The sequence below is a fragment of the Embiotoca jacksoni genome, unplaced genomic scaffold (genome assembly GCF_022577435.1).
Source record: "Embiotoca jacksoni isolate LCO1_2020_lvr unplaced genomic scaffold, fEmbJac1.0.p SCAF_12, whole genome shotgun sequence".
Lineage (NCBI taxonomy): Eukaryota > Metazoa > Chordata > Actinopteri > Embiotocidae > Embiotoca > Embiotoca jacksoni.
In genome coordinates, this window is record NW_027185252.1 from 10,677,205 (window position 1) to 10,797,520 (window position 120,316).

At 42.6% G+C, this 120,316-nt stretch overlaps 8 protein-coding genes and 1 non-coding gene across 14 annotated transcripts; 5 read left to right on the forward strand and 4 right to left on the reverse strand.

The window, feature by feature from the left end:
- Positions 1-12,529: 12,529 nt before the first annotated feature.
- LOC138195376 (BLOC-2 complex member HPS6) lies at positions 12,530-17,633 on the forward strand. The gene is made up of 2 exons (XM_069144722.1): positions 12,530-15,944; positions 16,370-17,633. Exon 1 carries the CDS (start codon positions 12,891-12,893, stop codon positions 15,702-15,704), a length of 2,814 nt encoding a protein of 937 aa, XP_069000823.1. The 5' UTR covers positions 12,530-12,890; the 3' UTR covers positions 15,705-15,944; positions 16,370-17,633.
- A 2,743-nt stretch (positions 17,634-20,376) lies between these two features.
- Positions 20,377-32,176, reverse strand: prom2 (prominin 2). Its single transcript, XM_069144723.1, has 24 exons — positions 32,049-32,176; positions 30,843-31,185; positions 29,977-30,032; positions 29,413-29,618; positions 29,049-29,169; positions 28,488-28,551; positions 28,296-28,385; positions 26,996-27,192; positions 26,055-26,129; positions 25,662-25,725; positions 25,390-25,546; positions 25,150-25,302; positions 24,925-25,048; positions 24,739-24,827; positions 24,406-24,490; positions 24,090-24,233; positions 23,920-23,988; positions 23,710-23,802; positions 23,560-23,613; positions 23,374-23,454; positions 21,965-22,033; positions 21,787-21,876; positions 21,494-21,609; positions 20,377-21,374 (listed from the first exon to the last, which is right to left on the reverse strand). The coding sequence occupies exons 2-24, from the start codon at positions 31,096-31,098 to the stop codon at positions 21,329-21,331; spliced, it is 2,499 nt and encodes an 832-aa protein (XP_069000824.1). The 5' UTR covers positions 31,099-31,185; positions 32,049-32,176; the 3' UTR covers positions 20,377-21,328.
- A 1,826-nt stretch (positions 32,177-34,002) lies between these two features.
- Positions 34,003-55,654, reverse strand: ldb1a (LIM domain binding 1a). 5 transcript variants are annotated; one of them, XM_069144735.1, is made up of 12 exons: positions 55,380-55,648; positions 51,907-52,007; positions 42,116-42,218; positions 41,327-41,371; positions 40,680-40,755; positions 39,647-39,749; positions 39,252-39,424; positions 39,021-39,143; positions 38,852-38,929; positions 38,617-38,740; positions 38,276-38,424; positions 34,003-36,460 (listed from the first exon to the last, which is right to left on the reverse strand). In XM_069144735.1, the coding sequence occupies exons 2-12, from the start codon at positions 51,932-51,934 to the stop codon at positions 36,407-36,409; spliced, it is 1,056 nt and encodes a 351-aa protein (XP_069000836.1). In that variant the 5' UTR covers positions 51,935-52,007; positions 55,380-55,648; the 3' UTR covers positions 34,003-36,406. The 5 variants fall into 5 exon arrangements, with proteins under 5 accessions (XP_069000836.1, XP_069000837.1, XP_069000834.1 ...); XM_069144736.1 differs by having other exon boundaries at positions 38,282-38,424; positions 55,380-55,645; XM_069144733.1 differs by lacking the exon at positions 34,003-36,460 and adding an exon at positions 36,467-37,307 and having other exon boundaries at positions 38,282-38,424; positions 55,380-55,654.
- A 2,360-nt stretch (positions 55,655-58,014) lies between these two features.
- Positions 58,015-68,868, forward strand: pprc1 (PPARG related coactivator 1). The gene is given in 15 exon segments (XM_069144726.1): positions 58,015-58,104; positions 60,679-60,774; positions 60,884-61,033; positions 61,742-61,816; positions 61,910-63,881; positions 63,883-63,978; positions 64,504-64,557; positions 65,437-65,497; positions 65,778-65,842; positions 65,969-66,695; positions 66,802-67,077; positions 67,255-67,333; positions 67,434-67,555; positions 67,878-68,029; positions 68,503-68,868. Coding segments are annotated over 15 exon segments (4,107 nt in total). The 5' UTR covers positions 58,015-58,023; the 3' UTR covers positions 68,604-68,868.
- Positions 67,646-67,785, forward strand: LOC138195655 (small nucleolar RNA SNORA50). Its single transcript, XR_011178026.1, has one exon. It is a non-coding gene; the product is annotated as a small nucleolar RNA SNORA50 (small nucleolar RNA).
- A 1,151-nt stretch (positions 68,869-70,019) lies between the features above and the next one.
- Positions 70,020-83,251, forward strand: oga (O-GlcNAcase). 2 transcript variants are annotated; one of them, XM_069144724.1, is made up of 18 exons: positions 70,020-70,571; positions 70,983-71,034; positions 71,125-71,222; positions 71,372-71,502; positions 71,613-71,784; positions 71,878-71,976; positions 72,096-72,380; positions 72,501-72,659; positions 72,766-72,956; positions 73,230-73,511; positions 73,604-73,807; positions 74,295-74,469; positions 77,561-77,646; positions 78,748-78,852; positions 79,304-79,395; positions 79,493-79,685; positions 79,775-79,934; positions 80,630-83,251. In XM_069144724.1, exons 1-18 carry the CDS (start codon positions 70,406-70,408, stop codon positions 80,764-80,766), a joined length of 2,787 nt encoding a protein of 928 aa, XP_069000825.1. In that variant the 5' UTR covers positions 70,020-70,405; the 3' UTR covers positions 80,767-83,251. The 2 variants fall into 2 exon arrangements, with proteins under 2 accessions (XP_069000825.1, XP_069000826.1); XM_069144725.1 differs by having other exon boundaries at positions 72,853-72,956.
- A 953-nt stretch (positions 83,252-84,204) lies between these two features.
- Positions 84,205-87,919, forward strand: npm3 (nucleophosmin/nucleoplasmin, 3). Its single transcript, XM_069144727.1, has 5 exons — positions 84,205-84,364; positions 84,532-84,617; positions 85,453-85,572; positions 85,661-85,754; positions 87,209-87,919. Exons 1-5 carry the CDS (start codon positions 84,292-84,294, stop codon positions 87,316-87,318), a joined length of 483 nt encoding a protein of 160 aa, XP_069000828.1. The 5' UTR covers positions 84,205-84,291; the 3' UTR covers positions 87,319-87,919.
- A 7,403-nt stretch (positions 87,920-95,322) lies between these two features.
- On the reverse strand, positions 95,323-105,082 carry LOC138195384 (E3 ubiquitin-protein ligase TRIM8-like). Its single transcript, XM_069144737.1, is given in 8 exon segments — positions 95,323-96,715; positions 96,821-96,936; positions 97,055-97,086; positions 97,332-97,565; positions 98,111-98,206; positions 103,719-104,290; positions 104,293-104,321; positions 104,817-105,082. Coding segments are annotated over 8 exon segments (1,752 nt in total). The 5' UTR covers positions 104,831-105,082; the 3' UTR covers positions 95,323-96,056.
- A 1,276-nt stretch (positions 105,083-106,358) lies between these two features.
- On the reverse strand, positions 106,359-115,696 carry sufu (suppressor of fused homolog (Drosophila)). The gene is made up of 12 exons (XM_069144738.1): positions 115,359-115,696; positions 114,809-114,943; positions 114,400-114,536; positions 112,875-113,017; positions 112,231-112,316; positions 111,541-111,613; positions 110,885-111,041; positions 110,626-110,728; positions 109,989-110,123; positions 108,117-108,255; positions 107,906-107,974; positions 106,359-107,796 (listed from the first exon to the last, which is right to left on the reverse strand). The coding sequence occupies exons 1-12, from the start codon at positions 115,505-115,507 to the stop codon at positions 107,707-107,709; spliced, it is 1,416 nt and encodes a 471-aa protein (XP_069000839.1). The 5' UTR covers positions 115,508-115,696; the 3' UTR covers positions 106,359-107,706.
- Between the last annotated feature and the right edge of the window lie 4,620 nt (positions 115,697-120,316).

Consider the following 120,316-nt stretch of genomic DNA (forward strand, 5'->3'; position numbering starts at 1 on the left):
GCTTACCCTTAGAGGGACTCACCCTCCGTGAACCACGTGGCTTACCCTTACAGGGAGTTGTTCTCCGTGAACCTTGTGGTTTATTAAGGGTACTCACCCACCGTAAACCGTGAACCACGTGTGATACCTGAGCGAGTCTCGAACATGTGTCATCATGACGTCGCTTCCAGCTCAGCGTTGGCGTCGTAGACCGCTGGACTATCTTCGGCACCGGAGGAGGTGTCGCGGCAGGAGAAAGTGTTTTACAGAGTTCACGCAGAGCTTCCAGTGACTCTACCGACAGTCTGGTTAACTCAACAGGTAAAAGATTCTACTTCACCAAAGTTGCTATGAATGGTTCAAATTCCACCTTCGCCTGTTGATGGTGATTAAACTTTCAACACATATATCTACTATCCAAAGAATGTCTGCGGCACATTTGGTTGCATTTGAATGAATATTTGTGGACGGTTGCAGTAAGCCAAAGATTTGTCACAATGCTGTCTTTGTTAAAGTACAACATGTGTGAATCGCCAAAAATGGCAACTAAATTGAAAATGGCGGACTTCCTGTTGAGTTGACATAATGGTGCAATGTAACATTTTTGTATATCTCTGTGTGATACACGTGTCCACCGAATTTCGTGCATGTAGGTAAATAGAGCCGCCGGGGCATTTGTTTAGGGGGCGCCCGCAAGCCATTTGGCCACGCCCACTCGCAACGCCACTCAAATAAGACATTTTTCGCCGGGAGACGGATGTACCAACTTTCAGGAGTTTTTCAATATAATAAAGCCGCCAAAAATTGTGTCGTTTACGGAGAATCATAATAATCGCTTGAATAAGAATAGGGCTTTCACACTTTTGGTGCTCAGGCCCTAAGAAATTTATTACACAAGTCATTATGGTGTCATTTGGTAAAATCACTCCTTCTAGTTTTCTAGTGGTCCATCTACAAATAATTCCTTCATCTTTAGATATTAGGCCTGTGGTGCAATTAGGTTTGTGCTACGTGGGCGGGCTAAGTGATATTCACAAACCAATAGGGGATTTCACAGTTGAATGCCACTTGATCAGGACAGAGGTTGAGATAGTTTCTTCTCACCTGAAGCTCGTCAGTCTAAAGGTTCTGAAGCAAAACTAAGAAGGTGAATACAAACACACTGGCAGACACAGGCAGGAGGGGGAAGAAGTCAGACATTGATTGAGGTCCAAGAGTCTGTGGCGTGCTTTTGTCTGCGCAGAGCTGCTACACAAATGAGTCTCAAGATAGCTGCTTTCTTCATCCTCTGATCCCTGCTTCCTCCCTCTTTCGACCCCTACCTGATCAGGCCTGCTCCGAGCTGCTTTGCTGCCCACAGGAAATCATTACATCCATTGTAAAACCCTCTTCCACTCTCCTCTGTCCCCTGAGCTCCACCTTCTTCCAATTAGTAATCTCTGAAGTCATCCCTCTTTACTCCCAAGGTCTCTGGATTTTGCAGTGTTTAATGACGAAAGCCAATTTAAGCTACACTGTATACCAAAAACCTATACGTCAAACATGTGATGTGGGTATGAACATTGGTATTTCTGGGTGTTGGATACAGGTGTAGAGCTTCCTTCACACGCTTGAAGGAAGTCCGTGATTCATAATGTTTCTGATAATACCTAGCTAATGTGTCGCGATATGGCACTTTGCTACCCATATAGCCTGTGGTTAACTCATAATGAATGTGCAGTGTAATGTTGGATGTCTATCCAGGGACCTAATTTATCAAGCAAAGGCCAACAGTGTCAAAGCCATTTCCCACCGAGCTGAAGCCACACAGCGAAAGATTCAATGAGGCTGTAATGTGCATGGTGTCTGCATAAGTATTCATATTCTCTCCACCGTCTATGCATGGGAGAGCTAAGGTCACATAAATGGGACAGATATGCACAGGTCCAGTGGAGAATAATGCAAGATGGCAGGTCTCCCATTACTGGAAAATACTGATTTATCTTCAATCATGGTGTGCATACTTCACGGTTTTGTACCGGAGTGATCCAGTGTGTCCAAATGAGCCCTGGATGTGCTATTCTTTGGTACTCCAGTTGCAATTTCCATTTTCATTCCTATCTTAAAGAGGAAGAAGCTTTTTGTCAGTAATGGTTATCATAAAAGATCCTGCAGTGGTGCCTGTAGCTTTACCTTAAAATCTTTAGACATTAAACGACAGCTCACAGCAGTTATATTAAAAACACCATATGAATGATTAAAGAGCAATTTGAGAACAAGTTCTCCAACTCATGCAACTACACAGGTCATTCGTTCTACCTTCAAAAATGACTGACAGAAGTGTCTCCTAAATTAGCAACCCGGGTTTAACCTAGCGCAGCCAGAGAACCGACAGCTTCAGTTGTCTTTGCTGTGATTATAGTCTGGAATCTCTGTTCACGTTATCGTTTGCACAGACACTCTGAAGATCCTAGCAATGAGCAAGCAGTGGAGGTGGCAACGCTTAAGTCAAGTGTTATTTTCTAAATGTATTGGCAGAGTTTCAGCGCATATGGTAGTCAGTGCCAATTGGTTAAAGCTGCTCCAATAGTTTCAAAATTAACCTGAGCTCTACTCCCATTAGGAAGCAACAACTGGAAATCTTGCGCATTGAATTTGGTTCTGGAAACACCAGATTACCCCTGGTTAGGTTTAGGTTCAAAAACCACTTGGTTAGGGTAAGTAAATGACAATGGCAAGGGCAGAATTGATTACTTAAACCGTGGTGTATGATAAATTGAATACATCCCTAAAATTATGATACTTTCATCATCATGGTAACAACAAACGTGGCATTAAAAAACTGTCCCAACTCAAGGTTGGAAGCTGCCAGTAAACACCGGTCTCTTGCACCCAAGTCTAAACTCACATTATAGATGTATCATCTGGACTGCATCACTTCTCCCGGACAGCAGGACACCAGCTCACTAACACCAGGTTGGTGTTAATTATAAGACCACTAGAGGTCGCTTTACTTTGAAATGGAGTTGTGGGTTGTAAAAAGTTGAGGGTCATTTTTGTAGTTCAGCATTCCCATCTTGATCTTTTTGAAATCATTCCCCAATAGAAGGGTTCGCGCTCACTTCACATACACAACAAGCCACAGAAAAACTGTTTTTTTTATTGATTCACAGAGAATTTAAACCTATCAAAAAATATGGCATGCCATATTACACCATAAAATAAAAAAAGTTGTTGACATTAATTTGTTTCATGTAACGGAGGTATAACGGATGAAAAAGGACAGCAACTAAAATGACCACACCAGTTCTACTGCAGCTATTCCCTGCATCCATGTTGTTCAAATGATGTTTGGCTCTCCGAGCCAAATTCCAACATGAAGCGGATACCAGATGTTGCAGTGGTCAGACAAAATGGCCAGAATGACCAAAAAAAAACCAATCCTTCTTGGAAGATGACAAACAACTGGACCAGATGTAGCCCCCTGCCTCTATGCCAGGTTTCCACACCCCTGCTGGTCGAAGGAAAAATTAGCGGGCTGTCTTCCACTGCAGTTTGAATAATGTATGGTTACCTTTTTAGGATGCTGTCATCCATAGTCAGAGAAGTGAAGGAGGAGTGATGCGGTACAGTACATGCTCAAACCTATTCTTTCCTCCGATTAAAACGTAGTTCTGCTAATTATTTCAATCAATTCTGATAACATTGCACTCACAAAGGTAGCTGCTAAGATCTGCGAACAAGGCGACTTCACTGAAACATTGTCGGAATGACTAATAACGATAAGCAGTTAGATTGTAAACATTAACTCACATTATCGAAAGCTTTTTAGTTGGAGATAAAAATCCAAACTGATTGTAAGTAACAATGTATTTGCCCAGAGAAACTATGCTTTTTTTTTTTTTTTTTGCAACGATGCCATATTCCCAAATATTTACAGTTAATTAGCAGTTTACTGACTGGATGGATGGGTGAAAATAGCATCCAACCCATAAAGGCCTATCTCAGAAATATGTGTATTGTTGTATATGTTGGCTGCTATGTACTGAAATGAAAACTAGTTTTACAGAACATGATGCAGAAAAAAAGATGCTGGGCTTAAATTAGAAATTGTTTTATTTGTATGTGAAGTTTACTATTTCAGTACACTGATGTCATTTGCTGACACCATTACATATCTTTGTCACAGTGCACAAGTGTTTGGTAACGACATTTTAGAAATCATTGCAAAAAAAATTGTTTATACAAAGAATACCAACAAATATATTGATATTGGAATTATTTTATTCCCTAAAATTGGTATCAGCCACACAAATCCAGTATTGGTCAGGCTCTGGTGAAAACTATGAAAATAAGACCTTGTTGTATGACATTGACATTGTTGTATTACCTTAACTGACATGTTATTACTGTAATAACAGAAACCTTTACCGGGTAAACGCAGGTGCTTCATTGACATGTTCAGTCTGATCTGACGGCAACTGACTGTTGACTCACTGGAACAGGAAGACAAAAAAAAACTCTGCCATATGCAGATGTCTAATAGCAGAATATACAGCTCAATTAACAAAATCAGCAAGAGACGAGCCGTGCATGTCTGAATGTGCTTGCCTGTATGTGCAAAAGCAATGGAAACAGATGTTGTTGTTAATGCATTTCTATCCGAGCCATTATTACCACCTATAAAAGATTACAGGCGCTTAAGGGCAATTGCTGAGAGCACACGCAGACAATCTAAAATGCCAGCGAGCTCTAATGACGTAGTTAGACATTACCATTTCACAGCTCATCATCTGAGGCCTTCGTCATGTACAGGTTCATCGCAGGTTTCGCTGCAATTAGGGCAAACTTAAGAGGCAACCACCAGCAGCACGCTCAAGACATGCACACCTTTCACACACAGATTAAACACGTGTAAGTACACATGCACTCACGCCTCTTTGTGTTTAGAGGATGTGATACCGCTGACATGCTGTCAAAGTTGCCTCAGAACGTAGCCAAGGTGAAGGCCTTTTAAGTTACACCATCAAGGTTTTGTGGATACAGAACCAGTTAAATTAGGCCAACACAGGGGAGAGGAAGCTCCGTGTGATCAAAGGCTAGACTGATACCGGTTTGAATGTTCCATGTTGCAGAAGCAAGGTGGATAATTTCAGAGACAAAAAGAAGAAACCGCATCTCAACAGCAATTATACCTGATCCTGGGACAGAGAGATTGAAGAAGGAGATAATTCCAGGCTGATTATTAAAGAGGCTGTGAGGCGAAATGAACAGGAAATCATGAGGACGCTAAAACTGAATCCTACTCTTTGATCTTTTGCTCCAGTGAGACATTGCAAACTCAAAGCTGCTGCAAGCACAGTGACTCACACCTGTTTCCACAGCATTAAAACAGAGGAGATGGAGTCATGTTATTGGTTGGTAAGCACTCGTCACAATCACAGAAGCAGGGAGGATTTGATGGTGTATATACTCTACTCCAAACCCTTCAGATAAAGTTAAACAGTGATGGCATGACCTTCTTTTATCCCAACCTCACCTTCTGTAACATCAAAGCCAATGCACATACTGCCAGTCTGTGGTCACAAACAGTACTACACCTCAGCAGCCAAGTGTGTGATACTTTTTGTGCACTTTTAATGAGGGCAGAACAGAATAAGAGATGCAAAGATTGGAGACAAGCAAAAGAGAAAACTCCCAAAACATGAGCACATCCCTGCAATAAACCAAAGGTCCATAAATCCGATTAATAGGGTGATGTGAGGGCTAATGCTATTTATGCTCAGAGTCGGGGTATGGATCATTGAGATAAGAGCTAAATATGGCGGGGCAGCCAATTGTAAATGGCCCGTTATCTAAATCAGCCAGTGGAGGGGGGCCGGGGGGAGGGGAGATTTCTGTTTGGGGGCTACAATGCTATGGACATTTCAGCACTGCTGTTATCTCTACGCTGGGTTCACTGGAGAAGTTTTATTTCAAGGATTTCACTAAGATTCAGTTTCATGCCAGAATCATGGCCGACATTACCTCCAAAATGGCTGTTAAAATCTCATCTGACTTGTTATTGTTCAGTCATCTCAGCTGAAGATAGAGTCAGTTACAGCCCATTTGTCTACCAGTCTGTTTGTCTTCTTAATGAAGAGCTGAGCTTCCCTCTCCTCATCATCTCGCATGAATTGCCACTCCGTGTGTTCGTCCAAACTCATTAAACAGTCACTACTGCAGAGACACTGTAGAGCTATACGCTTGGATGTTTGAATACAATCTTGCTGAACATTATTTACAGCTTAAAGAACTCCATCAGTGTTGGAAAATTAAGCAGAGAGAAAAAGATTTTTAAGCTTCAAGCCACTGAAATGAACTCCACCACAAAAAAGTCTAGATGATGAACATTTCTCATATAGATTTCTGAAGTGGCTGTTAACTTTTCATATTGCCCAAATCCATCAAACACGTAAATATTTCAGTAGAACTGTACTAAAATAATTTCTTTGGAGTTTCTTGGCAAATATTCATATCTGTTGCTCTTTTTTCTCTCATATACGACTGTATTTAGTTATAAAACAATTGCAGTCAAAGAAACAATCAGTTTTAAAAGGTTTTTATGTGATACACTGAAAAAAAAAGTCTGTTGGATTTACATGAAGAAATATGCACATCAGTTGCACATTAAAATTCACATTCAATATATTCAATTCTTAATTGTTAAACCAACAAGCTTTTTGTACATTTCATATTTTTATGTATCTGTTAAAGCTATGTGGGTTTTACATGATCCAGGCTAATCTCTTAACTAATATACTGTACATGAAATTGGAAAAACAAAATTGTTTAAAGTGGGAAAAAAATCCATCTTTCCTCCATTCCTCCACTTCAGGTCTAATCCTTTTATTTAGAATTTCTCTTGTATGGAGTATTAAAAAAAAAAAAAAAAGATTGATGACTTCAGCTCCCACAATGCCACTGTATGTCAGCACAGAGCACAGTCAATGAAAGTCCCATGCAGTTCAAGACAAAATGCTCCAGTGACAAGACTTTAAGAAGCAAAGCGAGATATGAAGAGCGAGAGAGCGGCTGAACACATGACAGCTTTTCAACAACGAGAGCAAACTGACAGTATTATCTTCCCTGTTCTCACTGGAGACAGCCGGCTGACAGGCAGCTGCAACTTTCATTTGACAGAGAAGTACCATCTCACTCAAAGCCCAAACAGACTCACAAATAGCTTTCTTGTCGCACGCATTTACTCACACAGACAATTATTTCTTCTAAATTGCGCTCAAATTAAAATAATTATATCCTGAGTGGGTGTAATGCCGACAGCCTACCCATCTACTGTACCCCGAGCAGCAAAAAAAATTCTCACCATTGTTTGTTTTTTTTCTTTTCTGCACCTAATAGCTAAAAAAAAAAAAAAAGGAAATATCCCCTGCATCCAACCCTCTCTAGTCTCCAGACAAGCACTTTATCTTCCTGTCTGCAGGCACAACAGCCTAAACACGCTCTCTAATAGAAGGGGTTTTCAGCCCGAGGCACGCCTGTCTGAGGGCGACGAGGCTCGAATCTACTGTTTGAATAACATGCTGCATCCATATACTTTATCAGCAATGACACAGAGACATAATAAGACATAAATAACTGGGCACTCACAGACATACGCCACTATGAAGAGGTAACCTGCCTTCTTACAATACTAGAGACAGACTATATTAAATGAGAGCTGAAAGCAAGAAAAGCTTTGAAAGAGCAGCTAGTTAGGTCAGGCAACATTTAAAAGCAAGTAAAGAAACACTTTTCCTCCCTGGATTATAAGAAAACACATATCTGACAAAAGGGCTGAAGATGTAGCTTTTATGACCAGAACAACATTAAGAATTGACAGAACAATATAATCTCAGCCATCGGCTTTCAGTGGAGCCACTCGGCCGCCAACACACAAAGTGCCTGTGGATTTTACTGGACAGCTTGGACTGCCCGGATGCGGCAACATTAAACAGAAACAATAAAAGCCTTGAGATTTAATAGACAAGTTTAGTTTACTGTGGGTGAGAGAGGACATCAGACTTGTGATGCTGGCTCTGACCAAGCATGTGATATTAATTGAAAAACACAGCGAGTGCTACCAGTAGTGCTTGAGAGTATGATTTAATGCATTTGTCCACATGGGGTAACAGGTGGACTGAAAATGCTGCCAAAAAACATCATCTATATTTAACTCTACCACAGTGAGCACTTTTCAGATAGTTTCATTCATTATTTTGAAGAGTGAGTTTTGAAATCAGCCACAGGCAGAGAGTAAAGATAAACACTGCCTCCTACTGGATATTAATTGAACTTACAGACATGACAGACGTAAAAAATATTGATCCAGTGATTCAACTTTAGCAAAGATTAAGAGGGAATACATTTACATAACATGATTTATTTATTTTTCATTTGTAAACAAAATACGTCTAGAAAACTTCAGTGAGACGCTGGCAGTGGAATTACCACCATGATTTGATTATGTTATTGGTATCACAAGTTTCCCTGCTAATTCATTTAATATTAAGAAATACAAGCAAACTCAATGATCCTTCACTTTATGGTTGGTGCCTTCAGTCACAATAGTGAGGTTAGAAACTTGCACTCATGGGTTTGCACGTTGTATAACCGAGAGAAAAAGATCTCTTTGGAGAACCCGGTCTAAAATGTCAAAGTATTTTGTAGGAGAACATTCAGGTAAGAAGATGTACACAAACCAAGAGAGATGCCACAAAACAAATAGAAAGAAGAAAGTCAAACTCATTTAAAGCAGGTTGCTCACTTTAGAAAGGATAGGACATGTAAACGGCACCTTTTCAGATAGTCCCTAAATGCTGCCAACAATAAATAAGCCTTTAAATAAGTCAGTGTTTCCCGAGCTGTGGTATGCCTTGCTGAAGGCACCACGATTGGCTTAAGTCCAAACAAATTTACTTCACATGTATGTCATTACAGACAACAGGTATTACATCTAAAAAAAAAATAAAAAAATAAAAAAAACACATACTGTAATGGTGTGAAAATAAGTTGCTCATCATTTAAATATTTCAGAAATAAAACTTGCCCATGCTTACCCTCATAGATGACGCAACAGCCAAAGACTGTATACGAAACCTCACGTCCAGCATAGCGTGATGCTAACATTAGTGACATGTCATGTTGTATTTGGCCGAAAGAATAAGTGCATTTTTCAAATTGCTACATGGTCCAAAAAAAAAAAAACACAATCGAGAGGCGAATGACAACTCTGGACCAGACAGGTTAAACAAGACACAAAGCTGCAAGCCACAAACACCCGTTTCGACACCTTCCCTGCTGATTTAGAGGAGTTTTATGAGTGCGTTGATAAATAAATAGCCTATTCTTCGTTTTTGAAACAGAAGTCCTATATTATTGTTATGAAGTCTCTCTGAGGCTATTGCATGGTTAAATCAGTAGATTTCATTTAAACATGTTGGTGTCTGCAGTGGGAAGGAGTACTTGAAATTCAGTATTGCAGATGGGCGGAAAAGTTTGGGAACTTCTGAGATAAGATACTGCTAACTGGTGTGTGCTACTGCCAACTGACAGTTGTTGTTTTGTTTTTTTATCTGTATCTAAGAATCTAAATGTCAGCACGGTGTCATTTTCCAGCTCAGCTTCACTGTGTGGGCTGACTTAAAAGTTGCCATCAAACTTTGCTAAAGTAATAAACATGGCCTCAGCACCAGGAAGACACTCACTTACACCGCGAGTCACCTCCGAGCCTTTCACTCCCCTTGCAATAAAATGTTATTTTCTATCATAATCCAATACGTTTGTTGTTTTTTACCTGCACGCTGTGTTATTTGACTCATGACATACCTACCAGGTTGTCTGCCTGCAGATTAACTTGACCAACATCACCTCTCAGATCCTCTTGAACCACATCGGAGGTGTCAAGCAGACGACTCCCCCTTCAGAAGCTGATGGAAGCGAGTCATTTTCTCAGGTTGGTATCAACCAACTCACTTGGAAGTTGAGCAGACACGTTTCACAGCCTCTTGCCAAAATGAACGAGGATGTACTGGAACAGTTTCTTAGTTGAATTTCTTGCCAGTTAAGATGGATCATTGCCTCCAGCTCTGTGGAGGTAAAACTGGTTTCCATAGTTACACTGCACGAGTTAGCTTTAAAAGCAAACCTGAAGTATGCGGTCAAAGCAGAAAAGGAAATTTGCACAGTTCCTCATTTGTGCTCATATTTTTTTTCAACCTACCTACTGTGACTTCAATGCCATTTCCAGTCAGAGAGCACCAGCAATACTGCACATGTTCTATTCCTTCAAATAAACTCTGACAACACGGGAAAGTATTGATTCCCAAAGTGATATGCTTTTTTTTTTGTTTTCTCGCCCTTTGATAGGTCAGAGGTTGAGGTCAGCTATCAAGATGGATCGAAACATTTCTCTATCTCACTCAAGATAAACACGCTTTCTGCATTTACCAAACACCGCAAGAACATAATATTGAATTGTTCACTTCTCCCATGTTCACAGTGCTTTTCCATCCATCTATTATCCAGTACTACTTTATCCTATACAGTGTCGCAGGTGAGAAAATCCACACAGGTACAAGGACAACATGCAAACTCCACACAGAAAGGCCTCGGCTTACCAGCAGGTTCCAACCCAGAAAAGATTATGTTTGTGGTGAAAATGCCAACTTTTACAAAACCGTGCTGCCCTGAATGGTATAAATACAGTGCATCCGGAAAGTATTCACAGCGCATCACTTTTTCCACATTTTGTTATGTTACAGCCTTATTCCAAAATGGATTAAATTCATTTTTTTTCCCTCAAAATTCTGCACACAATACCCCATAATGTTAAAGTGAAAATAGTTTGTTTAAATTTTTTGCAAATCTATTAAAAATAAAGAACAAACATATAACACGAACATAAGTATTCACAGCCTTCGCTCAATACTTTGTTGAAGCACCTTTGGCAGAAATTACAGCCCCGAGTCTTTTTGAGTATGATGCCACAAGCTTGGCACCTGTTTTTGGGCAGTTTCTCCCATTCTTCTTTGCAGGACCTCTCAAGCTCCATCAGGTTGGATGGGGAGCGTCGGTGCACAGCCATTTTCAGATCTCTCCAGAGATGTCCAATCGGGTTCAAGTCTGAGCTCTGGCTGGGCCTCTCAAAGACATTCACAGAGTTGTCCCGAAGCCATTCCTTTGTTATCTTGGCTGTGTGCTTCGGGTCGTTGTCCTGTTGGAAGATGAACCTTCGCCCCAGTCTGAGCTCATTGGGACCTTCAATGCTGCAGACATTTTTCTGTACCCTTCCCCAGATCTGTGCCTCGATACAATCCTGTCTCGGAGGTCTACAGATAATTCCTTGGACTACATGGCTTGGTTTGTGCTCTGACGTGCACTGTCAATTGTGGGACCTTATATAGACAGTGTGTGTCTTTCCAAATCATGTCCAATCAACTGAATTTACCACAGGTGGACTCCAATCAAGTTGTAGAAACATCTCAAGGATGATCAGCGGAAACAGGATGCACCTGAGCTCAATTTTGAGTGTCATGGCAAAGGCTGTGAATACTTATGTACTTGTGATTTTTTTTTTTTTTCAATTTTTAATAGATTTGCAAAAAAAAAATTTTTTTAATTCACATTATCATTATTGGGTATTGTGTGTAGAATTTGGAGCAATTTTTTTTATTATTTAATCCATTTTGGAATAAGGCTGCAACATAACAAAATGTGGAAAAAGTGAAGCGCTGTGAATACTTTCCGGATGCACTGTATGCTGACAAATGTTTGACTCGTCAAAGCAAAGGACACCAAGTTATTTACAACTCAAAACAAAAGTAGACCGCTCAATAAACAGAACGGAAAACAGGTTCAATGTGGTCCCGACCCCGTTGTATAGTACTGGTTCAAAAGTTGTGGTTGTTGTTTTGTGGTTGTGGTTGTTTTTTTGTGTGTGTGCGTGCTGGGGAGTGTGTGTGTGGGGGGGAGGGGGTATTTGCAAATGCATTAAAGAAATAAAAAAATGTGGAAATATTGTAAAAAAATATATATATATGATTTTGCTTTCTACTTCAATATGGTCGATATTCTTCTTCCGATGACAAATTGCTAGAGGTGGCATACAATGTACAGTATAGAGACAACTTTTCATTTAGCATTTCCATTTTATTCTACTTCCACTACATTTCAGAAGGAAATATTATTCTTTCTACCTCACGACATTAATTTGACAATTATTACTTTTCAGATGAAGATTTGCCACAAAGGATAATATGACATTAATGGTGTCGTAAATAGGCCAAACAAAAAGCAGTCAGAGGAACCAACTACTTTACTTTAATACTTTAACTACATTTTGCCACCAATACGAGGGTCTGAATACTTCTTCTCCAACAGAAGATGTTCAACTTTAAATTGGCGACAAACTTTCTCACCGGCTGACTGAAGACCAACACGTGTCGGGAGTTGCTCTTCTCTCCGCCTGCACACCATCTTTGTGCAGCTCCTCCTCTTATGCAAATCATCCTCGGTATCCGGAAATGAACAATCCCGTGATGTCAGGGGAGTGCTAGCGTAGCATGGGAATGACTCGAGTGCCTTTCTCGGTTTGCTCTCCAAACTTTCTCGGCAGTTACTGTCAGCTCACAGTTTAGCGCCGTCGTCGCGCACGGGACATGGGGTTTTCCGGGGTCGCCAGCTGTCGGCGGACGTATCCTTGCGCGCGGACGGTCACGGGCTCGACGCCGCCGGCGGGACCCGACGGGATGGTTCAGTCAGCCTCTCCGGGAGCCCGAGGTCAGATTTAAAGTGCCACACGAGCGAGCGGGCGAGTTGATAACATTGTGGCAAAGTAATTACCAGCTGCTGCGGGCGGAAACTGTGGGGGTTAGGGGGGGGGGGGGGAGACGATGGCGCGCTCGGTGTTGGAGCAACTGTCAGATTTCGGGGACTTTACCGGCAGCGTAGAGCTGACCGAGATTCTTAACCTGACCAACAGCGAGCACAATCTGGCGAATGTTCGCCTGAGCCCAGACGGACGTCACATCCATGTCATCCTCCGCAAGCCTAAAGTCGGTCTCGTGACTTTTGACAAGTATGAAAGACCCCAGCTGGCCCAGAGCCAGAAGAAGCAGGACTTGTGGTTGACACGAACAGTCCCCATCGTGGATGTTTTGTATTTGGACGGTGGTGGCGGCGGTAACAGCAGCATCAGGGGCGCAGCAGTTGTAGCTGTTGTTTATGAGAATGGAAAAGCCGAGTTTTGGAAATTCCAGGAGGGCAGAGCCGGCTGGCATCTTCTGCAAACGTCGGACTTGTGCAACAGCCCCAGGGCCAGAGTGGTGTCCGTCTGCGCCTGCTCCGGCCTCATCATCTGGTGCGAGGAGCGGCCGCCCTCGGAGAGCTCCCCGGCCCTCAGCTCGGCAAGGAACAAGTTGAGGTACTGCGTTTGCAGACGTGACTTCGCGCTGGAGGAAGGGGCTGTCGGCCTGGGAGGGGTGAAAATCGCCCTCCACAACAATCCCAAATTCGCCGTGATCGGCTCGGGCGAATACGTGCATCTTCTTCCCGACCTGAGAGTGAAGACCCTGCTAAACATCTCCAAATTTTTCCTCTCCTGGTCCCCGCGCCAGGACTCCTTCACAATCAGCACCACATGCAGAAACACGCCTCTGAAAAAGCTGCCGGCTAAGGACTCCGACTTTAAGAGGCTGGTGACCGACTGTTTAGGATATTTATCGGCTCTCGAGCCACCCGAGATCTTCAACTTCTGTCCAACGGGCTGCGGAGGCCTGCTTCTGCTGCTCGGTACTGGCTGGCTGTGTCTTCTGCAGAAAGATGGGACGCTGCGGCACGTATTCAAACTGGCAGACAACTGTTTGGTCAAATATGACACTCACACCAGCCTGTGCGCGTACCAGCACACTGTGGCGCTACTGATAGGGCAAAACCTGCATCTGATAGACTTGAACTGTGGCAGAGAGCTGGAAAAGATGGTTTTGAAGAGAGAGGGGTTACTATACGCCAACCTGGCTGACCGATCGACGCCTCACCTGCTCTCAGAAACTGGACTTTTTGCGTTGGTGAACAGAGAGACGGACTCCGGAGACTTTAAAATGAAGCCTTCTGGTTTCAGTTCGGCGGAGGGCGTTCATCCCGGAGCCCTCCTGGTGGAGGCTGTCTTTGAAGAGGCCTGTAAATACTACCAGCAGAGGAGCCTGAGCAGCACCCAGCTCACCGTGGACGCCCTGAAGGAAGGAGGGAGGTTCCAGGCTCCCATCTCTTTAGCCTCCATCCTCAGGAACTACCTCAGCACCGGGCTGAGGCCGAAGGGAGCGGAGCTGTCCCAGAAGGGAGGAGGTGGATGTATGGCAGGGAATGACAAGCTCACGGGCTCTCTGGACGCTGAGCTAAAGGCTCTGGTCTCTCTGGAGGAGGTGAAGGGGAGTTTAGTGAGGGGGAGTGTCAAAGAGGTGGAGGCAGTGTGTGAGGGTCTAGTTGAGAAAGAAGTCGTGAGGCTGCTGTCGTATTCGGAGATGGACAAAGAGGCCCTGCTCTACCTCAACTCTATCTTCAGCATCTTCCCCCGCCAGGCGTGGAGGGCGGCGCAGGCCGCCCTGCAGCTACACTACAACGGGGAGGGTTGTCTGTCCAGCAGGGCACCTTCAGACGTGTGGAAAAATGTTCTCACTCCCGTAGCGACGTCCGGCCCCACAGCCTCCCTCCCGTACACAAACGGAGGGCCGAAACACGACCACAACCCGAAAAGTGATCACATCGCCAACCGCACAGCCACCGCTGCGAGCCCCGCTCCCCCGGCCGCGGCCCTGCCTGTGTTTGAGCTCCTCTGCCAGTCAGTTTTTCACTCCCAGCCCAGCTGGCTGCCCCGGTTCCTGGAGCTCGCCCAGCAGCAGCAGCAGCAGAGCTCCACGGGCCTGGGCCTGAGCCTGGCCTCTTCCTCCTGGAGCTTCTCCGGCGGGAGAGGAGGGGAGGGCGGCGAGAACAACGTGCCGCTCTATAAACGAGCGCTGGGCACCCTGTCCAGCTTAAACCCAGACCGAGACCAACACCAGGACACGGAGGTGGAGCTGCTGCTGGTCAGCGGGCGGCCCAACGCCATCCTGCAGGCGCTGAGGATCCTCATGGGCAAGCGGCAGTGGGAGCGGGTCACCCAGGTGGCCCACAGGTTCTGCAAGCAGAGTCCGCTGCTCAACAAGGAGATTTTTACTCGACTTCTGTGCGAGGTGGCTCAGCACAGAGACCTGGATCCCCACCTGGACCTGCTGTGGGCTCTGTGCCCCGAGGACTTTACCGTCACCACCATCCTTAACCTGGTGCTCCAAAACCTCCCCTCTCCCGACACGCCCTCTCACTCCTCCTCCTCCTCCTCCTCCTCCTGCTACATGTCCAGCACAGCCGCCTTGGCTCCCGCTCCTTTTGCAGACTCCCACAGCAGCGAGTTGACCATCGGACTGCTGAAGCCCCTGCTGAGGAAGGTGCTTCAGAGAGAGATCAAGCCGAGCCAGCGCTACGCTGACATCCTCCAGTCACCGTCGTTCCCCCCCCCAGCGCCTCCTCGCCAGCCCACCGAGCAGCCCAGCGCAGACGCAGCGCCGCGCCACGACATCGGCCCGGCTCTCCCGGCAGAGACGCCTGAGCTTCAGTCGTCCTCGCGCTCGAGTGTTCAACGTGCCAGGGTGGCGCTACCCGCGAACCCGGTCTGATTTACATAGAAACGAACAAACGAGAAACAAAACCAGTCACTCCACAGTCCACGCATAATCTGACCGAAGTGTGATTCGGCGCGTTTTGACAATCGTGTTTAAATAGAATAACACCAGTACGCTGCAGCGGGTATTATCAGTGCCAGAGTATTTTTTACACAGATTGGTAACGCAAGTTGAAGTACGACTACTAGAAACTATGAAATGACTACTGAAGATCCTACCCGTGTAAATATTCAGGTAATTCTAAGTCTTAAAGTGTACATACTGTGTCTGCAACTGTATTTATGTCTCAAGCCTTAACTGCACGTGGATGAGAATCGCATCGAGTGATCTTAACCTTTATCAGAATACCATAAGAAAGTAATAATATATTGCTCAGTGGAAAAACAAAAGCCGCTAACTCCCTATTTATCACCTTTATCTATTGGTTTGGAAAGACATTGCTGCCTTTACAATAGTTGTCTGCTAATCGTAGCTAAGTATAGCTTCCTTTTCACTTGCTGCTGTTCCTTTATGCAGCGGCTAATCTACCGAGTGGATTCGAGACAAGCTGGCTTTTGTAGCCGAATGTTTGCTTTAAGTGAGGTATGGGTTGAGGGGGGGGGAGGGTCAAAGTTCCTGTACTGACTAAACATTAACCCGCTTTTCATTTCCTCGACTAGGCCGTGTAACCGCCGCAAACCAAACCCAAAACAATGTGCCTGCCAGTCTTTGGCTTCAAGTTTATTTCCTCCCCGGACTCCATCTTATCCGCTGGGCTCCAACTCACAAGACTTTTCCAGACAGGAAAAAAGTGACTCGCAGTTCCACTTTAAATTCAATTTCAGTGGTAATTCTGTTAGGCTTTCGAGTGTGTGCGGGACATATTATGACTAACGCAGGCACCCTGCTGCTCGCATAAGGTCACGTATGTCCTCCGTCGTGGACCCGGTGAGGATAATGTTATTAGAGATGATAGGCCCTCTGTCTTCTTGCCCCTGCACTTTTTTACTACATCACACCAGTCAGTATTGTTTGAACCGTGCTTTTGGTGCCTCTGTTGAAATGAATGTCTTCTGATTGAGTGCCGTAAACAAGGGTATATTTATGTGCCTGATGCGTTTGTTAATGCGCTCTCTTTGAGTGCTCTGTCTCGCTCGTTGTGGTTTAAAGAAAAGTGTTCTCGTGTGTATGAATGTGGAACCTTCTGCTTATTTATTCTGTAACACTCGTTGGATGACTACTGAAGCGATAACCCTCGGCCCCCGCATGGGCGAGAAACTCTGTTCAGTGACGATCAAGACTCCGAAATGCCGCAGAACATTCAGAGTGCCTTTCACAGTGCTGCTCCTCATTTACAGGGTAGTGTCACATTTCTGCTGCGTCTCCTCGGCTTCACTCGTACTCTGGAGGCGGATCAGAGGATCTGCTTTCTGTATTGTAGAGTACAGTTGTTGTTGTTGTTATTTTGTATTGTAATCATCTCTTTCTGTGCGGAGCAGCTTCTACCCTCCTCAATCAAAGGCTCATACAACATTTGAATTTCAATATGAAACCTTTTTTTTTTTTTATTTCTTTCTGGAGAGTAATTTGTGTCTCAGTATTGTTGTTCCGAGCTCTGTGCTCTGAACAAGCCTGAGCGAAATCTGTGCCACTGATGTCAGTTCAGCGCGGTGACTTTTACTGGCAGGTTTCAGCCCATCTGAGATTCACAGGGAAATCCCTGACTTCCCCACACATGCCACTCTGCCTGATGTTAAGACCGTTCTGACAGTAAACAGACTTTGTTCCTGTTAACAAAGAGATTCCTCCTTCATTTGCCTGACAAAGTTTCTTATCTTCTTTGTAACTTTGTTAATTTTGGTGATACACACTTATAGACGGTAATTGAAAAAAAGAAAATGTATTTATGAACAAAATGCTGTATGCCATTAAACTGGAGATAAAAAAAAAAACGTAGTTTGTTGTCCCGAGTTTTATATATTAAGTTTTTATTTTTCAGTGTAATCTATTTTAACAGCCCTGCAACAAATGTGAAGCTCGTAATGTGCCGTGTTGTCGAGGCTGGAGTCATTTTGATTCCACTTTTAAAAGCTTTAATTTGTTGACTTGTTTTGTTTCATTATGCTGTTATATTCAGTACCTCCTTGAAGCGTGGGGGACTTAATAGAGTAGTCAGTAAAAGATAAATGTGTCTGCCAGCTCATTTTAATGGTGCATCACTGATATCTACGTGCCAAGTCCTTGTTCCCACAGACCGGTTTGTTCTGCTCTGTCTGCATGTTTCTTTTCACACTGCTGTACAAGAGCAAGCAGACAAATCGCACACTATTCAGTCTCGGACAGCTAAAACATAGCAAGGCCAATGAAATCTTATAGGTTTATTCACACAGCTATCAAATGAACCTGAAACCAGTCTCCTGATATAAAAATCTTACTGTGGCTACACCAACACTGCAGATCAGGCACACACAGTTACTCATTCATAGGATGCACTACCCCCATTTCTGGAGTTTCACCATATCCCTTCCACGGGCAAATCCACTTACAGCCGCAGCCGTGCGAGTGCGTGATCCGAGAGGAAGGATTTGGGTGTGTGAATGCACTCAGATGTTTGTATGGTCAGGGCCTGTAAAGAGGAATGTTCTGTTGTTACAAAAGCAAAGGTGGGCGACACTGCAGTGCATTTGTGTGGCTCTCGCAGTAAACAGGCAGGTTCCACGTGAGGGTGTGAAGGTATAATCATGGGAGTGGAGGTGGAAAGTGCCCAGTGAGTCCTGTATCTTTAGAGGGCAATAGAAGGCTGTCTTTCCAAAGGGCAGCAAAGCAGAGGAGAGGTGCAGCAACCTGTATAACCTGATCCCCACAGATCACTGCTGATCTATTTCTCTTCCTCCCTCCTCGCTCTCTCTTTCACTTGATGCCACTTTTATTCCCCTTCCGATTGATTTTTCCCGTTATCCAGTGTCTCTTATTACGAGGTTTTTGAGTCATGCTGGTGCTGAACCGCCATCGATTCACTTGTTCTAATTATAGATGGCGTCCTGTAAACAACAATACATCTGAACAGATGCTGGCTGGCCCTCCCTGCTGCTGCTGCGTCCTCTGCTTGTCTTTGAGCAGCTGAGTATATCCTGCAGAGTGGCACAAATGAATGCATCAGCAGACGGATGACGAAGTTAAAACACATTTTCATCACTCAAAGAGCTCATTAATATTTAACACAAGTCACAAATGTATTAAGAGAACACTAAAGCGTGCAGGGATTCAAGTGGTTTTGATTAAGGTGATAGATTTTACAGTTTGTTTTTTTTTAAATCTAATAACCATGCTCCTGTTTTATTTCTCCTCTGTGGATCATCGACTTCATAATGAGTTTAGACTTTCCCCCCGAAGGATTATTATTACATGTGTATACTGATTAGCCGAACAGCTGAATGCATTATTTATGAAAATAAGTTTGGGTAAATGATTCGAAATGTTTTTGCATTGTAGGGAAGTTAGTTTTGAGGATGACAGCTCTAGTTAACTTTCTGTTTCTGTTTCTGTGTGTGTGTGTGTGTGTGTGTGTGTGTGTGTGTGTGTGTGTGTGTGTGTGCGCGCGCGCGCGTGTGCGTGTGTTGTTTTTGTTTGGTGGTCACTGTGACCTCACAAAACCTGTTTGAATGATGAAGAATTTACATTTTATATCCAAAATGTCAACTTCACTGTGGTTTCTGGTCATTATTCAGCACGATAACTCAGAGCGGAAGATTGTGACCATATTTCACATTTGGTCGAAGCTTGAAATGGTGATACTAATCATGGGCGTCCACTTTGAAAATGTGGTGATTGTAAAGATCTTCTGCGCTGTAAGGTTGAAGACGTGTGTGAGCCATCCATGTTTCAGAATATAGAGCTTCTTTGCGGTAACAGCCTTATTTGACACATCGTCTGCTATCAATCAGCTTAGTTGGCCAGCCGTGTGAACTCAATCAGGATTTCGTCAAAGTCTTCACTACATATATTATATTAATCTGGACATACATGGATGGTTGGCGGAGGCTTACAACAGTGAGGCGGTAATTCTAGTTTTTCTAAACCTCTGTCCAGGTGTTACTAAACTTCTCATTTCAGCAGTTTCTACTCCACAACATGAAGCAATGATAATATAGAGAAGGCTTCAATGAAAGCTTAACCCTTTCCGTCAGCTCACACAGTTTCCCCCCCTCTCATATGTTAATCTACAGTACGTCACATGAGTGTGGAAATGTGATCTTGATCTGTAATCATGATCACATAGAGGCACCATTTGTCGACCACAGTAAATCATAATGTAATATAGTCAGTGTGGCCTTTTAATCTGTGCAAGTATGCAGTTATGTTGTAGTGTCTTTTTAGCAGTTTGTGAGCAGTTTATGTTTGCAAGCAAGCCACATAACAGTAACAAAGTTCATCTGCCACAAAGTCAGAGCTAAATAGAATAATAGTGTTATTGTGACACATGCTACACGGGGACAAAGTGATGCAGTGTGAAAAAGGTTCACGCCACACAAAAATAGAGTGTATACTGGGCGACAAATGTGCACTGTGAAAAGCACTTTTTTGGTATGTGTGGAAAACAGACGCTGACTGATCACAGAGATTCCACTCACGTCACATGAAGCCGTCACGGCTGTATTCTGGAGAAAAGCAGACTCGGTGTGCTTGTTAATTAGTAACAGTTTTTACTCACAGTATTTTTTTTATAACAGCAGGCACAAAATGTTCACAACCTTTCAATCACATTGAATAAACAGACCATTTAAAGTGCTGTGAAACAGAAGATAAAACACAACCTACTGTCGAGTTCGTAGTAGTACAAAGTAAAAAAAAAAATCATCATCATCAAATCACGAATCACGTCAGTCAAAATCAGTATGTACAACAATGTATTTGCAAACAAAATGGTAACAAAAAGAACTTTATAATGGAAATGTATGGTTCGCAATTGTAAGACAAATAAGTGTATTCATTTAATGATTCACAGGAAATTGTGTTTTGACTTCCAAAAATCAGTGCAAGTAAAGGTAAGAATTCAGTTTAAAAAGTGTTTCCCATTGGTTTTAAATCGCAAGGCCACAGTGATGTCGAGACAGAGAGTGGACATGAATAATCGTACAAATGTATAAATGTGATCACCTCTCAATGAAAATCTGCCTCAGTTTGAAATATGAAACACGTACTCTCAGAATTCAGCAGCAGCTCCATACATGAGATGCATACAAAACATCTTTGTCATACAATAAGTGAAATAAATCTTTTTGAAATCTTCATTATAATGATGACAAAAAATTCCCTGCAGATTCCCTTACAGCCTGTGTCCCCTCCCCCCTCCCCTTCTCCCCCCGAGGTCTATTTAGATATCACTTTAGAAATGCATTGCATGTAGACTGCAGTCACTTTATCCTGTAAGTGGCTTTGCTTCTCCACACTGTGGTGGTAAATAGATTTTTAAAAAAGACTTAATGATGTAACCGAACTTTCTTTTCAGTCTTGAGGTTTTTTTCTTGTCAAAGTGATAATGTGCCACATCTGTAACTGGAGTGTAGCTTATATTTTTATTTTGTCAAGTGATGCAGCATTTGTGCCTGAAGTCCCCTACATGTGCCGTCCTCTCAGGTCTACTTCATCTGAGCCCGTGGGATGTGGTTCATGATTATGTTGTTGCTGGAAACAGACACATTAACAGCAGTCAAAGGCATCAGTCATTTTTGCACATAAGGATATTATGTGTGGAAATAGATTTAGTTAAAGCATGCCTGTAGTTCTTTGTTTGTGCTACTTACTCATAGACATTATCAGTGTACTTCATTTTCCTGTAGTACTTGGCTAGTTTGATGGAAAAGATGATGCTGGGGATGAAGAAGATCATGCACCAGCCCAGACTGAACCAGAACGCATTCTGAGGAGAGAAAAGATCAAATGAGAACAATGCAGAAGTCACACAAACACAAAGAGAAAAGGAACAAAATCAAATTCGCCGGTTCTCAAACTGGTCGCTTCCCTCCAGACTTCAGTCTGTCTAAGAGAAACCAATTAGGTGAAGCTGTTGGTGGACCTAACAGCATCTGATCCTCACCAGAGACTCCACTATGTGTGCACAGAGGGTGACCTCAGCAGAGTCCACGGCGCTCGCTACGGGTCCACAGCGGCCAACCTGCTGTGTGATCTGAGGAAGAACACACAGATCAGTAACAGTGCAAAAGGTTAACATGTTGTGTGTGCATTTATATCAACAAACTTTGAACAGACTGTACCGTGAGGTTGGCCCACACAGCATAAGCAACAAAGTAATCCAGTTGACAGTCCAAAAACTTTCTGCTTTCCTGAGATTGAGCGAGAAAAAAAAAGAGTAAATTCCAGACATTTTCTGCCTGCTTTACAGAGGGAGGTCATGAGGAATCAGTGGAACCATCTCAGCAAGTGGAGTTCTGCTTGAATCCTCTGAAGCAGTCAGTATTTTATACTGAAAGTGAATTTCAAAGGGCTCTACATAACGCATTCAATCATTAAAGGATAAAGTATCTACTGTGTTTGTCTGACTGATTCTCTACTGGGTATTCAAAGCCTCTTTATCAGGGTGACATGTTCTTTCATTAAAAGGAAAATGATCACTGATTCTGAGTCAGTCCCTTGTTCACAGTCCTGCTGCATTAATACTCACTAGACTAGAGCATCAAATATCGGTAGAAAATTGAGATAGTCCCCAACAAATACTGCCGACTGAGCAATTTTTTAAAGAAATTCCTGTGCCAGTGTGCAAAAAAATTTGAGAACATTATTATCTTCAGTAGAAATGAATGGGTGCTTGTGTCTGAGTGCGACAGACAGGTCAGGGGAGGATGTTCAGAGATGGACTGACACATTTGTTATTTGTTGACTTGAAGAAAATATACAACAATGTCAAGGAGTAAGTGTAAGGTGGATACATAAAGTGGACCCTTTTCCCATGTTTTCCACATGGGACACGTGTAGCACGTGTTGCAACACATCATAACATGGGGAAAATATGTGAAAAGTTTTTTTTAGGCTTTACACATTACAGAATAAAAATGTTCCAAAACCACATATTTCCCATGGACAAAATACAAGTTTGACATGTGCATCACATATGATCAGTTTTTCTGTAAGTGGGTGCTTAAGTTTCAGCTAAAGGCAGTGGATTTCAAGGACTTTGAATGTCTATTTTGTCCACTTCTTCTCAGTACTAAGGTAAACAGAAAGTAAATACTGTTTCTGCATAGTTAGTTTGGACTCTATTGACTTGTTTTTAAAGTCTTTTCTATGACACTGTGAAATGGCAATGCAGACACTGAGGAAGTGGTTCAATATGTTCTGTTTTCTCTGTTTGTGTAAGGATCCTGCAGCTTTTCACACCAGATATATACCTTAGAAATAAAATCCACACATCTTCTAACCAGCTAGCGGTTAGTTACCGAAAAGCATGCACAACTACAATCAAAGATTAATACAACCAGACGTAATTCATGCCCCGTGGATGTGGACCCAACAAGCACATTGTTTCCACTATGAGCAGCACTGAGTGAGCCTCAGCCCCTCCCCCCTCTGCCCCCACCAGCTAAATGGCTGACCGACCTCAGGCATTAACAGACCACATGGAACACCTTTTTTTTTTCAAACTCATGTGACTGGTGGCTGTACTCACGGTCTTGATGATCTGTGTTGTATTTGTGTTGAGGAATTCTTGTGCTGCTCCAACATCGCTCAGCACCTCCCCCACTGTTCCCTGGAAGAGCCAGAGAGGCAAGAAGAATGAGCCCCAGAAAAAAAGAAAAAGAGAGGATAATGATCTCGATTCTTGGCAGCTCCAGGTGTCCGACAATGTACTCACATTGATTTTTTCTGCAGTAGATTGAAGGCTGTTGATGGTTGAATTCACGTCTTCCTAAAGGCAAAAACAATAAATGTCTCTTTAGAAATTCACATGGAGGAAAATGAGGAGATTGGGAGAGATGGCAGGAGAGACAGACCAAGCACTCACCAGCTGTGGGATGATGGTTGTCTCTATGTCAGCCTGGATCAGCCTCAGGTCCCGGGCCCCATTTTGGAGTTCTCTACGAATATCACTGTTTGTCTAGAAACCAGCAAAGGGTTTGCCAGTAAATAAATAAAAGCAGTAGTGGTTCGTAGCAGAGTAAAGTGTAGAATATTAACATGGGAATATATGTTACGTTAAAGTCTTGTGGCTCACTTGTAAAGTAGCGAGCTGATCAATTTTATCTGCTGTTGTGTTCAGACTGATGCTGGAAATGTCGTTTATCTGAGAGACGAGCAAAAGGCACCGGATCACAATTACATCTTACACATGGACACGTTACATATGGATACATGTAATGACAGTACACAGGAATAAGGCTATACCTGCTGTGTGGTAGCAGCCGAGTCAAAATTTGTAGCCTTGGCGGCGATGTTTCCGAGTTGTTTTTTGACATCAGCGCTGAGAAGGGTGACTGAGGACAGAGTGATATCTGTATCCTCAAAGTTCTGCTCGATCTCCTTCGTGTACTGTGTGTAACAATGGAGAGAAGGTGAGAGAGAAAAATGAACATTTGATATGATCATTTTGATTAGGTTAACAAAATCAAAGCATTTCAGTGTATACAGTATATCTTACATTTTATTTGTAATTTTTTTTTTTTTTTTTTAAGTTGAAAGAAAGAAAAGAAAGAAAACTCACTTTAGATACATTGAGCAGGTCTCCTAGGTCTACGAGCTCATACAAGTGGAGCGCTGTCCACACGGGCTTGTCTTTGTCACAGTCTCTGTAAAAATGACCATCAAATATAACCAAGTTATTCACACAGGCACAATTACAGATTTGAGGTGTTTTATGAATCCTAATAACTTGCGGGCCACAAAGAAAAAGGGAGGATAGAATAAAGCAAAAAATAAATAGAAACCTTGACTTATTTTATTGGATGGAAATGTGTGTGATAAATGCCATAAAAGAGCAAAATAAACAAGACTACGTGGAACATGTACGTGTGGGAGATGACCTGACATTACATACCTATAGATATCAGAGATATTGATGTTAGTTTTCAGTCCCAAAGTTGGACCTATTTCCAGCCCTGGAATTAAACCTGGTGTGTCAATAAACTGTGGACAGAAGAGACACAGCATCTGTAGCATCTTTCTATGTTCTGTTAATGTACACGTATGTGCAGGTATACTGTGTGTGACCGTATGTCACTACCTTTAGCAGCTGTCCATTGTTCCAGGGCTGACAGAGCAGAGTGTAAACATTTCCACCCAGCAAGAAGAGAAGCAGTACCACTATCATGAAGAGCCAGGAGAAGAGGAAGCTGAAACCTGCACCTCTGCAACCACAGGGGTCAGAGGTCAAACAAGAACTCAGGAGGGGAAGAGGTATGATGATTCCCACGTGGAAATGCAAACAACATTACAACCCGGCACTCACATCATGAGGAAGGTGCCTCCACAGTCCGCTGTGCAGGAGCGCGTCGAGGGGTTTGCGTTGGGCTTCAGACCCAGCGGGCCCAGAACCAGACCCAGGAGGTTACACACTACCACCAGGAGGACCACACAGCACAGGGACACACACACACCCCATCTGAAGAGGTATGCACACATGACGGGTGATCTGTGGGGTTTAATTCTGCTATTGATCATGTGGGTTTTGCACTTCCAGGCTTTTTACCTGATACCCTCAGCTATCTCCACTTGTGGCAAGACTCGGTCGATTTCTTTTTGTATGTCCTTCAGAGTCCCCGACACATTGGTCAAAGTGGACAGAGGGAGGTCACTGGAAACCTGGGCGATCTGTTTTTCTATGTCACCCAGCAGCTGGATGCTCACTAAAACAGACAAGCCAAGGCATATACACTCATATTTCTTTTAAAAATTGATGTTCAAAATTGATTATTCAACTCATCAGGTTCATCTTGGAGAACAATTGCAGTGTTGACTCACTTTCTACTACATCCTTGGTATCATTGGTTACCCTCTGAGGGATGCTGTGTAAATAGTCCGCCACCTAAGATGAAGACAAGCTGCGCACTCATTTTCATAATTTAATACACATAGTTACTTAATGAGTCTTTCTGCTGTCTGATGATCTCTTTTCTATGAAAAAGCAACGTTGTTGTCAGCCAGAGATTTATCTCACATTTAATACACTTCACCTCAAACTGTGAGGCTAAACAATAAAACAAACATCCATTCTTCACATTTAATTATGTTATCCTTGGTTGAAACCTCTTCAAATTTCCTCCCCACTTATTCTGATATGTTAACAAGGCTGGTGTTATATTATAAAGATTAATGGTCCTATTATCATGCTTTCATTTGCCAGAAGTCACTGACCTCATTGATTTTGGATTGGAGGTTAGTTTTGACGACTTCATCAACTGCAGACTGAAACTCATTCAAACTGGGAGTCTGTGGAGAACAAGCAGACACACACAAGCCCATGTGAACACCAATCACGTGTCAAACACAGAAGGCAATTTGAGGACTCTCCCTTGTTGGCAAAATATGTCCCCCATGTTAACCAGCTGACCCCCTCTCTGGTAGTAAGTTGATTATATTGGTGTAGTCTGACTTATTTATTGATCCTTTATCTAAAATATCAGTAGCCTAATTGTGCTGTGTATTAATAAATCACAGTGTATTGATAAATGTTCCCATTGGGCCATCATCCCCCGTTAGAAAAAAAATAATTACCTAGTGATCATACCTTAGACTAACAGAAGGGGGCAGCAAATTTCATCAAAACAAGCATACGTTTTCATGGATGCTATCAAAGAGCCACAAGGTCTGACTGAGAGGAGGAGAAGAGAGGAGAGGAGAGGAGAGGAGAGGAGAGGAGAGGAGAGGAGAGGAGAGGAGAGGAGAGTATGTATGTATGTGTCAGAAGTGTAAGAGAAGAACAGATGGGTGGAGGACAAGTCAGCAGTTCAGACAAAGCCAAACACGAGGGGTTATTATCGCGTGTCACACCGTCTCTGCGTGCGTCAGGGTTAGTTTGATTGCATGTATGAATAACTCTTCCTGTTTGTCCATGATAATGTCTCGTAAAATTCTGTAACAAGGCTGATTCTGGGTCTTTGTAAACTGAGCAATCAAACCTGACTCCTCTTTTTGTGTAAAACACTTCAGCTGACAGGAGTGGGTGTTCACTCTTTATGCCTTATTTGTTTTTGTTACTCAGACATTTATGGAACCCACTCATCTATTCAAGAAGAAATAAAGCCCACAAGAATGATTCATGTAGAATATTAGCTTACATAAAGATCAGTACTTACAGTGATGGTGGTATCCAGTGTTACTTTCTGTAGCTCTGTACTCAGGTTGTTACAGTCAATGCAGGTTTGCTTGGATAAAGTCTGATTGATGTGATTTCTAACAGCAGTGATGTTGGCCTGGACGCGGTTCATGCTGGACTGCAGCTGGGCCAAAGATGAGTTCAGCTTGCTCAGCTGATCACTGGTGTTCATAGCTTCTGCTCATTTAAACAAACAAAAAAAAAACACATTATATTTATTAGTGTATGTGCACATGTAAAAACGAATCATTTGAAGACACGAATCTGTGACCTTTTTGTTGCTACCCGTGGCTTTGAATTCAAAAACAATTTTAAAAAGTTGAAATGAAAACTGAGCCCAGTAAGACAACAGGAATGATTTTTGGGTGGGAGATATTACCCAACTGTTTTTAGCAAAGCTTGAGAAATATTTTCCATATTACTCTACTGAGTCTGCTCTGTGTTACTCTGAGAGTGGATGTCAGCAGATGATTAACTGAATCAGCACTTATTTGTGGAACGACTACAGCCAAGAAAAATACTGGTATCATCCAAATTTTATTACAACATACTTGAATTTATTCGCACACATCCTGTGTTAGGATGCCTGATTCAAAACAAAACAAAAAGCACTGCTGACTGTTTAAAAGCACGACTAAAGGAGATGGAGATGGTTTGTCTCAACACTTACCAAAGCTTCCAGCCACAGAAGACACACGCATTGCTGTCCGATTATAGAACACTGCATCCATTATTGAACTGTCTAAGGAAGCCCATGTGACATGTTATAATGCTCGAGGCTTTCTGTACCCAAAGTATTAGAAGATACTCAACATTCAAGAACTCATATCGAGATTAGGAGCTAAACAATATGATGAGGGATATCTCTGCTTTTGACTCGACAACAAGACACATAAATCCGGACACAGGCTCAGATTTGGAGCCCCTTGGCCTGTGCCCAGCAATCCCCTTGCATCTGTGGGGTGGGACATTACTGAGCGATTATCTCTTCACTTGCATATGTCTGTATATGTTGCTGTCTCCTTTTGCTATGTAATAACTAATAAAAAAAAAAAAATTAAAAAAAAAAAAAGCTGCTCACAAATGAGAACATTTAGTAGGTTTAAGACTTTCTTCAAGACTTTTCATTGTCTGGGTTTGAAGTGAAATGCAGGTACATTGCCGTTAAGAGCAGCTCTCGCCCGCATCATGTGATTACTGATCTCTTGTCAAATATGCACACAAGCATTTACATGCTGACACTGGAGCAGGACGGAGCATGCAGACACATCATACTTTACCTTGGTCCAGAAGTTTAACGGAGCGCAGCGGTCGATCCAGGGTTCCTTTGAAATGTTCCTGGATTTGTGTTCCCAGGTGAAGTCCGATGGCTAAAACATACAGAACAATTAGTGTGACATGGTTAGACGTGTGACGAGAACTAAAGTGGTTCCTCTGTTTTTTTTTATTTATTTTTAGTTCCTTGTTCTTACCATAGAGGTTGTTGGTAACCTTCGCTACAGTTTTATAGCTCTCAGTCACGACATAGTCAACTTGCTAGAGAGAAGTGGAGGAAAAATAAACGATTTCAATGTGTGTACTTAAGATATGGGTTGAAATACAACATGTTTGACCTATTACATGAGCTAATCATGCAGGGCAGCTTTTGAAACTGAAGAACAACAAACAGAAAACAGCCATGTCTTTCCCTCCAGCCTTGTTTCTAATCTCTTGTCTCTTCAGATAAGCATATTGACACGGCAGAACACAGAGCTGGTTTTTCATCAGTGGACTGACTCGAGAATTTGGGAGTCTGTTTGCATCTCACACAAAAGCTGTCGGCTCACAGGAGATTGATGGCAGCAGTGCAGGACTTAATGTGACTCATGCTAAACAGACTCTGACAAAGTTATAAATGGTTTTAACAATCAAAACGGTTTACGAATCAAGATCAAGAGCCAACCAGTGCTGACAAATGCTGCCATAATGGGACCTTTGACCTTTGACCTTTGGATCTTTCCAGACTTCAATCTGCCAAAAATGTTTTCTCTTGCCTGAGGAACAGCGGTGAGGAAGGTGTGAATGTTGTTTATAGTGTTGCTGAGCTCCACCGGACTCTGGTCCACGCTCACTTTGATGGCTTCGTTACTCTTGAACATGCAGACGTTTCCAGCTCTACGTAGCAAACACACACACACACACACACACACACACACACACACACACACACACACACACACACACACACACACATAGACAGACCCAATTCAATTTGTATCCTGAACATAAAGATAATCTGAGGGAGACACACACATGCAGTGAACAATGCACATTCAAGCTTTCTTTTTCATTGCCAATTTCAGATAACACTTCATCATCACGCTGTTCAAAAACACACAAGAGTACACATGCACTTACAGGATAATGATTGTGGTGACGAATGTACTCCAGTAGAGAGTTCTTCTTCGACAGTGAATTGAGGATGACTGCTTCTGGTACATCTTCCCGCCACAATTGCCACAGCAGCGACAGCATGCCAGGAAGAAGCCAATTATGAGCATCAGAACGATGTACAGGATACCGATGGCTGCACACACCAGGAAGCCCACTTCATACACCAGAAACTGAACACAAAACACACAGAAAAATTACGTGTATCCCAACTAAAATGACACAAATAACAATTTCAAGGCCAAGATGGCAGAAGTGCATCAACGTCTTTGTGGCCTCTCGTGACGTCAAACACCAGTGAAACATCACTAAACAGTAGTTTTACTTTACTGTGGTGACAGTCCACAATCACTGCGGATGAAAGGGTCTCAGTGACTTCAGTGGACTTTGATACAAACACACAAAGATGCTTTAACGTTAAACATTCTCAGATTACCGGCTAGAGGGGATAGGGGGAGGGTAAATCACAAGGGTCCCACGAAATAGAAGCTCATGTCCTAGAATATGTAAAACTCATGCATGTTCACTTACTTCTTTGATGATTTCTTGATTTGATGGCACACCCTGGACTATTTTCAGGATTACATCTAGATTAAGAAAAAAATTGAGAAGACACAAACTCTTTTTTTTTTTTTTTTTAAAGAAGAGTAGCTATCCCAATTCAAAGTTCCTAATGTCTACCCTAGTCATCCATTAACAAAAGCAAGTCTGCCCACAGACACAATGTGACCTTTGCCCTGTACAAACATTTAAAATATTTCACATTGTAAAAGTGGAAACCAAGATGGCTTCCTGGAAAGATTAGATTTTCTACACACACGAAAAAAATACAATACAAAGCCGGCCACTTATGGTCCCACTGAACCCTGTTATTGTGGATATTGTTCAGAAAAAACAGGTTCAGGTAACTAAGAAGATATTGTGTTCAGGTGCTCTTCCCACAAGCTATTTTTCTAGTTCTCACCATCTGTCTGTATCATGTTACACAGGATCCAAATTTACATGTAAGCTTTGCATTTCCCTTTTCTTCCACTATAAAACATTTATACATATATGGCCTCTGGCTTAATGGCTCGCAGTGAAGCAGAAACCCAAAGTTAAGGAAGTTAATAAGCTATCCGGCTACTCCTGCCATCTTTTTGTACTGACATCACAGAGCAGGAGTGAAGGTTAAAAGTTGTCTCTCAACTTTGACTCGGTAGGAAAATTTTGCCCGGCACAAAGCACGGAGGCGGAAGTGTTTTTACATGATTTGAATTGGTTACACTGTAAACTTGTGACAGGAAATCCTCAGATGTGCATGAACAGCATTAACGAGTAACGAGACAAGAAACTACACATCAGAGCATGACTGCAGAGAGTCAAAACATCTTGTGACTAATAGTGACGACACTGACCTGTAGGGAAGGGGTTAGGCTGGACTTTGTGGAGGAAGGATTGGACCAGGGCTGCCATAAAGCTGGTGTCTCTCTCTGCTGTGTCCTTGTACAGAGGCTGGGTGAGGCTCTGTGGGGCCGCGGCTGCTGCACAGGCAGTCGGCGGAGGGACGGACTGGGCCAGGCTGAGCCCCAGCAGCATCACTCCGACTGCACCCCTGACCGGCCCGGTGCCGCCCTGCCACCCCCGACCTCTCATATTCTCACATAACCTCATGTTTGAAGGCGGCGGGTGAAAGACTCGGAGGGAGAAAGCCGGTTTGAGGAGTGATCAACTCATGGCACAGGCTCTGTCTTGATGCATCTAGAAACAAGACAAAGACACTGAATACAATGGTAGACTCATACAAAGCAGGAAAATAGGAGATTGGAGAAATAACTCCCAGAAGCCCACAGACTGAGTCACACAAGAGACTGCAGTTCGTTACAGTGGGGGGAGGGGAGGGGAGTGCTGCTATTTTGCAAAAGAACCGCAACAATAAAATTTTGTAAATGGGAAATCTAAATGTTAAGCCAATGCCCTTTTCAGTTGTGACGAACAGTTCCCCTGTAAGCTTCTGCTTCATACTGCACTTATCTGGAGGCTTTCTGACACGGAGTATAGGTGATGCTGACAATTAAAAGTTACAAGTAAAGTTGGTGAACAATTAGATAATACGTGAAGGGTTAACATAACCTGTCAGAACTGTGTTTGGAGTATAAACACACAAAGAAGCCTCATCCGGCTCAGGCACCTGCATCACCTCTGTTTGTCTTAAACCATGCAGAGCCAGACAGTAAAACATTTATCAAAACTGTGTTTTTGTAAGTGGGGCACTCACAAGTTAATTACTTCACAAGGCTTTGAACTAACTGAACACATCTGCTTCTTTTTGTGCTTAAAACAGGCTGTCTGTTTCTGTTGTTTTCTTTAAAAGACTATTACTAAAAGAGCACACCACAGCCTGAGGTTTTTTTTTTTTTTTACTTTACATTCTGCAGCTCTGGAAGCAAAATGTTTCGTCCAGGTCTTGGGCGCTAAGTAGAGGTAAGAGGGTGATGAACTGAGATCAAAGTGAAAAAGCAGGATGAGAGATCAAGAAGGAACAGAGACTGTAGAGGTAAACGGAAAGGAAGCAGCAGGACAACAGAGTGATCATTTAAGCTGTTTTCTTCCAGTCAACTCACCTGTCTCGGGCCGCACAGGGAAGGAGAGTCGTGCTGCTCTGACCTCCAGTTGGTCCGTGTTAGGCGTGGGACTCTCACAGTCGAGAAGAAACCCGATATATGCTCAAATCCTGCTGTTAAATTGACTGTGTTCTTAGAGAAGAAAGGGAGGGAGAAAACGGATCAGAGGCAGAAAGGGTGGGTCTTATAGTGAGAAAGACAGAGGGAGAGGGAGGGACATGTAGGAAGGGAGAGTATCAGAAGAGAAGTTAATAACGGCCAATGTTACCATGAAACAAATGGTATTTTCCTCGCTTTGTTTCCTCGGTCCTGAAACTTTGTACAAATAGCGGTGAACATTGTGATGTGGCTTTTTTTTGGTGGAGTGGTGGATATTACTACTGAGCACACCCTATTCTAATAAAAAGTAATCTATTTGTTTGTTGGATGAAAAGGTTATTTCCAGTCAAGTAAATCCATTCACAGATGCTATGTTGTTGTGTGCAAGTAAGCAAAGACGGTCCAAATATGCAGGACAAGATAGCTGGGATGAATACACTTGGGGAAGGGTGTACTGAGAACACCAAAATATCTTAACGGTTGCCCAGAAATTCTCTCAAATATTTCAGCAAACTTGTTTATTATCGGCTACAGCTGAGGCATGATGTTTCCCCATGTTATCAGCATGCAATCAAAAACACACAGATATACAGTACACCTCTGCAGTTGTACGAGTCAGGACAAGAATAGAAGCACTGTCGTCTACACTGGGACAAGATGGAGATGGTGCTGTTACTTACTTATAACCTGCTTCTGTTGTGGCAGGAGACGACCATCACTATCCATGAGGTCTAGTTTGAGAACTTGGGACCACAATCTGCAGGGAAATGTGTTAGGCGTCTGGATTCCTCTGGCGTAGGGATGAAAAGAAACACATTTGCCTAAAGAGGAATATGATTGTGCAGTGGTCATTAATCTGATTTTACTTTCAAAACTCCATAAAGTGGGAAGAGAGTCTGAGGTCAACTCCCAGTCGTATTAACCAGTGGGAGGCCAGTGAGTGATCATAGGTTAGGTTAGGTAGTTACTTTATTAATCCCCGAGGAGAATTTTTTTTTTTTTTTAAGGTTAGGTAAACATGTCCTTATTGCAACACGCAGATCCTAATAGTTGTTATGCCAATGTTGTAATAAGGACTATGGCTTCCCACATGTAAATACAGATATTATTTACGGATACACCATTGTGAGAGACAGAAGTGACTGATGTACTTTTAGTTTTGTTCAGGCTGAACTGCTTCATAATTGACCTGTACAGTACAAATCTTGCAATATATGATAACATGGAGATAATATGAGGAAGTTGTCACATGGAAATCTACACGGGCTTCACACATTACACCATGAAAATGTTCCAAAACCACGTGTCCCATTGGCAAAATACACATTTCACATGTGCACAATAACGTGTGTACGGGGTCACGTGTGATCACGAGTTGCAGCACATGTGAAATTAATGTGTTTTTTTTGTAGTTTGACAACCAACGTGGGTGCTAGCCTCTATATTAGTTTTTCCCTGCTAATAAAGAATTTTTAAAGAAAATGGCAAAAGGGGTGAGTCACCTTAGAAAATACATCCCAGACAGTTTGGTGCTTATTACACCTCGGAAACAATGCCTGCAGTATCTTGTTCACATTCCCCTTCAGACATTGTTTCAATCAAACAAAGAACATTTCAGTGAACAGTCTGAGGCACAGCTCTCGTGTCCATTTTGCATGGCAAGTTAAAAAAAAAAAAATTCTTTGCAAGAGATGTGATTAAACTTGAGGAATTGTCTTTATGATTAACAGAGGGAAATTGATCATATAAATACTTTGGTTGTTTGTGGGATTCTCTTTATGTGATAGTTTTGTGAGACAGGAGACAGCTATGGCTTTCTTCCATTAACATTCATCACCAATTAAGACAACCAAAGTTTTTCAGTGAAAATTCATCTTTATTGATACCATACATGAATTATCAATGACAGAAACCTGGCAAAAAAATATAGATATAAAATCACCCCTATGATGAGGTGCTACAAGAGCCAGCTATGGGTGCATTGCCATTTCACGTCTGTCTCTCACACACACACACCCTGATATTTCCTAAATTATGTCAACTTAGAAAACACAGGGCGTTGATAAATTGCCCCCAGATACGATTCCGTGTCTGCCTGCTGAAACTGATACGCCACAAAAAGTAGACTAGGGGTGCTGGAGACAACGAACAAGGATTTTTTTTTTTTTAACACAACAGCCTGCAGCTCAGTGTGAGTTTACACACAGCATTTGTTCCAGATATAATAATGGAGGAATTTCTGACCCCTGCTGGGAGAATCTGCAAATTACTGTCCAGTAGCTGTCAAGACGCTTTGTTTTCCTTTTACCGTGTTAACGAACACAGTAAACCCCAACACAGCATCTTAAAGTCCTAACAGGCGACTCTTGTTAGGAGTAAGATAACATGAAATAGTCCATGTAGTTTGTAATCCAAGAAATTTCGATCAATTTTGCAAATTTTTTTTTTTACTGAATTAGATTTGATAAGTATCTGAAAAATATCCATCCAAAAGCTCTAAAAAAAAAAAAAAAACAACAACAAAGGTTTGGGTAGATTTTACTTAAATTGCATTACCTGTTGCACCATTGTAGCACATTTCCAACATCTCAGGAGCTTGAGGAAGAAAAAGGAACAACTTAAAGAGATAAAACACGTTCTCTAAATGTGGTTATTTATTGGTTTTCAGGCATCTGATAAAGTTTTAGGATGGACCAGAAACCAACAGCAGAAAATGTCTGTGAAATATCTCCTTAATGCGAAAATACTGAACAGAATGACCCTGGAGCTGCATCTCAAAAAAAAAAAAAAAAAAAAAAAAAAAAAACAAGTAACGGAATGACATCTATTTGCATTGACTGTCTCAGCAGCCCCACAAATTCCTCCATATATTGTCATGAATATCGTACAGGTGGGTTGGACCTAAACAGAACATCAGTACATAGAAAAATAAATACAGTTTGCTAAATGAGGGCAAAATTCTTTTATCAGTGATTGTACCATTAAAAATCACGTTTAAAAAAAAAACAAAAAAAAAAAACCTTAAGAGGCTTTTCATCTCTTTACATTAGATTGAGTTTCTCATAGTTCTAGGGAGGAATACATAGAATAACTTTTACAGAAATTGCTACCTAAAATATACAAGCACAGACACAAACATGAGGAGTAAAGCCAACAAAATGATTCATCATAAAACATAAAACAGAGCAGTGTAATCAATATAAGAATCTTTACATGTAGCTCCTTGGTCTGCAGCTTTCTTAATTGTAATTAAAAACATTTCTGGGAAACTTAAGTTAATACAAAAGTCTTTTTCTTATTTTACAATCCTGTCAAAACTTGGATTTTTTTTAAAATATTTTTGAGTAGCAAATTCGTTTTCTGTTATTATATTCTCTGAAGAGAGGACCCCAAGATAAGAGATTTCAAGACAAAGCAAACAGTTCTGCTGATGATGAGACAACAGATCCAAACCAGGTGCTTGATGGATTTTTAGCAGGGAAACTGGCGTCCAATGTGTTGCTTTGGACTCGCATCAGACAAGATGTGGTGCAGTATTCAAACACAAGCCATGTTCTCCCCAATCTGTTTTAGCACTGAAGCCAAATGGGCCTGAAGACAGTGTGATGTCTGACACAGATGGATGACATTATATCAAGCATAGACTGACAGGAAATTTATTACCATCACGAGAAGAATGATCAAACAGCAATACTTATACATTAATATACTGCAGGTTTCAGATGTTTTACAGTTCTTACATTAGCAATAATAGAAAAAAAAAAAATACACCGTCAATTCATAAGAAAAATAGATTGCCGTTAATAGTGGAAAACAGTGCAAAGAATATTCTGGGGTGTTTTTGTTTGCTTGCTTGTCTGTTTATTTTTTAGAAATTGTTTACAAAAATAAAAAAAAAAAGTCAAAACAAGTCTAAAACATAGAAAATAAAAACACACTTCTGTAGAGTCTGGTGCTCTGGTCCAGACATGCTGCGTACCACCTCTCTCCAGTACCTCATTGTTTTATGCTGAAGGTGTAGGTGACAGTGTGTGTTTGTGTGTGCACTGGTGTGTGTGTGTGAGTATGTGTGTGTGTGTGTGTGTGTGTGTGTGTGTGTGTGTGTGTGTGTGAGTGAGTGAGTATGTGTGTGTGTGTGTGTGTGTGTATGTGTGTGTGTGAGAGAGTGTGAGTGTGTGTGAGTGTGTGTGAGAGTGAGTGTGTGTGAGAGTGTGAGTGTGAGTGTGTGTGTGTGTGTGTCAGATTTAGCGTAGTGGTTCTCAACTCCGGTCCTCAAGCTCCGGCACTGTACAGGTTTTTGTTCCAACCAGGTCCTACAAAAACAAATAATTGAGTTTTTAAAAAACTGAAAGTTGAATTTTGATACTAAGAGTGCACACAGTGTTCTGCAGCCTGCAAAAAAATAAGTTAAATAAAAGTGAAGCATTTCTTCCCTGTGACATGAGCACAACAGAAACAATGAGGTGCGGCGTCAAGCAAAACGCACGCCTGAGAGACCCGAGGTTGGAACAAGAACCCACTGACATGGTCGTCGCCATGGCGAGCACTCGGGACAACAGGGCGTGCCAACTTTGGCTCAGACACTGCGGTGAGCGATGACGGGGGGGTAAACACACATGCACACACACCGCCACACCTCTAAGAGGACTCACTGGAGCCGAGCAAACAAGGGCCAAGGCTGAGCACCACTGATCATGTGCAACAATGTGAGGGAGCGAGAGCGGGATTCTTCTGAACTGTGACAACTCGACAGCCAGCATCCCTTTCCCTGACCACTCTGCTTTCATCATACCACAACGGAACAAAATAAACAAAAATTAATTGAACACAAGTGCTTGAGGCCACCCTCCCTGACTCCTCTTGCTAGTGTGTTGGCTCGGGTGGATCCCAGTAGGTTTTAAGCACTGAAAAGGGGCTGGCTGGGACCTCAGCACTCTACTGGGACGACTGGGAGTTGTCATTCTTGCTCTCCTGACTGGAAGGAGCCTTGTTGTTCCAGGGCGAGTGTGCCCCCAGTGCAGGCGAGCTGTTGAAACTGTCCTCATCCTCCAGGCCATTCGCCCCATCGAACTGCGTGTTCTCCAGCCGCGTGATCAGACGCTCGTCCTCGTCACCAAACTCCCCTCCCATCAGAGTGGGCTCTCCCACCATCATCACATCCTAAAGGGGACAGCAAGGGCCGGTACATATTATCCCCATAATACAGGGGGTGTGCGGAATTACTGGCTGCACGGACGAGTTGTTAACTCTGGGTTGTTGTTTTTTTTTGGCTTAGGATCTACATGCAATCATACTGGACTTAATTCCAGCGTTAAATTGATCTCGCCTAATGAAATGCTTAAGAATTGATACAAGTTTTGGGGACCGAGGGACCCCAGGTATTGAAATTTTTAGGTACTCGTGTCCTCTCTTCCTGAGCCCAATCACAACAGGATAATATGTTGTCAGGGCATCAACCCCAACAGTTCAGTGGCCCATGTGGCCCTGACTCCCTGCCCTTGTTCCAAGAACCAGGGTCGAGGGGCCCTCCCTACTGGCCAGCAGTGGGCATCCCTGATCCTCGAGTGCTGCATCACGGGGGTTTTCATTCCACCTCGGGTCTCGTTCGCTCAATCAAGCAACCATGTGACCAAAGACAGCAGTGCTGTGTGAATCATGTGCCCTAATAGACTCGGTGCCAACTCTAGGACCAAGTTAATACAGTGGATTTAGAGAGAAAACTTGACTGGAAATCAGAGCAAGGTAACCCTACCTCATGGCCCCAAGATATATAAAGCACCGAGGTCACCTGTACCTCCTCTATATAAACCCATTAACCTGTGGCCCTTGAGGACCAGGGACTGCCCATCACTGGTTCACGAGGGGTTCTACTAACTAAATCTACTCATCCTCCATGGAATTACAGACACCCCCCCCCCCTCTCCCCCAACCTCCAGAAGCCTCCCTAAGCTGTCTCCATCCTGACCTGCGCTTACATCTACTCCTAAACATGCTATCAGCCCCAGCTCCCACCCACTTCACCCACAAATATCCTTCCAACCCCCCCCCCCCCCCCTCCTCATCTTATTCTACGATGCCTTGCTCGTCTGAAGTTGGGAGGTGCAGATAGAGGTGAAGTAGATGCTTACAGGTACCTGGCTGGAGAGAGAAAAGCTGTTGGCTGGACTCTTCTTTTTGCTGTTGCTGTTGTTATTGGTGCCTCCGCCGGAGCTCACGGTGCTCCCCCCCGACACCTTCCTTTTCCGCCGCTTGTTCGGAGCTTGTCTGGCTGGCTCAGCTACAAGTAGAGAAAGGGACAAGAAATGTGTCGTAATCAAGTATTTAAATCTCTATAAATCTGCGGTTTCTAGGTCATGCAGATAAGAAGCTGTCATAGAGTTGCAGCTTTGTTGCAGGCTGCGACGCAGCTTCACATCAACTAAAGGGGCGACTCTGCCATAAATGCCACAAGTCGTTTCAAAGGTGTTACCTGGAGGTGCTACCATTCTTTGCCACTTTTGGAAGAGGCAGGTCTTCAGGCAGTCTCTGGGGCTCAAACTGTAGGTCTTATGCCTGGACATCAACTCTTGCATGGGCTCCAATATCACACATAGCTTAAGAAAAGATGAAGAGAGGAACCAAAGCAACAAGGCAGCATGTTAGCAATTTAGTGTCCAATAAGTTCAAACAAAAAGAACACCATGGTCATGAGGAAATTCGCTTACACGGAGGTAATTGAGCGTGGAGTTGGACAGCCCACATCTGGTAATATTTTTAGCCAGCTGATCGAGCATCTGGGGATCCTGGATTGTTGGGTTAAGCAGGCGTGATGAATAAGTGGATGTACTTTATGTGCATTTTGGTGTGTGCGTGTTTTTTTTCTCAGGCACTTACATGCATAGCCAAAATGCTCCTTGGTAGGACTTCTCTGTGTTGTCTGATGCTGAAGTGCCACGTTTTGATCCGCATCATGTCATCAAACATGAACTCCAAGTACAGACGGCCCTCGACACAAACCTAACCCACAGGGGAGCGATCACAGGTGAGAGGTTTGACAGGTAAACGGGTAGTAGTAGGAAAATGTACATTTCTCACCCACTGTGACATTAACACGGGGAACTGTACCTGTGTGAACATAGGTTTGCCGTTCTGGGTCACCATGGTGCACTGGTCGCAGTCGAGGGACACAAAGTTACTGTGGAAGGACTCCTTTGGATGCTTCAAAACGTAGAACAGCTCGGTTGCACCCCCCTCAAAGATACTTCTGAAGTAACGAGGAATCAGCGTCCTGCCGATGGCTGCAGACAAAATGGACCGATGCAATTGAGCTAGAATCACTAATATAGGTAAAAGGGGTTGGTGCAGAAGCAACAGAAATATCATATAGAAATTTGCAGACGAGATATCCATAATATACAGAACATCGTTATCGTAAAACCAGTTCACTGACTTAACATTGACAGTTAACAAACTGAAACCAAATAAACAACGACAATTTCTTTCGGACTAAAATGTCTTACTGTATCGTTTGGGACCATCTTCCAGACAGAAAGTGATGGTGAGCATGGCGTCATCTTCAAAGAACTCTGTGGTGAAGGCATCCCACCAGAGATTGTCACAGTCCTGAAAGCAGAAGAACCATTCATCTTTTTTTCATTTCTTAAAATCTTCAAGCGGTACCTTACTCATCAAGGACAATAGGTAGTGTTTTCTAGAGAGATCAAGGGAAGATATTTTAAATAATTTACTTAAACAAACATTTTGTACACACAAAAACTTTTTTAAAAAAAATAAAAAAAAAGAATAAGTAGAACGTCCCGTTTCCTCCAACGGACCACTTCTGTAACCTTTCTACTCTTCTTCTGTACAATCTAGCCAACAAAATACTCGTGTGTGCAAACCAGTGGAAGGCCTTAGATTACATGAGCACAGATATGCATGCTCAATGAAGGTTATTCAGTGGCTCTAAACATTTAACATGCTAAGAAGTACATGTTTTGTTGATACAATTAAGAAAAACAACCTAAACTGAAGTCGAGGGATACATTTCTGAATAAGGTATTCTGGAATTCAGACGTTGCCGGACATAAAACTGATTTGCGGTTTCTATTTCTTTAATATACGACGGTTAGCGTGTGTGAATCTGTTGTAGCGTGCAGGCTGACAAGTCACATAAAAAGTGTTGCTCAAAACGGCTACTCGGTTGCACATTTCGGTTTATAAACAGTTGGCAATGCAATTACATTTTAGCCAGGTTGATCAGATAATCGTTTTAGAGTCTGAATATAAATTAAGTCGGTGAATTCTCTGGCTTAATTTCCCACAAAATCCCCTATCATGGTTAGCTTCACATTAACAGCTGCTGGGAGGGCAATCTGAAAACATGGCAACGGTAAGCAGTTCACAGGATCGGCAGAGTGAAGCACTGTTGACTGTAGTCGCCACCATCCTGTAAAACCAACACCAATTCTTAGTTGTTGTTGTTTTTTTTCCAGCAGCAGTTCGGTGTTGCGCTCTTGTTATGTTCTGTGCGGATGAGGAAGCGACTCTTACCTCTGTCCAGTTCTGTAATCTTTTGTTCAGCTCATATATCCGGTAGTCTGTCTGGTTCCCGTACGGTGTGGGTCTCCTGAAACAGGAAACAGGGCGGATTTAATGTCACTGCGCAGTTCGAGGTGCTACGGTGGCACTGCACACCCGCAGTGCGAACAAGTGGTATGAGCCGAGAGCAGCGTCAAACTATAGTTGAGTAGATGCAAATTTTATGCCAACATGTTTAACAACAATGGAAAGAACACAGTGTAAACGCTTTATAAATGCCTTGCTAGGGGTGTGTCATATTGTGCAGCTCAGGTTAATAGTCATAAAACGTTCATGTCATGATAATTGCAATAATCTGACTTGTTCTGCAGCGTAGCAGAATTATGTCCATTAGATGCGCAACTTGCGCACAGCAATATAAAAACATCACTGAAAGTGTCGATATTTAATACGGAATCTCCCTCCGAGTTCCTGTTGTTGTTTGCAAACTGCTGCTTCTATATTCTTAGAACTTCTATTCAGTTTTTACTGAATATTGAGATCCAAATTGTACCCAGAGAAATAGTGATATTATTTTAAATCCATATCCCCAAGCTCTACTTCTGACCTCGAACAAACCCCATATACGCATCAACTGTTCAAGCATCAAGTGTTCTCACCCCATTCCAGGCTCCATGTATGAGGGGGGGTACATGGGTGTAGGCCTGGGAGGAGACAAATGACAAATATAAGTTACACAAGGCACGTGCATTTATTAACACGTTGCAAATGGATTTTTTTTTTTGTTGTTGTTTTTTGCGACAGATACGAAACGCAGCTACGAAAAACATAGTTTAAAGGCAATTATTGTTTTCAAGGCCGTTACTCCAACATGACTAAAACAAAGCTTCAGATAATCCACAATATACTAGAGTAGGTGGCTATGAAATATTCAGCACTTGCAACAAACAAGAACACAATAAATAAGTCGAGCAACACTGGGTGTTATTGTGACTTTGGTAATTTTAATTAAGCTGAATGTTGCTGCTTCCCTGTTGCTGCCTTTAAAGAACGCACATTTAAAATCTGCCGGCGTGTAGTCAGCTGTTATTTGATTTTATAATCACTGTCAAAGATCGAGTGTTCAATTAGTGCAATCTAAAGAATGTGCAATGAAAAATACTAAATATAAAAATCAGGAAACATCAAAAGAGCTCATTATTTATAGAAAAAACTACCAATATCTAAAAATCAATGTTGTATTTTTTTTTTTAGTAAACATATTGAGGTCAAGACTGCTAATTTTGATTAATACTTAAAGCTTGCAGGAAGCAAAAAAAAAAAAAAGGAGACACCAGGGAAGTAGTCAATGGCACGCTTTATTGTCTGAATTCATGTAAAAGGTGCTCTAGTTTTAGACAGCTTTTCCATTTGACAGAACATCTTGTGACAGAAGAACCCAAACCTACCCCACATCTCTGTCCAGCATAGCGCCTGGGTGGAAGGGGGGAAAGCTGCCGCCGTTGGGGGGCTCCTTAGGAGAGTACAGCTTGAATGACTTTGACGAACAGCCTGCACGCAAGAAGCCCAGAGGAGGAGAAGAGGAAGAGGAGGAGGAGGAGGAGGAGGAGAGGGGGAGGGGAATTAAAAGGAGATTTAGATTACTTTGGATTTAGCTCATTGAAATCACAGCATCATCTAAGTAATCTAATGTTGGGATGATTTTGGTGAGATTTGCGCAAATAAAAGCACGCTGCCAAAACAATTTCCCGTTGCTTTAATTATCTAATGCATCTTCAATCTGCTAAATGGACAAGAAAAGCAAATCATCACGAGGAGGGGGGGGGAGCACAATATTTATTGGCCTGCCGACATCGGAGAACACAATCAGCGAAATGGATGAATACGAGCAAAGATGGTCTGCCATGCTCTTAAGTGTTCTTGTGAAGAGCATATCATTTACAGGGAACCCTCTGGTCTGCATAAACCCCATGTGATTTTAACCATACTCCTCTGCACTGTGTTTTTCTCCCCCTCCAGTTCCCTCTTCTACCCATCCCCCCACTCCCTATCCTGGCTGTTATTAACCCTTGTATGACCAGATGAAACGCATCCATGCACAAACAATTCTGAGCGCTGAGAAAACATCTATTATCTCTACTCAAGAACACAAACAACGTCTCTGTGTAATTAGGTCTGACCGAGGATATTTAACACCTGAGCCGACAGCAACAGACCGGGATGGAGACCAAACAACCCCTGGAAATTTGATCCAGACTGGCCCTTCACAACCAACCTCCAGTTACACTACTTTTTTTTTTTTTTAAACACAGAAACATGTGATGTTAGCGAGAGGATTGTCACGGATGCGGCAGTAATAGATGTTGCCCAACACTGATTTGATTCTGGTTGTTGCTGCACTTGCTCTTTTGACAACGTTGTTTGTGCGTGCTCTGCTTGTAAATGTTGGTATTCCCAGCAGGCACCTGAAGGGAGCATAATGTTAATTTGACTCACATTTTGCACACAACAGTCGGTCACTGTCAGCCTGGCATATGAAAGGGGGACTGTGCCTAATTAAAACCAGCAGGGGGAGAAAAACGGACTCCAATCATGGGCCACTCTAATGTACCACCAAACCTAATAAGGATTTAATGTGTAACATTGTTAAAGCCCTTTTGGTGAAGTGAAGGGAGTCCTGCAGGCTGACTACGCCTCAAACACTGGTGGATAAAGTCAATACAAACAGAAATAGAGGTGGAGAAAGGCATGAAATGTTCTCCTTCACAATCCATTACTGCAACTCCTCCTTCATTTACTTTCACCCTTTTCTTCCTGGCACACAAGAGTCATGGCAGGTCATCATCCCCTCCCTATTAGCATGGAGGGGGAAAACCTGCTTAGGCGCACCAAACAATGGGTGCAATGCATTTACCTTTGACCTATACACCCACCGCCTAATACCACCAGCCATTAGGCCCACGCCTGCATTCAGCTCCGTATGAGGTTTGTTAATTAGGATGGGCATTTCCCACTGCAACAAATAATTACTCCAACTGTGAAACAAGAACGTAATCACATATCGTCTTCTATCAAATGCAAAGAAGGCATCTCGTTTTAATATGTTGCAGACATAATTCAGAAACAAAGCTCCACTCTGCAAAAATGCTGACATTAATCTCACCTCTAAATGAACACCAACACGCACCCTTAAGAGGCCCACTCGCATACATTAAACCTCTCTAAAACAAAAACATCTTCAGATTAGTGGCCCAAGGCATGCATACAATAACCAAACATAACATCTCGATGAAAAGACGAGACTCGGGGAAGCATCCCGAGTTGAAGACCGCCGTTTAAAAAACAGACACGAATGACTTCAGCATTTGAGCATCCTTTCGACACAGGATTACGATCAGATCAGACATAACGATGCACAAGTACTCCAACAAAAGGTTAACTTCACATAATGGTGCAGTTTAGTCCGCCCGAACTGCTCATTGCAAACAATAGAGCTGCATCCATCTGATGGCCCTCAGCCAATAAAACATCCGAAGCTGTGTGCCAAGACTCCCGACATACTCGGAACTGCTTACTGATGTCAACTTATTGCTCCACGCGTGGGCTTGCACAGTCTGCATATTTTTTTTTTTTTTTTTTTAAATGCGTAAAGCATCCACTTCACCAGCCGGGACGAGGCGTAAACTGACCCGCAGGGCCGCGTTCATAAACCGCTTGCAGAAGACGGACGCCGATGCTAAGCTATTAACCTAGTTGCTAAACTACCCCAATATATCTCCGCCTTCCGCTTTTAATTCCCCGTGCGAGCTTCCGGCCCGTTTCGGTGAAAGTGACCTCGCTGTAAGTTGTTTTTTTTTTAGTTACCTGCAGAGAAACGTCCACCTTAAACGCGGGTGTCGCTCAACACCTCGGCTCGGCGTTGCTAAGCCAGCTAGCCTCGCTGCTAGCCGGAGCGGCTGGATGGGGGGAGCTCCAGCGCCGAGCGTAAATAATTCACTTCCACGACCCGAAACAAGGCGGCAAGCGACGGAAAGTGAAACACTCCCGCTGGTTCCCCCGGTTCCGATCAATTTGCAATTCCCACCTCAATGCTTTTGATGTCATTTGTTGGGGAGGACGGGTCTACCTATGCTCCACTACTACCGGACCCTTTGTTCCTACCAGCCGAGACGCGAACAAACAAAGGCCCCGCCTCCTCCGGGCTCCTCCGCCCATCCCGACTCGCAGACCGGGACACACAAAAAAAACAAAAAAAACCAGCCCTCCCTCCCCAACTTGTCTGCTCCAGGACCCCAGGGGGTGACCAGAGGCCCCCAGTATACCTGGTTGAAACAACCCTTTTCATCTTTTTTTTTTAAATAGGCCTAGAGTTCATCTTATTCAACAGTCTTGACAAGCAACATATTCTGTATTGTTCAAACTGTACACTGAAGCTATCCTGTTAACCCGCAAAGCCAAAAATGCCTCACGGCACTATTCTTTCAAATGGAAGTATTCTGCTTGATGCGTGCGTAATTTTATACGCATTTCATCGAAATACACCCTGATGCAGTATATGCTCCACCTGAGTTTAGGAGTTTGCTGGGTTTGAGACATTTGTTTGGCTGCACAGTTTGAGTTTATAACCAGCACCCTCGGTGGAGTTGAAGAGGTTAAGGCAAGTCTTTCTTTTTTCGTTGCTGCAAGACAAACACGATGCCTTTAAATTCAAACTTCACTCTGCTGTGGGATTAATGATTTGTGATTATTAGTCTTCAGAGGAGTCGTGTACCTACATGACTCTTAGAAGATTTTAGATTTAAAGATTTTACTAGATTACACTAAAGAAGTATACTGAGAGTAATAACACCCACTCACAGGAGTATCTTCAAGCATCACCCAAAGTGAAAGTAATTCTAAATTTATCAACACTTTAAACCGGTGTTGTTACACAACTTTTGTCAGGATAACTAACATTAGATCTTCTACCTTAACCAAGTGTTTTTATGACATTTACAACAACGTTTTTGTTTGCTCTATAGTGCCTTCTGGCTTGCTTTGACTTGATGTTATACAGACAGTTATACAGACTATCATTATGTCTCAGCACATTTTATGAGGAACAACATTTTAAAAAGCTGGATTTGAAATACAATTCATAGATGTCTATACAATGAGATTAAATGTGCCTTTCATTTTTGGAGTTGGGAAAGTCCTACGTTCAACCATGGACCAAAAACTGTCAGGATTATATCGTGTGAGACTCTGCAGTATGTGAGAATATTTTTCCAATCTGGTTGATTTATAAAACCCTTGTGTGGTGAGGACAATGAAACCTAATTCAGTCATAATAATCAGTCTAGAAATAAAGTGATTTTTCTGCCAGGGCTGTTTTTAACTTTTACTGGTCATCCAGGGCTGTACAGTCTGCCCTGACCTTAACAACTGCATCCTTTATTAAATCCATTTAGTGTGATGCAAACACTTTGTTTATACTGTTCAGAAAATCTGTGATAATGGTTAGTAACCATAGGTTGTTAAATTCACACCCGCTTTGGGAAGGCTTATTAAAAAGGACTGACTTGGCTGTTGATTCACATCTATCAGACCACAGCTCTGAGTCTGTCATGGCCTCAGATTATGTAAAGGTATATAATCTGCAGCCTCACTTTTAATCAATAACCACTCTAATGTTTACAAGCAATATATTTGACGGCGAGAGAACCTTTTGTGGTCTCTAAGTGCATTTAAAGCTCATTTGCCAAAGCTTTCACTTGAACTGCCAGTCAGTTAGGAGAATTTATATAAGGCAGGAGTGTAGCTGAGGGAAGTGAAGCAATGGATTTCATTGATATGGTAAACACATCTGACCCACACCAGTATCTGCTACTGCATAAACCCTACTCCAGGCATAAAGAGGAGATATACAGTTCTATGCAAAAGTTTGGGCACCGCTGTATCAACTGCAGTTTGTGTGTAGTCAGTGTTCAGGTTGGAGGAAAAAATACCACAAACTATCTGCAGTGAATTATTCTCAAAATCATATAAACAAAATCTATTAACCCTGCCTGGACCTGGGATAACATGTCACAACCACACAGCTTTACATTTCTTCAAAATGTTACTCATTCCAAAAACATAGCCTGCTTGTATTGCCATGATGCTGTAATTACAGCTGAATTTTGGAAAAGGTGCAAAAGTATTTGTCTAAAATAACTGCGGTCCAGTCAAGAGTAATGCTTTTGTAGGTTTTAATATATATAAAAAGGGGTGACAAATGGGGAAAAAAACAACCAAAAAACCCACTAAAGCCTTTTGTTACAATATAACAGGCCCAAATACTCTAATACCCAGAGTCTGTTTAGTAGTGATGGACTGACAGGAGGTGTGAAAGAACAGCATCTCCCTCTGCTGGCAACTACTGAAAACATCTTCCTCCTACACCTAGGAACACAATAGAGCACATTTTAAACCAGCCTAAATACTGTATGTACCTCTGTGATATTTTTTTTATATAGATTTAAACAAAACAACTCATATCTGTCTTTTTATCATGTAGTTAAGCTTTTATTTGCCGATTCCACAATTATAACAATCAATTACTTTGACATGCACAAAAGTGCTTATATTCTACAACACAGACATCTGAATGGAGTCAGCATTGCTTGTATTCATACATATGTAGTGCATAAAACTAATAAAGACCTGATGGAAGTGAGGATTAAATCTGGGATATTTCTGTTTTGAGATATTAATCCTATTTCATCTCGATTCAGTAGGAGTCATTTAGTACACACAGGCAGTGCTAACATTAAAAGCGGAAGACACAAAGATGAATGTGAACTATTTTAGTCACCGGAAAACTGGTCTGGTTCGACACAAGATTTGATGTACCCTGTTGTATTTATAGCTCGCCACCCAAGACCACTTTGCATGTACTATTTTATGCAGAGACTGGCAGCGTAGTGCTCAGACTGCACTGCCAAGCACACATTTTTATGAGATGAAGTGCTCTCCAACAGAGTAAAATACAAAGTAGATTTGATTTTTAATTATTGAGTTTATCACCTAAATACCGGTACGGTTAGACAACTATTACACTCAAAGAAACTGAGCTTAATAAACATCTGTGGGGTCACTACTCTAGCCACATTTTCACAAAAAAAAAAAAGTCAGACATATTGTGTCTTCCCGCAAACTTATGACAAAGAGCAGGAGTGATGCAGCACTGAGGGAATCTGAAGAGAATGCCGGTTGAACAGGATGTTCTCATTGCTCTTGCTGTTTTTCTAGAGGCAACAGTGGAAGCACAAACCTGTCAGGGAAACTGTTGTGACACCTGACTGGTAGTGATAGCAACAAGGCAGCAGACAGACTAACACAGACTGCACCCAGAGGATGCAACTGCGGCTTGAAAAGAGGAAGTTTAACAGCATGTGCTCGAGATAAATCGCACGATAACAAACGAAAGAAAGCTAGAATGTCAATGTCTGTGTGAAGGTTGGTGTTGCTGTTGTCCACAGTTGCAATGACAGAGGTCACTGATCTGCATCCAGACATAATTAGCCATGTCCTTAGTAACAACATGGAGGATTGTTATTGGCAGATAGGAACTGATGCAGTTCAAATTGTAAGACGTGGCAGTGATTCACGTTAGTAAAACATCCGTTTCACAGCCTCTCTTGTTGTGCTAATATCCCGAAAATTAAATGATGTCTCCTTAAAAAAAATGTCGTACTCAAATTCATCGCTACAAAGTCGGTGTACAAGACTCGTAATAAGCATATAAAGCATACATTTTGTAACATAGCATAACTTAATCTGGATGTCTCTTTAAACTCAAAAACAGAGATACAGACTGCAGTGATCGTTATTTGGTGTCTAGTGATGACGCCGCTCCACAGAAATAGCCTGTAAATATCGCAGAGCGCTTGATTTTAATTGAATATGGGAACTTTATCTAATTCACAACATTCAATTATTATTCTGTTGCTTCTCTAATCCAAATTCAATGAGCCAATCCAAGTCTTGATGCTCTGATTTTCTGTTTAATGATGTTTTCACTGTCCAAAATCACAAGCGGCAGATTTCTGAATCTGAAATTTTCCAGTTACCTTGACTTGCATATACTTCTTTGACACAAAACTGTAGCTCGCACAGGCTGGGTAATTCAAGATGTAAAGAAAACATATCAGTGGATGGTCTGCATACTTCATTAACACTCAACATCAGCATATTCCTGAGCCTTAAATAGTCTTGAGCCCACAACACTCGCACATACACAAGTGGCACAAAGATACAGTTTTACAACAACTCTGCAGCTGTCCTCACCATTTGTTTTCAGGACAGCTCCCTTTAAATCTGATCTCAAGCCTGCTCTTATGTTTTAAAGAGTCTGCACGTCTCTCACGAAAACAGGTGTATTTTAGAAATCGTTTCCTTTTCCAGGCATTGAGCTGTCTCCCCATCCTCCCACGTTCTCTGCGCTGTGTGGCACATGCCAGCTTTCTTTTGCCATCCTGTCAGCCTGCAGCAGATGTGACATCACTACAGCTTGTCTCCACTCTGCAACTCCCCTCCCCTCTCCCCACATTTCTCTGACTCCCCAGCATCTCTGTCTCCCACGCATTCCTTCTTTCTCTCTGCCTCTGCACACACAGCCATTTTGATCTAGCAAACAAGATCTAAGAGACTCGTCATGGGTAGAGAGGGGACGAGTGGAAGGCAAGAAGTGAAGAATTGAGGAGGAAAAGAAAGAGGCACGGGCTTTCAGTGCAATGAGATAAAGCTGAGGCAGCCGTGTTGTGTAACAGTTACCACCAAAAAAATAAAAATATCCTGGCTGTTTGGCTGCCATCTTGCCTCTGCTTTAAGTCACTTTTCTCCAATCAGGAACCATGTGACTTTCTGCATGAGGAAGCACTACTGTTACTGCAATAGGCAGTCAATGAGGGATAAAGGAGTGACAGAGGAGGAGAGAAAGAGGGAGAGAGGGTGAAAGAGGGAGAGAGTGAGATGAGGTAGGCAGAAATGGGAGGGAGCAGTAGGAGTGAGATTGGGTGAGACAGAGAGAGTGGTGAGCAAAGGGGAGCGCATGCTTGAGTGAGTGCATGTGAGAATGGGGGGGGGGGGGTATCTTCGGCTCACAGGCAATCTATTTTTACCATTTAGCCTGAACAAAGGATGTGATTGGCTCCACTGTGTTAGGATGAATCTCCTTCATGCAGGGAACAAAGCCTTAAAAAGGCTGATTCACAGCTAAGTCACAACAACAGCAGGATGTCACCGGGTTGTCAATGAACTAGACAGACAGGAGAAGCCTGTTCTTTATTATTTTCTGCCACATGCAAATATGCTCAGTTAAAATTTCTCTGTTATATAATATCCTGACCCGATAACCAAACAAAGACGACCAGATGAAAGGGAAAGTGATGTTAGAGTTAGAGCGGATTTGTTTTCACGCTGCAGATTAGCACACAAACGATGGGGAGGATCCTCCATCCACCATCATACAAGAATGTAAACAAACCAGCCTTCAGCTATAATGATTTACAGCACGCACAAGGGAGGGAGAGAGAAACTGCAACCCTGTGTTGATCAATGTTGCTCTGCGGTTATCTGTGACATCCACCAGCCCAAGCTTGTCCAAGCTTGTCCAAGCGGGCTTCTCATGTAGGTGTGCGTGAGTGTACATTTGCAAGCACCTGGGATTGTTTTGAATGTCAGCACACCACATGCACACGGCGTTCTCTGTACATCCCTCAGAAACATGTGGATGTCATTAAAAGTTTCTGCTCCACAGTGAAGTCTGTGAACAGAGGGAGCGAAGGAGGCAGGGCCACCAGAAGCCTACAGGAGGGAGTGAGGAAGCTATGGTAGAGAACAGTAAAGATCACAGAAGAGAACATCAAGCAGAGGCAGAATATTATTTCATCTGATAGCCAATTGCCAATGAATCAGAGCAGCCCCATTAAAATGATACTGACACCCTAATTCAATCTGCCCTCCCCGGGATCCCCGCGAGCAGATGCTGCGATTCAATTTCTATCTGATACTCGCTCCCTCTTGCTGCTTGGAGCCCGTCCCCTGGCACAGTGAGGCTTTTCACCGTACACAAGGCAACCATCTCTGTAGCCTGCCTGCTCTCAGTGGGATATCATTAAAGAGGAATTGCTCCAAAGTCAAAAAAGGATCAAACAGTCCAAGGAAGAGAACAGATTAGAAGATCTTGATCAAAATTGCCAAAACAATTTTGCTTGCCAAAGACTGGCATGTGCAGACACATTCAGACTGTACTAGATTTCCTTCCTCTCACTCTGATACAGGAGCACCAGAGCCAAGTGTAGATATTAATTAAGTCTCTATATAATGGCAATAACGCTTTATTTAACACTTGAAAGATCAAGAGTCTTGATTTGAGGGAAGTCGAGTAAAACAACTGCACACAAAACAAAGACATTTCAGGATTGCAAAATGCAAAGTCACAATGACAGAGCTGTCTAATACCTAAACAGTAGCTGAACTCCAAGCAAATTAAACTCTTTGTTAAATCTTAAGTGCCCTCATTAATGGTTTAAACTCTTCCAGAGAGACCAGCTTTAAACCATTTTGCAGCAAACAAATTAAAGTACATTTGTGTCATTCAGTTCTGGCCCATGGGACAAACATGAAAAACAATTTCTGTGACACAGTGATTCACACCAACTCCTATAAGAGCACAAATAATCAAGAAGCAGACCTTTAGTGGTCAGATAGAGCTGAGAAAAAGAGTAAAAAGAGTCAGCAAGTGAAGTTCCTATTGATATCTCAGAGTCTCTGTGTGTGGTGAAACTCAAAGAGCCATTGATCTGCTGCACAGCAAGCTAGCGTGACTGAGAGGGTCTGGTGAACAACTCAATCCTAAAGTGTGGTAGCCTCAGTCTATAACCTTGTTTTAGGACATGTGTTGAGAGTGTGGCATGGCGTCACCAACACACACACACACACACACACACACACACACACACACACACACACACACACACACAGCACTCACACACAGCACTCACACACAGCTTGACGCTGGCCCTTAGGGAGCTTTGCAGCCCTTTTACATAAGTCATCTTTCTGACAGCACCACTGAGCACAGAGACGGAGGAGGAAATGAGAGCGAGAGAGAGAGAGAGAGAGAGAGAGAGAGAGAGAGAGAGAGAGAGAGAGAGAGAGAGAGAGAGAGAGAGAGAGAGAGAGAGAGAGAGAGAGAGAGAGAGAAGGCACTCACCGGGACAAGCACAACCTCCAACAGACATCTTCTCACATGTTGGGCTCTTCTCTGAACGAAACAGCTGCACTCAGTCCACACGCTGCTTGCATGGGCTAACTCTGAGGAAAACAACACAGACAGAGGGGTGGAGAGATAAGAGGGAGTGGTACAAAGCAGGGCATGTACAACACAACTACACTCCTCTCTCTCTCTCTCTCTCTCTCTCTCTCTCTGTCAGAGGCAGGAAGTTGGCAGCAGTGCTCTAGCTGCATCATTAATAGGCATATTGCAACACAAGTGGGAGGGAAAATGAGAGCGGAGTGAAATAGGAAGAAAGAGCCTGAGTGGTACGTGAGACTGGAGTAAGTAATAAGGAGTGGAACAAGGGAGTGTGTGTGAAATGGGGAATGCAGGAGGGAGGTAATTAGAGCAAAGGAGAGGAAAAGGGGAAAATGCACAAGGTGTGTGTGTGTGTGCGTGTGTGTGTGTGTGTGTGTGTGTGTGTGTGTGTGTGTGTGTGTGTGTGTGTGTGTGTGTGTGTGTGTGTGTGTGTGTGTGTGTGTGTGTGTGTGTGTGTGTGTGTGTGCGCGTGTGTGTGTGCGTGTGTGTGTGTGTGTGTGTGCGCGTGTGCGTGTGTGTGTGTGCGTGCGCGTGCGTGTGTGTGCGTGCGCGTGCGTGTGTGTGTGTGTGTGTGTGTGGCAGTGATGCATCGTCTATTTTTGCCCCATTGCTGCTGAGGGAGATAAACGTACTCAGTAGGAGCCCAGAGGCAGAGGGTCATTATTGCCCAACAAACACACACGGTGTGGGAGCGCACTCGCTCCCACACCGCGCCTCACGTGTGACAGATCTCCATCTCTCTTTCTGTCTCCCTCTCGCCTGCCTTTTGTTGTTCTGCTGCCGAGAGAGAGAGCCCTGGTGTTAATCACTACAGACAGTATCGATTAAAAATGAAAAGCCCACCTGGAGCGCGGGGGACACAGGAGACCCACGGGAGGCAGGAAGCGCGTGCACGGACAAATGTGCACATGCTCACAACCAGCAGGAGCTGCATGTAAACAGTCTGACTCGATATGCAGACGTCTGTCCAGCCTCTTTTCTCTCATTTCAACTTTTTTTTTTTTTTTTTGTGTCTGTCGCTTTTTAATTTTATGATTAAAAAGTCTGTCAATTCAATCTCCTCTCCCTGTTGATATTACCTCAACCTTTCTGCAGCTTGATGCGGCTTAATGTGATTGTGTCTCATTTCCTTTTGCCTCTTCCACTTTCCCTTCCTGTTCATCCCATAACTTCTCTTGGCTCAGGCGTGCCTGTCCTCCAAGCCAATAATCTCATAATCTCACACTTCACTACACAAACACACAGCAACTGACTCCCATGAGTTAGATGTCTTTGTTGATTGAGTACATGATCCTGTCAAATGGATTACACACGACACCATATCACTGGGTCATTAAGACTGAATATATAAAAAAGGAAAAAGAGAAAAGGTTCTAAGAAAATACAACATGCATATAATCTTGTGCAAAGATTCCCAAACAAAGGTATTTGGCGATGCAGTACTAAGAATGACAGTAGGGATTTATTCATTAAAAATGTAAAAATGGTATTTTATTAACCAACATTCTATTAAAAACATGCATCCGTGTATTGAGTCAAGTTTAACACTTAAACAAGTTCAAAGTTGCAACTGAGAGTCATTGAAAACAAGTGCAAGCAGGTTAAGACACCGTTAGATCAGAAGTATTGAATAAATGATTGAGACAGAGAGTTATGGACTTACGTGTAAAGACTTGAAAGATGGTTGAAATGGCTAAAAGTGTTAGATTAATAGTTGATTGGCAGAATATAGCTAAAAGTGCATGGGTGAATGGTTGAAATAGAAAGCTAGAAGTGATGGATAAATGGGTATAATCAAATACAGCTAATGCAACCTATGTATGAATGCCAAACTTGACTGAATTGTTCGATTGTATGAAAACACTGTAAGAATATTATGTATGTTTAATGCCTCAAATAAATGTATGTATTTGTAACATGAAGGAAGCTGCAAATCTGTGAGGGACTAAGTCGATGGCGGGGTACTTTGCTTTAAATAGGGCTGTGAAAAAAAGGGCGCAAACCACTGGTCTATTATATCCACGTATTCCCGGCACTAACAAAGCCCCATTCCCGGTGAGTTGAAGCCCTGTTTAACAAACCTCAGATCCCTGTTTTCTGTCACTCACAACCAATACACTAACAAAAGACAAACAACTGTCTCCACTGCAACGAAAGCTGACAGGCACATTCCCCAACCACCAGCGCACTGGCAGAGGCATCACAGTTAAATGTCATACACAGTGTCAGACACTGCTCTCAGGACCAAGACACAATGAACAACCCTCCGGGCCTCCTCGTCTTTTCCCGTTACTTGTGTTCTACCTCTTCTTTTCATTTCCCCTTCACATACACACACATGTGCACATGCACACGCGCGCGCACACACACACGCGCACATGCACACGCGGACGCGCGCACACACACACACATACACACGCGCGCGCGCACACACACACACACACACACACACACACACACACACACACACACACACACACACACACACACACACACACACACACACACAGCTTTTCTTGTTCCTTTCTGTTTCAACAAGGTCTGTGTCTTTCAGAAGCCTCTCATCTCATCTCATCTCATCTCGTCTTTTCTTTCACCGTTTGTTTTATGTACACCTTGCGGGTCGCAATCTGCGGGATTGACATTCACAGAAGCTCCCGCTACTGTAAAACGGTGAACTCGGAACAATAGAAGACGCGAGAGATGGAAAGAGACGTCTCTGATGCTGCAAGACAGAGAAAAAGAAGAGATAAGAGCGTGAGACAAGAAACAGAGGAGGGGTGCGTGAATGTGATTTGGGAAATGGCTTCTGTTTCCAGGAGTGATTAGGTCTTTGAAGCTGAACACTTCCGCGCTGACTGCACTGATGGGCATGCTTTCTCTTTTCTCCTCTTCCTCTCAGTCTCCTACTCTTGCAGATGCAGAGATTCCTGCTCTGTCAACACATCCACACATTGCTCGAAATGCTCTCTGAGAATAATGAAGTTCCCCCTCTGTTCGCCTCCTTCTCTCCACTGTGGGAACACGCAGCAGCAGCAGCAGTTCCATAACACTGTGACAGACAGCAAAGTGCCTTCACACAGACACACTGACTGCTTCGCTTACTGAGGCACACATCTCATTATACAGTGGACCAACACTTGTTCACACGCACCGACAACCTTGTTTCTCCATAAAATGCCAACATAATGTTTAAAAGTCTCCTGGTGATACAGTTGATATCTCGTGAGTTTATGACATCAATGCTTTCCTCTCAGTCTTTTGTCTTGCAGGTGTTCTACGTTTTCCCCCCCCACCTCTCCTCTCCTCCTCTACTCCACACTCTCTCTTGCAGACAAACACTGTTAAATATCCTCCATATCAATGCTTACCTTTGTCCTCCTCTTTCTTCTCGCCCCCACGCTCTCTCGAAAAAGTCCGCTCAGGTCAGCCACGCAGAGAAAACCAAGCTGGGCTAGCAGAGAGAGAGAGAGAGAGAGAGAGAGAGAGAGAGAGAGAGAAGGAGGGAGGGAGAGAGAGGACGACTGTGATGAGCAGATGCAGATAGGAGACACAAATGGAGGGGAGATCTAGCAGTGTGCAAATTGGATGATGAGAAGGAAGGAAGGAGGGAAGGAATGAAGGAAGGAAGGAAGGAGGAGGGGTAAAGGGGAGGGGGGGGGGCAGCTCTGGGCTGCACTGGCATGAATATGACGCAGAGGCAGCAGCCAGAGCCACTTCTCCTCTCCAGCCCCATCCCTCCATACCCACCGAGAGAGAGAGGGGGGGGCAGGCAGGGGGAGGAGAGGGCACTGTATCCATGGCAACGGCAGAGCAGCAGTAGGTATAGTTAGGGAGTGAGCTGGGGCACGGTGGTGTTCCTCTCTTTCTCTGTCTCTCACACACACAGACAAGCTTTTAAGTCTTACAGCTCCCACAGATGTACAGTATACGGCCTCTGATGTATGCAGGGAAAAGCTGCAGAGGAAATATGGGCAGCATAGATTCATTTGGACATGACAGATAATCAGAAACACACTGTTTGGACCAGTTGTGTCTCAAGAAACTTGGGGAACAGGGAGAAAGGAAACACTAGTTTATTATACAAAAATAACAGCAAGAAACTGCCGGCATCAAGTAACAGAATAAATAACTTTTACTTATATTCCTCTCACTATATGAAGTGTCGGACTAGGGTGAATGTGAAACAGTGCAAACATGATGATTTCATAACACCATTCCAGACAGTATTTATAGACAGTGACGGCGGTAAGTGAAGCATATGAAAATCAGCAACCGAAGCACAAAGCTCTTCTTGCACTCAAGTTAAAAGACTATGTGGCATTCAAAGACACAAATAAGTCATCCTGACATCTACTTGGTCGGTCTTGTTCTGCCTGCGTCTATTTGTCTCAAGCAATATATGTTTTCCCATACATCCACACTCTTCAGGTGCAGTTTGGTGTTATGTGTCTTGATCAGGGATATGTTATATGTGGACAGCAACAGCCAGAGGATAAACTACAATCATTGCTGCAAAACTACTAAACCAAAATACTCAAATATTCATACAGATGTTACACGCTGTGGAACGTAACCAAATGGGCTCGTCGTTCACAGGAAAATGATCAGTGAGACTCATAATTGTTGCCATACAGACTCCACGCCAGAAAATACACAACACACAGACACAAAACTGTTGAGTCTGTAACCTGATGTGTTTGTTGTTTTGAGACAAAGTTCCCATAACTCGTGCATGAGGTTGCACTGTGCTGATCAGCCACAGACAGGAAGCTGCTGGGGAACGTAGAGGGATTTAAATTTGTTTTACAAATGGCAGCGGGAAGACTTGGCAGTTTAATTCATCACACTGCAGAGAATAAATGACAAAGTGAAATACAGACAGACAAAAGTGGTAAACCACAATGGAAGACCACAGAGTGTGTGCATGTGTGCTTGTGGCTGGGCTCACCTCTAATCCATTTCTACCTGTGGGACACAGGGAATTGCCGATGGCTTCTCTATGCCGCGCAATGCGAATCCTAATGAGAAACACATCACCCCCCCACTTTTGTATTTGACCTAGTTTAATCTCCACCTCTCTGGTGCCTTCTTCTTGTTCACTCCTCACTTCTTCATGTACTCAAATAGCAAAACAACATCCACCGGTGTCTTTGATTTAATTTATCCCAGTTTTAAGGGGAAATAATTTGGCTTTTCAGTGTGATGTTCGGTTGGTGTATCAATGAGCGATGTTTTCATAGTGGTTAATGCTTTGTGCAATTTTCATTTTGTATGTGACTTATTCTAAAAGGGAATGCACTATAGTATTAGGCCTAAACTGGAAAGTACAGCTTTACCCCCCCCAAAAACTAAAATGTCCCTCAAGCTCAACTTACCATTTTTTTCCCCCCAGACTTTAACCATTTCTCAAAGTCTTCATCAGCACATGCAGTTTGTTCGTCGTCATCACTTGACCTCAAACGAGGCACTTTGGTTGGTAACACGTGGGTGTACGTCGAAGATGTATTCTTGTGATGGATGTGGAAGGCCTGTATTATCTTTCTCCACCCCGTCCACCGACTCCTGGAAAACACAGGATGTCGTATTAATTTTCTGGGTTACAATTTACCACACTAAGAGTAGTCATTTTAAGTCTGCATATTTCTCAAAAAGATCGTTTACGCAAGTAAAAAAAAAATATTAAAGACAGCCTTTGTAGCATTTTCAAAACAAATAGCACAACTGACAAAAAAAAAAAAAAGCCCTCAAACTGACTCAATAAAGTAAGTTCATCGTGAGGAACGCGGGTAAAACTTTCATTTAAACCCCGCAGTCTTTTCAAAAAGGACTACAAAAAAAAAAAAGAAACGCGAGCACCAATTACGCTTACCTCTGACCCACAGCGTCACTCTGCGTAATTTTGCCGGGAATCTCGCACCACGTGTCTCCAAGCCGGCGAGTTTGTTCCTCTGCTGCGCGATTCATTAACTTTTCATTCCGAAACGAGACCGGGCGGGGAGTTGACTGGCAAAGATGGCGGCGCGGTGGGGAGCAGGCGAGGATACTTTAACTGCGTGCAATATGGAGTTTTTCCGTATGGATACACTGGATGAGGTAACACGGCATCTTCTGTTCTTTACCGCGTGTATTTTCACTGTTACTAGTTTTTTTTTGTGTGTGCGTTTATAGAGGAAAGGTAAGAGTTGGTCTGCACGAGCTGTACGCTGCGCGTGGAAAAGTGACACGTGGATGCAACCGTAGTATCACTTAGTATTGAGAGAGAGAGGGAAAAGAAAAAAAAAAAACTACCGCAACTGTTTTATGGTGACTTTCTAAAGGCGGTGTCTGGAATTAATACTTCATGCTTTAATATAAATGGCTTTTTTTTTTTTTTTTAGCCGTGTGTTAGTGCCTCGCCGACCGGTTACAACGACCAGAGCACGATTCCTCCCTTTATAACATAAACAATCGTTTAAATGAGTGACGTGACAGTTGCGTGTTATTATTGGTGGTCTGCCTGGCATGAACGCAAGGTGTATAATTAATCTCGGCAATACGATTTTAAGGTCCTTCGCTGGGTTTTGTGTGCAAAAGTACTCTGTGTACTGTGCATCAACTGATTGATACACACGTGGCAACAAACAACGCAAGTCGCCGATCAGCTGCCTTTTATCCCACATGCGTGTAGTGTGGCTGTAACTTGAATAGTGTTTCTTGACTATGGATCAGTAGCTTTATTCATTTTTGCCGGGGTGTAGTTTTTAGGCTTCGCGCCAGCACGTTGCAGTAGTATCATGAGTTCCGTGTTGGTGCATTCAGTGATGAGGGTCTTTTTTTTTTAAATATATTTACACGATGACTGCAGTCGGGGCAGTTACACACACGAGTGTGATTGCCCGCTCTGACACTGCTCTACCAAAATCTCATTCAAAAAAAATCTCGGTATCTTGTGTATATTCACATGTGGTATAGCCAGTGGTGAATCACATGTTGGCTTCCTTCACGCATGCGCAGGAGGAACAATACATTTGTATCTCCTTACGCACAGCATAGTGTTTAGAAATAACCGCCTGTAACTTGATTAGTGAAAAAAATAAAATAAAATGAGGCATTCAAATGTTTTATTTAGGTTTGTAATTCGTAAAAGAAAAGATGAGGCCCCTGCTCGGGTTTGTTGTAGTGCAACACGTGGGCTAGGTGGTGGCCTCTCTTTGGACGGAGTGAGGCGAGGATCAAACATGTCTGCGCACTGTAAGCGTGTGTAGATGGAAACACGTGGGTCGCTGTCATTAGATTAAAGTTTAGATTAAAGTGCATCATGTTATCAGTTGTTTTCTCTAAATTGGACCTTTATACTAGAGTTGATGTAGTTATTTATGTGAATCAAATTAAACACGCAGTTTTACACCAAGTGATGAGACTTCCATCATTTTTTTTTTTTTTTTTTTTTTTTTAAACATTAACTACTGTATATAGTTTTTGTTTATCGAACTTGTATACAAAGTATAGGTATTACAGGGACACTAGTCCATTGAAAATTGTCTTCTTTGGACAGATCATTTATTTACTTATTCAGTTCATAATTTGTGTTGAAGCAGTGGATAACAGTAGAATTCATATTGCTAATTGATTTGTAAATTGAGTCATTCTTTAATGTTTGCGTGTTTTTCAGATTAAGAGAAAATGCATCTGGAATTTTCTTTTTGTAAATGGTCTGTACTTGTATAGTGCTTTATCACCTTTTGGCACTTTAACATAGTTTTCCCATTCATACAATAATGAGACAGATCACCACGCAATGTGCTGCCATCAGGAGCACATTCACACACAATGGTACACCATCAGGAGCAACTAAGGGTTCATTGTCTTGCTGAAGGACACTTATGCATGGGACAGGAGGAGCAGGGGTTCGAACCACCAACCTTCCAGTTAGTGTGCAACCCACTCTACCCTCTGAGCCACAGCCTCCCTTTGTCCGGCTGGACTTTAAAATGGGTGTCATGCCTTACCCTCTAGGGTTTCCTTTTGTCTCACTCATTTTCAAATGCCCTTCTTCGCACCGACAACCAGCAAATAAACAAGCTTGGTGGACGCTATTCTGTGTTCACATTTATATATTTATAAAAATTCTCGGTAGCACATCATCAACAACAGGGAACTACGAAGTCGAAGGCAACTGGACTTCACTGGAATAACACTTTACAAGGTGCTGCCATCAGGAGCACATCCACACACAATGGTACACCATCAGGAGCAACTAAGGGTTCATTGTCTTGCTGAAGGACACTTATGCCCGGACAGGAGGAGCGGGGGATCGAACCACCAACCTTCCAGTTAGTGTTAAGATTGTGTTAAAAAGTGATCCAGTGCAGACATCTACAAACCACTACTAACAGAAAAACATATGCCGCATTAAAGACATGACCATTCTTAAATAATTATTTTAAGCTGCTGCGAAGTCAAAATAGATAGTTACTTTTTAAAATGTTTACATATTAATGTATTAAGTTGTTAAAAATGTTTACGCACGAATAAATGAATTGTTGCACCTGTGTGTAAAATATTATTTTTTTAACAACTTTTGCTGTGGTTGCTGCTTGCAGATAGTTTTTGCCTGATTCACATTTCCAGGTTTGTTATTTGTTTTTGTGCCAAAATACAATCTGATGTGTCCTCTTTCCTCTCTAGACCTCTGCCCTGAGCTGTGGAGAAACTCTGGAGGCCCTTCAAAGCTGCTTAGATCCCACCATCCTGTCTATGTTTGAGGACACGCCAATAATCGAGGCAAGACTAATTGAGAAAAAAAAAAAAAAAATCTATGTAACACAATGTTTGTTCACAGTGGCTGATGTTCATGTCTTGACCTGATTTATTTGTTCATGTGTTTATTTAGACTCAGGGGCTCGATGAGGAAAGTGAAGCCACGCTGTTAACCGCCCTGACGGAGATCCTCGACAATGTAGATGACGAGAACCTGTCCCCATTTGACATGCTGCCTGACTCGGACCTGCTGTCGGGTCGGAAGGGCAGGGAACACTCTCCGGTTAGTGTCCAGCTGTCATGCATAGCTCTCGATGTGTCTCGCAGATCTCCTGCTCTCCGCATCCCTCATCTGGCCTCTGAGCTCGTTGCAGAGAGTGAAAGGCAGTGGGAAGACACCCCACTGACCACTGGTTGTAAACATACCTCTTTACCATTGAGTTAAAGTCTGTGTTGGAAAAATTACTCAGAGGCTTGGTTCAAAATCAAACACATCGGACATTTATTCTTGCAAGAAGGAGCAAATACATGCACCCTCAAAGAGAGGTGTCCAGCATTGCTCCCCCCAGCAGTGATTCCCCCCCCCCCCAGCAGTCCTCTCCAGCAGGGCTCGCCCCAGCCTGGTTTCCCCCAACAGTCCTCTCCTCCGTAGTCCTTTCAGTCACTCCTCCTAGGGCAGCTTTTATACAGTGTGACAAACAATTGACAGTCACCCCCATTCCCTTTGGGGGTTATCTGCTTTCGTATGGTAATACTGAGTTGGTTGTAGGTCACAAGATAAGGACACATCAATTAGATGCAGAACGTAAAACAAAAAGGAATCACTTGCAAATAAGATAGACAACAAAATAAACTTTTCGGAGCCTGCTTGACAAGAGACTTTCCAGAGCCACAATGCAAACAAGAGGAAGAGACAAATCTTTTTTTCCATCATCTGTAAAATATAAAAGAGTTGATGAAATTATGCCGTTGTTTATCTTTCATTCTCCAGCTCAGGAGATTGCTGTGCCTGTCCCGTTCCTCTCCAGAGAAAGACACGTTATATAGACCTTTATCAACTGGAAAGGTAGCTTTTCTCACTCATATTCACATATATTACTGTGTAATGCAGACAGATTTCAGAACATGACCGTGTATTTGTTTCCCTGTCTGTACCCAGAGCCTCCCCAGGATACAGGCAGACTCTCTCCAGAGGAGTGATGGTGAAGAAGAGGAAAACCGCTCCCTCACTCTGAGCCCAGTGAGACATGGCTCATGTTTTGACAGTGACCCGCTAGACTGGGAAGGCCTGACCCTTCCACTTCCTGTCTCGTTTGAGCAGGCGGGTGAAGACAACATCTCAGTTAGCCTGGGAGACTTGGTCAGGCAGATGCATATGGCCATATGTGTGGAGAATGAAGAGGGCGAACAGATGTTGCCCGAAGGAGGCATACTGCTGGAGGTTGTGGACCAGGGGGAGAATGGAGAACCCATCCTGGCCATCCCACACATGAATCTCCCGGTTTCTCTACCACTGAAGCAGCAGCCTTCAGGAAATGAGCAGAAAGTTTCTAATGAAGCAGAAGAGGAAGCCAATGACAGTTCAGAGCATATTGTCGTTGATGATGATGATGAGGAAGACCTGACGGTCTACAAGGTTCTGATGAAAAATGCTTCCCCAACAACATCATCCGGCCTCATTTCGGATGTGACAGATGAGATGGTCATTACAAGACAGAAAGAAGATATTAAAGAGAAAATCCCCTCCCGACGAAAAAAGAAAAAGAAAAGCAAAGAACAGTGCATATCTGATCCTGCAGAGGGAAGGGTCCTGAGGAGCGGCACTGTAAGAAAGATGGTACAGGAACCAGGCCAAAAAAAAACAAAAGGGTCAGTTAAAGAGAAGAAGCATAAAGTCTCAAAGGTTCCTCTTGCCTCAAGTCAAACTTCATCTCTTGACAGACCTAAGGAAATAGATCTGTGCCAAACTGAAACACAAACAGAAACCACCACTACACCAGTGTTGCCTGAATCGAATGTGCAAGTTGCCACGTGTCTGTCACCCAGACAGGAGACATCTCCGTTAGCCGCTAACCCTGAGAAGAGTCAACCTAGCGTTTCACCAACAGCAGTGAGCTCCCAACAGCCCGATGAAAAACCACAACAGCCGGTCCCAGCCCCGGATGAGCTGGGAGACTCATCAGCAGCTCCCTCTGCTATCATCTCCTCCGTGTCTTCAGACCCCGCAGCTGCTCCTCTCTCTGTGACACTGGCTGTTAGTGAGGCCCTCCCTCCTGTGGCCCCGGCAGTCCCAGAGCCAAAAACCAAAGCACTCAGTCTAGCGGAGTACCGGCGGCTTAGACAGCAGAAAAAGCCAGCGTCGGTGGAGAAACCAGACGGCAACATCACCAGGTGGCCCAGCCTCCCCGAGCTTCCGAAAGAGCTCCCCCCTATTTTCTACCTGCCTGACCCCAGGCCCAAAGATCCTCGACGCCCAAACCCCCAGGCACCGAAGAATGAAGTGGAGGAGGTCAAACCTGCCTGGCAGCCCAGGGGACCGTGTGCACCACCCACCCCCGAGGCGCTGTTGGTGCCACCAGCCTACATGGTTGCATCATCCAGCAAAGTTTCAGCAACTACTCCAGCTCCTAAACCCCAGCAGACACCTGAACCTTCCAAACTACCCCAAAAGCCCTCCGTTCCCGCCCCTAATTCAGTGGCCAATTTAGCCACACATCAGCACACCATTGCTCAGCCCGCAGTGTCTTGTGTGCCTCAGAACCAAGTCCCACCAGCTTCCTTGAAACCCGTCTCTCAGCTCGTGTCTTCAACAGATGGGAAAAGTTCTCCTGCACTCTCGGGAGGAAAGGGCAGAGTCGACGAAATCCCCCAATCTCAGACCTTATCTCCGAAGTTGGCTGAGCTCACTAAGGCCTGTCCTAAAACCACTAATGCTGGGTCGGCTCCCGGTGCCCCCCAGAAGACCACTGTTGTTTCTCAGAAGGTGCCCGAATTCACTGCTTCTACCTCTTCGAATAACCCTGTCGCATCCGACATCAAGTCCTCCAAACTCGCCACCAACGGTACCCCCGCTGGGTTCCTCCTTAGCTGCTCCTTTTTCGGACTCCCGCAGTCAAACGACAAAACCCGCTGTGCTTGAAACTAAAGAGAAACCCACTACAGCAGTGAAGCACCAAAGATCAAAGAGCCCCACACAGGAGCTGATCGAGGCGTTCACCAGTGAAATAGGTGAGCTGGAGTTGATTTTATGACCGCAGAAGATTTGTTCAGAAATGGGCATTTGATTTCTGTACTTTTTTTGATTGAAGGCATATCATATTTTCTTGCGAACAAATACACAAATAAGTAATTGATTCCGTGACACTCTTAACAGCTGATGTTAATCTACAAAGCCACTGTGGTAAAATTGTCCGTCAGTGGCACAGCTCTGCCGACTAAAACTCTAGCCTGTACTTAATCTGCTCCAGTGGTTGGCTGATGTGCGGGAAGTCGGCATCAGAAATTATTCAGGAGAAACTTCGTCTGCTGTTTTTGCAGTGAGATAATATGTCGGGTCACAGTAAAGATCGAAACATTTGCACCCTTTAGGATCATTGTGTAAATCATCGCACACCCGTCAGCACTTGAATTGAGCCAGAGAGTCCGGTCTGTCTTGTGTCTGACAGTATTCTTCTATTTTAGTGTAACTGTGAACTGAGCATTTTTGTATAAAAACATGTGTCGTAATGATCCATTACAATGGCATTTTTGTAGGAATTGAAGCTGCTGATCTGACAAGCTTACTGGAGCAGTTTGAGGAGACACAAGGTAATTAAAACCGTTCCAATTTTCACTTTATCCATTGTCTTTTTTTTTTCTTCTTTTCTTTCATACTTAGGTTCTGGCATGGGTTAGTTGTTCTGGCCTGCAGCTTAGTGAGTCACAGTTTACTAGGAGGCTATATGTAGTCAGAGGATCAGTTTTTTTCCGTAATGGTGGGAAGCAGTTTACAACATGGCAGCACTGTCTATGGTTAGCAGTAGTGGGTTAGTTGGTAGAGGGACTTTGACTAAAAGACTTAAAGGGATAGCAAGAGCCTGCCTAAAAAGTTAAATTGATTACATCCAGGTCATCCTGGAGTTACACCACTATTTCCTTATATTTTGACTGACAGAAAACATCCAAGAGCCAGCACATTGTTAACAGTCGAACAAAAGTGACCTATGGAACCAGTATAATAATGGAGTCGTTCATGTGAACTTAAAGCTCATGTAATCATCCTGGAAACGTGTGTTTAACCTTTTGAGATTGTTGGGAACTGTTGAAAATATCAGAATTTTATTTCTAGTGAAACATTCCCCTTTAAGAGAGATGGTGCTGCAGGGGGCAGAGAAGCTGCTTTGTGCTCTGGTCTGCTCAGCTGCTGGAATTCTGCCCTGTCGGCAAATCCATTTAACTCTCGCCCTGCTGTCTTTGTTTGGGTGGCTGTACAAGGCCCAACTCGTAACGAGGGGTTGAACTGCGTGTGCTGTTAATCATGTCAGTGACTATTGAACCTGTGGGCAATGCCCAATGTAGCCGTGAACCAGATTAATACAGCATAATTTGCGTCATTTTCAGTTTTGTCCACGCAGTCCTGAAGTGTTCCCTGTCCACTGTTTATTCCCCGAGCTGATGTACTCATTTCCCTGTTCCTTCTCCCCTCAGCCAAAGAAGAGCAATGTGTGCCGGAGGTCTCTGGTAGAGCAGCAGCTGTAGGAAACTCGAGGTGAGTTACCCTACAGCCCTCAAGCTGCTCTGTGTGAGTGATTAGGTGACGCAGAAAAACTCCAGGAGTGTGAAACCTGGTCCTGCGTGTATGCGTGACTGTGTGTATGTGTGGAGGTGACACAAGTCCCACCTTTTGCCAGGACCTACCGCAAACCCTGCCATTGTCTGCCCACACTGTAATGTGTTTTCAGGTCTGAATTTGGTCTGAAGACCAATTTAGGTGTTAGCAACACTGTTTACCACTGATGTATCAACACACAACTGTGCTTGCTTTGCAGCGTTGAATTGGTTCCAAAGAAAACGGCAGTGGAGCGTTTAAAAGCAAATGACCTCTCTTGTGCAGGTAATTCAGTATTTTGGCTTCAAGACGAGTCCATCAAGTTAAACATTGAAATAAAAAAGACTTTGATTTTTATCTGTATAAAGGTTTGGTTGTAATTGGGGTACGCATTCTTTCCCTCTGCTTTAGTTCTGACTCCTCCAGTCACTCCTCCCTACCAGATGTGGAAACCTCTGGCCCCTGTGGCCCTGCTAGGGAAGAGCAAAGCCGTGGAGGCCCTCAAGTCGAACCCTCCTAAGATTATCCAGATAGAAGCCCGGCCTCTGCCCTCGGTCAGGTCCCGTAGCAAGCCAACTCCTGCTGCTGCTGCCAAAGTGTCCCCCGCCCTGGCCTGCATGGATCACGACTATTGCCTTCCCAACAATAGCACATCCACTGGAGAGCCAGGCATACGCTGGAACATTAAACAGCAATCTTTCATCACTATCAAACCCATCAAACAACATGCAGCAACCACTACACAAACTGCCCCGGCTTCATCTCTTCCGGCTACCACAAATTCTGTTGTTTCAACCAAAACACCAGATTTTCAGCTGACAGAGACCACGGAGCACGAGATAAAGGATGGGATGGAGGAAAGCTCTGTTCCGGAGACTCCAGATGCTTCTCCTGCTTGGGAGGAGACTGAATTCTCTTTTAAAGACCGGAGCCCCAAGGAAGGGCCTTTTGGGAGGTCTTACCGTCATCATGCTTCTTCTCGTACACCCAGCCCCGCATGTAGTCCCAAAGAGAGAACTGGAGGCCGATCCAGAAAAAGAGGATCCCATCGGTCTTCCAGCCCTTTGTCCAGCTGTTCAGAATCAGACTCCCAGTCCTCTAGATCTCGTTCTAGATCATTCTCTCCAGCTAAGAAAAGGTTTGTCCTTCTGTCAAAACATCTGCTTGATTCGGTGTCTCCACACCGATTACTACATGTTGGGATTTTTCTTGCCCCTCATGTATTCCTTCTTTTTGGTCTGCAGGTATCGTTCCCATAACTCTGAGAGCAGTTCCAGCTCCTCCTCTCGGTCCTCCTCTCAATCCTCCTCTCTGTCCTCCTCTCGGTCCCCCTCTCGGTCCTCCTCTTGGTCTTCCTCTCGGTCCTCCTCTCGGTTCTCTCCCTCTGTGTCCCGCTCTCCTCCCAGGAGGAGGAGGAAGTACTCATATTCTTCTTCCCATTCTGGCTCCTGGAGTCGCTCCAAGTCGCGGTCTCAATCCCCGCGAAGACCAGCCCAGTGGAGAAGCAGAACATTGCACAGGTGCGGTACAGGAATCGTGTTGATCTGGATGGCAGTGTTCACATGGACTTTATAGCAGTTTCACTTGTGTAGGACAAATACTTTAAGCCTTTTAAAGAATATATATATATATATATATAATGGGGAAAAAAAACTATGTATAACTAACGACTAAAGACTTCAACCTGTCTTCCACAGTCCATCATGTCGGCCCAGCTATGGTCAGGGTGCAAGGACAAACGTGGAAGATGTAAAAAGACGCAAGGAGAAAGCCATAGTAAGTGAATATACTCTGGGTTTACAGTTCTCTAAGGGGAAAAAGTGTCAAAGTTACAACAGTGTAACTGAATAATCGAATCGACTACTTTCTCTCTCAGGAGGAGCGCCGAATTGTTTACGTCGGACGAATTCGGGGAACGATGACCCAAAATGAGCTTAAAGAGCGGTTCTCATACTTTGGCGAGATTGAAGAATGTACCCTGCACTTTAGAGACCAAGGGTTAGTACATACACAGCTTGGAATGTACATATATTTTGTAATGAGAAAGTACTTAACCATTGTAATTATCTTTTTTTTTTTTTTTTTTAAATGCACTGTCTTTGAACCTTGTTGGTCTTGTCTGTGACCTCTTAGGCCAAGCTACAGTGCTAAAGCAAATTCAGGCTTGTTTATAACTGGGGAGGCCTGGCAACACCCCTGGGTCGCTCTTTTAAAAGCAAGCCATATCTCAAAACTGTGTACAAGAACTTCAACTAGCTTCTCTAGATCTGGTGTCACACTAAAAATGAATACAAACTGAGGTTTTGGTTTTCTGCCACAGGGATAACTATGGGTTTGTGACTTATTACGACACCAAGGATGCTTTCACGGCTATCGAGAATGGAAGCAAGCTCCGCAAACCTGACGAGCTGCCGTTTGATCTCTGTTTTGGTGGAAGGAGGCAGTTCTGCCAGACCAGCTACGCTGATTTGGGTAGGTTTCAAATTGCCAGACGCAATCAAAGTTCCTGTTGCTCTTGCACACATTGGTGTACCTCTATTCAAATAGCACTGATATGGTTTGCAGAAGATTGATTAAAATGATCTCTGCAGATTATCCTGGTAGTGTGAGCAACACAGCAGATAAGGGCCATTGTACTTTGGCAAGTGCAGCCAATAACTGCTGGTAAATCACATGGAGGGATGATCACACTGCAGGAAGGAGAAAGAATATTTGTTTTAAGCATATTGACATTTTAATGGGATGCTTGCATGTTTCAAAAAGGTGAAAAATAAAGTTGTATTTGTTGATCAATCATGAATTTGGGAGGTGTTATGAAGAGGAGATTTGATTCGGGACTTCAGCTTTTGTAAACTCATCCATCTTTTAGAATTGTTCAACCCAAATGTAGTATTTTCTACTGCCCTTTATTTTAATGCAATGCTGCTTTGTCCTTGTCATTTCAGATTCGAATAGAGATTACGATCCATTGCCTACCAAAGGCAAGTTTCAGGCACTAGACTTCGACACTTTATTGAAGCAGGCCAAGCAGAATCTGAAGAGGTAACAGAAGGCCTGCAACAGGAAGCAGCTGACAATTACCTCAGAGCCGATGGTTGGCTCCTCACCTGCAACACTGTCTTCACATTTTAGTTGTTGCTTTAGTTTGGGTTTTTTTATTATTTTGTTTCTGCAAGATAACACCTTCTATTGAAGTGAAGATTTATAATGAAAGTAGTAAAAGAAGTCAAAAAAAAAATTTGAAATTAATAATTTTTTAAAAAGTTTATTTAAATGTGCGATTGAATCATTTTTAAAGGGGGGGAAATAAGTGGAATGTATCTCTCTAATCACTGGGAGAGGATGTAATGCATCCAAATGTACTACAGCCTTAAATAAAAAAAAAAGTGAAACTGAAATCTTTCTGTTTTTCATTCCAACTCGCCTGTCTTGTTTCATTGGTCAAATCTTCATATAAAACATAAACAAAATACTTTTTTTATTTTCATACAACACATTTTGATATGCAAGAAGTGCTCTTGTATAGACCATTATCATGTCAAACTTTGTGACTCATCAGCAGGTGAAATACGTTTCATTAGCAGTGGCCCACTGGCATGAAGTGGGTCAGAGCCCTGGCTCTAGCTCACCCAAATGGAATTTACATGTTATTCTCTTAAAAACCTGTGCTTTTCCTGCTTTGACATCTTGTTATTTTTGCTGTAAAAAGGGCCTAATGGCATCACTGTGCCATTCATTGTTTTTCATCCTATGACATCATAATTTCTGCTGTGATGAGAGACCTATCGCATAAAGGAGTAGGTACCTCTCCTATAACATTCACCAGCGTTTATTCGCCAATGCACATTGGAAAAAAAATGTATTATGCAAACTTTTAATTTGATAAACCCGGTGATTTAGAACAAAAGCATGTGTGTTTTGCTGACAAGACGCAACAGCTCGGGTCATCGCAGACGAGCTGCACCTCCCCTCCGTTTGAAAGTGGTGTTGGAGTTCAGCGACATTCCTAATATGGACTGGAATCTCAAGATATTAGACAGCTGTGGAGATATTCAATACGATCACTGCAAAGGAGCGAGTAATCTGAACTTCTCTTGCAAGTTTTGGGACTAAGACTGCTGTTGCTGTCAGAAATCACAAATAAACGAGCGAAGGTCATATTTTGACGGGCATGTGCCACAATTAATAAATGGTATAAAGGCGAATGTCGCTCTTTGACTTGTAATGCTTGGTAAATAATTGTGGAAACGGAATGATGACAAAAATAGGCAATTCCACTGTTAACTACTTGTTGATGTCATAGTCTGTACACGTATATTCATGTAATATGCATTATATGGTGGATGTTATGCGTTGCGGAGTAGAAATGTTATCTATCTTTTCGGCTCAGTGACATCTTTGCGCTGTTTTGTCACGCAGATCTAGTTTTGACTGGTTTGATCCAGTCCTCTGAGCATGCGCACTCGGTGTAAACAGGAAGAACCGACGGAAAGTAGGGTAAATCCAGAGAAGAAAATGATCGCACCTCAACGAACGAACTTCTTGTTTTCTTTTTTGTATTAATTGACATACACGATGTTCTGCTCGACCTGATTGCAACTCCCGACCACATCTGGTAAAAGCAGTCGCTAAATTTTTCAAGGAAGAATCGCTAATATCGAGAGCTCGCTAACGTTTTGCAAACAGTGACGCGATTTGTCTCCTCCGGGTTTTGTTCGTCGAATCTGACCCGACTTTTTTTTTTTTTTTTTTTTTTTTTTTTTTTTTTTAAAACATCTCCGCGGTCGCCGGATCTGTCTTGAAATTGTTGACTCTGCACCGAGGAAGAAAAAAAAAAAATCTCGAACGATGGTTCAAAAAGATCAGACATTGGAGAGTCCTCCAGTGGACGGTGAGCCGAGCCCCAGCCCCGTCTCCGGAGAGGCTTGTGCAGAGGCCCCCGGCCCGGTGGAAGAGTCCGGGATCGGAGTCGAACTGACGGGCCACAGGAAATTTATAAGCGGAGTCGTGGAAGGTAATGTTGGGTACAGATATATATATGTGACATTTGAGCCAGATGCTGCAGCAATTCATCTTCCTCGGGGGGGGGGATGATTGTTGTTATATCAGTTGGAAGTCATTAGGTTGGATGACACCTTCAAATCATTCACAAATCGATAGTAATTTTCTTTTGTTAGTGTCATGAATTCAATTTTCTGTGCTGTTTGACTTTTAGTCCGACTATGTAAGAAAAATACTTGTGTTTGCCTTCATGAAAAGAATTTAAGATGACCATTTGTCTCGTATATATCTTATATAATGATTCTTTTTTTTAAATTTTATTTTATTTATTTTTTTTACATTGAAAGAGCAAAGGTGATCAGGAAATGTACATATTCAGCCCTGCAAACTGCATAAAATCTGACTGCATTGTTTGCTCATGCAGGCTTTTATGGTCGACCATGGACAATGGAACAGAGGAAAGAGCTGTTCAGGAGGTAATGTGCATTATTGAAACACGCATGTCAATGATATAGCCGGATGATTTGAGTTTTGATACTGATTTTGTGGAACAATGTTTTGCACAGGCAGCAGAAATGGGGCCTGAACACGTACCTTTATGCACCCAAAGATGACTACAAACACAGAATGTTCTGGAGAGAGCTGTATTCAGTGGAAGAAGCAGGTGACTACTCAGATCAGATCTGTCCTGGGGCAAGGAAAATAAATAATCCTTGTCAGCCAAGTTAAAGGTTAAATGTTTTTGTTTTTTTATGTATATATAAAAGCACAAGAATGTGTTAAATATGTGGTTTTCATCCTATTATCTCTTAGAGCAACTCATGACTTTAATTGGTGCTGCTAAGGAGCATGGGACAGAGTTCATCTATGCCATTTCCCCTGGATTGGACATCACCTTCTCCAATCAGAAAGAGGTTTCTGCACTCAAGAGGAAACTTGATCAGGTATTTTGTGTATCAGTAGTTTAAACGATGTGTTAAAACATATCTTCAAGACTTCCATGTGTCAACTACTTTGTTAGATTTGATGTCCAACCGACCTCTTTCCCTTTCAGGTTTCTCACTTTGGCTGCAAGTCATTTGCCTTACTTTTTGACGATATTGACCACAACATGTGCCCCGCTGACAAAGAAGTGTTCAGCTCATTTGCGCACGCTCAGGTTTCCATTACCAACGAAATCTACCAGTATCTGGGAGAGCCAGAGACCTTCCTCTTCTGTCCCACCGGTACCTCATCTCTGAATTCTTTGCACATTTTACACAATTGTTTGATCTGCTTATTTATTCATTATTTGATTGTTTTGTTGCCTTGAATTACAGAGTACTGTGGAACATTCTGCTACCCAAATGTCCCTCAGTCCCCCTACCTCCACACAGTAGGAGAGAAGCTACTGCCTGACATTGACATCTTATGGACAGGTGACTCTTAACACCTTACTGTCACATGACTAACATCATTGCTACTGATGGGCGTACAGTCATACGTGTCAAAGTCAAAGATTAAAACAATTAATCAGGATCTGTTGTCGTTTCTGCAGGACCCAAAGTGGTATCCAAAGACATCACAGTGGAGTCTATTGAGGAGGTGTCAAAAATCCTAAGAAGAGCCCCTGTAATCTGGGACAATATTCATGCTAATGATTATGACCAGAAGAGGCTTTTCTTGGGTCCATACAAGGGCCGCTCCACAGAGCTCATCCCCAGGCTGAAGGGAGTCCTCACTAATCCCAACTGCGAGTTTGAATCAAACTTTGTAGCGATCCACACTCTGGCCACCTGGTACAAGTCCAATATGAATGGGGTGCGCAAGGATGTGGTCATGAGTAAGTATGATCCGAAAGTGTACAAATCTGCAATGTTTTGATGTTAATACAATGTAATTTCTTTGTATGAGGTAATCATCGATGTGCTTTTCTGCATTTGTTTCTTTATCTTTATGCCAGCCGATGGGGAGGACAGCACCGTGTCCATCCAGATCAAGTTAGAGAATGAAGGCAGTGACGAAGAGCTAGAGACGGACATGCTGTACAGCCCACAGCTTGCCCTCAAACTGGCTCTCACAGAATGGCTCGGAGAGTTTGGTGTGCCTCACCAATACAACAGTAAGAGCAATATTATATCACATCTCTGTTATTAGGAATGTCACTTTGAATACGCTTGTGATACTTAAACTGAAGAACACAATGCAGTGAGACTCTACTCTTTCAGGCCGACAGGTGCCTCAGAGTGGTGCCAAAAGCACAGCCATAGATGTATCATCCATGGCAGCTCCCTCTCTTTGCTCCTCCACAACAGTCACGACTGTGTTCCAGCAGCCCATCATGTCTCCCGCGATGCCTCCTCTCTGCCTGGATCCACTGTCACACCCCATGGCAAAGAGACCTCAGGAAGTAGAGGAGGTGAGGTTTACTGATTCTATGAGACTCTTTTGCTTCTTTTAGAATTCAAGCTCTTTGTTAACATGAATTTACTGTCATTTATATAATAAAAAAAAAAAAGAATTCAAAATCAGGCCCTTTATTAACTACACAGCTAACTAATGACTGCCAGTATTAATGCACACCCCATCAATCCTTCTCTCTGATCCCGGACGTTTTTTCTCTTGTGCGGTTTGGTGCGACACAAGCATCCGTAAACGGTTCAACAAGGGTTTTTATACCGTGCCTGTGCAGGTGGAGGTGGAGGTGGAAAAGAAGGATTCAGATGAGGAGCCCATGGAGATGGTGGTGGAGAAGCAGGATGAGCCAGAGCCAGAAGCAGAAGTTGACTCAGAGGAGAAGCACGTTGGCCCTATCTTAGCTGACAAGATGGCTGAGGACTTGAAGCCTATGGATACAGACAAGGAGAGTCTGGCAGAGTCCAAGTCCCCTGAGGAGTCAATCCAGGAGGACTCTGGGAGCGATATCGCACCTATGCAGACAGACGATCAGCTCAAACAAGTGCAGCAAACCTTTGTGAGTTTTTTTTTTTTTCCCTCTTACGTCTGCAATTGAAGTCAAACCCTCATTAGAATTCCTTATTAAAGTCTAGTTATTTGTGTTGTCAGGATGGGTTTGTGCCTGGGCCCAATGAGAAGCCGCTGTTCACAGCAGAGCCCCTTACACTTGAGGACCTGAGCTTGCTGGCAGAGCTCTTCTATCTGCCTTATGAACACGGACCCAAGGCCGTGCAGATGTTAAAGGAGTTTGACTGGCTCCGAGCCAACAGCAGCGTCGTTAGTGTCAACTGCAAGAGGAAGGAAGATGAAAAGGTGGGTGGACTCGGAGGAATAAACGCATGGCGTGAGTTTAGAGAACGACGTCTATGTAAGGAAACTAGTCCATTATTAACTAAACATACTGGTGATAGTGCTGAAAACAAAATGGTGGCTGTGTACTACCAATACTGTCCATTGGGTGGTGTCATTATGACAGCAAATGGAGTGTGCGTTCTCCACAGAGCATTGCCCTGTTTATTTGTATCAACGACAGCTTCCCTTATTCTACCTGCTGCTTTTTTCTTAAATGCCATTTTGACATGTCACAGTAGAAAAGCACAGCTGTAAATATATAAATGAATGATGTCATATCACCACAGTCAATGTGCACAGGGACAGTTAACCAAAACCCCTGTTAATGTTACAAGTCAAAATGTTTGCTGTGCAAAAAAAAAAGGCTCATTGCAAACCGCAATGATTTAGTGCTGTTCCTTTTTTAACATTATTTATTCTTATTTCCGATTCACTTTGTTGGACGCAGGTCGCAGAATGGCAGTCAAGGGCCGAGAAGTTTGAGGAGATGTGTTGCTCAGTCATCCAGATGTTCACACGGCTGTCTAATACAGCCAACCGCACCATCCTGTACGACCTCTACCCTTACATCTGGGACATCAAGAGCATCATTTCTATGGTCAAGTCTTTTGTCCAGTGGCTAGGTATGTATGAGGGAAACCGCAGGGCCCTTATTCTTAGAGAGCAGTCCAGTACCAGATCTGATCAACTCTGGTAATCCTGACTTTTGTTATTCTCAGAGACACCATAACACACAAATCACTAAAACACGTAAAAAAAAAGAACGAGAGAGAGAGAGAAAAAAAAAGAGGTAATATAGAGCAAACACATTATTTAGCTGCATGGATTCTGTTGTATTTTAAGGAGGCAAAATCATTTTCACACGTTTTACAGTCTGCTTAACAGATGGTAATATTACTGATCAAAGACTCAGAGCTGTGTGGCTCCTAGAGATCTGAGGCACCGCCGGTATGCAGGGTGACGATCTGTGGCTAATAGCCCCAGATTAAATGGATGGCTGTTTATCATAGAGCAGCTCAGCAACAGGTCAGGCCAAATGCATCACCTCTCGAAAGTTAGGATTCTATGAATTGCTCCTGCGTCACACATGTTGACTGTTTTTCCTTCTTTTTTTTTTACGTCGGACTGAATGCCGCTTGCACTGCGCAGCATCCCGCCCATTTATTCCATAACAAGTTGCTCCATATCGATGATGTCTAAACTGGGTCTCTGTGGAAAATGTCCCAGCAGGGTTACTGCTGCTTGCTGTGTATCCAATAACATCGCTGCTGCGTTCCCACACAGCTACACTTGCTGCCATCTCTCCGTCTGTGGGGATGGGCGCCAGGGGGGAAGTCCCATCCCCCTCCCCCCCTCCCTCCCCCCCTCCTCCATGGCCTAGCGCGCACGCGAGCTTGGAGAGCAAGTTGACTGACTCACTGTGGAAGGCCATTCTGGTGCATAAGCAAAGAAACACAAATATCCGACTTGTTGTTTACAAAGAAGCACATTAATATATTAAATGAAGTTTTGTGCTGTAGTCTCTAAAATGAGGCTATTGTTTGATTGTAACACTCTCCAAAATATTTGCTCAGTCTGTATCAGGGCGAGATCCATCACCTTGTTAAAATGAAGCCATCCTCTTGTCTTTCTCTCCCTCTGTATCCCTCTTCCTTCATATCACGTTTCTCTCATTCTCCCCGATGGTGCGCTGTGATACAGTTCGAGTGACACCCGGCAATAACGTCTCCATCTTTTTTTTTGGAGTGTTTTTGGTTAGTAGTCTGAAGCACCAGCATGGCCTGCAGGTTACTTCCTGTAACCCAGTTTCATTCACAGGTTTCTGTCCTGTCCGGCTTTATGGTAAAGCTGAGGTCTCTCACCCACAGTACACAGCAGGCAGCATACCCACACTGGCAAAAACACAGGGGAAATCCACAGCACTGGCTTAACGCATCAGTAAATGCTCTTAAACACTGGAGCCTCCCTGAGGAAATAATCAATATAGTTATCTTTCGATATTCTTTTTAATAACTGCAATGTCATTAAGTGTTGACTTCTGCTGGTGCTATTACCAGGTTTTTGCATTAGGCCCCATGTTTTCCCCTGAATAGAAGCTGTGCAGCCGGCACTTAGTCACAACCTCCCTGGTTATTGTACTGAGAAAACTTACTAATAACTATTTTCTACTGTTTTCTCCCCTTACTATGTACAGATGGAAGAATCCACAGTACAAGTTTCTACTGCTATTGGATCGACTGTGGCCGATGTATGCACAGTGCAGGCGTTGTCTCTTTCTTTTGTTCATGTTTGAAATGGATTTATGTTAATTTTTTCTTTAAACTAAATTTAATAATGTAAAAGCCGGATTTGGAAGAAAGGAAGCAGCAATCCGGATGAAGTCACATTTTGCGCAGCGATTTGGGTTTGAATTCAAAGTGTTAACTCCCAAATTTCTCTCTTTGGCAGCATCTCTCTAACTTGTTTTTTTTGTTTCTGTCAGTAGGCCTATAGAAATGGCTCAGACCAGCCTGATGCACCTACTCAAGGGAATAAACGCTTGGCTTTTAAATTGAACAATGCTCAAAGAAATTCACCCTTCTCAGGAATATTTCTTGTGTGCTCACATACGCAGTGGCAGGACCATGAAAGAACAAGTGTTCATGTTTTCGGCATAACTGCGATTGTTTTAAGACGGTGCAGTTTGAATAGCATCCAGGTGGTGTAATCCAATCAACCTTTAGTCCTTCTTGTGGTTTGTAATTTGGGTCGCCAGGTTCAGAGTTCCTTCCCGTGGGTGCATCTGCGTGCTGTGTCGTGTCAGCTCGTCAGGAATTGTTTTAGGTGCCAGGATGAGGTTCGTACGTAAAGCTGTGGTAGGTGTCCTGCCCACGCGCTGCATTTGTCTGGTCACATGACAGGGCTTCTCGTCAACCATGGGTTGACTTTGTTAGCAGCAACGCTACTGTGTACAGACTCCTAGAGCCCTGTGTGCTTTAGATATACACCCCTCTGTATATGCTCTGACCCTGCAGTGTATCCCATTTTCGGTCTGTCTTGACTGTTGCTTTTAGTAGCAAGCCGAGAGGCCCTTTAACTCGGGGAGTGTTTCGTGCCACCTCTCGTTCTGTCTTCCTGGTTTTGAATGACTCATGCTCCCCCGTCATGTGACAAGGCAGATAAGATGAGAATGTGACTTCACACGGGGTGCCAAGATCAGTGGGGTGACGGCAGCTAAAGCTTACTTTTGTTGCCCATAGACAGCATGGGTGAGGGTTCTGATGGTCCATGTAATATTTGAGTAAGTCTGTCAGCTTTTTAAGTGAGTATTAGTCTTTGTGAAACAACAAGGATGAATTCAAGACCTGCATACCATGTTATGTGGAGCTGTGCGATAATATTGTATTGACACAGAGAATTTTAAAAAAGGTGCAGAGCTCACGATTTTTTTTGGGAAAAATAATTTACATCTCGCACCTGATTTTCTTCTTCTTACAAACAGAAGCTTTAGGTGCTTGAGCCCCATTTTATCGCAAAAATATTTCCTCTGAATATAAATTTATTCCAAATTAGCTCCTTTTATGTGTTAATGATTAAAACCAAATAAATTTATTTCCATTGATAATGCTACTAGATACATATGACCCCCTTCATTCCCATCCCCCCACTCCTTTCATCTGTGTCAGAGAGCCCCATCCTGTGGTAACAATGTCCGCTTGGCTCTGCTCCTAACAGGGTGTCGTAGTCAGTCCTCAGCACAGTTCCTTAGAGGAGACCAAGAGCCCTGGGCCTTTAGGGGAGGTCTAGCAGGAGAGTTCCAGGTATCTAATGCACTGAATTTACAGCAATCAAATGACAAAAAAAAAAAAAAAAGAAGAAGAGTGCTGTGAGCAAAGGCGACACTGGTAATATGTGCGTAGGTATGAAGGGGTTTGGTCTGTCGAAGGTGAGCTGATTGTGATGGGTCACGCTTCATAGCACGCAGGCTCCATCCCCTTCACTTGCTCTCCAAAACCGTTTGTGTCCTCGCATTACTTTTGGGATGTTCTCAATCTGTGTGAGGGGAATGGGCGACCTGAAACCCGTCCTAACAAAACTGTCCCCAGCCAGTGTTTGGCACGGCATTTTCTGATTGATTAATTTTAGTTTCTTTCAGCAACTGCCCAAGGAGATGCTGCTTTTCCCTGGCGCACGCAGCGCAAGCGAGCATGGCTAGGTTTTATTTTCATGACATCTCATTTCTTTGCAGGAACGCACAGCGCACAATTTACCAAGTCAACCCTTTGCAAAGCGCACGCACAAGCATCGCAGCGCCAGCGAGAACGCAAGCATGTATGCAATGGGAAAACTCCATGATCAAATACACCTTTCCAGTCTAAAACAGTGTCTCTAACCAAGTCTCACAATGGCAACTGAAATGCTATCGAGTACCTCAGTTAGCCCCCATTCGATTTGCGGTTTGGTTTTCTTCCTGGAGTTCTCTCTGTCTTTCTGCGCTAGCATCATTATTTTTCTCAACAGGAGGGTCCTGCGCAGCGAAATATTGCGATGACTTATAAAAGGGAAAGGAGCATCTCCTTCAGCCAGTAAAACCTTAGTCAGACCAAAATACCACCCGCGCTTTATTATATTTGAAAAGCAAATATGTCTGTGTGTGTTGTGCTATGTTCCTTAAGCAAAAATGAGAAAGATGTGATGTTTGTTCTCGTTGTCCACTGTCAGATCAACAAGGAACACCAGTTTAAGGATCAATGTTTACTTTGTAATATTTGTTATTCCAAAAGCACTTTGCTGTCGTCTGTGGTTCCTTTTGAGTTGATAGTGGCTCAACTTAGCAAATGCACAGTGAGGCAATCAGTCAGCCAAAGCAGCACACCAGCTTTTCGCAGTGACACTAAGCCTGTTTGTTTTGATACCCACAGAGATTGTTGCCAATAGATGGGGCAAACGATCTTTTCTACCAACCTCCACCGTCAATGCCAACCTCCAAAATCTATTCCATAAGGCCGTACTTTCCCAAAGATGAGGTAAGAGGCTTTTTTTTTTGTGTGTGAGGTTGCTCATGACCCTGTGTATCTTTTTTTTCTTTTTTTTTTTTTACAACAACTCAAGTATTTCATAATTGAATGAATGATGTTATAATGAAATCATTACGTTTCTATGGCTTGAGAGATGGTTTTGGCCAGATGCTAGTATTCCCGGCAGAGCTAGCCTAGTTGAAGCTGTAAATCGTTTGCCCTTAATGTGCCGCAATCATCTGCTATGTAGAGTTCATATATGTGTCGAATGTAAAGGCAGCTTCAGACTATGTTTTTCCAAAATTGTCTCAACCACGGTGATGTTTTTTTGGCATTTTTGTGGGCTTAGCTTTGGTGTTTTATATCTGGTGTCAAAATGTGTCACAGTTGCTCAAGGCATTCTGGGTGTGTCAACTCCTCCGCTACAATAACAGCTGTATCTGTGTCTTTTTTCCCGCAGGCTGCAGTTTATAAAATATGTAAAGAAATGTACTGTGAAGGAACGGAGGACGAGCCGTTCTCCGACGACGATCCTGACCTCATAGGAGACAGGTTTGTTCACAATCAGTCCTGACCGAAGCATGGACTGCAGTGTTTCTCTGCAGTGCAAATCCTCATGCCTGACACAATCCCCACTGTTTGTTCACAGGTTAGTAGGAGGTCTCCTGACACTGAGTTCAGACTATGGCTTTGTGCTCGAGGATGATGAAGGGATCTGTGGTTATGCTCTTGGCACAGTGGATGTTAATCCTTTCATCAAGAAATGCAAGTTGAACTGGATTCCCTTCATGCAGGAGAAATACCACAAACCCGACTGTCAGAAGGACCTCACAGAGGCTGAGGTACGATCTTCATCCATCTCTCTTACTGATCAGGTAACAATAGCATTATCTGTGATTGACTTCACAATCTCTGTCTGTCGCCCCCGTAGAAGATGATGCTGAGTTTCCATGAAGAGGAGGAGGGACTTCCAGACTCTTTCCTCTCCAACTTCCCCTCTCTCATCAAGGTTGACATTCACGCCAAAGTCACTGACCCCAGCGTGGCCAAAAGCATGATGGGGTGTCTGTTGTCTTCTATCAAGGCCAACGGTAGGTGGCAGCTATCTTTAATCATGACAACAACGTCTCCGTCCCAGTGTGTTGCCTAAAATAAGGTTTATTCTTGAAGTTTATTTAGATTATTCGCTCTGCCTACATGTTGCTGAAGTGTTTATTGTTAACTTAGGCCGACAAGTGATTTCATTCAGAATCCTAATGTCTACATGAAATCGTTCTGAGGTGAATCAGTATTTTGACATGTCACTGCATCTGTGTTTTTAAAGCTGAAAACGAGCAGGCTCACTTATCTTATCACCATGACATGAAGGTGAAAATGAGCCCAAAGTCCAAAACAACAAGCATGTTTTCATCAGAGATAGTTTTATCCATGTGATGGTAGAATGCCTCTTTCTGATTGTCGACTGTACGAGTAGACTTTCATGTCCATTCAGCCAGTAAAGCGTGTCTCACGTATACAACATTATGTCATCCAAACCACACTCTATAAAAGAACTTGCTGATGAGGTAAAAAGAGAGAAAAGTATTTTTTTTTTTTTTTTTTTTTTTTTAACTTTAAGAAACAGAAACTATCAAAGCACCCAAAGTTTTCCCTCCTGTGACAGAAATCTTGAACCAGTCTATTGCCAATTTTTCAGGGGTTACAGTTTAAACTAATCATCAGTTTACTATTGCTAAGATAGTTTTGGGGATTTAGTGCGCTGACTTACCTCTTGTTTCTCTTTCAGGATCCCACGGTGCATTCTGTAAGGTGCGCCAGACTGATAAGCGAATGTTGGACTTCTATAGTAAGCTGGGATGCTTCGAGGTGGCCAAAATGGAGGGCTTTCCCAAAGATATCATCATTATGGGACGCAGCCTTTGAGGAAACGTGCCGTTACACTGAACAGACAGAGAAAGAGCAAGTCGACACAGCTTAAACACGATGATTTTATACTACATTGCCATGTGGGCTCGCCCTGGGAGACCTTTTTTTTTTTTTTTTTTTTTTTTTTTTTCTTCCCTAGGATTTGTGTACAGAAGCACAGCAGCCGCACACAGATTCCTTGCGCTGCCCTTTAGACGTTACGGCTCTGTTGGATTCAGCAGACCCGAAACCTAAAAGATCCAAGGAGTGATCTGTAGTTGCTCCTGTCAGTAACATGGAAGTGGTATTAATTTCTAGGGTCCCGCTAATCATATACCTCCAGGAGGAAGGAAGAGATAAATCCATAAGCCTTTTTCTGATTTAATCCAGTAGCCATTACGTTGATATTACCCGCATGCCCTAAAAAAAGTGTCTGTATCTGAAATGGAGGCAGAGCTGAAAAATGAGGGTGGCCCACATCTCGGGTAGTGACTTACTACCCCCCACATCCTGCTTTTCCAGCTTTGACATAGAGGAATAACATAGACATAAGTGGGACACCTTTAAACAGGATGTGAGGTGCTATATGAGAGTTTGCCTTTCATCGTCACATCGTGGTTTTTTTCCATTGCTCCACACCAGATTCAGAGGCCTTTTTAAGTGGCGCGTTTCTAACAAAATGGATGTGAAATGTTGAGTTTGTACAGATGAAGGGTGGACTATTGTAGCTTTTGAGGTTTGTGAAACCCTGAATAGAACATCGCCACAGACCAGCGATTTGATGGGAGTCGTTAAAGACTCAAGCAGGAGGTCCTCTGAGTTTCTATTCAAGTAGTCGTAGACATTTGGGAGGCAATAGAAAAGCTTCCACAAGTTTACAAACATGGTTCTCAGCTTATTTCTGCTTTTCCTTTTTATGATGCATATTTTTTTTTTTTTTTTTTTTGCTAATTTCCCCTTCAGCTATTGCCTTTTGGTTCTTTGCCTTTGGATTTTAGGTTTTTAGAGCAGACCCCGTTATCTTCTGAATCAAGGCTTTCTTACATGTGTCAGTCAGACAGAGATGGGTGACTTTCGTAGGTTGGCATTGTTGTTGCCCAAATTCCAGAGATGTAGCCTGACACTTGTTATTTTTGCCCTACCAGCACAGAAATCTCTCAGTATATCTAAGCGGACTTACTGAAAAGCTCAAAACGTACCATGACGTTATGTAAACTTATACATTTACTATATATTATTGAAATTGTACGTTTTGTCTTTCATAGGTTTGTTTCCAGTTGTTTAAGTAGTTCAAATGTCAAGTCCACTTGGTTCCTCTTAAAGAGAAAGAAATTGAACACTTCCTGATTGCAGTGGGACCAAAATGTTCTGATGTGCTGTGAAACATTTTAACATCTTTTTTTTTTGGCAACAATTGCTTTTGTTAAAATGATCCTAAAAACTTAGAAAAATTAACATCCCACTGTCATAAACCTGCTCAATTCATAACCACTAATTCAACAGCGGACTTGTAATTTAAGAGGTAACTTTAGCTGCAGCTTCAGATGTACTGTGTCAACAAGTCGTTGGTGAATACTCAGTTTACATCCGTCATCCCTCCATGCATTGTTTCAACACTGCATACAAATGAATGTATTCTCAGTTGAGCCTTGGCAAGAGCTCTTAGGATCACATCAAAGTGGCGCTGGTTCCCACACCGTTCACCTGCAGCTGAGGGGGGGGTTTGAAGCAGAAATTCGTTGGCCTTTTCCTATCTGTCCATTGAATGTTTTATACTCTGCATATTTCCCATTTGTTTTTGTAAATCTCTACCGTTAATTAAAAAAAAAAAAAGGAAAAAAAAAAAAAGCACTTTGAGTAATAGATAGGAGTGTTCTGTTGGTTACATGAGGATCATCAGTTGCTCTTCAGTAGCTGCCTGCCAATGTGATGTTGAAACTGTACATTCATAATGTGCATGAGGTGTGTTGGATTTGCTGTGGCGGACGTTAGAATAACCTCATGTGATGCTACATGGAGGACGAAGCATGACACTCACCAATGAGCATAATACTGTTGTACTTAAGACAGTTTGTAAACACTGTCAATCATAAAGTGTTATCATTTTGTATATCTTTATTAAAACTTGCCACCATTCGGTTTTACTTTAAAGAAAACGGGATGCTGTCCTTGTTACAACCCCCGGTCCTGTACAGCCGTCCTACCTGGCTCTTTCAGCAAGGCGTGAAAGTCCCCAACAAGACCTGCTGTTCATCGACTGAAACAGCAGCAGAATTTCACACTTGTTTTAAATGGTTCCTCTTACAGTTTGTTGATGCTTGAGCTTTCTCCTCTGCCAACCAGGTTTGATCACAAAAATGGGCTGTGACTGAGAGAAAGGGCTCCAATTGTACATTTTGAGTTTAGGGTTGGGGGGAGGGGGGGAGGGGAGGGGCATTAAAGTGACAGTTTATCATTGTACAATTTTTATGTAAGATACATAAAATAAAAAAAATCATATTAAGTGATTGAATTGCTGTTTGTTCTTTGTGTTGCACTGATGTGTCTGTGAGCCTGTCTGTACTGAAGGTTGAAGATTTATATCCCAATTACAGCCTGGAAAAAAAAAAATATGGTAATAAATTTGATTTATGCAACACTTTTTAAAATTAAGTTAGAAAGGTATTAACGGGTTTAAAATGTTTCGGGACTGAGGCAAATAAAATCAGGCAGAAATTATACAAATGAAGTCGGCAAAAATATAGATAGGACAACAAAGGTAATTAAACAGGCAAGATGCGTTGGAGTCAGAAAAAAGTGTTTGAAATCAATAATTAGTTATTTTAAAAAGATACCTTTTTTTTTAGAGGTGATTTAAAACGTGTCTCTGATCTTACGAGCCTCAGATTCTCAGAGCCTCTGAACACAAAGAAATAGGAAATTGTCTCCCATCTTAAAGAGGCACTGTTACTGAAACAAGTCCTGAACTAGGGGAATCATACTTAATTAAACGTAAAAACAAAACTTTGTTATTAGTGCAGAAAACTATATGTTCACAGGCTGCTCGGAGAGAGCTGGAATTTGATTGTTTAAGGTACTTGGGCAAAACAAATATTTGTAAATGCTGAAATATTTTTTTTTAATTCTAAATTCAATGTTGATGCGTGTTAAAATACACTTTTTGTTCCCTCTGCACAGTCCACAGTTACAGACTCTCAGGAAACATCAGTTTTAAGCAGATGATTTTGATCCTGGTGGCGGGTCTCATGAATCATTTGTTTATTGTTTCTGGTTATTAGATCATTTTGTTTTAATGACTAATTTGGGTTCAAATTTGTAGGTAAATCAGGAGCTCTGGCTCTATTGGTCTGTTTTGTTTTACACATCCATGGTTGGTCTGTAGGAGAGAGAGAGAGAGAAAAAAAAAAACACGACCAAACAGGCGCACAGTGATGACGCGTCACACACGCTCTAGGGTCGCGACGCGCTTGTTATTTTTTACGTGGAGGATTCACTTGGTTGTAAAGCGCCAACAGCAAATCCAACTTTACTGCTCTTGACAAAATGTCGTGCCACGATGATGACTCTCTGGATCTCGGACTAACCGGTCAATCGAAGTTGGAGAGCTTCCTGTTCAGTAAGAACATTCAAACACAGTTTACCACAGTTGCTCTGTGGGCGCACACGTGGGTCTCTGATGTGATGAACGAAACCTGCCTTCATTTTTTTTTTGTTTTTTTTTTTGTTTTTGTTTTTGTTTAAACTGCAACATATTTAAATTCCAGGGTTGTTGTTTCTTCCCAGGCTGCGAGTTGTCCTCTAAAGTTCCTTTCTACACTTTCCAAGGAGATGAAGAAGAGGAGCTGGAGCACTTCCTTGAACTCAGAACAGTATGTACCGACACGGCAGACACGTGCCTTCAATTCTGAACGTTTGCATTTGATTTCAACTTTAATGTAAAATCCATCAAATGACAGACGAGACAGATCGAAAAATTGTTTCTCAGTCCCACCGTGTTGCAAAATAAAAAGATAAAACCAGAAAAATAGGAATATGTAACAATATAACAAGACAACCACTGCAGTGTATATATATATATATATATATATATATATATATATATATATATATATCAGTGCAACGTGGTGCCAATACAGCTCCATACTGCAAAAGTTCAGACTTCATGGGGCAAGTGGGAGAGAGGGGAAAGAGTTCAGCATCCTGACCTCCTCATGGGCGAAGCTGTTCCTCAGTCTGGAGGAGGCTGCGGTACCTCCTCCCAGAAGGCAGGAGGCTGAAGAGGCCGTGTGAGGGACGGGTTGAGTGTCCCGCCAATGCCGACTGCTTTTCTCTGAGGACGCTGTAGACGTCCCGGAGGGAGGGGAGTGTGGGACCAACGATCCTACCAGCTGCCTTCACGATGCGCTGCAGGGTCTTGCGGTCGGAGGCGGTGCAGCTCCGGTACCACACGGCGATGCAGCTGGTCGGGATGCTCTCCACGGTGCCTCGGTTAGAAGGAGCACGTGATGGGTTGCTCCCGCTGGGCTTTCTTGGCAAGCGATGCAGTGTTGTTTGTCCAGGAGAGCTCCTCGGTGGTGTTCACGCCCAGAAATTCGTACCCATAAAGCAAAGTTTTGTGATGTAACGGCTGCACAGATCCCACCGTCCTAATCCGGCTTCGATTTGACTGGGTACATGTGGACTCAATGAATCTGATTCCCGCAGGTTTGCCTCGGAGAAGGTGCCAAAGAGGAAAGTAACGTGGTGGAGGTCACGGCCATGAACCACCAAGGGAAGACCATTTCGGTTCCTATCGCCAATCTTCACATCAAATGTCTGCCGATGGTACGTAGAAGGTCTTGAAGCAGACTGATTGACCACGCAGCAGAGCCTGAAGTTTGATAGCGCTTAACTTCACCTCTTCTGTCCTCAGGTGAGTCTGGGAGAGTTTGAACTGAAAGCGCCCGTGACCATGCGGCTCAAGGCTGGGACAGGACCAGTGACCGTCAGCGGGCTGCACCTCATTGGTAAAACTTGACTCCATTTTTCTCTTCACTTAAAGTCATTATCTAGTGGCCCACTGACAATAGTTCTGCTTTGCAGAGCCTTCATGTGACTGATATCAAAATGAGATGATCAAAATAAAAAAACAATTTTTTTTTACTCTTTGTTCGACAGAATAAGCAATTTGAATGTGTCAACTTGGACTTAAAAAAAATAATAATTAAAGTAACGGTTAGCTGCAGCCTAGTTTCACAAAGTCAGACCCTTCTCCACCGCTCTGGAGAGTTGTCTTGAGTCCGGCGGCACCCAAACATTATCCTGTTAAAGGGGGGGGGGGGGGGGGGGGGGGGGGGAATCGCTCTTGCTTCTTTGTATTTATTAAACCAATCACGATCGTCTTAGGCTACGCTAAACCCAGGACGCAGCGATGGTGCTCTGGCAAAATAGTGTCGGGGGTACTCGTGTTAGCGAAATATTTGCACGTGGGGAGGAGGGTCCTGCATTGAAATGACTACGTCACTGCAAAAGACTGAAAAATATCCCAGCAGGTCCGCCGTATTGTATAATTCGAATATTCGTCAAAACTTGTCATTGTCAGCATGGAGGTTTAGTTTTGTTGTTGTTTTCCGTTGCTACTGTGATTTTGAAAACGGTAGCATGCAGATAGCAGAAGTCCAAAGTTTTTCCATTTGTATGCATTTTTTTAAGCTGAGTTTTGATTTCTTCGAAGGAATATATTCTCTCCGTGTGCTAACGCAGCTCATGTTTTCTTGTCTTCTGGCTCTTTTTTTCCTTCTTCTACTGTTTAATGGCTGACAATAGCTCTGTAATTAGCCCTAAAGTCAGAACCATCCAGAAAGTAACTTTGCCCTGCAAAAGACCCAAACCGTGGTTGAGTTTGAGGCAGACTGAGACCACTTCTTTAGGTCTGATCAAAGTTTGATCATGGCCCAAGCCAAATTTCACACCTGCTTTTTTGGTTCGGACCAAACTGAAAAGTCAGATGGTTCAGACCAAACAAAGTAGGTGTGAAAACGCCCTCAGTGTTCTCCTTCAGAAAATGTTAATAGCTGGGCTACAATATGAAGGGTTGGCTGGAAAACTTTGCAAAGTATAATTTCAGTAAAAAAAAAGAAAAAAAAAAAAGAACTCTAACTTATTTCAAAGCTCCATGAATCAGGATCAGACACTTTCTTCTGCTCTCTCCACTGGGGTGTGTGCATGAACTCAACTGAGAGGGCAGATTAAAGCAACCTTCAGTTTCTGGATTTATGATACAATGTACAGTCCAGACTGCAAGTATTTAGATACTAACTTTTTTTTTATTATTCTTTCAAAATAAAATAAAATAATGGATACAAGATTAAAGTGCCAAATCTCAGTTTACATTTTCCAACCGTCTAAATACTTGCAGTCTGGACTGTAATACCAGGATTCAATTGAAGACAGGGATTTATCAGTCTACTGATGTTTTCAGCCTCACAGGTTGAAGAGTCCGATCTGTCTGAGGATGATGAAGATGAGGACGAAGAGGAGGAGGAAGAGCTCCCCGCCATTAAACCAGCAAAGAAGAAGCAGAGGCAGTAGGCGGACAGGTCACTGATGGATTTTTGGAGTGGCTCGCTCACTGATGTGTTTCAAGAAATACCAATATTTTGTACCAGACTGACAAATGTTAGAGTTCCTACTTCTTCCACAGCCACGTGACCACTTTGTGTGGTGGTAGCAGCTAAACGTGCTGTTGGAGGAAAATCCTGATTGGCTCTGGTGTTGTTGCCTCTCCGCGCCTCGGTTTCTCACTGCGAGCTCTGCGGTGTGTTTAACTGCGGCTAAGATATTCACCTGTAGAAGAACTGTTTTTTTGCTATCAAACGTTACCCACTGTTTTATACTGTACATGATGCAGTCACCACTGAAATGGTTTTATCGCATCAGTGCTGGAAACTGTCTTTTAGCACGAGTGGATCCTGGTTCTGTTTAAAGATACTGTTCTTATAAAAGTAAAATCAAATGTTTGTGTACCTGTCAAGAGATTAATTCATTCGGATTCAAGCTGAAAGGGGCACTTGGATTTACATATAGTTTATGAAATGCTATTTGCTCATGAGTACCTCCATCTCCAGTTGTTTGTAGTTGCAAGATACTGTTTTTCTATGTGATGTTTCAATAAAAAATGTGAAGATTTGTACTTACAGTAAATGCATCAGGAAAATACTTTTTGTTTTCAGTTATTCTCCTTTTTGATTTTGTATGAATAAAATAGTAAATTCCAGCGCAATACACAAACTATGAAAAGTTAATATATCTGCATGGTAGTGCCTTCTTTGGAACAAACAAGGCAATCAACCTTCATTTAAGCCCCTGAAAACTGTTCTCAAAATACAACAATGATTGAACATTCAAAAATTCAACATGAGAAATTCTCTTAAATAAAACTTCAGAAATAAAATCCATCCATGATCTATACCCATTTTATCCTGAACAGGGTTACAGGGGGGCTGGAGCCTATCCCAGTTCATGTTGGGCGAAGGCAGGGTACAACCTGGACAGGTCGCCAGTCCATCACAGGGCTAACACGTAGAGACAGACGGAAACAAAAACCATTCACGCCTAAGGGGAATTTGTAGAACCACCAATTAACCTGAAACGCATATTTTTGGACGGTGGGAGGAAGCTGGAGTACCCGGAGAGAACCCACGCAGGCACAGAAAGGCCCAGGACTGGATTCGAACCCAGAAACCTTTTACTGTGAGACGACAATGCTAACCACTGCACCACTGTGCAACCCAAACTAAAATCCATGATTCTAATTTAGGCACAAAACAGATTTTGTAAAGCTGAAATCGGCTGAATTCTGCTGCACAGACAGTTTGAATTCCATAGACATGTACTTTAGGATTATTCCCAACTTTAATTTGCATTTCTCTTTAGAAGTAATTGATAAACACTTTTGGAGTAATCTAATACACTTCAAGAGGAATCTATCACTCATTTGAAGAAGGTTATTACACACTGAGAGGAATTTATTACTCATGAAGTAAGCTATTACACATTCAGGGTATCTATCTTGTAATGCAGCAATCTGTTACATTTAAGAGTAATCTGTTAATCATTTGAGGTATATTATTCATGTTTATTAAGAAGAAGAAAAAAGAAGGTGACAACAATGTCATCTCTCTCCTCTCTGAGGGCAGGCTGATAGGAAAGTAGGACCACATCACGAGTATTAACTGCAGATGACATTACACTACCTGCTCTAAATTTGGTATTGTGTTTTTAAAGATCGGGGGTGTATCACCACTCTTTTGGGGTATTATTGGGTAGATTCATTGAATAATGCACCCATCAAGTGTGAAATCCCCTCGCAGTGTCAGGTGACAGATAGCAAATCCACGTGTAACAATCCTCCAACTAGTTAATGTCACCTTCACTGAGAGCAGGTGCTACTGCTTCTCATTTTCTGACTCATAAACCACATCCAACTGCTATACGCTGAGTGGGAGTTTTGTGAACCTTTAGGCCACTTTCATTGAGTGTAAGGATTTTATGGTCCAGCGTCTGTGCAGTGCATTAAGTCCTCACCTTCATGTAGAGGTTACATCCATGTCCAGGCCAGTGCTTGTATCTATAGTGGAAGAAAGAAGAAATTATACAGATTAACATAGAAAAAGCACGTTGTTTTATAGCATAAAATTTGTCTTACTTTCATGTCAAACTCCACCAATGTTTGAGGGACAGATATCTACTTACTGTAAATGAGTCCTGCTTTGTCATATATCTTAAACATACAGACAAATTTACTTATTTATATTCGATTTTATATTTCTCTCTCAAATTTATTTGTAATGTTTCCAATGACAATAGGCGAATATTATGAAATTTCATTTTACAGTGAACTATTTTGTCCATACGAACACAAAACAAAACTTCTCAGTTTGTGTAACAATACAAGTCTGTTCATCAACTATATTATATAAATATACACCATTATTTGTTTACTTACCTCACTGAAAAAAACTAAGTTTATTTGCAGGATCACTTTTGAATGCAGAAAAATGTCCATTTCTTGCACGTAAAAATAACTGACTCATTCATTTCAGAACATTAGGACAAGAGGCATTATAACTGCTGATCTGTGGAAGTATTTGAGATGAGTATACAGTACAGGGATGACTGACTTTTAATTTATTTTTCATCATCAATCACTGATGACTGGAAAGTACCATGAAGTACAATGGGAATAGTAAGTAACTACAGCTCTGCTCTAATTATGGTTTCTCTTGAAATGACAGAAAAAGCTATTGGTATATGATGAGACATAAGGTGATGCAGTTGGTACTGGTGACCACGGTGCTCAGAGACTCGAGCAGCACTTTTACAAACATGAACATGTCACACAAATGTGCGGTGTGGACTGTGGCTGTAGGGCCTGCTGGGCATAAAGGTTCTGGGCAAACCTCAAATGACATGCGTTCAGTGAGAGTCATAGTCCACCAGTGTTCGTGATGGTTGTGAGGGGCATGTCGTCTGCCTCCCCGCAGCTGTCAACCAGTTCTCTGACCTTGTCTGGTATGTTAATGGGGTAGGACAGTTCAACACTCTTTCATAGAAGCAACTCAGACCCTGGGAAAACAGGACACTGGGAACGTAGGACACTGGACCATAAGACCATGGGAACATAAGCTCCAGGACACTGGGAACACTGGACAGTGGGACCATAACACCCTGGGAGCATATTGTAGGAACTGTGGAACGTAGGACACTGGAAACACAGGACACTGGGAACATAGGAAGCTGGGAGCATAAGACCCCCGGATACGCTCGCATCCATTTGCTTTGATATTAACATGAGGACTTGCAGTTTAATGTAGGCCAAATAGATTGTGTTGGTGACCTCAAGAGTTTTGGCTTTTTCTGCCTACCATTTCACCCCCCAAAAAAGAATCAGGAAAGACAATTTTTGTTGCCAGTTTAACTACTGAAGGCAATAACATAAAGATAAACATACTTATGCATGTTAAAAATACACCGTAAACCTCAAACATAGCTTAAACGTTTTGAAACATACAAGTGTTTTTAGTAAAGCATACTACATTGTTATACATTACATTTACATAACAAGACCTATTCACCAACACTTTGAGAAAAGTACCCCACCCTTTAAAACAAAAAACAGTTAATGTACATGTTTTAACATATTGCTGACTTGAAAATAAATGTAAATTGCGTATTCTGTCTGTTCATTGAAAATACAGTGAACAGTCAGTGCAATTTCCATTATGAGAATGAGAATGAAACAAGAGTTGCTGGCCTAATTTTAAACCTACCGGTGGAACAGAAAAATACATCTTAAGGCATTTATACCTACAATACTGTTTATTTAGAAAGCCACTTCAAACAATATTTACGCTGGAGAAACTAACCTGCAAGGTAAAACTGCCGTTTGTCCGGTAAATATCTGGCTAAAACGACTTCCCTTGGTTGCCCACCAAGTGACGTCATCATAAGCAGACAAAGCCTCCATTGTGTAACCAAAATATTCATATATGCCGTGTGAATTTTTTTTTTTTTTTTTTTTTTTTTTATAAATGTAGGTATAGTTTCCTTTCATTATCGATTTCTATCATTTCTTCGCCAACCTTCAGAAAAATGTAGGCTCGTTGAGTTTTTTTTCTTCTAAAAATGTGGAGTAAAAGTACAAATGTGGAGGAAAATGGAAATCATAAATTGAATAACCATCAACTCAAAATTGTACTTACCCTACATGTGCAGTGCTGGAGTAAAGATTAGTTGAATACTTCAGTGTGTCCCTCCAGTGTAGGCCATAGTTACTATGGCAACAGCTGACTTTGTATTCCTTTTCAAAACCTGATACAGCTGTTCTCCACATAGGGACTCTGAAATGCCTGTCACATTCATATATAACAAACACATTTCCAGTGGTTCGAGTCACCTCCACTGCCAACCAACACTGTTTAAACTCTGCCTGTATCTCTTCAGCTGAAACTTGACAGAGGACTGGTTTATGTTACAATGATTTCCAAGAACAAAAATAGACCTGAAGATCAATAAACATTAGCCATGGATCTTTGTCTTTGATGTTTGTGCGCTCTGTGTGTGTGTGTGTGTGTGTGTGTGTACTGTGTGCTGGATTAGGGTTTTGGCACAGATTTCAAAGGCTTTATCAGATGAAGGTTTGGATTCTGCATGGTTAATGAATAGATACTCAGATAGGCATTATGCTGTTTGTGTCCGTTTTCCTGTTAGTGTTACTGCGAGGATTGTGTTCATGTCCAGACTAATAGCAGTAACAGCTACTTATTTTTTCCCCATATACTCTAGTACTTATTGCTTCTATGTCAGCCACCTTTAATATCCCCCACTGGACTGGCAGGATGGTTACGCAAGCTGCAAGCTGTGCAAATGTAATGTGACTGTGTCAATAACATTTATCAAAGTCCTGAGTTACAGAGGGAAACTCCACCCTCCTAAACTCTTCAGCTTATATAGCTACAGTACATCACCAGCATTCAGATCCTTTTGGGTCTGCGAAACATCCTTTGTTGTACATTTAATTTAATAAAATTTGACATCAATCTAAACTCAATAACCCACAATGAAAAAGTTTAAATATTTCATTAGAAAAATTTGCAAATGAATTAACGATCACTCAGATATCCCCCATTTGCAAAAGTATTCTGACCCATTGCTGTTTCCTGTTTGCTTTGATTATCCTCGAGATGTATCTAGAACTTGATATAACATCCTTCAATTCACACTGCGTGTCAGGAGAAGAACCCAAGGGGACCTCTGTGATAAAACTAAGGAGACATAGATTAGGTCAAGGGTAGATAGTGATTTCTAAGGATTTGAGTGTTCCCACGAGAAATGGTGGCCTTCATTAAGTAACCAGCAGGACTCCTCCTGGTGTTGGCCATCCAGCCAAACTGAATAAGTGAGCCAGTAGGTCTGCAGTCAGGAAGGTGGCCAAGATCCCAACAGTCACTGTAACAGAACTTTAGAAGTCCTAGAGGGGAAACCTGCCGCAGGAGCAACCATCCCAGCAGCACTTCATCAACCTTCAGCCAGGCTAGATGGAAGACCATCTGAGTAAAAGACTCATGACAACATGCATGACGTTTGCCAACCTGGATTTAAGGGACTCTGACAACATGAGGAGAAATGCTGTGGTCTTGTGGGACAAAAAAAAACAAAAAAAACCCTCTTGTGAGTACAATTTCAAGCACCATTTCTTTTGAACAGAGGGGGGTTCATGACCTAGCATTCCTACAGTGAAACACAGTGGTAGCAGCATTATGCTGAGACGGTGCATGGAGAAGTGCACGTTACCTGTGACCTTTCAGCATGACACAGACCCAAAGCATTTAACCAAGACAACGCTGGAGAGACTTCAGGTCACTCTGTGACTATTCATGCGTGACCCAGCCAAATACCTGACTTAAACCCCACAGACCTGCAGATCGCAGTTCGTAGACACCTCCCAGCCAATCTGCAAGAGCTTGTGGAGGGATGGGATAAACTGCCCACGTCAAGGTGTGTAAAGCCTGTAGAGATTTACCCAAGAACACACAAAGCTGTAATTGCTGCCAAAGGGGCTTCTGCAAAAAGCTGAAGACTGAGACTACTTATATGAAACGGATATTTGAGGGCTTTTTTTCACTTTGTCATTATGGATTGTTGAGCATAGACCGACCGACTGAATATCCATTTCAAACTGAATCTATACCGAAAAGTGTGCAAAAAGTGAAGTGATCTAATTACTGCATCTACAGTAACAGTTGTCTGTAAAACATCCTCTATTCTATAAAACGTCTCTTGGCTTGGCCAGCACTGGATCTGTGGCTACCATGCAAATGTTGCAGAGCTAATAACATCTGTGTTTGCAAACATTTGTCACAGTATCAAGATCATATAAAATGTAAACTGAGGAATATAATTAATAATTAATTCTGTGTAGGAAAATGTGGGAAAGAAATAGAAAGATCGTGCCCACCTTAACTCCAATAGTATCTCTAGCCACTGGCAAAAGCATACAAACAACAGCTGCATAGTTCTCCACTAAATGAACACACACACACACACACACACACACACACACACACACACTACAGATAGTCCTGCTGCAGGCAGAGGCGTGTTGTACTCATACACAGCCCCAGCACACCTGCCACAACAGAGCACAGCTGTCAGTGCATCACACTTTACCCTATACGTAACCTCACTGAGCACACACACACACACACACACACACACACACACACACACACACACACACACACACACACAGACCCTATTACTGCACATATATGACGAAGCATGCAAACTGTCCGATTGTGCACCGACACCTGAGCACACATTCACTTATAAAACAGGATCCAACTCGCACCAAGCCTGCACACAAAAGATACACACTTTTCTTCTAATGTTTGTACCAAGACTTAGATGAGCAACACAACACAAGAGGAAAGTGATTTGAAAAAGAACTCACTCAGAATACTTTACAAGAAAAAAATTAAGAAAACCAGGACGTAACATATAATCCGCAAGACTTTTTGCTCTATGAAACGGCAACGTTAGATTTAAATTTCTATGGATTAGATTGATGGTGCAGCCCCCCCCTTTAGAATGTCTGCTGTATGTTTTATTAATAACACACAGAAGGAACAGTGAACAAGGGGAATGCTAATTGGCTCACACACATACAATATATGTCAGATTGTCACTCTGTAACTGAACCTCAGCTCCTCCCACTCCTCTCCCTGGTGGATTCACTGCTGAAGGGGACCGAGCTCTCTGGAGATGATATCAGGAAATTTTTAATGGAGATAAAAAAAACAAAAAACAGACCAGACTAGAGAACTGGGAGAATGAAAGAGGGGGGCACAATATTTGATAAATAAGTGATGTACCTCACTTCCTAAGTAATCCCTCCTTCTAACCAACCTTCCCTTTCTCCTCCCTCTCAGTCCTGACTCCCCCCACCCCTCTCTCCCACAGCTCGCTCCTGCTATCTCACCGTCTCATTTGGCGGGGAGGGGGGTAGCGATGAAAGGCGCATGAGTGACAGATAAGTAGATGACTATACTGTCCCAGCCCTCATTAAAACTCTGCGCTTATATCATCCCCCGCCCTAACCCTCCTCCTCCTCCTCCTCTGCATCGAGCCCTGGCAAATGATACCCCGAGAGAGGAAGAGCGAGCGGATAGGGGAGGGAGGTGCTGCTCATCAGTTATTCCTGTTCTCTGACCTAACTTGACAACCAGCTCCAATAACGAGACAAAGAGGGATGAGACAGAGAGATTTTGCCAGAGACCAGGATGTTGACAAGGAAGTGAACTGTCCTAAATTGGCAGATAATGGGCCTGCTGTGGGCCGGTCTGTAACAAATCATTGTCCAAACCTCCTCCACTGTGTTCTGAGATAACTCTGAACGCAGTAGATCTCAAACATGTGGTCAGTCAGTGTCTCTTTTTTTCTGTTTTACAAGCCTATGACTGGATTGTTGTTCAGTTGCAGGGTGGGATATACTGCAATAATGACCTTTTTTCTTTTTAACAGGAAGCTCTGATATTTAATCTGTACCCCAGAGGGTCACACTGTAAAACCTCTTAACACAAACAAATCGCGTGTGCTCCTCAGTACATACAGACCTCAGACTACAAAGTGTCACCATGGATAAATGCAGACACGATTACATTTAAATCTGTAAACCAGTGCTTCAAATACAACAAAAGGTAATTTCATATGCTTGTTTATTTATTCCACATTTTCCACAGATTTTGGTTTATTCATAATCTCCTATAAAAAAAAATCATGAAAAACCTGAAGAGCATTTGTAGTCCAGTGTTTTCCAAATGGACTTTGGAGTGCATGGAGAGGCTCCCTGCATGCTTTCAGCAGCAAACAGGAAATAATCAAGAGCAAGGAAATTGCAAGTACAATAAGAGTGTGTTAACAGTCTTTTTAGGCACTGGAGTCTCTGGAGTCCCATGACAGGACTCGTGTTGAAGGATATGTCATTTTCTTTAAGTTCACTGCTTGAACGGATTTAAGACTACATTATTCACATTAGCACTTCCAGTCGAGTCAAAACAGAAAATAAATTAAAAATTAAAAATGATCAACTTTTGAAATTACTGGTGTCACTGTGATTCAGGGAAATGGTGTCAAATAAACGTTGAAATAATGTTATTATGTAGGAGACAGAATCTTTGAACCAAAATGGAAAGGAACACAAAGCCAACATGGAAATACTGAAGCCAGATTTGATGTAATAAAACAGAACAAACGCTGATTCTGGTTTATCACTTGGTCCCGTAATGTTTCGTTGAAGACTGGCCATACAGCCCGTAGAAGTTGGGGTGCCTGGCTGTCTGTGATGCTTCCATCAGTCCCCTCATGGGAAAATGCTGCAGTGGTTGGGTCGCGGGCAGCGGGGCATGTGGGGGAAACTCCTGAGAGGTCATGGAGGGGAAGGAGTCTGATGCTGGGTACGGAGGCCGGGCTCGAGCAGCGGGGGCCGTGGAGCAGCAGCAGTTATTTAGAGTGCACATCAGTACTTTCCTCCCTTCGTACATGGCTTGTTGCGAGCCACCTCCGGTGGGGAAGTGGGAGGGTGGGAATATGGTCCCTGAGTGGTGGCTGGAGCTGGAAGGTAGACCCACCAGGTGATGGGCAGAGGTGTCAAGGAGCCGACTGTGGCCGAGGCCAGTGTGAGGATTCTGGGAGAGGACTTCCGATGAATACACAGATGAAGCACGATGACTCTGGTCAGGCTGGAAGGTTTTTTTGCTGCTGTAGAGCACATGTGTAGGATCCTGGGTTATGGAGTTTTCTGTGTTACTTTCCAGGAAAGCCATACTGTAGTTCCTCTTTTGTAGTCCTGAACTAGTACCCAGCTGGGGGCCAGCAGAGCTGCTGTGAGAGTGGAGGATCTCAAGAATGGGCGCCTCATTGAGCGGCTCTGAGAAGGAGAGTAGTGGTGGGGCAGAAAGAGATAGCAGTTAATTGATGTTTTACAGTCGTCATCTTCCTTAATCTTTACTCACTCGCTGCATTTCTTTCCTACCTTCCAGCATTTTTCTCAAGTTCTTCTCTCTCGTTGAGAGATCGGATAGCAAGTGATGGGAGTTGAGCTGGCCCACTCTGAGTGGAGGGATGGCACTGCTCAGGTGAGAGTTTGACCTTAAAAAGGACAATACAAATAAAACAATGAGGACCAGATTCAAGCTGTTTGCATCCTTCATTTAGACACACTCACACTCAACGCAGTTAAAAACAGCTTCTTAGAAGAAATGCTTACCTGTCCATTAGCAGCTGGTAAGGTTTTGTGTTCTGAAAAAGACAACAAGCATGCACAAGTCACTCACACACAGTGAAAGGGTTTGCTGTGGTCTGTCTGTGTACACTATGTGCATACATCAGCACTTTTTACACGTGACATTTCTGTGTCACAATGCTTTTTAAGTTGTGGAAAAGAACCATTTTCTGGTTTTCTGCAGATGCAAATGCTGTAAAGCGTGACTGTACTGATAGAAATGTGTGTGGGAGAAATGGAAAAATGAAGAGCAGATTTGTACCTTCATGAAGTTCATACTGTCAGCTCTTTGGAAGACCGTTTGTACCGAGCTCAGGAGTTTTTCTGCTTCCTGGTGCATGTCTTTGAGCTGCAGAGCCTGCTGAGAGTTCTTCCTCACGTACATGGCATAAGTGTTCTCCAGGATCTGCATGGTGCCAGCCTGGTTTGCCTCTAGCAGCGCATGCATCCTCTGATACTGGGCTCTCACACGCTCCTTCAGCTCAGACACTGCATCCTGTGGAGGAAGGACACGAGGGAGACAAGTTGAGATACAAGCGCACTTAATAGTTATTAACCCTCCCGTTGTCCTCAGGTCAAAATGACCTGCAGCTGTGTTCAACCAAGTTCTATTTTATTTCTATACTTTTTTTTATATTTTTTGGGATAATTGGTGATCATTCTTTAAAGAAACCCTCACGGCCTCCTTGGGTCAACCTGTCAACTTGGGTTAAAGGCATTTTTACACACATGTTAAACAAACATCTACATACATTTTTATCAACCTTTTCAGCAGAAAACAACAGAGATGAAAATAAAATTCAATACACAGTCATGAATGGAAGAGTTCAGTTGTTGTATATTTTTTGTACTGTTTTGTGGAATTTGTTCTTTTTTTGTTCAGAATTAGGAAGTGGGAAAGTCATTTGTAATGACTACAGCAATATAAAGGTACAGTCATTTTATAACAGAAGACAAAATTACAGCACCAAACTACATGATGAGAAGTACTGATCATCATCAGAACTGAGTCTCTGTATGTGTATGCAATGTGCAGTCTACCTTCATCAGTGTCTTGTCTGACTCCAGCTTGTTGAGCTGCTCATCGATGTTCTGAACACGACCGTCCAGTCTGTCTGACTGCCTCATTAGCATGGCCTGTGGAGAGATGACATAGACAGATTAGACAGAATACCCACAACAACACACTGAAAATGGCAAAACAAAATATACACCTACTGAAACTTTTTTTTATAAATTGGGTCATCTGCTGTGACCTCAGCAAACTTGGTTGCTATTCACAACTCACAAAGACAACCTCCTCCACAATCCTGATTGGAAAGAGAAAACAACGAGCGACAAGTATTCACATTTATCTATTAGCCCGGCAAAGGCAAATACAATTACACAAATCCATCTGTGATTGCTCTTAAGTTTGCCAGGGATCCTGCAACATCAAGAGAAGTCTATTATTGGGACCAGCCTACTTCCTCTATGGACTCAATCAAGAGTGCAAAATGAGCCAAAGGCCTGTAAAAGAGCCGGTAAACATAATCCTTCTCCATTTACTGCAGGAGATGGAAATCAATCTGCAGTCAAAGACTGACAGCTAACTGGGAACAGGGGAGGGCAGGTGAGCTTTTAATGAACTGTTTCTGCATGGGAAAGGCACCATGCCCAAATAGGAGAAAATCGGCTGTCATGGCAACAAAGACGTGTGTATGTATTTATATGTGAAAGCTAATGTGTATGTGAGGGAGCGGGAGGGAGAAACGAGTGGGGGTGTCTCACTACCCCTCTCTGCTTTCTCATTTTGCCACATGCATTGCTCCCATTGTTTGCATTGGCCTCTGTGTCAGTGACAGATTGTCATGTCTGTGTGCACAACGCCGGGGTCGGATCTCTCCCTCCCCACCAGTGTGCATCGGAGAAAAGGGAACTAGAGGAAAGGCACTGCTTTGCACATGCCAATAACAGGCAGAAAGAAAGTGAGATAGACATACAAAAAAAAAAGAGAACGAAAGCAAAAGAGAAAAAAGTTTGCAGCAGAAAAGAGATAGGGAGAATGAGGACATTCCTGTGGTCTCGAGTGAGCTAGTTTCAGGGTAGTTTCATTGTGGTATCACAGCAACAGGCCTCTTCAGCTGCTTACAACACTCATGTTGTGTTATGGACATCAACTGGCTGGCCACTACACTATACAGTGAGCACTTGCAACAGTCCAACTAGTTTCTAAAACAAAAAGACTCTGAATGACATAAAATACTCGCCAATGCTAACACAGCACCCGGTTTGGCTTGTTTACATATTCTTTACACCGTCATTTAGTGAAAAAGGCTGCTGGCAAATGTTTTACCTGGGGAACAGCAGAAATATTTTTGTCTCACCCACCCAGTCCTTGGAGGAGACAGAAACTTGGAATATTGGCAATAGATGCCTAAGTGGTATTTTAACTGTTAAAGCACCATAAAAGTATATTTGGGGGGCACTTAGGCACAGTGGAATAATCTATTAACACTGACATATTATCACCATTAGCAAACATACATACAGCAGACATGGACCAAGATCAGCTCTCATTTGGAGTCATATTTCTGGCCACACAACAAATCTAATTCAAATATTCACACTCCTTTTAGCTCTAATGTGGTCCCTACCATCTCTTAGCTGGCTTATTTAGAAGAGAGCTGCTTTATGATCAAAAAAGGAAAAAGAAACAGAAATATTGATTTTTCAAATATAGGGCCTTCAATGTTGAGCTGGTTTCTGTGGCTTAAAATTTCACTGATGAGAGTGACGCAAATCAGTAAAGTCTACATAAAGTCGTAAATTCAAATCCATTAATTGAACGACGCTAAAAAGCTCAGCTGAACTGATGGAAAATGCAGTCGAGTGACGGTTCTCTTTGGATTTGGCTATTACGAGTGGCTCTTCTCACATTACAGTAAGTCATTTGATCCATTGTTAATATAAAAATATTGATCAGAACAGCTTTAAGTGCTTGGTAGAAAACGTCACTTTTCCAATAATTGGTGCACACATTAATTTCTGCATCACAATTGCAGTGGTGACCATCTCTCTCGTCCCAAAAGAGAGAAATCAAATATACATCTTACTTTATGGGCGGTCTTGAGGAAGCCAAACTTCATAAAATGATAAATTATACATTTGCCGGAGCAACAACCCCACCTTTAATTAGTCGTAACTGTATGTTGTTGAATTTATATTTTGGAGAAATGTACGATGTATTTGACAGCTACGCTTGCTTTGGATTCTGTATCACTCATAATCACACAACAAGCTCAACGAGTGCACAGGCACAGCTCTGGCTTTCAAAAGCTCACCACCACACCTGGAAACTATTCTGCCTAATGCTTCAATTTTGGTTCACATAAACTCAATTCAAAGTCATAAATAGAACTAAAGAGTTTGAGGAAAAACGTGGCGCATTTGTGCGTTGGTTAAACAGTGTAATTATTGTATTGGTTAGTGTAAGAAATGACCTCTTCAAACTTGTTGATATTTTAAACTGCGCAGCACTTTTGTTTACATTTTGGATTAGTGCTTGGATTAAAGGTACCCTGCGGAGTGTTTGACCACTGATGGTCCTGGAGAGCAGTGTTTTAATGAGCGTCTCCTTGTATTATGTAGATCACACGTTCAACCAGCATGTATGTGGGGGGGAGGAGGAGGGAGAGGGGGGGGGCAGGAACGGGGAGAACATGCAAACTCCACACAGAAAGGCCCCTGGCAGAGGTTTGAACCCAGAACCTTCTTACTGTAAGACAACAGTGCTAACCACCGCACCACTGTGCCACCATCATCCTCCGTGATAATAAACTGAACATCTTCTGGTTGGGGGCTGTTAGTCAAGAAAAAAACTAAAAAAAAAAATATGTAGCTGCACCTTGGGCTTTGGGAAACGCTGGTCGACATTATTCACCATTTTCTGACACCTTAAAGACCAAACAGTGAATTGATTATTCGAGAAAATAGTCAACAGATCAATTAATAATGAAAATAATTATTTTGTGCCGACCTGCAGAGTACATGGATGTGATATTAATGAGTCACGATTTCACACCTTCTTACATGAGACCAGCAGCATTTATGTTAAACCAGCAGAGTGGTCCTTATTCCCGTTTCACACGGTCATAACACATCCAACACCTGCACTACATCTCCACACAACATCTTGCTTACACAAGAGGCAATGTCAGCTAAACACTCCTCTTCAAACAACCTGATAATACCCATAAGAACTGACTCTGCCCTGCGAACTCACATAGCAGCTAGATAGTTGTTTCTTTTCCATGTACCGTGTGCACAACGCCTAAAACCTTCTCAGACAGTACGTTTGTTTTGATTGTCACTGTCTTTAACAGACTATAACTGCGCAGTGGCGCCTCATGCCTTCACTGTGAATGTTGTATTGACAGGTAAAGAAACCTTTGCTGGGTTTATGGTATTGTAAACGGTGCGCGAGCTGGTTTATGCGAGTTGGCGTCACGTTATGGCAACAGCTTATCTGTGCCTTGATGCTTCTGCTCAACAACTGACTTCCTCATTTTGTCAAGTTTCCTCCAATTCCTTTTTTGTGTCGTCGTGTTGTTTGAAATAGCATAAGGGGGCAGGGGCAGCATAGCACAGCATGAAAGCCTACCTTTATCAGGCTTAAACCCGCGAATGATCACTTTCCCCACTGTCCTATTTAGGCATCCAGACAGCCACAGGTTGCCAGGAAGCTCATGTTTAAATGAGGAGCCTTAGGCTCAATGAACAGAGAGCCTCTTTCACAATCAACTGACAACTATTCCCCACGTCTGATGTCAATGGACTGCCCTCAGCATTCTGGTGAACTGACTCACTCCAGCCCAGATAGAAGGAACTGCAAACAGCATCGCTTCCATGAGCGATGGTTTCCTGCTAAGGTGCCTGAGAAAACCAAGGTGAGGCTGTGTGGGAGGGCTCCTCCTCCGCTTGTCCCAGGGACGACATTACTATTACATTACGCTTCCTTTCTCGTTTTGAAATTACCAGCGCACCAGCAAAAGGTTACTGTAAAAGTCTCATTTGAGAGCCAAAGATAACCAAAGATATTGGTTGGTTTATTCCCTCTTTGTGTATCCCAAAAGTAACAAGAGTGCTGGCAGGGGAATTTAAAATCCTTTTACCAAAATAGACCACAGCTCTGTCAAGGAGAACGACCTCTTAGTAAGTAATGATGAGAAGCCACTCGGGCCTCAAATTACTTTAACAAATGCCCCAGCATACAAGAAGGCTAACTTTTTGGCTATTGCCACATTTCTTAATAAGTTAGAGTGCACTCAGTGTCTGAATGGCCAAGCAGGGAACGTGTTAATCTGAGGAGAGACGGGAACTCGGACTCCTGGAGAACTCCATTTGCCCTGCGAACATACAGTTGTGAAAGAACAGAGAGATGGGTGGGTGTGTGCATGTGTAGAGAGAGCAGCTGTGGAAAGGGCTGAACAGACATCTTTTGTCCCAATAATAGCTCTGAACCAGGGCAACAGTTTGTAATGAAGGATTCAACTGATGGAGAACTTTGTGATCTACCCTGGAAAGAAATGCGTCCGCAACTTTTCCAACTGGAATAATACAATCGTCAAAAGTATCAAGAAGACAGCAACACAGCAGATGCTAAAACCAATCACATTCTCACTCCCTCCCCTTCACAGAAAGGGAGGAACAGGGAAGAAGTGTGTGTATAAGGCAGCGTGGGTGGCTGTTTTTTTTTTTTTTTTTTTTTTTTTACACCTTTCTACTTACATTAGACTTGGTGAAAAGAGAGCAAACTGAAATAAAGACTGAGGGAAATACGTAAGTGGGCCCAGCAATGGCATGCTGGCCTTTATGCGAGATGCATTCCTCCATGCATCTTGAGGTCAGCCCTGCCAAGACAGATCATTATTCACTTGTTGCCACTTTGGAGCCAGATTAACACACCTTCTGCTGATTCTATTTTACTCCTTTCTGTTCTACTTCTTACTCCCTTCCCCCGCAAATATGTCCCGAGAATGACCTTTCTAACCCCAGGCTGAAATGCTGACATTTATCACAAATCACCACATTCATTTATCAGCTTGGAAAGCCTTGCCAGCGTGCATTTCCTCAGGAACCAACCCTTGAAATTGATCGCGGTGGCTGCCATAAACAAACTCCATGTGGATGGGCCCCCACTGCACAGGGGTCATCATTTCCGGTGGATGCAGATTGCATCACAGCACTTACCCGAGGGCACGGCGCGGCTAATGGGAAGGCGTGGCGCTCTGGTGGAGTGGGTGGTATGATCAAGGTTAAAAGCAGTGTGGGTGACGTATGTGTATGTGCGCGCGTGTGTGTGTGTGTGTGTGTGTGTGTGTGTGTGTGTGTGTGTGTGTGTGTTTCCATGTGTGCTACCATCTACCCAGAGGGGTGGCTTTCACCTGTCCAGTCCTTTCACATCAGATAAGATTAAAAGCGGAGGAAAAGAGAGAAAGCCTTTATAGGCTGGTGAACTGAAAGAAATGTTTGCTTCCTTGAAATTCAAAAGAAATATCCGTGGCGTGTGTGCACCTTTCCACATCTTTCCACTGTCATCCGCGTTTCAGCAGATAGACGGAAGTGAATTGGTGTGCAGGAGAGTTCGTGTGGGTGTGCGTTTGTCTACCTGCATTTGTATGCGTTGTGTATCCACATCACAGACTGTGTGTCTTTGGTTAGTGCAGTGAGAGATGCAGCAGAACGGACACAGAGCCACCTGCTCCTCCTCACAGTGGAGCAGCCTGTACTCCTCATGACTGGGACAGGTCCAGGCGCTCAGCTCCTCGGCGTCGACTAACAGGTGTCCCGGGGCCGAGCACGGCTGCTGAAGGTGCGTCTGGATGTGAGTTTGGCAGCAGGGCTCCTTGCAGCGCAGACAGACTTTCCGCACGGGCAGCGGGGGGCCGCGTCTGCAGAGGACACAGTGTAACACAGCAGGGACTTTCTCAGTGTTCAGCGCGTTGAAGCGCTTCACTATATTGGCGAGCTTGAAGTTCTTCTCCAGCGTGGGCTTCTGGTCGTAGTCGTGGTTGCACTCGGGACAGCGGACCGCGGCGCTCTCTTTGGCCCACGCCTCCGAGATGCAGCCCTTGCAGAAGTTGTGCTTGCATGGCAGCTGGATGGGTTCATCAAAAACATTCAGGCAGATGGGACACAGAAGCTCCTCTTCGAAGCAGTTTTTCCAGCTTGCATCCATGACTTCAGATGAATCCAAACTGACGGTGGGCAACTGTAAAAGAGCAAAACTGTGAATTAGTTATGGGTACCACAGTCTCATCCCCATCCAAAATGACACAGACAGGTGTGAACCAAGAAAACCCACAGGCGGAGAAATACTTCTGAGATAGAGGCTTATTAAATATGTATTACAAAAACCGGTTAGGGTTAAACGCCAGTTTATAGAAACAGGTAAGAGGAACTCTCCTTCGCGTATTCAAACGGCCACAGAGAGCAATCAGTGAAACTCGCACATCCCAAACTATTGTCGTAATAAAACGATTCACATGGCGTAAAATGTTAAGATAATGTTTGTATATGTTCGCTGGGGAACAGGACGTTTGAAAGCGAGTGACAACTTGCTGCTGAATAACACTGGAAATGTCTAACAAAATCCTAAATTGACATTTTATTTTTACGCGCAGGCGCCCGCTGTTCATTGGGTATTAAAGCATTCTGCTGAAACATAATAAATGTATTCTTATGGAAGAAACGCAACGTTACCAACTATTTATTTTCCATGTCGTCGGCAGACTCCGGTGCACATATAATGCCGGAGAGCTTGTCATCCAGCCCGCGATGAGATCCAGCTCCCTTGCTTGGTTTTCAGTCGTGTGTCCGACGCTGCACTCAACGCGCTGGGATTTTAGAGGATTCCCGGCTGCTTCTCTCGGCAGGTTTCGCTTTCCCGTCAACTCTTTTGAGAAATATTTTGTGGCGTAAGCTCAGGCAGATAGTAACTCGTCGGAAGGGAGCGCAGTGCTTCCACACCGACTGCCCCCCTCCAATAACGTGACCCGTCACCGAGTTGATACATAGACGGGGAGGAGCCGAGAGAAGGGAGGCCAAGCAGCGGGCACACAGCAAACTCTACCGGACACACTGCAAAAGACCAGGACACAATAGTGTGAACCGTCATGCTTTGCACCAGCGGTTCCCAAAGTGGACTCCTTGGCTGGCTGGGATAGGAGCAGAGGCCCCCAGGGGCCCATAAGAAGCTCGATGGATGGGGAGAAGAAGTGGGAAATATGGAAAAAAAAATTCAGAATGGATTTCGGTTGTAAGGTGACATATTTATTGCATAAAGTAGGCCTATTATGATATTTTATTTAAAGACCCTAAAACTACATTATGATTCAGAGACATTACAGTACATTATGTTCATATTGTAATTTAGTGGCACAAAGTCCATTACAGATTTGCAGTGTTTAAACCACCAAAATCAACTAACGTGCAGACATGAGGCTTCGGAGGCCGTGGGCAGTTACTCTTTTTGTCCAGTGGGTAAAACAGGATAGGAAATCCACACCTTGAATAATTATCCGATTTAGAAACAGAATGAGAAATACTTCATTGATCCCTGAGGGGAAATTGGGTCAGTTCCTCACATTCTAGAGTAGAAATACAAATAAGCAGAGAAACTACAGGAAAATTAGACAATAAGAAATGTTTTGAAATACGTGCATTATACTACAATATACATCAACAATATTGTATAGAAAATTAAAAGATAAGAAAAAGTACAATGTAGCAAAAGAAATGTTAAAGTTTGTGCATCATTAAGAAATAACATAAGGAATGTGTATCTTACTAATAAATGTGTAAATTACACCACTTAAATTGATTTGGAAAGTATGTGGATCAAAATCCACTGTTTGACAATTTATTAACATGTTCAAGTTCAGACTGTATGGCTTATTAGAACGTGAGAAGTCCATAAATATTTATTAGGAAAAGGCCACCGACACCACCACTAAAGTTTTTTGCCAGATTTATAACAGATGCTAAAGGTAGAAATTAAAAAAATCTATATCTCTAGTTGACCTTTAATAACTCCATTACTTAATACTGGAATACTAGAAGTGAATCATTATATCTGTATATTTTATAAGAAAATGTATACATTTGGCTTTATTAAATAATCAAACCATTTTGTGATCATGGTTTATATAGGTATTAATAAGAATATGTAAAATAACATAATCTAGTTGCTCAACTTTCTATAATGAATAGACACAAAATATGTATAAGCAAGAAGTTCCACTGTGACTCTGAATTAGTGATCCAGCTTTATTTGTGTAAATACCTACACTCTTTAATGCACTTGGGATTACAATCAAACAGTTCAGTCAACAAGATTACAAAATTCAACAGTATCAATGATGTCTACACTTTATATTTGCCTTTCTGAATGAAAAGAACAAACACAAATAAGATATGCCACCATGTGTTGTACAAGAGTAAATTTTTGTGTGAAGACACTGCAGTAAAAGTAGTCTTGTCTCGGTTTTGGCGTCAACGTGGAATGTAAGGAGTGTATCAATAAAAGGCAGTGAACGCAGCAGCCTCGATTCAAAGTGATCTCTCTGGACTATCCAGGAGATGCGGGCAGCGCTACGAGTCTACGAAAAATATAGCATGTTGTCCTAATGAGCTCAAGGCACTGAGGAATTACTCCCAACTCATTTTCAAGCAGGTCCCACTGATAAAAAACAAAACAAAAGAAAAACACATTTATGTGGTCACCGGAGAGAGCACTTGAGAGGACAGATTCCCAATCTTTTAACATTTACAACAGACTTCATGTATTTCATTGTACATCCATAAAATGCATTCAGGAGTCAATACGGGAGTTGTGTTCTTGACACAGGAGCATAGAAGTGGTAATGCCTGCAGCATTTGTCTGATACATAAGAAGAGGCAGTGAATGATAGTTCATCTCAGCTCATAGCCGGTCAGGTTACTGTTAAAGTCACGAAACGGCTGAGACACAAACAGCACTGACAGTAACAGTTAAAACTTTGGTGTGACCACAAACACGCAAGAGAAAAATGTCCAGCATTTGTAAATACTATACACATTCGACTGAAAACAACACTGATTCAAAGTTTCAACTTGTGATCTTTCTTCCCTTTCTAAGGCCACTGGAATAAATACAACTGTTTTTGAGAAGTGCAACCCAGTTATTGCTTGAGTCACTCTGTCTGCTGATCACAGGATGCATGCTCAACAGCATTAGTGCTGTACATGTTTTGGAGGAATGACAGCATCCTGTTTGCCCTACAGGGTTGTTCTAACAGGTCAACCATCTGGACAGGCTGGTTGGAAGGCTGATTTTATGTTCTTAAAAACATTCAAGCCTCAAGAGAGATGTTGTAAACATTTCTACGAGTGTGAGAATGCAGTAACAGTCACAAGTGTTTTGATCATCTACTCGGATCATCTTCAGGAGTCAAACAGTCTCTGGCCATCCACTGTGGGAACAACACGTCCTTACGTCCCGACAGATCAAGGTCACGGTGTGTCCCGGGAGGTCTCCTGTTCAAGATGGTCCACGCTGGAAGTGTGTATCTGCAGGTGTTTCTATTGGTGTTTTCTAGAGAGTGAGTGTCTCTGTCTCATTGCAGCGGGTTATCAAACACAGAGTCTGGTAGGACAGAGATCTTCAGTTTCTTTTCTGGCCAACTGTACTCCTTTGGCAACTTTGTCTATTCAAAGAGAAAGGGCATATATGGTAAAAAAAAAAACAACAAGCAGGCAGATGAATAAAAACCAAAGTGAAAGTAAAAGTTAAAAATACACAATGGTTTTACTTACCTCCTCACGAGTGTTCAGTTCCTGTAAATCCCCGAGCATTTGCTCCACAAACTCTTCAGTCAACAATATCTGTAAAGGAAGAGGACAAGGTCAAATAAATGCAACACATACGAAAGCACCGCACAGAAACTCGGAGTGAGTGAGAGAGAGAGAGAGAGAGAGAGTGTGTGTGTGTGTGTGTGTGTGTGTGTGTGTGTGTGTGTGTGTGTACCTGAAGCCAGGGGCCGTGGGCTGCGTAAGGATGCTCTTCAGTGGCAAAAGCGCCTTCAACTCCTGTCGACACGAAGGTAATGGCTGTGTCTCCGTTGATACTTTTGTAAGTGAAGTGTCTCCCGTGGAGCAACCGGCCTCTGTTGAAAATTTAAAAAAAATAAATAAACACAATACGATATGAACTACAAAGTTCATTGCGCATTCATAAGAAGTGAATGTGTTCAGAGAATATTTCCTTTTCCATGTGAATATAACACGTAAGCTTCACTGGCAGAAACAAGGCACATCGTGGCTTGGCAATAAAAGAAAGCGATACCGTCCTAAATTACCAGGAAGAAATCAGTTAGTGTATCTCTATGATGACAGAGATATGTCCTTCTATTTGGGTCTGTTGCATAAATATCAGAGGTAATAGTTTTGTAGGAAATGTTTGACCTAATCTCACTCTTGTGCTGAGATCAAGTAATTGGTTTCTTTACACAGTGTTCTCCCTCTGAACTCCCAGCACATCACTCCTTCTCACACAAAGCTCTCTTTATAAACCAACTCTGGTCTTGTTTTTTCCTAGGAGAGAGAAAGTAAAAAAAAACAAAAAAAACCCAGCCAGTTCATCCTCTTGACTATGCAAAGGACATCGTATCACCGGAGGAGCTTTTATAACCCCAACAGTTTCTATCAGATTGCCAACGCCGGCCCCACCCTCGAGGATAATTAGCTGGATTTCGGGTCCGATTCGCCCCTCCCGATGATCGTCGGGATGTTTTCCGATTCAAAGCTGGTCTGAACTGATTATCTGTCCAAATAATCCTGTAGTGCAGTGAGTTAACGGACATCATGTTACTGGGCCAGGGCATCCACGATTCCAAAGCCTGCAGCGCAATATTGAGAAGAAACCCAGGGTAGCCAGTGAGAGTGACCTCATGAGGAAGTGTTACTAACCATCGTACCAGCACACACCGCAGTAATATTAACACATCTTCGTGGCAGTGGAAGAGAAAGCAGAAAAATGACTACTTTGCTAATAATCACAGGTTTCACTCTCCCCCCCACCCATGGACACAGAACAATAACGTTAGCAGCACTTTGCGCGAGCCCCCTACGAGACGAACAATAAAACTTCATCTTCAACTCGCATATCAGCAACTCTAGCATGGAATTTCTGATGTCTGAAAATCAGTCATAAATTTAGCAGATCGTGCGAATTGCCTCTCTAAACCTCCGTCCGTTCTTCTTTCTGTGTGGGCGAGCGGTAAAGAGCGCCAGTCACCGTACATGAGCTCCGGCTATGCTGCCACTGTACAGTGACTTTGTGTGGTGCCCGAGTTAGTCGAGAGTCACAAAAGAGATGCAAAAACAGCAATCCTATTTGCACACAACACGCCAGAAAATACAGAAGTCATGAGCCTGTGTCCACGCCACTGTTTATGAACACTAAACGCATGACTGTCACTTTATTCATGTTCCAGGTTAGATACATATTCACCTCGAGTTGTTTTTCTTTGAACGCGTTCTGCTAACTTGAAATATCAGTATACACATGACAAACTAGCTGCCTTGTTATTTTCCGTCAGGCTTTGAAGTGGAATAAAAGTTCACGTGGGAGGAGGTTCAGTCAGTGCTTGCTTACAGAAAGCCCCTTTTTCATGTCTGACAAACTCGTGTCATCTGTGTTTTTGCGCCGGCGTTTCCTTCAGACATTCTGCCACACCCACTCAACACAAATATTTGGACTATTTTCTTTCTGTCGCCCTCACAGAAGTTTCAGAAGGGTAAGTTTTAGTGTGTGTGTGTGTGTGTGTGTGTGTGTGCGTGCGTGCGTGCGTGCGCGCGCGTGAGCGTGTAGGAGAGAGATGGTGAAATGGTGAAATACCGCAGGCAGAGGGGCAGCAGAGTGCCTGACTCTTGGTTGAATTTCAGATGGACGCTCTCCAACTGGCGTGTGCGGACCAACTCATGAGGAACGATGGCTGCTGAACTCTCACTCTCCAAACTGTCTTTCCGACTCCTGAGAAAGCGAAAAAAAAAAAAGTGGAGAAAAGAAAAGAGAGGAAAGCAACAAAGGGAACTGTGAGGATGTCTAAAAGGGAACAATCACTTATACGCTGATGACTGTCTGAGAAAAAAACAACTGCTGTGAAGGAAATGGCAGCTCTTTGGCCTTCGCCCGCAACTGGGAATGTACCGACACAGCTTTTGCAACTCCTTTCACAGAACTGCTACCTGACTCTGCAGGAGACGCAACAAGTTCCACAGGAAAATAGCAACAGAATAGCGACAAAGCAACACAATAGCTTGGTAGCTAAGAAACAGTGGTGATAACACTTCAGATGTCAGCAGGGTGAGTCACTGCGCACCATGGAGGGAGTTATCCTGGTGCAACCCTTGTGCTGAGCTGAACCCATGTTAGTGTGTGTGTGTTAGTGTGTGCGTGCGTGTGTTAGTGTGTGCGTGCGTGTGTGTGCGTGTTAGTGTGTGCGCGTGTGTGTGTGTGCAGGAGGAACACTCACTGAGGCCTCTCGTGGCTCTGTCTCTGGTTGTTGATAGGCGGTAGTGCTGCCTTGCTGTTAAACTCCAGTCCTTTTCTCAGGGTCTCCCTGATCTGCTCTGTGTCTGTCAACACACACAGACGAATGAGCAAAGAATCCTTCCTTCACCCGCTGCTGACAGCATGAAAGCGGAACACGTGTGTACAGATTGGTGAGGAATTCTTTTTTTGGGACCGTTAAAGAGGAGCTGCTCTCTTCGCTCCTTCGGCAGCTGGCATACCTTTGTCCGAGAGCCTGCGAGGCTGCGATCCTATGCAGATGGATCGGCTGTCCTCCTCGTCCTCTGGCGGTCGACTCAGATCATCCCACACACACTTGGCACTGACCCCGCTCAGGTTCGAGCCCTCCGTCTCAATGCCCTGGTCCACTCTCTCCTGCTTAGATGAGCAAAATATATACGCAATCATTAACACTAGTTCACATAAAACTTGACTGCATTTTCAGAAATGAAAAGACGCTGCATTAAGATTCGTAGGCAAACACGCAGTGCTAATACTATCAGAACTGCTGCTGTAAAATAACGCCAGATGATCTATAAAGGGTTCCCTTTATAGCACATGGGAGGGTCACTTTGCGTCTTGTAGAGGACAAATCACTGATCATCTGGGACCAGCTCCAGTTAGCAAGTTACAAACGTCTTCCTTTTACCTAATATCTTTTATATTTCCAATACATAACAGTAGATTCTGTTCAAGTAAAATCATTTCGATCTAATATTTGAGACGTATAAATGTTTCTGAAAACAGAACAAAGTAGATTTAAATTCCTAAATTGATTTAACATCTGTAACACACATCAGCTCGCCCTTTATGTCACACTGTATTGAATACAATATAGTGCACTCAGCCGAGTGTGTAGAATTTAATAAAGCCTTACTTGCAGGTGTGGATCTATGTCAAAAATGGTCTCTCCTCTCCTCATATCGGTGATCAGCCAGGGGCCACCAGCTCTGTGCACAGAACAAACCCCAGCATTAACTTCATGTTAAACCCACAAAGTTAATGAATGAACAAGTAACTGCGTTCTTCCCTTGCTGCTCTCAATGCATTCGTCAAACTGGACTCCATACATTTCACACCAAAGTGACGTTGATGTAACCAAACAGACATGTGTAGATATTGGTGCTTCAACAGATAAATAATGGAGTTTTTGATTCGCTAAGAGCTGCTCTGACCTTTCAGTCGGTTTAATAAGATTCAAACAAAAATATTTATACCATCAAAAATGCAGATCTGGCCTAAATTATGAAAGAAGTTATAAAAATTGCAGTGAAAAAAAAGAGAGTTTTTGGCTTATCCAGTGTAAAACCTGTTTTTTTCCCCCAACTATAAATGCATTGAAAATTGAAACTCTAGATGATTACAATCCCGTCACACCCGATTTGTTTAAAGAACCGTGATTACATTCATTATCTTCATAGCAATTCTGCCAACTAACATGCGTAGGTTAGACTGATCAACACCTATGTACAAAACCAGCGTCAAAATAAAACTTCAAATGATCATTTTTCAAATCTGAAACATGGCTCCTTAATCCGGCCAAACCGCCTGCTACAGTTTTACTCACACTCGGACTCCACGCATCAGCTCCAGGATGCCTTGGCCGTTCCACTGTTGGGCTGCCTGTAGCTCCTCTGTACATACACCCACAATCTATAAGAGACAGTGCAGCGCATGAGAGAGGCATCGACAACCACGCTGTAAAACGTCGCAAAACTCACCATGTCTCAGTCTTTCTATTCATGTTTGGCATCATGATATAATATGAGATAAATGTCAAAATGTATTTGACCAGCTTATAGGTTTATATATAACGAGTCAGCCGACATGATGCTGACTGTTGGTCTGCCAGCCATCTGTTGCCATTAGATTGATCACACTCGTACTGCACAAACATTGAATGGAGTCATTTCCTTAGACTTAAAAGAGAGAGATGACTCTTCAGTTCCAAAGATTTGTCATTTTACTGGACAATAAAACTGGAGTTATACTTGGATTTACAAGGTTTTTCTTTCCTATGTTAACTTTTCTACTATTTTAGATAAGAATTTTGGCAAAAATGCATGAATTGTATAACAACTGTGTCCTTCTTTGTCGCCAAGTGCCTGGACTACTTTCTCTCCCAATGGCAGTCCATAAATCGTCCAAACCCTCAAATGTCAGATGTTTTCTATTTATTCTATTTTGTGACGAACACATATTTGAACTCACCTGGAGAAAGCTCACTGTACCAAACGGAGTTTGAATTGGTTGTATCTGCGGGTCTTCTGTGAGCAACATGTGCTGGATACGAGATTCACTGTTGTCGAGGGGACTGTGCCACGACACATGGTCACCACTACAAAATGTGTTTTCTGCGGGAGAGAGAGAGAGAGAGAGAGAAAAAAGGGAGATATTTATTTTCAAAAGTATAACAAAACATGCTGTTTTAGGTTGTCTAGAATACACACTCTGTCATGAGGTCGTTTGTACCTTCGGCCATCGTTGAGAAACAGTCCCACATTGCCTGACTGTAGAATAACACTGAAGGAAAGTTACCGTAAATGGTAAAGTGGGCGCAAGAGAATGAGAATGAGAATGAGAGAGAACTTGAGACCCAAACGTGGAAAAAAAAAACACACAAAAAAAAACATAAAAACTACATTTCCATCTGAGTAAATGTGTCTGCTTGGGAGGTAACATGCACCCTGTCCAAATTCGCTGCAGGAGAAAAGCGAGGGAGAAGATGGCCAGGAATCAGCATTCATTTAGCTCCGGGGGCCCGGCCCACCCACACGCAAATTGACCCCAGCTGGAAAACACAGTAGAGCTGGCTGGTGAGGAGAAGAGAGCCTGCAGTCAATAGCCCTCTTCTATTTCTGTATGGCTTTTGTGCACACTCCCTTTTTGTCCACAACATTTTCTTTGTACACGACACACACGACTGAGCATTTAAAAAAAAAAAAAAAATAATAATAATAATAATAATAATAACTTAACAACACAGGATATATTTATTATATGCAGAGTATATAATCAAAACTACAACAAAGTTCTTCTTTGCCATTTGTGAAAACAATCATACTAAAATGGAAAAGGGTAAGAGGGGAAATTAGACTTCCTGTCAATACACAGAGCTCCAACAACTCCAAATGAGGAGTGCTAAACCTAAAACTGATGCCCAAAGGGGACTCCTCTATTCAAGCATGTTTACAAGTATCACTGGAATCGAAAACTACCTTTACAAAGAGCACATTCTTTGGCTTCACAGAGACGTGACACTGTGGTGTGACAAACGCAGCCAAAGGGAAGAGTTGTTCGTCAAAGCTCATGCAGGTAAATAATTTGTTACGCCGCAAACAGACTGTGACAAAAAGATAATCCCAAATCAGTGATAAAAATTAAGAACATATGGCTGACTAACAATGATTCTAAAGACCTCTTAATTCATCTTTTGTCAGTTAATAATTTTCTCCTTAAAGTATCTAAAATACCTTTAAATGACAAGGACATACCCAGAGCACAAATAATACATCAAAACTGTTTGTTTAGTTTGACCAATAGCTGGAAAATATTCAGTTAAACTACACTTTTTTTTTTTTTAATCCAGCCATCACAATAATACCACGTGTTTGTTGTATTTAATGTAATATAGAGATTATTCAACAATTTGCCTTCCCGAGGTCCCAAGTGGATTATTTGACAGTTTTTAACGTGAGTAAAGATACAAAGGATAAGTTTTGCTTTGTACTCTTACCTGACTGGAACACATAGCGTGCCAAGCCTTGCATGAGCTCAGCAGGCCATGTTGGAGGTGCCGTCTCCCCCACCTCTCTTTTGAGTCTGAAGGTGAGCTCAAAGCCAAACCCACTAGCTCCATCTGCTCCTGTAAATCTACCAAACACAAACAGAGCAAAATGCTTGTCAAGATCAAGAAAGAAAAAAAAAATGGACTAAAGGCAAGTCTTTAAGTTTCAGTGTTAGTCAACAGGTGGGTTTCTTTTAACGGGCTCCTGACTTGAGCAAATACAAGTGCAATGTGTTGATTTCCCACATTTTTCACAGTGTAAAATGAATTAAGTGGAAAAAAAAGAAACAAATCAAAACAGCTGTCCAATTGAACAAGGTTACACTTGAATAACTGTGCTTAGTTATAGAGTACTTACTCGTGAACGCGGTTATCCCCATACAGGTCACTCAGTCCAAAGCTTACGTAGTGCCAATGCTCCTGGACGTCCTGAGAGGGACAGCCCATATTCCTATACATGCTAATGTAGTCTAACGGGTCGGGTCCTCCGAGCCTGTGAGAGAAGCACAAAACGAAAACCATCAGCCATGTAAAAGTTTGTTTTTGTTTTAAGGGGACTCTGTTCACTCCTCAGCACACATGCATGGACACTTATCTCAGACGAGATACGTGAACGTAGCGAAGGACATTTTAATCCGGTTTTTTTTGTTTTTTTTTCCCCCCTTTATGAAGAATGTTTAGTTTGGTCCTGGACCGTCCAGACGCCCCGGACCACAGCAGCAGGTACCTGCATGGTGGCTCCTGGACTTTTTGGGGTTGGTTAGTTGGGAGCCTTCCTGTTAGCCTGGAAGCTAAAGCTAAAACTCTTGGCGAACAGCTTTCCATCTCAACATAAACTTATTCAACAAACTCCAAAAAGTCCACACACACACACACACACGTGTCAAACCACGCAACGAGGTACCTACCAGTATTTTACAATGGCCGTAACCTGAAGCGGGTTGGCCTGCTCGGGGTAAAGTCGCCGACATTCCCCATAGATAGCCTGCAGTCCAGGGGGAAACAGCGGCACCAGCCCGTGGGCTGGAGCACCGCTGGTAGGCCGTACCTCATCCATGCCACGGCCTCGAACAAACACGGCTGTTCTGTAAAAACACAACGTATGTGCAGGTATCTTTTGTTGCCTACCTCCGAGTTTAACAACAAAAAAAAAGAAACTGAACTAAACCATTAAAGCTTCACACAAGTAATGTTGTGCAACAGTAAACGGGATACTCGGATCGCTGCGCTACACTCAACGGGGGGCTTGTTACGCATCCTCTACAAAAAAAAACAAAAAAACGACTTAACTATTGGTTGGCTGCTGGTTATACGTCATTGACTGACGGCATATCATAGCCAATGAAAATATAGAATTGCGGTTTTTTTGTTGTTGTAGATTTATAGATGATTATAATTGGTTCATACGCTGTCAATCAAACAGTAAGGAGGCGATGACATCAGCGTTGGGGCTCCAAAGTTTTTCAGGAGGCCAAATGATGGCTGTGAACAGGCCAAATGGATCTTCAAAGGAAATCCCCACAAAGGAGTGGTTGAAAAAGTATTCACATACTTTATCAAAGGAAAAGGATGAAAGCTAAAATGTAAAAATGGATTAACGTCCTATATTCAAAAACAGAAGTACAGAAATATTATCAACAGAATGTACTTAATCAGTAAAAAAGGTCGCTGTGAGCACAACGTGTCTAGTATAGGCTATACTATTTGATTGTAAAAACTGATGCATTGATGTATAGGCATTATTTTAAAGGGTAATGTTGTAGTGGATGTGGTTGAACTAATTTTAACTGCCTTTCTGGGTTGTTTAATTTATAGCAATTTCTTCACGAGAAATCATAACCACCATAGTAGTTGCTGTTTATAACTTTGTTCTGAAATGTTGTGAAGTAAAACTAAAAAGAATCATAGAATAGAAATACTCAAGTGCCTCATAAATGTGAGCAAAGATACTTAAATAATTTAGTCAACTCTGCTTTTCTATCCACAATGTGTTCAAACATGGTTGATACAATTCACTGTAAAAAAAACTTTTTATGAAAGCAATTTTAGTTTCTTTAAAGGGGCCTTACATAGGGTGGCTGTTAGTAGCATTTATATAGAGTAAATCATGATAGTATGCTGTTAAATCAGTGCATGCCTTGAAAACAAGTACAAATATTTTAAATAATCTTAAATGGAGCCAGGAACTAGATTATCTGGACTGTCTGGCACGAGAGTAAATATATGCAGGGGATCAGACATGATCCAGATTTAGATTGATCTTTTTTCTGCTTTTTGGACAGTGTTATCTTTGGACCTCATGGCACAGGCCTCATAATATATATATATATTTCTATTTATATATATTTAAATATGTATCATTTAAATATTTTTTCCCCGATAAGAGATCATTTTGGCATTGCTATTGCTTTCATAATACTAAATGCAAGCATTAATGAGGCATACTGTTTATATTATAATATGTAATAATGATCAATTATATAAAAAATATCTTCAAATAATGTGAGATATGTGTGCAAATTCAGCAACCATGACATCCTTTGTCTCTGTGACCTAAATTCCACTCTGACCCTTATGTCCCCAGTCCTGGAACAAAGTATAGCCTGAAGGTTTCACACCCAGATTGGGAGCGTTTGTAGCGAGCAGTTGGAAATACTGTCCTGCCGTAGGGTTGCTACAGTTTATCTAGAGGCTGGCTCCTGAGTGTATGACTTTTCCCACAATGACTCAAATACATTCTCCCCCTATTAGAGACAGCACAAATTAAAACTAAATGGACACCTCATTTAATAAAAGGGAACATTTATGGGGGGGTTATGCAAATGATTCAGTAGTGACACAGATTATCAGTGAATCTGAGTGAATATTTGAAAGATTGTTGTATAGGTTGTATAAGAATAGCACGTATTGTTTTCAGTTACAGTATTATAGAAATTACACGCTTCTCTCATTCCCTCCATTTTCACCTCATATAACACTTCTGAGTAACAACATACAGGTAGCCTATACCTCAAAGAGAGTTGCATTAAACATTAAATACTAAAGTAGTGTAACTCTATATTCATGAATATTTGTCTCCTAAATCCATAAAACAGCATTCTGTTCTGTATTTTATACTTCAGTAGCTTTTGATGCCTTCTTGACTTCTTATCTGGGCTGTGTGGATGGTCCTCGCTCTTTGCAGGAGTGAAGCAGGAAGTGCATCTTGATTCACCTGTGCTGGCTGCTCTTAAACTGTAAATGTTTGTAGATTCAGTTGTTCACTCTCTCCCCCTGAGCATGCCATTTGTTGTTCGGGTTTGCCTGTTCAGTACACTTCATTTTTTATTCATTTATGCACTCAAGGCAACATTCATATTACTCATTTAGAAACTTCAACATTACCCTTTCTTAAAAAAGATCTTATGTTAAAAAGTCAAAAGAGCTCGTCTGTCATCTCATTATATCTACAGTGGGACATTTTCTTTGATTCCCATGATATTCTAATTGAAACGGATGCTAACTGTTATATTTACTTATATTATTGTGAGCTGATGTTGCTAAATGCCGTTACCAGTGCGACAGATTTTGTAGAACTAGAGCTGAGATAAGATCTGAAAAAATTAGTTCTGCATGTGTTAGTTATTATGCAACATGGCAGCCCCTGTATTTGTCCTTTTTTCTTGTGTACTGTGTAACTCACATTTCGAATTCGCTTTATACCTCAAATAAAATGTTATTAGTTGATAAATTACAGAGAAAAATAATTCACTTTGACTTACTTTATTAACAAGTTACAGTACGCTACAATATGCTTAACATCCACATTTATAAAGACAGATCAGAAATGTTTACTTTATTCACAGTAAAATTAGAAATTAAATCCGTATTCATGATTTTAAGAAACCACCAATATACAATAGAAATTAAATATATAAGTTACATGTTGAAAACCTGAGATATAATTTATACCACACGAGTCTTAATGCTTTCACATGATCATGGTTTCTGCTCTCATGGCGCTGTGCAGTATAGTTGAATTCAGAGTACCATCCCAAAAGAACTGAGTCCATAGATGACGCCTGAAGATGCCACCATCTATGGAATTCAGTTCTCATAGTAGAGCACTTATAAAAACCAGGAGTCTCTTCATCTATTCTTATTCACCTCTTAATTAGCTCTCTGCCTAATATTAAAAAAGGAAATTAAAGCCACTTGTCACCAGTAATACAGCATAAAATCTTTTAATAAAAATGAACGATAAAAAGTGTGAGAATAAAAACAGGAACAAGAGCATTGACACAACATGTTGAGCAGCATGTTGGGGGTAAAGTCATACGTCCCCATTTCTCAAGAAAAGCAGGATGATGAGATGATAACGTCAGCTCCCCTTCTTCCATTGTAGGGTTGAGCAAGACGCCATTACATTGGTGACTAAAGTTGATCTTAAACAGCGATCAGTCATAGTTGGCATTTCCATCATACAGTAGTGCAATTAAAAAAAACTTTTTAATGAGTTGGTAACAGCTTGAGAGGCATTTTATTTAAGTTTAAAAAAAAAAAGCAAAGCAAAGTTGAAAACAAACCTCCGTAATGCAGTTACGTTTGAATGGATCCAATTGTGTGGTTAGACAGAGCTTATGGAGAGTTTCCAGGTCATGTGAGGGATCCAATCATTCCTTAACTTATGTATTCCTGGAAATGCTTTCACAGTCACTGAAATGGAAGTCTGTCTATGGGGCTGATGTAAGCACTGAATCATCATCTTGGTGATAGTGCTCTGGTCAAACAATGAAATTACTCATCAGTTATAGTCGTACACTCCCAAGGAAAGAACTTTGGGACAGTGTAATTAGTGACACACAATACATCTTTGAACCCTGCAAAGTAAGTTTGATATTAAGCAACCTGTGCTACAGTACAGATTCTCTTCCCTCACTTAAAAATCACCTCATTCAAGGCCTGAGGTCAATATTGACAGTGACAGTAGAGTGAAATAAATTCTCAATGTTATCTCAGTCGCTGTAGTTTATTCATTATGTGTGTGTGCATTCTTTTATGGCACAGTAAAGTACAATGAACTTTCTAAGGAAGGCCACACCTGAACACGTTCAGGAAACTCATATTTTTCCGGCCGCAGAAACAACCGGTTCTACAGCCTATTTACTAGACACAAAAAAAACACCAACGAGGGCATAAACAAAGTCTTAAGGTCATCACAAAATTAAACAACCCTCATTCAAAGATCAGTTTGGTTAACATAGTATAACATGTTCAGAAAATGTGGAAGTTAGTATATCTTTGTAAGAACTCTTTCCTACCTCTACCTCAAAAATGTTGCAACTTGCTGAATGTGAAACAAGCTGAATGTTTGGCGCTTGAAGTTTTGGTGAAACATATAATATAATGTAATCATTTGAAATAAAATGGGCTCAGTTTGAAAAAAACATAATGTTTTGTATATATATATACTTACCCCAGTCTTTCACTGAAGAATTTCAATTCAGATCCTGGATATATGAGAAATAAACCTCCTCATAAAGGCCTCCCGCGACTGCGCTCTTGCGGAGTGAAACTTTAAACACACTTCAGCAATTCCATTTCGACAGAAAGATGTTTGAGCGTTGACTCAGCAGCAAGCTTTACCACACTCAAGTGAACATACATCCCTCCCCAGTTCACCTGCATGTTCTGCTCACTCTCCCATGTCCACCAAGTCCCAACGAAGGATGCAGCGTAGTGTCTGACATTCAGAGCAAAGAACCTTAAATACCACCACCTTTCATATCACCGATCAGCCTACCTCCTCTCTTGTTTTTTCATACCCTCCCTCCGTACGGTAAGCCTGACAGTCACTTCCCAGTAAGAAGGAAGCAGTGGGAGTGAA

Bases quoted from the DNA above. Each gene is read 5' to 3' on its own strand.
- sufu (XM_069144738.1), bottom strand. From the start codon at position 115,507: ATGGATGAGGTACGGCCTACCAGCGGTGCTCCAGCCCACGGGCTGGTG. The intron at 112,317-112,874 runs GTGAGTTCAAAT...TGTCTCTTATAG, and splicing joins GTACAGTGAGCTTTCTCCAG to ATTGTGGGTGTATGTACAGA. The intron at 110,729-110,884 runs GTATGCCAGCTG...GTGTGTTGACAG, and splicing joins TCGCAGGCTCTCGGACAAAG to ACACAGAGCAGATCAGGGAG.
- prom2 (XM_069144723.1), bottom strand. From the start codon at position 31,098: ATGAGGTTATGTGAGAATATGAGAGGTCGGGGGTGGCAGGGCGGCACC. The intron at 25,303-25,389 runs GTAAAAAGCCTG...ATACCTCTTCAG, and splicing joins GAGATAGCTGAGGGTATCAG to ATGGGGTGTGTGTGTGTCCC. The intron at 23,803-23,919 runs GTGAGCCACAAG...GCTGGTTTCTAG, and splicing joins ATCAGCTCGCTACTTTACAA to ACAAACAGTGATATTCGTAG.
- npm3 (XM_069144727.1), top strand. From the start codon at position 84,292: ATGTCGTGCCACGATGATGACTCTCTGGATCTCGGACTAACCGGTCAA. The intron at 85,573-85,660 runs GTACGTAGAAGG...TTCTGTCCTCAG, and splicing joins ACATCAAATGTCTGCCGATG to GTGAGTCTGGGAGAGTTTGA. The intron at 85,755-87,208 runs GTAAAACTTGAC...TGATGTTTTCAG, and splicing joins CAGCGGGCTGCACCTCATTG to CCTCACAGGTTGAAGAGTCC.
- LOC138195376 (XM_069144722.1), top strand. From the start codon at position 12,891: ATGGCGCGCTCGGTGTTGGAGCAACTGTCAGATTTCGGGGACTTTACC.
- oga (XM_069144724.1), top strand. From the start codon at position 70,406: ATGGTTCAAAAAGATCAGACATTGGAGAGTCCTCCAGTGGACGGTGAG. The intron at 73,512-73,603 runs GTGAGTTTTTTT...TTGTGTTGTCAG, and splicing joins AACAAGTGCAGCAAACCTTT to GATGGGTTTGTGCCTGGGCC. The intron at 73,808-74,294 runs GTGGGTGGACTC...TGTTGGACGCAG, and splicing joins AGAGGAAGGAAGATGAAAAG to GTCGCAGAATGGCAGTCAAG.
- ldb1a (XM_069144731.1), bottom strand. From the start codon at position 51,934: ATGTCTGTTGGAGGTTGTGCTTGTCCCG. The intron at 40,756-41,326 runs GTGAGAACACTT...TTCCTGTTTCAG, and splicing joins TACATGGAGCCTGGAATGGG to GAGACCCACACCGTACGGGA. The intron at 38,930-39,020 runs GTAAGTGCCTGA...CCAACAATCCAG, and splicing joins GGAGCATTTTGGCTATGCAT to GATCCCCAGATGCTCGATCA.